Raw genomic sequence first — 144,179 nt, 5'->3', positions numbered from 1 at the left:
AGGAGCCCTGGCTATCACATTTATGCCTCTATAAATTCAGCCCTATAGGTAAACCAAATTTTTTCCTTTTATGGTGACTAGGATTAGAGGAGCCCAGAAGCATGAGTCCAAAGCCTGTCTTTCAGGGCTATCCCTCCCCAGAAAAGACAACAGGGGTTCTGGCTCCATTGCAGATACCGAAACCCACGTCAAAATGGTTTTGCTGGCTTCAACTTTTTCTTCATTCTTTGACGCAGTTCAATTCAGAAAGAAGGTTTCTTTCTTCCCTGTAAGTCTGCAGCCTAAGCAAAACTGAACCTTTTCTCCTACCTCCTCCTGCCTCAACCTAGTAACTCATGTTTCTGTTTTCTAGCAATACTAATGATTTATTGTTTAGTGACGTATATTTGCTCCCTATTTTGCCGTTTTCAATGTTCTAGGAATCGTCCTTGTTACGTGTATTTCTATATCAAGTCACAGAATTTCTATAGCAAGATCTGTTCTTTGAATGTATGTACTCCTTTTTCAGTGAAGAATATTACTGTACAAGTGCTATTTAATGATTTCCTTAGTGGGCTGCAGTCGGTATAATATGCTATGTTTACAGATGAAATATGCTAAGTGAGGCACTATACAAAACAAGTTAAAGGTCACAGGCCTCTTTAAAAAAACAATCATAAATAAAAGTACAATAGTCTTTCAGGATTGGTAATAGTAAAGTATGAAGTTGGTATTTTGCACTAACATGGTCTACTTGGTCATAAAATATGTTCAACATACTTAGTGAGTTAGCTTTATTTTTTCTTCTTCTAACCAGGGAAATTGGTAGATTAGGTGATTTTGAGAATTTTCCCATGGTCTGATGTCATGGATTGAGCTTTAAAACAGAGCATCTAAATTTATGGACCAAGACTGCCAACAGAAGCTAAAGTCACCCCTTTGAAAGAGGGAAGGAAAAGGTGCGCTAACTCAGATCATAAAAATAACTGAATTTTAAAACAAGGCAAATGCCACACTTCTCCTTTCCCCCCAAAAAAGTTTTTACCTTTTCATCTTTATATATAACTAAAGTATTCTTGCCCACTGCAATTCGACTGTTTTCCAGATTACAGTTCTTACCATCATTTCACAGGCAAGCAACGCATCTATAGATAGATAATATCTGAGGAGGTCCCTGGACAGCAAGAGAATATTTTTCCCACACTTGGCATGAGATAGTATCAGGTTAGTGTCTTATTCTAGTGTTTCTACTAAAATATATAATATCCAATTTAATCAGGTGTCTGATGAACAGGAAAAAATAAATATGTGTAACTTTGTAAATCCATAAAGGTTTTGTTTTGGAGAAGTTTTGTGTTTTATTTTTTTATTTTATAGAAACATTGTTGAATGCACTTCAAATCTATTTCAATTCAGGTGCCGCACCCTGTACTAGATGTTTGGGGATAGAAAGATAAAATCGAACATGAATTGTGCACTCCAGAGCTATCATCCAATGTAAAAGTAAAAACTCAAGTGCCATTGTTTATTCGAAGTGTATGTCATAGTTTGTGGACCCCCATATAATCTGTTGAATGGAAAGTTCATGTACATCAACAGTAATATTGCCATGCCACATAAAACCGTTTGACATTGCCAGGAAACAACCTTAAATCACCAAAAAGCTTTTACATCAAACAATACTTTCAGAAAGAGGGGACGTGGTGAAAAGCTTCCTATCTCTACATCGAGGCTGTGGGTTGTCCCCTAAAAGAGAGAAGTTTACATATTTTTTAATACTCTAAGTTTGTAGATAATGAAACTGATTTAAATTAAACTTAACTAGAATAGAATTTGTGTGTCATGAGTTATATTATCTATTGTCTCATAAGCAACACACTCAGTATCATGGCTGACAAAACCAGCCACCATTCAATGAACCAAGTTAAGAATAACTCAGGTGTCTGATGCCAAAAAATAAATCTGATAGAGCTGAGAATCCAGAAAAAACTATGTATTGAGTAAAGGATAAAAGTAACAATTCGAATCAGTAGGGGAAGAATGGATTATTAACAAATAGTATTGGGACAACATAACCATTCGGGGGAAAAAACTAGATCTGTAGTTAGCAAAAATTAATTCCAGCTAGTCAAGCAGTAAGTCTTGCTTTTTGGTTACATATCCCTTATAGAAATCTCCCTGTGAAAATGCAGATAAACAAAACGTTTTACAAGATTATGAAGAGATGCCCAACCTCAGCGTAATAAAGGGAATGCACATTAAAAAATAAGAAACTATTGCAAATCCAATTGGCAAATACTTAAGATATATGTAAATCACAAGCATGCAAGGGTGCGGAAAAAGAGGAACCCTACATTGCTAATAAATGTATAAATTGGCACAGCTACCTTTAAAGGCAGTCGAATGATACCCATTAAAGTTTAAAATTCGCATGCCCTGTCACCCAGCATTTCCAATTTTTAATGAAACACACTTTCATACTTGTGTTCTCAGGATGGCTTGTACAATTGTATCTTTGTCATAGAATAAAATTGGAAAAAACAAAATACCCATCAAGAGGATGGAACACTATACAACACTGGGCATCAATGAAAAGAAAAAGATTCATACAGATACTGACATGTATCTCTAAGATACAATTTTTTTTGAAAGTTTGGAGGAAAATGAAGGCTAATACATGCAATACATGTGATACCATTGTTTTTAAGACACATATATACACACACACACAATACTGTATAGTGTACTTAAGTACCAATTTGTATAATATAAAAATGTACAGAGAAGGTCTGGAAGGATACTAACCAAACTGTTAACAGTAGTTTGGTGGAGTGCGTTAGCTTTAACTGTAATATTTGATGTTTTGAGTATGCATTCATGTATTGTTTGTGTAATGACAAATTAATAAATTAGAAATAAAATAAAATAGAAGGTGTTTTCTTCTTGTCTTCTGCTAATGTCCACCGTGGTGCTCTGGATCTCGTTTTCTGCCTCCTCCCCTCCCCTTACCCTCTCTCTCGTTTCTTCTCCTTCCCTCCCTCCTGGGACTTCATAACATCAGTGTTTATACAGGCTTAATACATAAATACATGATAAATAAGTGACCCTCCCTGCCTAACTGGGAATGTGCTTCCTTCACTTGCTTTTTCTGCTACCTATTCCGCCTTTCCATTTCTTCCTCTTCCATTCACTGCTTCTTGCACAAGGTCTGACCTGGTAGGAGCTCCCATTGTGCCCCCAAGCCATTTTTCACAAAATGATCTTTCACCAAAGATCACTGTGTTGCTAATTCTATCCAGGAAGTTTCAGTCCTTACCTTATTGAACTATTTTACCTGATTTTGGTTTATTATCATTTGTTTAGTCTAGCAGATAGGTTTCTACCTGTTCGTTTCCCATCTTTTCATTTCCTTAGGGGTTTCTCTTGTTTTATATATATATATTTATAAATGTATATATAAATATACATGTGTATATGTATGATATGTATGTATGTGTGTGAATATATATATATGAGAGCTCAATTTCCAATTTGTGTTTAATAGATTAATCCATTTTCATGTATCATTACAGGCAGATTTGGCCGTATTTCCGCCATCTTATTTTGTGTTTTCTCCTTAGAATGCTATCTAGGTCTTACCCCCTACCCTTCTCCCTTTTCCTGGCTTTTAGTCAATGAATTGTTTTCTTATTCATATTTTACCCCTCTGATCTTTGGGAAGTTGTACATTCCATGTCCATTCTTCCAGTGGTCTATCTTCTAAATTTTTTATCATTTTGCTACGGAAATTTTTAGTCATATACAAAAGTAAACAGTATAATGAACTGCTATTTACCTGTCACCCAGCTTAAACAATTATCCACTCATGAGCAATCTTGTACTATTTACACTTGAACCAATTATCCGCACTATCCTCGATTATTTTGAAACAAATTCAAGATCTTTTTTTTTAAAGATTTTATTTATTTATTTATTTGACAGACAGAGATCACAAGGATGCAGAGAGGCAGGCAGAGAGAGAGAAGGAAGCAGGCTCCCCGCTGAGCAGAGAGCCCCATGCGGGGCTCGATCCCAGGACCCTGGGATCATGACCTGAGCCGAAGGCAGAGGCCCCAACCCACTGAGCCACCCAGGCGCCCCCAAATTCAAGATCTTATAACACTTCCTCCATTCCTATTATATCTCAGCACATAATTCTAAAAGATAAGAATTCTTTTAAAAATATACTTTTATCATCCCACTTCGAAATTAATAATTCCTTTAAAAATCTAGTTTGTCTACATTTTCCTGCTTGTCTTAAATTTTTTGTAGTGCAGTTATTGAAATTCAGATCAAAATGAGGTCTGTACAGTGCAACTGGTTGGCATGCCTCTGAAGTCTCCTTTAATCTATAGATTGCCTACTCTCCTCTGTTTCCCTTGAAATTCCTTAAAAATTTGTGTTGTTTGTCCTGTAGTATCCCTTATAGAAATCCCTTATAGAATTTTCCAAATTCTTTGGAAATTCTTTTCCAAAGTCTGATTTTCCCTGATTGTATTCTGGTAGAATCATCTGTTCCCTAGAATTAGGTTAATTAGATCTAGAAGCTTAATCAGATTCAGGTTCATATTTTGTCCAGATTAATTACTAAATGATGGTGTATACTTCCATCATATAATATCAGCTTGTCCCTACTTTGTGATTTGGGAAGCAATTAATAATCCCTGTCTAGACCAGTAGCCTGTTAATTTTATCATTCCTTCTCACTCAAAGTGAAATTACTTCTCTGAAGAGAAACTCGCTCTAATCAGCTATCCAGTTACCCTGAGGTACGGTTCATCTAAGGAAGACAGGGACTTAATTCTTTCTTTTTACTTCTCAGTTTTACTCCTTTGCAAACCTACAAAGGAACAAAAATAAATAAGGAGCGATTAAGGAAGACTCACCCTGATATTTATTCTGAGAAGAGGGAAGAGAGAACAAAGGGAGTTGATTTAGGATGCTGTATTTCAGGTGTTGGAAGGGAGAAGCCAGGACAATAACTCCCAAAATGTTGGGAGATGAGAGAAGGCAACCTAAGCACTGGTCTGTTTGCAGCTGAGTCTTGTGTGTAACTTTGAGTCAAGGGTACCTTCAAGAGAGTATGCTCAGGAAGTTGCAGAGTGGCGACTGGCTTGGAGGCACAATCAGCAAACAGGAAGACCTCAGGGTGCCCTGAGAATCCAGAGAATGAAGAGGTTCATAAATGAGCAGCGGGCTCTTGTGTGCTTGCTTCCTACTACATGGATACTGGAGATACTACCCTTCCAAGTAAGGAGGTTTCCTAGAAACACAGCGCGGATGGGGGATACCCAGCGTATCCAGGATTACTTCTAAGCCATGCAGTGGAGATCAGCAACACTGGTACCCTCTGTCCTATTGCCTTTGTTTAACCTTATCTCGACTCTCCATGAGAATCAGCTTATCATTTTTATGGTATTGCCCTGGACACAAGAGGAGGTTTCAGTGTTGGGACATCAGCTTAAGAACCCAGGCGGCTGAAACAAGACCCTCGGTCTGTACAGCCCTCCTAGAAACCACTCCTCTCATCCACCTTTCTCAGGCCCTACTTCTCTCCATTGCTTCTCCCCTTTCCCGCTGCATCCTTTCATGCCCCCAGTCAACTATCCTTGTGAACCACTCACTAAGATTGAAAAGACACTCCTTTTCAGGAATACCAGCCTCTTTTTAAAGGGGACTCTTGGGGAACCTGGGTGGCTCAGTCAGTTAAGCATCTTACTCCTGGATTCAGCTCAGGTTCTGATCTCATGGCTCCAGAGATCCAGCCCAGAGTCTGGCTCCTGGCTCAGTGGGAGTCTGGTTGGCTAGTCCCCCAGTCTGCCCCTTCGCTCACTCCCACTCTCTCGCACTCTCTCTCTCTCTCAAATAAATAAATAAATCTTTTAAAAAAGGAAATAAAAATAAGTGGGACTCTTGAAGGCTACCTTGTCCTGTGCTCCAGAAAGAATGAACAAGTAATGACTTGGCACTGGCTGCTGAAACACAGCCAGCCCCTTGCTTCCAGGACCTCGAGTTCCAAACCCGTGAATCTCGGCTTTTTCATTGACTTCAGCTTCCCGAACCCATCCCCTTTCCGGATTAGGTAATTGCTATGATGACAGCTGACTCATCCGGGCATGCAGCTTTCCTGGAAATTTCCTCTGCTCAGATAATCACACTTGTGGAGAAAGAAACTGGCTATTATACAAGATTCTACTCCTGAATATTAAAAAATGTTGGCACAACATAGAGTGTCGGAGGAGAAGAAAGGGCATCAGGTTTCTGGGACCAATATGTGGGACTTGAACTAAGAAACATGGCACAGAAAGTTGCCAACGCCTAAGGGCCAGAAGCTGAGTGGTATAAAACTAAATGAGAATCCCCCTTTCACCCTTTGATAGCTGGGAACCTTCAAACCAGGTGTCCCTCAAAGAAAGTTTGGTGAGAGCAGAGACCTCCTTTTCTATTCACAGCTGTATTCCTGGTACTTAGTACTGTTACTAAATGGGTGGAAGTCTGGGTGGGTGAATGAATGAGGGTTCATGTTTATGTTACATATTCTTTACTCTTGAGTTTTCTAAACTGAAAATGCAGCCTGAGATAACCAGAGCATAGGTTTGTTGTGAGGATTAAACGAGATAAAATATGTACATCACTTAACTGGGACCTGGCCCACTGTATGGGTGCAATAAATGTTTGTTTTTGCTTTCCTTTTTATCTCTTTCTGGCCATTTGATTGAGGTCATGTTCTCCTTCCACAACACTTTTGACCAAAAGGTCTAGGAAAAAAACTGGGTGATTTTTAAGTCCTGGAAGTAGCACCTATGACAATTCAGGTCACCTCCGGAATCTTTTTTTCCCTCTGATCTCATCCTCATAATGATCCTATCATAAGGTTTGGAAAAGCAAGTACTTTGCTCATTCCACAGATAGGGAAACAGGTTTAGAGAATCCTGAATGCTTGTAACCTGCTGAAGGTCTCAGATCTGGCTAGTGGTAGAACTAGATTCCAGACTGTGGGGTGCCAAGTCCCATGTTTTTCTCCCCATTGTACTCAAATGGGTTAGAGATCACTAGAAAAAAGTAATTCCTTTTTCTGGAACAAATTATATTGAAGCAGTACACAAATCATTTCTATTCATTGATTCATCTATTTCATTGAGGCAGCTCTGTGAAGATGGCCATACGGAATGAGCAAAACGAGAATATGTGACAATATAGCCTCCTTGGAATGAAGAAAGGTAAGTCACCATCCACAGAATACCAACCACACTGCAATCAGCCACTGATGTCTCTGATTTCTGGAGCCGCAGTGCAGGAGAGAGGTGCTATTTGTTTGTTAGAAATGTGTATCCCTGGAACACCTGGGTGGCTCAGTTGACTAAATGACTAAACTTGATCTTAGCTCAGGTCTTGATTTCAGGATTGTGAATTCAAGTTCCCCACTGGGCTCCATGGTGGGCATGGATCCTACTTTAAAATAATAATAATAACAATAATAATTTATAATAAAAATAATAATTTAAAAATTTAGAAAAAGAAAAATGTATTCCCCTAAGTGTCACATGATCATTGGAGAAGTCTAATAAAGAAGTTTATTTTTTTTAAAGGCAAAACCTCCCCTACCTACTCATTCTCAGCCCTGCTGAGAATTAGCAGAGATTAACTCTACAGTTGAGCTGCATATAATTCAGATACATTATGTGTGTGTGTTTTCTACATAAATGGGATCATACTAAACATATCCTTCTTTAACTTGCTTTCTACAAATCTACAATAATCAATAGACTTCCTTTTATAGTACACAGGGATCATCTTTATTCATTTAAATGGTTACATCGTATTGTATAATAAACCATACCATAACACTTTCCTATTAATGGACAATTGACACTGGATTTTTTTCCTATAAACAAAATTATTTATCCATACATCTTTATCCAATTGCATGAGAATTTCTTCAGAATAAGAATGACATTAACCAACATTTCTTCAGTCCTTTGCCTTCACACCATGTGATTAGGAAAAGAGGATGGCTGTGTTGTGGCTATTAAGTCATTTCACTGTTAAAAGGTGGAGAAATAAGCCTCGCAAAAGGTAAAACCAGAATGTTGTCTTTGGGGATTTTTTTGCTTTTGTTTTACAACTGTATAAGTTATGCTACTCTACATTTCTTGGCTTCTGAGGAATTCTTCCCTGTTGACACTATGTCACCTTCTAAAAAGTCTTTCAAAATACTTGCCTGGAGCTTATGGTCTGTACATATGCATGCTACATAAAATCATGCAGAATTAAAATGAGATCAATTTTAACTTGTGAAAAGCAAAGAATTGTACAAGTAATAATCTTCAAACCTAGCAGAGATATGCTAAATAATCATGTTCATTTATTTGTGGTGGGAGTCAGACTTCAGAAAATATTATTTTATTTTATCATTTTTATTTTTAAAATTGAGATGTGACCTATAACATATATTAGTTTCAGGTACATGATATAATGATCCAATTGTGTACATTATAAAATTCATAAATGCACAATAAAAATGATACTTGTGTATGTTGAAAAATAATCACCACAATAAGTTAACATCTGTCACATAGATTCATAATTCTTTTCTTGTGATGAGAACTTTAAAGATCTACTCTCTAAGTAACTTTCAAATATGCAATACAGTATTATTACTATAGTTACTTGATATGTAATTAGAACAGAAATTTAGTTCCTCAGCTCCAAAACTCAAATTCTATTTATCTTCCAAATATATTGATATTCTAATGATAAGATATCAAAAGACTCTTATTTCTTTTGTTTGAACCCCATGCACTCCTCTGTCCCACTTACCTACCAAACTACCTGCCTCTGAGGGAAAAGCTGAGTGTAATAAAAAAGGAAAAAATGGTTAAAATCTAGGTGTTTCAAGAAGACTGCTTAAAGCAGGGAAACAATATTTTGAATAACCTCTTTTTGTAATATATTTTAACCAACTTTACTGAGGTATAATCTGTACAATAAAATGCATCATTTTAAATAAATGGTGTGATGAGTTTTGACAAAGCTGCAAGTCACATAACCACAGCCACAGTCAAGACGAACAGTTCTATCGCCTCAGAAATTCCCTCCTGCCCTTTTGCAGTTGAGTCCCTACTGTCCCTTGCCCTACGCTGGGTTTTTTAACACTTTAGATTTCCCCCTTTTTAGAACTTCATTTACATAGAATCATGCAGAATTAATTTTTTGGACTTGGCTTCTTTTGCCTAGTACAATGTTTTTAGAGATTCATACATGCTGCTCTGTCAATAATTCATTTCTTTGTACTTCTGAGTGGTATTCCATTGTGAGATGCTCCACAATTTATCCATTCAGTGTGGAATATTTGGGCTACTTCCTATTTAGGGGATTTTAAATAAAGGTACATGAACATTCATGAAAAATTCCTTGAATGGACATATTGCTTTCATTTCTCTTGGATAAATGCCTAGGAATAGTTCCTATGTTAAAGGTATATTTAACTTGATTTTTAAAACTGTGGAAATATTTTCCAAAGTGTTTATATGTGATGAGCATATTAACTGCAGGGTTGGTTTTTTTGTTTTTTGTTTTTTTGTTTTTTTAATTATTTATCAAAACAAAATGCCCTTTTTTATTTCTCTCTTCATCATGTTAATGTTCTTTTCTTTTTTTAAAGATCTTATTTATTTATTTGACATACAGAGATTACAAGTAGGCAGAGAGACAAGCAGAGAGAGAGGGGGAAGCAGGTTCCTTGCCGAGCAGAGAGCCCGATGCGGGGCTTGATCCCAGGACCTTGGGATCATGACCTGAGCCGAAGGCAGAAGTTTTAACCCACTGAGCCACCCAGGCTCCCCTCATGTTAATGTTCTCTTTCAAATCATTGTGCATACTAATAATAGCTATTTTAAAACCTTGCCTGCTAATTCCATTGTCTGTCATTTCTGGGTCTGTTTCTATTTACTTATTTTTCTCCTGATTAAGGGTAACATTTTCCCACTTTTTCACATGTCTAGTAACATTTGACTGGATTCCAGACATTGTAAATTTTACATTCTTGACTTCTAGATTTTGTTGACTTCCTTAAAAGAGTGTCCGACATTGTTCTGACAGTCAGTTAAGCAAATTGAGGATAAACTTGATCTTTTTTAGCCTGATTTTTGAGCTTTTTAAAGGGCAGGCCTAGCATAGCCTTTACTCTGAAGCTAGTTTACAACCACTTCTAAGGTATAACTCCTCTGTGGTCTCTAGAGAAGACCTGGATGTTCAATGAGGGTTTTATACTCTGGCTGACTGGAATTCAGAATGAGTTCTGAGATATTTATCTCTCAGCTCCCTGGTGATTATTTGCCCTGTCTCATATAATTTTGCTTTACATGTATGCAATTTGATATTGAGCAATATATTCAGTAGGACCTCTATGCAATTATCTGGAGCTGTATCTCCATTTATCTCCTTTCTCTTCAGCACTCCGCTCTACAAATTCCAACCACCTCAGCTTTTCTTTTCCAAATTCCAATCACAGTCTTCTCAGTTCACTGAGACTGCTGTGTCCTATTTGAGTTTTTGCTCCTGGTGCAATGGTCTGAAAATTACCTCTATGCAAAAAGTTAGAGTGACCATAAGGCTCACTTCATTTATTTTCCTTCTGTCAGGGATCACAGTTCTGCAATGTCTTTTGTCCCAGTATGTGAAAACAATTGTTTCATCTACTATGTCTAGTGTCCTACTTGTTTATGACAAAAGGTTAAATCTGATCTCATTTTCTCTATCATTGCCAGAGGTAGAAATCCAATATTTTTTAATATTGAAAATTTACAACCTTATCTAAAACTAAAGCCACTTCTAGTCCTGTGACTCAAATTTACTAACTATCAAGATGAATAAGTTCTGAGAACCTAATACACAACATGGTGACTATGGTTAATAATACAGTATTATACACTTGGAAGTTGCTGAAAGCAGATTTTAACTGTTCTCACCACAAAAGAGAGGGAGGAAGGAGGAAAGAAAGAAAAAGAGAGAGAGAAAGAAAGAAAGAAAGAAAGAAAGAAAGAAAAAGGAAGGAAGGAAAGAAAAGTTAACCATGTAAGGTCATGGATATGTTAATTATCTTGATCTTGGTAACCATTCCACAATGTATAAGGTATATCAAATCATCATGTTATACACTTTAAATATTTGTCAATCATTCCTCAATGAAGTTGAGTAAATAAACAAATGAAAAAATTTGTCAATTATCAATATTCTGCCTTCCATTCTACAGTGGGCTGACTGGTGGCCCTCCAAAGATATGCCTACAACCTAATCCCTAACCTGTGGTTAACATTGCCTCATATGGTGAAGAGTGTGTTATAAAACAAAGCGTGTGATTAAGTTAAGGGTTTGAGAGGAGGCACCTATGCTGACTTCCCAGGTGGACTCTAAATGCAATCATGTGTGTCCTCATAAGAAAGAGACGAGGAAATCTTAACACAGAAGAGGAGGAGGCAGTATGACCACGAAAGCAGAGCTTGGAGTGACATAGCCACAGTCCAAGCAATACCTGGAGTCGGTGGAAGCTGGAAGATACAAGGAATGAATCTTTGCCTAGAGAATTTGGAGGAAATCCAGCCCCACCAATACCTTGTTTGGACTCTTGGCCTCCAAAATGGAAAGAGAATAAATTTCTGTTGTTTGAGGGCTCCCAGTTTGTGGCGGTTTGTTATGGCAGCCCCAGGAAACGAATGCACATTCCTTCTACTTTTGTTACCTTGCCGAAGTATTTTAAAGCAGATCTTAGCTCCAATGTTATTATTTAATCTTTTCTTCTCTCCTCTCTCCCCTGCCTCCTGTAAATTGGAGTTACCTCTGGCGGCTAGCTTAGATGCAAGCTGTACGTTATTGGCAAGAAGCTTCCTAGATGGTGTTCTGCGCCTCCTGCTGTATCACATTAGCAGACACGCAGTATCTGATTGTTACTTAATGCATTTTTAATGAGACGAGACCCAACTTTCAAATAATTTATACAATCCCTGCTTAAAGACAATTCCCAAACTAATTTCAAACCCATGTTTAAAATGTGTCTTCTAAATCCAGGCATAAAATTGGTGTTTCAAATAATATGCGGTCTGAACATATTTTGCTACTCCTGTTCACACTTAATAAAATCATCCCCAGTCTTCCTTGCTTCTAATTCTAGATTAAATGCTTCTAAGCATATGTCTCCAGCTATCATTTAATAACTACCCAAGCTTCAAGACACCCCAGAATGATCCAGCAAAACAGGAATTATATAGGGACACCTGAGTGGTTCAGTCGGTTAAGCTGCTGCCTTCGGCTCAGGTCATGATCCCAGCCTGGGATCGAGCCCCACACTGGGATCCTTGCTTGTCGGGGAGCCTGCTTCTCTCTCTGCCTCTGCCTGCCTCTCTGCCTGCTTGTGCGTGCTCTCTCTCTCTCTCTGACAAATAAAAAAATAAAATCTTAAAAAATAAAAAAACAGGAATAATATAGATAGCTATCAAATAACTTCATTTTTCCAAGAGGCCTACTGCAATTTTCAAGTATGGAGCTTCATTTTTCCTCCTCAGTTTTATCACAATGAAACAATAGAACCTATGGTTATTTTTTCTGGTCACTGTCTTTCTCCTTGGCACTTTAGTTTTGCTGCAAAACCCCCTGACCTCTCCCTGGAAACTGATTATCCAAGAGTTCCTTTCTCTAACCTTCCCTCCAGAGTGCTTCACTGCCAACCACGAACCTCACAGAGCTTCTTCTCTGGTCTGGTACCTGAGGTCCAGGTGTAATTATTTCAAAATAGAAGTTCTTTTGTGTTATGGGGAAAGTGTATTGGATGAAAACTCATGGGGATGAAAGGTCCAGCATAGGGAATATAGCCAATGGTTTGTGTTGTGTGGGGACAGATGGGAGCTACACATGTGGTGAGCATAGCATAATGTATAGATTTGTCGAATCACTGTGTTGTACACTTGAAACTAATATAACATGCATGTCAACTATACTCAAATTCTAGAAAGGGGGAAAAAAGGAAATGTACTATAAAAAGAGTTAAAGGGCCTAGGTCCAAGCCCAGGCCCTTGGCTCTCTATAGCTTAAACCCTTTTCAGGGGAAGTTACCACTTCCCCTGTAGTGGTAGGCTAGCATTTCCCACCCTGTTGGATGACTTTAGGTACTGTGTAGACATTTACCCATAAAAAAAAAAAATACTGACTCACATAGAAAGTTATTCAGATTTCTTTAACTTCTAACCCGCATGATTAAGTCACCTCAATTTTGTGTTACTAGGTCTTCAATGTCTCTTTTAACATTGGCTGCTCTTTTATTCTTTTTGTCTTTTTAATTGTGGTAAAATACACAATATAAAAATTACCATGTTAACCTTTTCTTTTTCTTTTTCTTTTTTTTTTTTTTAAGTAAGCTCCACAGCCAGCATGGAGCCCAACACAGGGCTTGAACTCATGACCCGGAGATCAAGAACTGAACTGAGATCAAGAGTCTGAGTCTTTGGAAGAAATCCAAAGGCCACCCAGGCACCCCCCACCATGTTAACCATTTTTAAGTGTACTGTTCTGTAGCATAAATTCCATTCACATCTCTTGCTACCTTTAATATCACCCATCCACAAAACTCCTTTCATCTTGAAAAACTGAAACTCTGTACCCACTGAAGAGTAACTCCCCATTTTTCCCCTCTCCTACCCCAGCAACCACCACTCTACTTTCTATCTCCATGAGTTTGACTACCCTAACTACCTCATGTAAGTGGAATTATACAGTATTTGTCCTTCTGTGACTGGCTTACTTCATTTTGCATAATACCCTCCAAGTTCATTCATGTGGTAGCCTGTGTCAGAACTTCTTAAGTATGAATAATACTCCATTGTATATGTATACCATATTTTGTTTATCCATTCATCCATCAGTAGATACAATGGATACATCCATCATCTGGATACTCTGGTTACTTCCACCTTTTATCTATTGCAAATAATGCTGCTATGAACATGGTGGTAACACTGGCAATTCTTCCCTTTTAATAAAGAGATAGTGAGGCCCTGGCCAGTCTTTAGTAGATTCCTAAGCATCTGGCTGGAATTTAATAACATTTAAGAGCAGTCTTGTTTTTATTGTATTTGTTTTTATGGTTTTATTTTTATGGCAACTATATTAGTTTATATGGGCTGCCATAACAAGGAACCACAAACTGAATGATCAAAGAAAAATTACTGGTTTACAGTTTTGGAAGCTAGAAATCCAAAATCAAGGTGTTGGCAGGGCCCTGCTGCATCTGAGACTCTGGGTAGAATTCTTCCTTGCCTCTTATAGCTTCCTGTGGTGACCAGCAAGTCTTGACATCCCTGGTTTACCATCAGCGCAGTCTCTGTTTCCCACATGTATGGCTATCTTCATATTATTTTCCTTTTGTGTATTCTGTGTCTGTGTCCAAATTTTCCCTTTCTATAATGATGCAATCAGACCATATTAGGACGTACCCTAATAACTCCATTTTAACTTGACTATGCCTATAATGACCCTATTTCTAAATACTGTCATATTTTGAGGAAACTGGGGCTAGCAATGTATCTTTTGAGGAAATCATAATTTAACCCATAACAGCAAGGAAAATTGGTTTTCCATTTATATGATGATATAGAGCAGGAGAATCTAAATCTCATAGCAACTACATATCCATTATTAACTAAAGATGAACAAGCTCTCCTTTAAGAGGCAGAAACTGCACATGATTCCTTTTCTCTTTAATTTCTATTTTCCATTTCACTCCCCCCACAAAATTATAACCTAATGCAGTGGTTTTTAACCACTGGTGATTTTGTGCCACAAGGAACTTTTGGCAATATCTAGACACATTTTTGGTTGTCATAACTTGGGGAGTTGGGGGATATGCTACTGCTGTTTAGTTGGTACAGGTCAGGAATGCTGCTAATTATTCTTAAGAACACAGGAAAGCAAACCCCAAAACAACCAACAGAGAATTAACTGTCCTATAATGTATCATTGTTAAGAGACCCTGACTCCGTAACGTACATTCTTAAGCCTGAAAGTCTTTATACCTACTTACTGCAATGAAAAAGTGCTTATAAGAATCAAAATAGGGGTTCCTGGGTGGCTCAGTGGGCTAAAGCCTCTGCCTTCAGCTCAGGTCATGATCCCAGGGTCCTGGGATCGAGCCCCGCATTGGGCTCTCTGCTCAGCAGGGAGCCTGCTTCCCCCTCCCTCTCTGCCTGCCTCTCTGCCTACTTGTGATCTCTGTCTGTCAAATAAATAAATAAAATCTTAAAAAAAAAGTTAAGGAACTAAAAATAAATTAATGAATTAATTTTTAAAAAAAAAAGAATCAAAATACATTTTTGCTATAGACTGTGGACACCCCCACACCACCACCAAATTCATATGTTGTAATCCCAACTACAGGATGATAGTGTTCAGTGTTTGGGAAGGGATTATGTCATAAGACTGGAACCCTCATGAATGGGATTCGTAGTCTTATAAGAAAGATTTCAGAGAGATCTCTCGTTCCTTCCACCATGTAAGGACACAGTAAGAAGATGGCCATCTATGAACAGGAAGTGGGTCTTGACCAGGCTCTGAACCTGCCTGCACCTTGATCTTGGGCTTCCTAGCCTCTAGAACTCTGTGAAATTAATTCTGTTGTTTGTAAGCCATATGGTCTAAGTTATTTTTGTAATAGCAGCCTGAACAGACTAAAACAATTTTTGTTACCCATGACCATAAAGTTCTAGGCGTTAAAACTTTTTTCAATGAAGTTATTAGTATATCATTGTATCAATATACAATTAATCAAAATACCCCAGAAGATATTAAAAATTAGGATAAATTTTACACTTAAAAAGCTCTAGTAGAAATACATATCTTAATAGGAGAACTATTGCTGATAATTTTAAGTTAATTAATGTATCTATGGATTAATGTTATTTACTTGTTGAATGAGACAGATTTAGAATTAATTTCATTTTTATTTTTCATTTTTATAGATGTCAGCTCTGAAAAACCTTGTTGGCATAAGTAGATGGGAATGGGAGTTTAGTTATGACAACACCAATCGTTGAATTCATTTGAGCTCTATCTCAAAATCCACATAGTGATTACTCCTCAGATATTATTTTTAGTGATCAACATGTTGAAAATTCAATTAGGTCTTTCTTCAATTTTGTTGAAATAAAAATTGAGAAATACCCACCTTGCAAAAGGACTTGTTACTCAAACAATCCCTAAGCTGTTTAGACCCCAGAGAATTTTATCCACCAGAGCAAGGCCTCACAGTAAGAATAGGACAGAGAGAGAAGAGAAGAGAAGAACGTGTCCCCAGGTAGACTTGTATTAGTAAAGAATACCTAAGGAAGGGACACCTGGTGGCTCAGTCATTTAAGCATCGGACTCTTGGTTTCAGGTCGGGTCATGATCTCCTGGGTGATGATCTCAGGGTCATAAGATCAAGCCCTACATCTGGCTCCTACATCTGGCTCCACACTCAGCAGGAAGTCTGCTGAAGATTATCTTCCTCTGCCCCGCCCCTCTGAAATAAATAAATAAATCTTAAAAAACAACAACAACAATAAACTTCCAACTATGGATGTTGAGGATCTGAAAAGTAATCGCCTTAAAACTATCTTTTCTTGGTTCCTCTTGGAAACTCTTCATTCACCACTTTGAAGATTACTAATATAAAATGTCCTTTTTTTTTTAAAGATATGCTTATGTAAAACACACCAAAAAAAAAAAAAATGAGTCAATTTAAAAGTATATCTTAACCAAGAAATAAAGCTGTAGGACATGCAATGAAAATGTTAATGGTGGGTAAATGACTCAAGCAGAGGGAATCCAGCCATGGTGGAGAAAGCAGCAGGCTTTGACATCACACAAATACACATGTGAATTTTAGGGACCTTGCACAAGTCATGTTAGCCTCTGAGCCTCAGAGTTTTACATTGGAAACTTCTTTCATCCTACAGTGGTCAGTGCCTGCCTGTGAAGCTGCTACATCCATCTAGCCATCTCCTCACACATTCTCTCCAGGACGACAACTGCTCTGCTTAATCCCCAGTGTCTTTTCTCATAGTTGCCATGTTCATTTGAGGTTATTATTTGAGGTTTATTATTAAGAACTTATAACATACAGAGTTGTTCCTCACAGACTGAAGGCTGAAAGAAGAAAATTTCCAATGGAAAAACAGTCTTGTGGTTCAAAAGCTTTGCACAAATTAAAAGAGCAAAATGTTTAACTGGGTCAGCATAAAAATGAAGCTTGTATGCATCAGCTTCTAGAAAAATCAGCAGAGAGCTATCAAACTATCAAACTTTGATATTAAAGCTATCAATGGAGATAATGGAAGATTTTTAGAGCATCTAAATCAAGAATACACAGAGATTGTAAAATGTTTGTACTGTTTATGCACTTCTTTCCTTGGTTACAATATTTTATGTTTAAAAATGGGATTTTTAAAAATATTGTGTTGGAGACAACATATGTTATATCTTGCCACATATGAGATTTTTACCCCAAAACAGTATTGCAGCTATTAAACTATAAAGTAAGCCCAAAATGCTATCTTTAAGAGTTTGTTTTTATGTCACATTTTATAACAACATATAAAATGAAAACATTTTACTTAATCTCAGTATGCTTTGTTCTTTGTAAAATGCAATGATTTAATTTTTTTCCACTCTTATTATTCTTCCTGTTAAAACTTTTTTAATGCAATAAATTAAATTTATATCATTTCCTGCAGTATTAATGTGTTCAGGAAACATTGTTTAAGCTGCCTCATTTAATCCAAGCACATGTTGTCTGCCTCGAGTTCTTGTGGATAATTCACTCAAAATACATTCTCAGTTTAAAAGTGTTCTGAGGTCAAATAAGTTTGGTGTATGTTAAATTCAACATTTAAAATCTGCTGCTGTTCAAAAGATTTGGCGAGGTATGGAAAGACACAGGAAAATATTCAGGATCAGTTGTCTCCTGAAAAACTATAGAATGACTTAAATATTAATTTTGTTTTTTAAAGACTATATATATGTCTACTAAAAAGTCGGATAATAGCCTTCAAATTGCTAGCAATAGTTACTTGGGGATTGGGGGCTGAGAATGAGAGGATGTCAGAGAATTTTCAGATATTTATACTTATCTAGTATATAGTATTTTTTATAGTATACGCTTATACTATAGTATATATAGTATATACTTAAACTGTACAGACATTATTTTTCTAACTTATAAAGACTTTACTTTTCATTACAATCAACAGTGAATGTAGTTTAAGCAGTAGCAAAACTAAGTTGATTGTGATAGTTACTTTTCAAAGTGAGGTCTCTACCCCACCGGTGCATTTGAAATTTTGCCTGATTCAGCCATGTAGGAATTTGAGACCATCTCCTGCGACATCTACCCCAAACTCTGGAGCTCAGGAGCTGCTTGCCTCCCCAAGGACTCCATACCATGGGAAGGCAAGGCTCACTGCTTGAGCATGTCGTGAGTGCCCACTGTGTGCTAGATCCAAAATGCTGCACAGAACCCCAAGGCAAGCTTTTCAGAGGAGTATCTCCTTTTCTGCTCACTCCAGATGAAAGAAAAGTCATCTCTCTCAGTTTAGAAATGTTTAGATAATTCTTAGCTTTTAGGCTTCTGGTTTGAATGGCTTATTTCCCTGCTTTCAACTTAACTTCTCTAAAACACTGCTTCTGCTCTGGAAAAGAGGTTCTGCAGACTCTCTCTTCTCCACATTCTCCGTCAGGTGTCTCCCAAACGCGACTGATCACAAGCATCCTCAGAGACACTTGTTAAAAATAAGATTCCAAAGCCCCATCCTAGACCTGCTTGGGACGTGAAAAACATTGCCTTAGTTAAATGAATATCTGAGTCTGAAACTTTTGTAACCACTTGGGTCCTAGAGATGCTCGGGGCCAGTGGCTCTGAACCTTAGGACCTCAGAATCACCTAGAGCACTCATTAAACCACAGTTGCTGGGTTCCAGTCCCACTTTCTGATACCATCTGAGGTAGGACTGAAGAATTTGCCTTTCTAATAAGTTCCCATCTGCTGTTGCTGCTGGCCCCAGGGATGATGCTTTGAGAACCACTCAAGTCCAGTTCCTTCCTACTTTTTTAACCGCAAGCCACAACAGGAGAAACATTTTACGTTGGATCCCATGCTCACATGTGTTCATCTAAAAAGTTTCACGGAACAATACTCAATTCTTGCTCTTCTTGCTAGGAGCCATGCACTCTAGTATTTTATATTTTATTTCACTCTTTTAAAATCCCCTAGTTGTACATCTCAGCAATAGGTTGCAACCACCAGTTTGGAAAAACAAAACAAAACAAACAAACAAAAAAAAACAACAACTAAATCTAACCCAATCTTTGAAATGTCTAGATCAGTAATCACACTTTTTTTATTGGATGCATTAAAAGTAAACATTTTTGAGCAGGCACTTCCCAAATTTGTACATTTATAGATTATACACTTGTGCTCTCATGATCTATATATAAAATATTAGTAGAGCTGAATATATTTCTTTACATTTTAGGTGAAAAAAATGTAAATAAAGATTCTAATACTTCTTCGAGCTCCTGAGTATATCATCTTTGCACACTGTTCCACCTTGGAGAGTCAGAGGCCCAGAAACTTCCAAGGCCACACAGCTGGCTTCCAGTGAGGCAATTTTGTTTTTGTTTAGGGACACTGGGTGGCTCAGCCAGTTAACCATCTGCCTTCAGCTCAGGTCATGATCCCAGAGTCCTCGGATCCAGTCCCCATTTAGGCTCCCTGAGCAGGGAGCCTGCTTCTCCCTCTGCCTGACGTTCCCCTGCTTGTTAAAATCCTACTTTTTAAAAAAAATTTTTTTTTTGTTTAAAGTGCTTAAAAAGTAAGTAGAGGCTGGTTTATTAACAAGACAGTGTTGGCTTTTTTTTTTTTTTTTTTTTTTGCTCTATTTTTTTAAATCTCCAAGGGGTATATGAAGAAATGGGAATACCATGGGATTTCTTTTTAAAGGGCCACCAACCTCCATATGATGTGACTTCACAGAAGCATCAAATATGATACACGGTGGTGATTCACAGTACCTATGAGATGGGCTTTTCTAAAACAATGAGACTGGGTGCGATATCCCCACTACTTTCTAGAGTTACAATGACAACTGTGCCAGACAGTTTGCTACATTTCATCTGAACAATGAGACCCTCACAAAGAAGTTCTGCGCATAGCTGGGACCTGAGTCCTAATTTTATTGTGTCCAGTTCCTGGTAAATAAGGAGAAGTAAGCTACAGACACGGGGCCATTTCCCCCTCTTTGTGGTGAGCTGTAGTGACTTAAACTTTTGGATCCCTCAAGAGGCAGGAAGCAGGATCTGCCCTTACCCTATGTTCCCAGAAGAAAATTTTTACCTTTGTTCCTGTCATAGAACATCTTCTCAAGGCTCTAATTAGGCAGCATGCACGTGACCCGCTATGGCTCTCACACACATGCGCAGACCATCGATTTGATTGGCAGTAAGGTTCAGAATAATTATGTGGCCACTAGAATGAACTATAACTTTCAAATATGGTAGAATGAGAAACCTCTAACTTTAAAAATATACATATACAGACCTAAAACTCCCTGGCTGCTTGTGAATAACAAATATCTCGCCCCTAAAGACACTTCTCAAGTTACAGAGGGAAGTTAAAAAGCTTAAGCGATTCCTTTACATGAGGTGGGAAGATCTTACAAGTTCAGTGGGGGAAAAAAAATCTTCACTTTAATATTGAACTTTGAAGTTTGCAAATAAAAGCAGACCCGATTCCCAGTTCAGAAAAGGGATGCTTGAAGGTTCCTCAGCTTTTGAAAGAGCTCTGTGGGGTTGCTGACCCGGATACCCTCCCCGCACAGGGACAAGGAGAAGGATCAAAAAAGTGCTGCCCCGGGGCAGTGGGTTAAGCCGCTGCCTTCAGCTCAGGTCATGATCTCAGGGTCCCGGGATCGAGTCCCGCATCGGGCTCTCTGCTCAGCAGGGAGCCTGCTTCCCTCTCTCTCTCTCTGCCTGCCTCTCCATCTACTTGTGATTTCTCTCTGTCAAATAAATAAATAAAATCTTAAAAAAAAAAAAAAAAAAGTGCTGCCCCAAGACAGAGGCTGGGACACAGTCGGACTCAGCTCCCATTCCGTGTTTCAACTCAGCCTTAATCATCTCCATGTTTCACTGTGTGTAGCCTGTGTCTTCTTCTCTTTCCTCCTCTTTCCCATTCTTTTTGCTGGTTTTTTTTTTTTTTTTTTTTCTACTTCATCTCACCCATTCTCCACCTGGCCATAGCGTAGAACAGAAATGTAAATATGTTTGCTTTTGTTAAACGGATTTAAAATATAGGTTTCCCGATGTTAATTTTAAAAGTCATTGATCGAACACCTGATGGTTCTCCTCGAAAAATGTTTGTTTTGAATTTGCATGTGGTCTTGGATCTGTGAGGTTTTATTCCCTAAGAGATCCATCAGTGGTTCACTCATAGGAGGAAAAAAATTCTTTGTGCCCCCTAATTTAGATTACGGAATCCCTCTCATTCGGGATAAACCAGAAGATGCTGGGAACATTTTAATTAGTTTTGTTTGGTCTCCACCTGGTGGTTGGAAATCAGAACACAAGCCGTGAATGGAACTGGAAAAAAGTCGTTTCAATTCCTCTCAAGTATATGAGATCAAATTCTCTAATAAGAAATGTTTCAAAGTGGAAAAAAATAAAAGGTAATTATTATGAAAATGAAGAAAAACTGTTCTATGCATTTCTTTCTTTATTTTGCTTCTTTATAGGAACCAAGAATGGAGAAGGCTTAATTTTCCAACTTCTGGGATGACTTTCTATCAGAGCCTGATATTCTCCCAAACTACCTATATTCATCTAAAAATGTCCCTGGATGCATTGATAGTTTTTAATGGAGATTCAAAATTTGTGACTGAAAAACACACAGTATTGAAAGTCCTATAGACCATGAAGAAGACATTGTTTAGAGTATGAGAACTGAACCAAGAAGGCAACAGTCACCCTGTTCGACTGCAACTGGGAACGTGATGTGTCGGTAACACAAATTTTGAGATGGTCTACTTATGTCTATTAATGACAAGTATGGATTTGGGGGTTAAGTAGATTTTAGGAAGGAGGCTGTCAAGTTTTCAATTGTGACTTCCCAAAATTGACCTGTTGAAGCCCAAACTCCCAACATGATTGTATTTAGATAGGCCCTTAAGGAGGCAATTCAGATTAAATGAGATCATAAGGGTGGGGTCTTACCCCAAAAGGACAGGTATCCTTATAAAAAGAGAAGGAGACACCCTCTCTCTGTCTTTCAGGTTCGTGGAGAAAATCTCATGTAAAGGCATAATGAGAAATCAGTCATTGGCAAGCAAAGAAGAGAGGCTTTGCCAGAAATTGAATTTTCCAGCACTTTGATTTTGGACTTAAATCCTACAGAACTCTGAGAAAATAAATTCCTATTTAAGACCCCCATCTGTAGTATCTTGTTCTAGACCTAGCAGACCATACATAGGCAAATTTGAAAATACAGAATCCGCCAGAACTGACTTTTTCTGAGGTTTGACTGTGTCTCTGAGAATTGACTGTATGTTTTTTTAATGTCAGCCTCCCTGCTTAATTGTAAACTACATGAGGGCAGGAACTGTGGATCTGCCTGTTCACTACAATTTTTTTTTTTTAAGATTCTATTTATATATTTGACAGAGAGAGACAGTGAGAGAGGGAATACAAGCAGGGAGAGTGGGAGAGGGAGAAGCAGGCTTCCCACTGGGCAGGGAGCCTGATGCGGGGCTAGATCCCCTGAGCCTAAGGCAGATGCTTAATGGCTGAGCCACCCAGGTGCCCCTGTTCAATGCAATTTCTCAAAGCAGTGCCTTACCTATAATAAATACTTAATAAATAGGGGCACCTGGGTGGCTCAGTGGGTTAAAGCCTCTGCCTTCAGCACAGGTCATGATCCCAGGGTCCTGGGATGGAGTCCTGCATCAGGCGCTCTTCTCAGCAGGGAGCCTGCTTACCCCTCTCTCTGCCTACTGTGATCTCTGTCTCTGTCAAATAAAATAAAATCATTTAAAAAATAAATAAATGAATACTTAATAAATATATCATGAACAAATAGATAAATGCAAGGTATGATATATAGTTTCATTTCCAGTATCTTTCCTTGCCCTCTCATTGTTCCTGTTCTTTTAATATACTATCATTATACTTTTCTTATGTTCTTCTTTTTTCACATATTATTATTGCAGAGAAATCAGAATGAGTCATACAAGTGATGGCCTCCTGTGTTCACTGTATTCCTGGCAGTGGCTGTGATCTAGCTGTCATCGCCTGTGTGTTAATGAACTTGGTTGCGGTTGTCCCGTATTATCTTCTGTTAAGCTGTACACATTGTCCTATTGAATGCGTTAAGCTTTGTTGCTTTTTTAAAAGTCTTGAAAATGTTTACACTACAATTCTGTATGGAAAAAGTCATTGGATACAAAGGAAGGCCTGGCGGTGAAGGTGTGGGACCCAAGTTTGACGTCTGTAAAGCCAATATTTATTGTTGGAGGAGTTACTGCAGGCTCTCTCTTGTCTTGCGAAGCAACAAGCAAGTGCTGTCCGAGGCCTAAGAAAGGGAGATGTCCATGAGCAGATCAAGAGGAGTTACATTCTGTTAAGGAGGTCCATGTAAAGACTCCTTGTCACCTCGCTACCCAAAAATTGGTGGACAACCAGCAGCATCATTTATTTATTTGACAGAGATCACAGGTAGACAGAGACAGAATCTGCATTTTAACATGACTCCCAGGCGATTCATGTGCCCAGTCAAGTCTGAGAAGCATCGACATATTACATGCCAAGATTCGCACCTGAATGAATTTGGAGGTCTTGCCAAGTCCCTCGGACTAGATGAAAGAACTGTCAAAGTAATGAGAGGTTTGTGTGCCCAATTACTGCATAAGGACTCCAGCTGTGCCTCAGCTTAATTGGCAGCATTCTTTTTCTCTGCTAGTGATTCACAAAATAATGGTCCTTCCTACAATCAGTAGCATCTTGGATTTAAGGGAATACAGTAGTATTGGTTTAAGACCTTACTTTTGCTCTAAATTATCATGGTCACAGGTGTGGAGACCTAAGAGGCGCTAATTTGTCACAGTTTACAGTCACTCAAGCAGCAAACTCTCAAATCAATAATGTTTTTCTGTTTCAGCTCCTGGAAAAGCCCAGATTAAAGGATCAGCGGAGCAGAGAGAGAGAAAAAAAGAGACAAACAGCCCTTCTCTGGGAAGAAGCAAAGTAATAAGGCACATCTTCACAAATGATCATACTCCATGCTTGAAATGCTTCCATGCCTAAAGATTGATGGGGTATTTGAAAGAAAGGGAGAAGAACCATGCACAAACACTCTTCATTTTGGGAGGTGAATCTTTTTAAAATTTTCAATTAGAAAATTTTATGATATTCCTCTTTCATTCTTCATTCTGGTTCACCGTTGGGGTGGTGGTAAGTAAAATGAACAGAGTTGGGGGAAATGCGATAACCGGCTTAATATATTAACAAGGATTGTTTTTCTTAATCATTTCTGAATGTTTACAGGTTCATACACAAGTAAATACAAAATGTATGTGCAAATATATTCATTTCAAGATACTCTACTTGATATCTTGGAGGTTAATTTAAACCCACGGGCTCTGAAACTGACTAGGAAGTTTCACAGCCCAGCACCAGCTCTTACTGTGTGACTTTGGGAAAGCTAGTTAACCTCTCTTTGATTCAGTCCTGAATCAGTCAATTTGAAAACAGAAAAAACTAAAAGCTGTTGTAAAGACAAATGAGCAAAGCATGTAGAATAGTGTCTTGCATATAATAAGTGGCCAATAAACTAGGAGATGTGGTTCTTTCTGATGTGAATATTTTTAGCCTTGAGCATTTATTCCCGGGGTATGGTCCCTAGACTAGCAGCATTAGCGTCACCCAGGGAATTTGTTAGATATGCAACTTCTCTGATTCCAGCCCAGACCCACTCGATCAAAAGCTCTGGGAGTGGGGCCTGGCATTCCTTCGCTTCAACATGCCCTTCAGTTTGAGGCAGACTAACATTTGAGACGAGCCGCCATAGGGGACCAGCCCTTGAGGAGTGGTGATCTGATGGTTAGATTCCTCCCTCCTGAGCTTCCTGCTCTTCGGCTATTTGGGGTGATGGAGAGCTGGTGGAGACACCCAGCCCATGTACAGCCTTGTGCAGACCTACTCTGAAAGCTCGATGCAAACACTGCACTTAAATTAGAAGAAGCAAGGGACTGAAAAGCAGAGTATAGTCAAGATCAGGCTGCATGAAGAAGAGGAGCTTTCCAGCAGGAAGCCAAAGTCCCCAAAGGACTTAAAGCACAGCTAGGCAAGTATTAGGGTCCGTGATCAAAGGAGAGAGACTGATACAAAGCGAAGGTCAAGCAAAGCTTTATTTCACACCAGCACGGAGAATCAAACCAACCAGTCGGGGCCACATCTCTTACAGAGAGCATGACCCCTCCCTGCCTCACAGACTAACTTTTATAGAGCAAAGGCCATGTGGTTGGGCCTGGCCACATGCAGGTGGCCAATGAGACTGTAACACACAGAGAAAGCTGCACAGTCATGCTAGGTCACACACGGGTGGCCAACTGAATTACGATTCACCCCCTAGTAGCTATTTGAACTAGCCTATCACCTTCGTCAGAATTGGCCCCCAAAAGGCGCATTCTTTAGGGAGATAGTGATCAGATGTCTCCACCTGGCTGGACTCATCCTTGCATTCGGGCTCTGTTATCTGGGACTGGTCAACCATATTTTACCGGTTTTCCGGACTTGCTTCTAAGTAAGTTCCTCGGTGAGGGGCGGGGGAAGGGTCAGTTTAAGTTTTACTGCATAAACAACAAAATCACTGTTTAACCAAGATGGAATCACTCTGGCTAAATAGGCCCTTACAGCGAGAAGAAGGAATGGTAAGATTGTTGTAATAATGTATAATTACATGGCCGCTACCGCAGTGAATGATCAGGTATGAAGAAAATGAGCCAAGAGAAAAGACAAAATGGCCAGAGATGTCAAAGCAGCTAAATTGTGTAACACAACACTTCCCTAGCTCACGGTGAGACACTGAGCCCTACTGTGAATTCTGTGTAGTTATGCTTTGGGGACAGGTACCTTTAACATCTAGGTTACTGATGATAAAGATACTGACAAGGTCTGTGGCTTACTACTAAGGCTGCTGCACTGGTTACTTTCTGGAGCTGGGGGTGAATTCCTTCCTGGAGATTTGCACTTTGTTTCCCTGGTTATTCGACCGCAGTTGCTTGGGCATCGGCTGCCATTCTGTCGATGCCTGTGATTTTTAGTTGCTCCCCTTGGTGATGATGAAGGAAGGTCACTGGAAGGACTTTAAGGTAGCAAAGTATTGTTTACTGAACTTTAGATATAGCGGAGGAGTTGTTAGAGACTCAAAGGCATGTGTCCCAAAGCTAGTTTTTCGTTTTGGGGGGCCTTAGAGAAAATTTTGCTTTGTTTGTAGCATGTGGATTTCATGAAAGGGCATCAGGAAGGTCCTCTCCATCCCATTCTCTCCTCCCTCCCACCCCCCGGTGCTGCTAGGACAGGAATAATCCGATCTCTTCATCTCCTGTTAGGTCTAGAAATTTCACCATCCTCTGCAAGGCATTGAACTGATTAAAATGTAAATCCTCACAGGATTTTTAAGATGCTTGCCTGGCCAAATTGATCCGACAACACTTTGCAAGCATGTGGTATTACATAAAATCTCAACTAGAAAGAAATAGTACCTCTAATAAGTGTCCCTATCTGATGCTGCTGTGTAACGCTCTATTCTGTTCTCCGACAAACGGTCCCAAATTAGCCAAGGGACTCATGTTTCGTTAGACAGTAAGCGCAGAAAAACTGGGGACTGTACAAGGTTGGTAACACAAATGACCAGAGGGTCACAAAGTCTAACCCTAGGTACTGGTGTGGAAAGACTTTCTTCTAAGACTGTTTATCTGCTTAGAATAAATACAGAAATAACAGCAGTGGCCTGCCGTCCCTTCCTGCTCACTTTTCCTTCAAAGATATCTTGTCCCCAAACACAAAAATATTCCTTATAGCACAAATAAATCCCAACAGTCAATAGGTGGAAATTACTCAAGGGCCCGGCAGTGGATAAAAGGGTGAACAGAATGTGGTTGAGAGCCACCATGGAGTATTATTCAGCCTTTGAAAGGAAGGAGATGGGGACACGCGCTACAGCAGGGAAGATCCTGGAGGACATGCACTAAGCAAAATAAGCCAGTCACAAAAAGATGAGCACCATATGATTCCACTTATATGAGGACTCTAACATGGTCAAGTCCATAGAAACAAAGTAGAATAGTGGTTGCCAAGGTCTGAGAAGGGGGGAGAATGGGGAGTAATTGCTTAATATAGAGTTTCAGTTTTATAAGACGAAAACATTCCAGAGATCTGTTTCACAGCAATGGGAATGTCCTCAACACTACTAAAGCAAAATGGCTCAGATGGTGAATTTATGAATTTATGTGTTCTTTATGTGTTCTTTACTACGATAAAAAGAAAACCAGGCTTCCCTTGGAAAAATGGCTAAAATGGCAAACTCTGTGTATTTTATCACAATGAAAAATAAAAACAAAAGGCAAAATATAATAGAAATAATCCAAAAGTTGTTAGAATAGAAATAATCCAAAGTGTTACATGAGAACTCTGTGCTTTTTCTTGATACCTGGATCCCAAGAGAGTCCTATTTGACAGTCGCTTCTATTTATTTTTTAAGGTTTTATTTATTTATTTGACAGAGAGAGACAGTGATAGAGGGAACACAGCAGGGGGAGTGGGAGAGGGAGAAGCAGGCACCCCACTGAGCAGGGAGCCTTATGTGGGGCTCGATCCCAGGATCCTGGGACCATAACCTGAGCCAAAGGCAGACACTTAACGACTAAGCCACTTAGGCTGCCCTTGACAGTGGCTTTTAATGAAATAATGAGAAAAAAACTGAAGCCAAGAAAGAATGGCTAACCTAAGTCCTCCCAAAATATAACCTAGGTGGTCTGCCTCAGCATGTGCTTTCATAAATGCTGAACTAAACAACGCTCCTGCAACGGAAAAAGACAAGTTTAAAAAGAAAAAACTCCTTTTTAATCTGGGGGACCCACTGTTGCCTGGAAGAGAAGGGACAACTGTGCCTCTGACCTTGAGTACAGCTACCATAGGGACGCATGTGCATGAATGCCCTGGGAGGGATGGTGAACAGCTGCTGCCTGTTTGATCTGAGACGAACTGGAAAGGGTGAGCTTGAATTTCATGGAGAGCTTTGGGGTGAATGTTTGCAAGAGACTTCTGTCTCCAGAATTAACCAGTGAAGGGTTCCAGAGAGAGGTGGTGGAATTCTCTGGAACAAGTTCTTCTGCAGTGTTCGTGCAATCCTGTACCAGGTCAAAAAAGAAAAAGTACTCATTAAGTCTCAAATTTTAACTCCAGAACTCTTTTGCTAACTAAGATGATTCACATCCTCAGGGACTTCAGCTGAGGTCAGCAAGAGTCACTACAGTTACCAATCCACTGGAGATCAGGGAAGAAGAGTTGAAATCAGGGTCATGGAACACAACTGTGGTGTGTGTACCTGTGTGACACACAGGAGTGGAGTCGGGCCCGAGACGAGGCTGGAGTAAAAGTGAGTTCATGTCCCAATTTTTGACTTAGTTTTTAGGTATATCCATGGTTCCAAATTTCCTACAATGAACACGTATTACCACTCTGCTGGGGGAGGGGGAAAAAGACCCCCTTCCCGATCTGCAGCAATTAAGCCAGCACAGATTAACCTGGCCCCTGTCAAAGGTGATGAAAAATCATAGACTGTTGTGGATTCCTTCCACTGTCAGAATTTTGATACCATGTGAAAGAAACGTAAAGCTAAATCTCTACTTCACACTACACATGAAAATAAATTTCAGTTACATTATAGAACAAAACACATATAAAGAATACTGAGAAAAATATAGTAATATTTGTATAACTGTGGATGGGAAGAGTCTTTTTTAACACGGCATCAATGCCAAAAATCATAAGGAAATGACTGGCACATCTATTCTCATAAAAATGAAAAGCCACCAAGATAGACAGTGATTCTGAAAAAATAGTATTTAAAAATATGAAGACGTTACAGATAATGGGACAATGTCTTTATGAATAAAGAGGGCTGAAAACTAATTTAAAAACCAGATTTTTGTTTGAAAAAAAATTAAAAAGTAGAAGGACCTGAACAGAAAAAATTACACAATACAAATGACAAAACTATGAAAATTTGTCTGAACATCAGTACTAGTAAAAGCCAGAAAATTAAAATAACATTTTCACACCTTGCGTTGGTAGATGTTAAATCCTTTTCTTCCATCCTATGAATTGAATTCCCACCAAAGCCAAAATGGGAGCAGTGAATCAGGGCAATTCCTACGTTTGTCACAAGTCTGGTTACCACTGCCCACCGCCATTGCCCACACAGGGAGACCACCTTGATGGCCAAGGTGAGGAAGTGGTTCTCTCAGCCAGTGGTTTAATGCAGCACCATCCCAGAGAGCAGCTGGAATCCTCATATAATGTTGGTGGAAGTGTTTACTAATAACAGCACTTTCAAAAACTGTTTGACAGTGTCTATGAAAGCTAAACTTAAGCATACCCAATGATTCAGCATTTCCACTTCTTGGTATGTACACAACAGAAGTGCGTGCTTCATGTGTACCCAACACAAGTAATGTACAAGAATGTGCATAATTTCAACAGCCCTTCATAGATAGAAACACTCACACAAGGAAAGGAAGGGAACTTCCTTGACCTGATTAAGGACATCTACAAAAAATTCACAGCTGTGTCCTTAATGGTGAAAAACTGAATGCTTTTCTCCTAAGACCAGGAAGGAAACAAAGATATCTATTCTCAAGACTTCCACTCAACACTTTATTGACTGGACCATTCTAGGCAGAGCAGATAAGCAAGAGAATGAAATAAAAGGCATAAAGGTTGGAAAGAAGTAGAATTATCTCTCTTTGTGAATGACATGATCTTGTATGTGGAAAATCCTAGGAACTCTATTATTCTATTATTATTATTATTATTCTATTATTTTTGAAAGTGCTATTATTAATAACTATAAGAAGTAATAAATGATTTCAAAGGGTACAGGATACAAAAATCAATATATAAAAGTTAATTATATTTCTATACAGTTGCAGTGAGCCAACAGAAAATGAAATGAACAATTTTATTTATAATAGCACCAAAGAGAATAAAATGTTTATGAATAAATTTAACAAAAATGCAAGACTTATGCTCTGAAAGCTGCAAAACACTACAGAAAGAAATGAAAGAAAACCTAACTAAACCTACCTAATGACATCATGTTTTCATGGATCAGAAGACTTAATATTGTTAAGGATGTTTGGAGGATGGCAGCATCCTCCAGATTGATCTACAGATTCAACCCCAAAATTTCAAAATACTAAGTGACTTCTTTGTACATATTAAAAAATTCATATGGATTGCAAGGGACCAACGACAGCCAAAACAGTCTTAAAAAAGAACAAAGTTGAACAACTCAAACTTCTAGATTTCAAACCTTACAATAAAGTGACAGTAATCAAGACAGCGTGGTCCTGATGTAAATGAGGCATGTTAGATCAAAGGAATTGAATTGGAATCTAGAAATAGACCAACACGATTACAGTCAATCTGTGTTGGACGAGAGTGCCAAAAAGACTGAGTAGGAAAAGAATAATTTTCAGTAAATGATGCCTCAGCATGTTGGTATCCACACACAAAAGAGTGAAGTCTGACCCCTACCTCACAACATCGATGTTATATAAATGTAACAAAAATGTAAGAGCTGAAGCTGTAAAACTCTTCAAATGAAAGACAGGCATAAACCTTTGTGGCTGGTTTCTTAGTCATGACCCCAAAAGCATAAGTAGCAAAGGGGAAAAATAAACCAAGGGGACACCATTAAAATGAAAAACTTTGGTGCTTCAAAGGGCATTATCAAGAAAGCGAAAAGAAAAACCACAGGGCGAGACAAAACTTCATCAGATCATGTATCTGATAAGAGACTTCTATGAAGAACGTACAAGAAACTATTACAGCTCTACGATCAAAAGGCAAACCACGAATTTTTTTCAAGAGGCAAAGGCTCTGCGTGGACATTTGTCCAGGGAAGATACAGTGAGGACAAAGCAGCACACGAAGGGATGCTCTGTATCATCAGCGGTCGGGGAGACATCGGCTGCACCAGGTTACCTCTCTGTGGAGGCCTTCGTACTGACCCACATTTCAAACACGAAGTTCCAGCTCGCAGACCCCAGACACAGACTCTCCGACTGTCACTCAAGGTGGGCCTGAGGGGTTCTCGACCTCCACCCCTCTCAGGGTGTTGGGCAATCTCCTCCAAGGGGCCCCTTGCAGCCCCAGGGAACCCAGAGACCTGTGCCTCTGGCCTCTCTCACCCTCCTTAACCCCCAGCTTCATTGCTTCTCTAGGCTTTTGCAAAAGAACAGAGGAACATCGGACTTGTGGTTGCTTCTGCATAGCCTGCAAGCATCCCTGAAGCCTCGGAGCCCTAAAGAGCGAAACTGAGAGCAAACACAACTTGAAAATTCCATAGGTTATCTTGCCATAGGTATTTCCCATCCTCCCTTAAATAACCCACTATATCTTATTCACTAGACTTCAAGGTTATATATATATAACCTTGCATATATATATATGTGTGTGTGTGTGTGTGTGTGTGTGTGTGTATACATGTGTATATATATAGGCAAAATGTGAAAGATTGCACTCTAAGTCATAATTACAATAACAGTAAGCAAATGCATTTTTTTTTTCCTTGTGTTTTACTTTTGCTTTTTAAAATTATCCAGTTGGGTCCCTGGGTGGCTCAGTTGGTTGAGCGACTGCCTTCGGCTCTGGTCATGATTCTGGAGTCCCCGGATCAAGTCCTACATCAGGCTCCTTGCTCAGTTTAAAAAGTTTTTTAAAAATCCAATTATTATTATGGTCACATAGATCAAAACAAAAATAATTTTTTAAAATACACAAGTAGAGACACCTGGGCGGCTCAGTCATTGGGCATCTGCCTTCGGCTCTGGTCGTGGTCCCAGGTCCTGGGATCTAGCCCCGTGTAAGTCTCCCTGCTCAGCGAGAGGCCTGGTTCTCTCTCTCCCACTCACCCTGCTTGTGTTCCCTCTCTCGCTGTGTCTCTTTCTGTCAAATGAATAAATAAATCTTTAAAAAAATAAAATAAAATACACAAGTAACCCTATTCTGGTTTTTTTAAAAAAAAGGGGGGAGCGCCTGGGTGGCTCAGCAGGTGGAGTGTCTGCCTTCACCTCAGGTCATGATCCCAGGGTCCTGGGATCAAACTCCACATCAGGCTCCCTGTTCCTTAGGGAGCTTGCTTCTCCCCTCTGCCCCTCCGCCACTCCTCCCGCTCTCTCTCTCCCTCAAATGAATACATTTTTAAAAAATCTTTTAAAAAAAAAGTTAATAATATCCATATTTCTTTCCCATCTTAGTATGGATATATCAGTGTACATGTTATTTTACATCCTGCTCTTTGCACTTATTCATGATTTCCATGTTACCCTATAAATGGTATTACATTGATTTATAGGGTCTGCATGAAACGGATTAAAATCTGCACAGCTCTCTCAACCTCCTAATTCTATTCCTCAGAATTCTACTTCACACAAGTGTTTAAAGCAAACTGAACAGTCTTTCCTTCCTTGTAAATTTTCCATCGCTCCCCACATTTAAGAAAACAGGATGCTTCCGCCTCCCCCCACCCCCCTTAATCTCTTCTTGAATCGCCAACTGCCTCTGTCGAGGGCCTCTCTGGCAGGACACTGCAGTTGCCTCACAAAGGCATAAAATCAGTGAAAAGCAGTGCCAGCTGCTTGCCCGCTGCTACAGGAAGAGGTCATCTTTCCCGACTTTTATCCCACTGAACAAGGACTTTTCATCCCTCAAACTTCTTTACAGTTCCCAGGGGCTGGGCAGGAAGGGCTCCCCCCCAAAGTGCTCTCAGCCCTCGGGTAATCATACATGAGCCAAATCTGCTTAATCTTCCTTCTTAGAAACAGAAACCAGAAGGTCCACCCCTGAAATCTAAAGGAAAATCCTGACTGTGATTTCATCTCCCAAACTCCTATTGTGGGTTTCGAAATATGCTCCATAGGAATGGTTCAGAGTAGTAGGTAGCAGGAGAATGGATTGTAATCCTAAAGTATTTGTACTCTGTGCATATTGTATAAATCAACAACTGCCCTCCCACTCTCTATCACCCACTCTTCCATAAATAAAGAACCTGATACATTAAGGTCCCAAGGGTGACTACAATCAAATGCTTATTTATGGCCCCTTCTATTTTTCTGAAACTCCAGGAGAACAGGAGGAAAGATTAAAGTTAATTCCTTTTCTTTCTTTATCCCTGACTCCCACTCCCAAGTCAGGCTCCATCAACTGAGCAAAAGATTGAAGAGAAAATACTCCATTTTTTATTATGAAGATAAGGAAATCATTATGAAGGTAAGGTGTTCTCTGCAAAATTACTTAAAAATCCAAGGCTGTGTTCACAAAATCTATTCATGACACTTGTTAAAGAATAGTAAAGCAGACTTCTGGACCATTTCTGTAGGTGTAGGGAGCACTGGGATGAGGTTTTGCAGTGGGGGAGAGAGATCAGGCTCAACTCCAAATACAATAAGGAAAAGTGGGAATGTATAGCCAAGGATGGGGCAGGGGTCAGTGAATGGAAAATTACTCAGAGGAAACATCAGGGGATAGGGAGGACTCCGGCTAAGCTGACTTGACAGGATTCTTGCCGAAGGCAGGCAGAGAAATCAGACATCACCTAGGTGATGGTGGAGGCTGAGGCACCCAACCCCATTCCAAGGATAGGGGATTTTGGTCAAACTAACCTGGCAGGATTCTTGCTAAAATCGAACAAGGGAAAGGCAAACACAGCAGCCCAAAAGTCAGGTCCTACTTTAAAAGAGATGCCGTAGTCTGAGCTGCTACAACAAAACTATTTTACAGGATGTTTGTTCTGTGGGTGCCCCAGGTTCTTGGTCACACATGCTCGAAGAGTGAAGGTAGACCAGGCAGAGTGGTGGGCAGCAAAGCAAGGTTTGTTGAGGGATACCGTAGTGACAGCACAAAGCTCCCAAAGAAGGAGGGAACTTGGGAGGGCAACAGGAGTTTCTAAATCTAGGAGCTTTTATGGGCTTGTTGACAGGCTATTTTAATCTGATTAAACACCCCCCCCCCCCATGCCGCCTGTCATCCAGTTAGATATTTGTCATCTATCTATCCCATGGGAAAGGGTGGAGGACTCCTTCCAGGGTGGTGTAAAATCCTTTTAAGGGTGGTTTCCTCTTGGGGATGGGGTGGGGGACCTCTTCCCTGCCTACCTGCCTTCTATTACCCTTCATCAATAACACAAAGTAGGTGGCTTAAACACCATTTATTTCCCATGGTTCTGGAGTCTGGAAAGTCCAAGATAAAGGTGCCCTCATATTTGGTGTCTGAGGGGAGCTCACTTTCTGGTTCATAGATGGCTGTCTTCTCCATGTGTCCCCACGTGGGGGAAGAGGCGAGGGGACTCCCTGGGGCCTGTTTTATAAGGGCACTAATCCCATTCACAAGAGCTCTACCCTCCAGTCCTAATCACCTGCCAAAGGCCCCACTTCCTAATATCATGGGGGTAGGGGGGAATGTCCGGAATTTCAACATATGAATTGCAGAGGACACAACATTCAGTCCACAACCGCTGAGATTTGAAAGGAGACTGATTAAGGTTTGGTCATAGAAAGACCGGCAGTTGTAAGAATATTTGGGAAAGAGCAAAAAAGATTATTGGGATTCTTTGAGGCAAAACAAAGCCTTTTTAGAGCCCACTTTGGCAGTTACTCAGATTCCAGCCTTGCTCTGCCCGCAGCTATGTTACAATTCTGTAAACTTGGGGATGGATGAGTGATTGCAAGGCAAAGTATGTGTTTTCTATACACATGCAAATATACTCAGGGGTGAGGGGTGTTTGGGATTGACTTCCCTCCCTTCCACGAAAAAGCCAGCTTTCCTGTTCATTTGTAAATTCATTTCCACACATCTTCATTCCATACAGATTTGTGCTCCTTTGATTTCTCCTTCAAACTAGTTAACATCCTACCAACTCCTTCATTAACAATGAATTGAATAAATCTTTAATACAGCCTTATTAAAAAATCATCCTGTAACAAGGTCGGGCCTCCCAGTTCCAATAAGAGGACTAGAAAACTCAATCCTTCCATTCAAAGAATTGCCAAATAAAACATAAAAATAATCCCCTCAAGAGAATAAATTCACAGGCTATAAGGCACCCAGTTCCACATGGGTTAAGGAGGTGGAGGTAAGTAAATTGAGACTTTTAAAGGTCTACACCCTCAGTGAAAGAGTGGATCAGAATGAAATGTGTCCACCAAGTCAGGAAGATGTCAAGGAAGTTTGTCTCTATTCTGGACTCAAAAAACACAGTCCCAGCTAAAGATGAGTTTACTGTAAAAAAAATTGTTAAAAAGCCATGAGAAATCATTCCACCACGAGTGACAGTCAGTGAACGCAAGTACCAGAAGTTGAGATAACCAAAAAGACAAACTGAAGCAGAAGAAAATAATCATCTCTGAAATTATTAAAACTATTTTTAAATAGTCAAAACTAAATAAAACAAGACCCTATTTTTTAAAAACAGGCAGACTGAGAAGAAAATTTGAGAAAGAATTAAATAGAAATTTTAGAAGTGGAAAAAATTATTGAAATTAAGAAGAAATTCATACAACTGATGAATGAAAAAACCCACTAAATAAAACTAAAGAGATAATGATCAGGTCAAAAGATAGATTTGAAAAAAATGAGCCAAAATACCACAGAGAGATAAAGAGAGATAATGATAAATACAGAGAGATAAAGAGAAGAGATTATGACCAAAAAATGAAGAGACATAGAAGACAGTGTGAGAAGGCTAAACATAGTTGGAATAGAAATTCTAGGAGAAAAGAATGAAAAGAGAGGAAGTTGACGAGAGAGATGGCAGAAAAATGTCTAGTCTTGGTAAAAGACATAAATCCCCAAACTCAAGGATCACTATGATCTAGAAATCAGGAAAAATAAAAATAGATCCACTGTCACAAACACCTTAGTGAAACGGAAAAACACCAAACACACAAAGTCTCTTGAGACTTGAGATCCCAGAGAGAAAATACCTGTAACTCACAAAGAAAGAGCAATAAACTGATGGCTGACTTTATGACAGCAATACTAGAATGGTTGGGAGATGAGAGAATATTATCCTCTCATTGCAGAAGGAGAGTAAGTGTCACTGTGGACATCAGTACCCAACTCATTCAAGAGAGAAGAAAAAAATTAAAACATTTTCATATAAACAAAAAGAGAATTTATCCCTCACTGTTAGTTACTGAAAGAATTACTGAAGGATGTACTTCAGGAAGAAGGAAAAGGAACTTGAAAGGAATGAGATGCAAGAAAGAATGGTGAGGGGCACCTGGGTGGCTCAGTGGGTTAAGCCTCTGCCTTCAGCTCAGGTCATGATCTCAGGGTCCTGGGATCGAGTCCTGCATCGGGCTCTCTGCTTAGAGGGAGCCTGCTTCCCCCTCTCTCTGCTTGCCTCTTTGCCTACTTGTGTTCTCTCTCTCTCTCTGTCAAGTAAATAAAGAAAAGGAAAAAAAAAAGGATGGTGAGCAAAGAAATTGATAAACATAGAGCAATGTAAAACATGCTCATAAAACATGCTGATAAACAAGGAGCATGTAAAAACATGCTCATAAAAAACAATAATGGCTAATTTGGGCAAAAAAAAAAAAAAATACCCCACTATAAAACAGTAGTTGTATAACTATTGTTCCATAAAATATGGAAGAGGGAGATGATTGAAATCAAAGCATTTGAGCTCTTCCTTCCAGAAGGAAGATTAATTACAGATGAATTTTAGACTTCCATCAAATATACCAGGTTTGGTTTTTAAAGGGTTCGCTGAGACAATAGAAAAGGAATGTTTAATTCTGAGAAAGGTGGAGTGGCATAAAAGGGAAATAATAAGGAACCCCTAACCGGATGCTCTCCCACACATTAACGCTCTCCCAAACGAGGCCCCCAGCCTCCCATGGATATCTGTTCCTCACGCAGGAGGGACAGAGACAGAGACCCACACCTCCATTGCAGCTGTGCCCAAGAATAGAGGTGGAAAGAGGTGCAGAGATAAGAATGAGAATGAGCCTGAAATAAGAGAACTAATGTTCAAGGACAATGGGCCAGTATGCCTTATGACCTAAAGGTTGACCTATGACCTAAAGGTTGGGAAATGGGCAATTGGAAGCAATATGTTTGGACAGTCAGAAGAAATCAAGAAAGAAAGGTTAGGATAAGAACTTTGGACATTTTATCTGTGAGTTTACAAGACTCCTTGACAGCAAAGTTACATATTTCACGTTGTCCTGCTGATAAAGCTGGAGAGATGAACTTCCAGGACAAGCTACGGTCAAAGGCAGGTTATGTGTATTCCCAGAGATGGTATCAAAATCTGTTTAATGATGGGGATGATGGTGAAGACGCTGAGCATATCCAAACTGAACTCAACATTTTACATTACATTAGAATTTGGACCATAGCCACGATCCTTGAAGAAGTCTTAAACATTGCTAGCGTGAGTGGTTTGTTCAACAGATGGATGTATTAAAGTATTCTGTTTCTTTAAAAATTGATGATACTAAATTACCTTCAGTCAGATGTGAAACCCACTTTGTTCTTTTATTGTAATGGCATTTATTTGGGACAAAACCCCACAACATCTGTTGCTTAGAAAAAAAAAAGAAAAAGCATATTGCTAGTTTCCCTGCTGTGGTCACTTCACCTCGAGTATGTGGATGTTTTGAAGAAATTCTAAGCCACGTAATTATCATGGATTATGTGTAAACCTCTAGTTTTGACTACTCTGTGCACTGCTTGGAGTCCTTCTGAATCCTCTATTTACTTTGATGTCTTCTTGCGACTTTGTTAAGATTTAAAGGAGGCAGAAATCTGCATTTGATATCTCTTTTTTCTACTAATTTTGATAACACACACATTCTTTGCAAGTCTTATGTTGCCATCATAAAGAAATCGACAAAAGCTCTTTCCAAAACCAGTTTTGAGAAATTGGGTTTAATTTGTTAGTTTTGTAGTTACAGAAATTGAACACTAGGGAGCACCCAATCATCAAAAACATGTATTAGGGTGTGTGTGTGTGTGTGTGTGTGTGTGTGTGTGTGTGTGTGTGTTTTACTTGCCATGAATGAAAAATCTTAAAAAGAAGCTACCTTTCTAACCTTTTATTAAATATGAAGTTTTAAAACTCCTCCTTTGGAAATAATTCCAAAATTATAAAATTTTGCAAAAATAAAAATAGTAGGGGTGCCTTGGTGGCTCAGTGGGTTAAAGCCTCTGCCTTGGGCTCAGGTCATGAACTCAGTGTCCTGGGATGGAGCCCCTGCATCCAGCTCTCTGCTCAGAAGGGAGCCTGCTTCCCCCGCCTCTCTCTCTCTCTCTCTCTCTCTCTGCCTGCCTCTCCGCCTACTTGTGATCTGTCAAATAAATAAATAAAATCTTTTTTAAAAATTTAAAAAAAAAAAAATTTTTTTAAAATAGTATCCAAAACATAATTAGATCCTTCACCCTGATTTACCTATTGTTAACATTTTATACCACTCACTTTTGTTTCTTTTTAAAGAGATTTTTAAAAAAATTTTAATTCCATTATAGTTAACATACTGTGTTATATTAATTTCAGGTGTACTATATGAGTCAACAATCCTATTCATTGCCTAGTACTCTTCCTGATAAGTATACTCTATTTAATCTCCACCCCTATTTCATCCACCCCCCTGCCACTTCCCCTCTGGTAGCCTCTGTACTTGAGTCAGGTTTCTTGGTTTGTCTCTCTTTTTTTTTCCCTTTCGCTTGTTTGTTTTGTTTCTTAAATTCTACATATGAGTTATATCAAGTGGTATTTGTCTTTCTCTGACTGACTTGTTTTGCTTAGCATTTTTATACTTTCTAGATCTATCCATGTTGTTGTAAGTGGGAATATTCCATTGTATTCTGTATACCACATCTTCTTTATCCATTCATCTATCAATGGACACTTGAGCTGCTTCCATAATTTGGCTATTGTATATAAGGCTGCTAACAACATCGGGATGCAGGTATTCCTTTGAATTAGTATTTTTGTATTCTTTAGAGAAATACTTAGTAGTGCAAGTGTTGGACCATAAGGTAGTTCTATTTTTAACTTTTTGAGGAACTTCTGTACTGTTTCCCAGTGCTGTGGCTGCACCAGCTTGCATTCCCATGAACAGTGCAAGAGGGTTCTTTTCTCTCCACAACCTCACCAACATTTATTGTTTCTTGTATACCATTCACTTTTATCATTCCCTCTCTCCCTTTCTTTCTAATAAATCTATGTATGTATATATAGTTATTTTCCTGAACCATTTTCAGATGTTACATACAACATGAATCTTACCCATAAGTGTTTTCGTGTGTATTTCCTAATAATGGCATTATTCAAAAGAGTCTCTTTTGATGGAATTTACAGAATATTTGTAGAGTATAAGAGATTAAAATAAAAATGTATTTTTTCCAAAAAGCCTCATACAGTGTAAGATACAGTTTTGTGTGCTTTATGTACACTTAAATTATGACTTAGAGAGGAAGATAATTTCAAACTAACTTCTACAAAATAAGTTTTTCTCAAATTTTTCCTAAGCTGGAAGAGGACGAAGAAACTACAACTTAATGAAAGGATGGTCTCCAATTTCTTTTCTAAGACTTTATTTATTTGTCAGAGAGAGAGGGAGAGAGAGAGAACAAGCAGGGGGGCAGCAGGCAGAGGGAGAAGCAGGCTCCCTGCTGAGCAAGGAGCTCGATGAAATGTAGGGACCCAATCCCAGGACCCTGACCTGAAGGCAGGCACTTAACTGACTGAGCCACCCAGGTATCCCTCCAATTTCTGAAATAAAAGAGCCACAGGTAAAAATTATAATGAAGAAAATGTCGTGCCGCTAAGGTATATTTCACCCTTAAAATGCCCCAGAAAGCTAAAGTCCCAATCAATCCAAAAGAAGGTAGAAATGGAAGTTAAAACTAAGCAAAATAAAATGATGAGGAGGAGGATGATAAGACAAGTTAAAACATAATCAAATCCAAGTATATGCTATTTAAACAAGACACAAAAAATAATGACACAGAAAGATTAAACATAAAGGGATAGAAAAATATACTGTACAAACAATATCCAAAAGAAAGGTGAATATATATATTTACACACAAAATAAAATAGATTAAGTCAAAAAGCATTATTAGGATGGATACTACATAATGACAAAAAAAAAAAAAAACCTATCCAAAAAGATATCCCTGAACTAAAATACACCTAACAGGGGCACCTGGGTGGCTCAGTCGGTTAAGCATCTGCCTTCGGCTCAGGTCATGATCCCACGGTCCCAGGACTGGGCCCTGCATTGGCCTCCATGATGCTCAGTGGGGAGCCTGCTTCTCTCTCTTAATCTGCCTGCCACTTCCCCGGCTTGTGCTCTTTGTCTCTCTGTCAAATAAATGGATGAAATCTTTAAAAAATAAAATAAAAAACATCTGACATATGCTCAAAATATTTAGAGTAAATATGTATGGAAATATTAGAAATTAAACCCATAAACTTTTACCAAGAAGTTAAAAAATTAATAAAAATATATATTTAAACAACATAATTAACATTTTGACCAAAGGAACAACCATGGGACTGGCACCAAAAACTAGAGAAACATGTTGACGTCCTATATAGCACATTATAACAGGTAACCACATAGGGATACTGGCTAAAAATGTAAACTAGAATGGAAGGGAATTTGTTAATGTCTAACTGTATATATTCTTTCACCCAAAGTTCTCACTTCTAAGAATTTATCTCAAAAACATATTTGCACATCTGAAGGCTGGGAAGATGGCCAAGTAGGAGGACCCTAAGCTCACCTCATCCCACATATACAACTAGATAACACTTACATCCGCGTAAATAACCCAGAAAATGAGCTGAAGACTGACAGAACAGACTCTGCAACTAAAGGCAGAGAAAAGGCCACATCGAAGAAAGTAAGAAGGGTGAAGATGTGGTTTGGGAGCAAAAGGGACCAGGCCATTCATGGCTGAGAGAGAGCCAGGTCTCAGAGAAGAATGAAAAACAGACTATCACAACAGGGAGCCTGCACAGGGAAGACAAATCCCTATACCATCAGGCTTGGAAAGCAAGAAGGGCTGAAATTCACGAGTTCTTGCAACCAGCAGAACCTAATGCCTGGAATTTTAAAAATTAGTGGATGACAGGAGAGCCTGAGAGCATGAGGAAGCCAAAAATTAGAGAAAACTAAGTCCCCCCACCTTAAAGAGATCGCTCCATGGCCAGCAGAAAAACAGCATAGAAGCAGCAATTTGAAAAACACATGTGGCAAATGAGACAGAGAATGATTTACTCATGTCAGAGCATGGCCCTGAGAAGCAGTCGTCACAGGAAGACTCCTCTGGGAACAAAGAAACTGGCAGGTGCCGTTTCCCTCCCTTCCCCTCAACATGAGGACAAGGCCACCTGTGGGAACCAGTGCAGTGTGGACACCTGCTGCCTAACTTGCTTACACCAAGCCCTGCCCCCTGCACTTTGGCAGAGCCACTTTTACCAGTCATGCCTTAGTCCCAGCACTACAGCAACCCCCACCCCCACTCTCAGAAGACAGGCACAAACCTCACCAGCACTGTGTCTTCAGACCTGCCTTTTGCAGGACCTCTGTTCTGGCAGCAATGGTGGCAGGTCTCATTTCACAGGCAGACTAGTGCATACCTTCTTAAAATGTGCCCCACCCAGCAGGGACCAAACACGGCCCACAACAGGCAAAGGCAGCTTCTGCAGATGACTGGACTAAAGGAAAAAGTGTCCAGGCCTGAAGAGCAGAGCTCACACAACAAACATGAGAGATGCTCCCTGAAGTGCCAGGTCCCAGGGAACAGATGACACTGCACTACAGGACACCAAAGGACTTTTTCTTCATAAGACCATTACCTTAAAGAACAAGAGACATAGCTAACTTTACTAACACAGAGAGTAGAGAAAATGAGGAGACAGGAATATGACCCAAATAAAAGAACAGGACCAAGCCACAGCAAGACACATAAGTGAAACAGGTATAAGTAATATGCCCCATAGAGAATTTTTTTTTAATTTTATTTATTTATTTGACAGACAGAGATCACAAGTAGGCAGAGAGGCAGGCAGTGAGAGAGGAAGGGAAGCAGGCTCCCTGCTGAGCAGAGACCCCAATGTGGGGCTCGATCCCAGGACCCTGGGATCATGACCTGAGCTGAAGGCAGAGGCTTTAACCCACTGAGCCACCCCCCATAGAGAATTTAAAGTAATGATCATAAAGGTACTCACAGGACTTGAGAAAAGAGTGGAGGACATCAGTGAGACCCTTGAAAAGAACCTTAAAAAGACCCTAAAAAAGAACCAGGGTCCCTGAGTGGTTCAGTGGGTTGGGCCTCTGCCTTCAGCTCAGGTTGTGATCTAACGGTCCTGGGATTAAGCCCCGTGTCGAGGTCTCTGCTCAGGGGGCAGCCTGCTTCCCCCTGTCTCTGCCTGCCTCTCTGCCTGCTTATGATCTCTCTCTTTCTGTGTCAAAAAAAAAAAAAAAAAAAAAAAAAAAGATAAAAAAGAACCAGTCAATGATGAAGAACACAATAAGTGAAATTTAAAAATACACCTGAGGGAATAAATAGCAGGCTAAAGGAAGCAGAGGAATGAATTAATGACCACCTGGAAGACAGAGTGATGGAAAGTAGCCAAGCTGAGCAAATGAAAGAAAAAATAAATCATGCAAATTGAAAATAGTCTTAGGAAACTCAGTGACTCCATCAAATATAATAACACTCCCATTATGGGGGTCTCAAAAGAAGAGAAAGAGAGAAAAGAGGAAAGAAAATTTATTTGAAAAAATAATAGCTAAAAACTTCCCTAACCTGGGGAAGGAAACAGATATCCAGATCCAGGAGACAACAAAGAATCCCCCTGGAAAAATCAACCCAAGAAGATCCACATCAACACATAGTAATTAAAATGGCAAAAAGTAGCAATAAATTAAAAAATTTTAAAGCAACTAGAGAAAATAAGGTAGTTACATAGAAGGGGGAAACGCCATAACATTATCAGAGAATTATTCAGCAGAAACTTTACAAACTAGAAAAAAGTGCCTTGATCTATTCAAAGCACTGAAAGGGGAAAAAAAATCTATAGCCATCTGGCAAAGCTATCATTCTGAATATAAGGAGAGGTATGGAGTTTCTCAGACAAACAAAAACTAAAAGAGTTAATGACCACTAAACCAGCCCTATGAGAAATATTAAAGGGGACTCTTTGAGTAGAAAAGAGAGACTATAAGTGAAAGCGTGAAAAGAAAAACCAAAACAGCATTAAAAATAAGTATTTCATCAAAGTCAAGGAATTCATAAAATAAAAGAATGTAAAATATGACATCAGATACCTAAAACATGGGAGGGGAGAGGAGTAAAGAATGGATTCAAAGTTAAGTAACCATCTACTTACTATAGACTATTATATGCAGATGTTATATACAAACCTAATGGTAATCTCTGTTCAAAAAAACCAGGAACAGATATGCATAAAGAGAAGGGAATCCAAATATATCACTAAAGAAAGCCAGCAAACAAGAAACGAAAGCAAAAGAAGTATCAGAGAAAAACTACAAAACAACCACAAAACAAATTACAAAATGGCAATAAATACACATCTATTAACAATTACTTTGAATGAAATGGAACAAAAGACATAGGATGAGAGAGTGGATTAATAAAATAAGTGGATTAATAAAATAAGTGGATTAATAAAATAAGACTCATCTATCTGCTGCCTCAAGAGACTCGCTTCAGACATCACGACACGTGCAGATTGAATGTGAGAGAATAGAAAAACATCCAGCATGCAAATGAATGTCAAAAGAAAGCCAGAGTAGCAATACTTATATGGTACAAAATAAACTTTAAAACAAAAACTGTAACAGAGACTAGGAAGGACACTATATAATATTATAGAGGACAATCCAAAAGAAGACATATGAATTATAATTACTTACACACCCAACATAGGAGCACCTAAATACATAAAGCAGCTAATAACAAATATAAAGGAACTAATTGATAGTGGCACAATAATAATTGGGGACTTTGACATGCTACGTACATCAGTGGACAGATCATCCAAATAGAAAATCAGCAGGAGTGGCTTTGAATGACACACTGGGTCAGATGGATTTAACAGATATATTCAGAACATTCCACCATAAAATAGCCGAGCATGTATTCTTTTCAACTGCACATGAGACAGTCTCCAGAACAGATTACATATTAGGCCACAAAACAAACCTCAACAAATTAAAAAAGATCAAAGTCATACTGTGCACCTTCTGACCACAACAGTATGGAACTAGAAATCAAGCACAAGAAAAAATCTAGAAAGAGGAAAAATACATGGAGGTTAAGTAACATGCTACTAAACTATGAGTATATCAGCCAAGAAATCAAAGAAATAAAAAAAAATACATGGAAACAAATAAAAATGAAAACACGTAATTTCAAAATCTTTGGGATGCAGCAAAAGTGGTTCTAGGAGGGAAGTTTATAACAACACAAGCCTGCCTCAAGAAGCAAGAAAAATCTCAAACAATCTAATTTTACACCTCAAGGAACTAGAGAAAGAGGAGCAACAAAACCCTAAACCAGCAGAAGGAAGGAAATAATAAAGATTAGAACAAAAATAAATGATAGAGAAACTAAGAAAACAAACAGATCAATGAAACAAAAAAAATTAACAAAATCGATAAACCTCTAGTCAGACTCATAAAAAAGGAGGGAGAGAGATAGAGAGACCCAAATAAGCAAAATCACAAATGAAATAAAAAAAAATTACAGACATACAAACAATTGTAACAGAATATTATGAAAAATTATATGTCAACAAATTGGACAACCTAGTGGAAAATGGATAAATACCTGGACATATAACCTACCAAAAGTGAAGGAAGAAGAAATAGAAAATTTGAACAAACTGGTTACCAGCAATGAAATTGAATCAGTAATATAAAGAAACGCCTAACAAATAGAAGTCCAGGACCAGACAGCTTCACAGGCAAATTCCACAAAATTTAAAAAGAGTTAATACCTATTCTTCTCAAACTATTCCAAAAAATAGAGAAGGAAGGAAAGCTTCCAAATTCATTCTATGAGGCCAGTGTTCCCTGATACAAAAACCAGATAAAGAGACCACACACACACACACACACACACGCACGCATGCACACACAAACACAAAAGGAGTACCACAGATCAATATCTCTGATGAACATAGAAGCAAAAATCCTCAACAAAACAGTAACAAATTGAATCCAATAATACATTTTTTTAAAAATCATTCAGCACAATCAAGTGGGATTTTTTCCCCAGGATGCAATTGTGGTTCAATGTTCAGAAATCAATGTAATACATCACATCAATAAGAGAAAGAACAAAAATCAAATGATCTTTTCAATAGATGCAGAAAAAGCTCTTGACCAAGTACAACATCCATTCATGACAAAAGCTCTCAACAAAGCAGGTGTAGAGGGAATATGCCTCAATATAACAAAAAACGCCACAGCAATCATCATACTCAATGGGGAAAAACAGAGCTTTTCCCCTAAAGTCAGGAGCAAGACAAGGATGTCCACTTTCACTGCTTTTTTTCAACATAGCACTGGAAGTCCTAGCCTCAGCAGTCAGACAACAAAAAGAAATAAAGGCATCCAAATTGGAAAGGAAGTCTTAAAATTTAAACTATTTGCCAATGACATGATACTATATAGAGAAAACCCTAAAGTCTCCACAAAAAAAACTACTAAAACCAATAAAAGAATTCAGTAAAGTCATAGGATACAAAATCAATGTACAAAAATCTGTTGCATTCCTATATGCTAATAATGAAGCATCAGAGAGTGAAACTAAGAAAGCAATCTCATTTACTATTGCACCCAAAACAATTAACTATCCGGGAACAAACTTAACCAACATGAAAGACCTGTACTTTGGAAACTATAAAACACAGATGAAAGAAATTGAAGATGACACAAAGAAATGGAAATACATTCCATGCTCATGGATTGGAAGAATAAACATTGTCATAGTGTCTATGCTACCCGAAGCAACCTACAGATTTAAGGCAATCCCTACCAAAATACCAACAGCATTTTTCACACAACTAGAACAAACAATCCTGAAGTTTGTATGGAACCACAAATGACCCTGAATAGCCAAAGCATTCTTAAAAAAGAGAAACAAAACAACAGAACTGGTAGTACCACAATTCTAGACTTTGAGTATATTACAAAGCTGTAGTAATCAAAACAGTATGGTGCTGGCACAAAAATAGACAGATATATGGGGCTCCTGGGAGGCTTAGTTGGTTAAGCGTCTGCCTTCAGCTCAGGTGATGATCCCAGAGTACTGGGATGGAGCCCCATGTCAGGCTCCTGCCCGGTGGGGAGCCTGCTTCTTCCTCTCCCTTTGCCTGCTTCTCCCCTACTTGTACACTCTCTCTCTTTCTGTCAAATAAATAAATACAATCTTAAAAAAGAAGAAGAAGAAGAAGAAGAAGAAGAAGAAGAAGAAGAAGAAGAAGAAGAAGACAACATAGATCAGTGGAACAGAAAGAAAATCCAGAAATAGGGATGCCTGGGTGGATCAGTCAGTTAAGCATCTGCTTTTGGTTCCAGTCATGATGCCAGGGTCCTGGGATCAAGTCCCACATTGGGCTCCTTGCTCAGTGGTGAGCCTGCTTCCTCCTCTGCCTGACTCTTCCCCTACTTGTTCTCTCTCTCTCTGACAAATAAATGAATAAAACCTTTAAAAAAAAAAGAAAACTCAGAGATTAACCCACAATTATATGGTCAACTGATCTTCAACAAAGGAAGAAAGAATATGTAAGGTGAAAAAGTCGCTTCAACAAATGGTGTTGGGAAACTAGACAGCCACATGCAGAAGAATGAAACTGGACCACTTTCTTACACCACACACAAAAATAAGCTCGAAATAGATTAAAGATGTAAATATCAGGACTGAAACCAAAAAAACTCCAACAGAGAGCACCGGCACTGATTTCTCTGATGGTGGCCAGAGCAACATTTTTCTAGATATGTCTCCTGAGTCAAGGGACAGAACAGCAAAAATAAACATCAAAATAAAAAGCTTCTGAACAATGAAGGAAACAGTCAACAAAACTTAAAGGCAACCTACTGAATGGGAAAAGATACTTGCAAATAATATACCTAATAAAGGGTTAGTACCCAAAATATATAAAGAACTTATAAAAAATTCAACACCCCAAATATGAATGATCCAATTTAAAAATGGGCAGAAGCCATGAATAGACATTTCTCCAAAGAAGACATGGCCAACCAACACATGAGAAGATGCTTGACATCACTCATCATCAGGGAAATGCAAATCAAAAGTACAATCACCTTACACCTGTCAGAATGGCTGAAATCAAAGACGCAAGAAACAACAAGTTTTGGCGAGGATATGGAGGAAAAGGAATCCTGTTACAGTGCTGGTGGAAATGCAAATGGATACAGCAACTGTAGAAAACACTATGGAGGTTGCTCAAAAAGTTAAAAACTAGAACTACCCTATGATCCAGCATTTGCACTACTTTCCCCAGAGAATACAAAAATACTAATTCAAAGGAATAAATGCACCTTGTTGTTTTTAGTAGCATTATCTACAGTAACCAAATTATGGAAGCAGACCACGTATCCACTGACAGATAAATGGATAAAGAAGTTGTGGCATATAGATACAATGGACTATTACTCAGCCATAAAAAAGAATGAAATCTTCCCATTTGCAATGACATGTATAGAGCTAGTGAGCATGAGCAGGGGGGAGGGCAGAGGAAGAGAGAGAAGCAGACTCCCCACTGAGCAGACAGTCCTATGCTGAGCAGGGAGCCCAATGTGGGACTTGATCCCAGGACCTAGGATCATGACCTGAGCTAAAAGCAGATGTTTAACCCACTGAGCCACCCAGGTGCCCTCTATTAAGTATTCTTTATTTTTTTTTAAGATTTTATTTATTTATTTGACCCAGAGAGAGATATCACAAGTAGGCAGAGAGGCAGGCAAAGAGAGAGGGGGAAGCAGGCTCTCTGCTGAGCAGAGAGTCTGATGCAGGGCTCGATCCCAGGACCCTGAGATCATGACCTGAGCCGAAGGTAGAAGCTTAACCCACTGAACCACCCAGGCGCCACTATTAAGTATTCTTAATAAACCAAACTAAGCAAAGGATCTCCAAAAATATTTCACTAAAGAAGATATGTAATGGGCACCTGGGAGGCTCAGTGGCTAAAGCCTCTGCCTTCGGCTCAGGTCATGATCCCAGGGTCCTGGGATCAAGCCTCACATGGGACTCTGCTCAGCAGGGAGCCTGCCTCCTCTTCCTCTCTCTCTCTCTGCCTGCCTCTCTGCCTACTTGTGATCTGTCAAATAAATTTAAAAAAAAATCTTAAAAAAAAAAAAGAAGATACGTACATAACCAATAAGCATATGAAAGCCATTAGCCATCCTGGAAATGAAAATCAAAGCCACAAATGAGATAACTCTTTATACCCATTAGGACGGCTAGAATAAAAAAGTTAATAACAGAGGATGTTGACATTCTTTAACAAAGGTTGACAAGGATGTAGAGAACTTAGAATCTTTATACACTGCTGGTATGTGAAGTGGTGCATCTACTTTGGAAAACACTCTAGTGGTGCTCAGAAAAGTTAAAACATAGAGTTACCATTTGACAAGCAATTCTACTGTTAGGTATATATCCAAGAGAAATGTAAACATATGTCCATGCAAACGTTTGTACACAAATGTCTATAGCAACATTATTCGTTAGAGTCAAAGGTGCAAAAAAACTAAAATCTCCATTAAATAGTGAGTGGATCCACAAAATTTGGCATATCCTTATACTGGAATATTGTTCAGCCTTAAAAAGGAATGAAGTGCTGATACATGCTACAACATGGGTGAGGCTAGTTACAAAATACCACATAGTCAACGATTCCATTTATATGAGAAGTCCATAAGAGGCAAATACAGAGACAAAAGAAATCAGTGGTTGCATTAGGCTATGGCGTGGGGGATGGCGGGGAATGTTGAGTGGTCAGAGCCCAGAAATACTAGATTTCCTTTTGAGGTTATGAAAATCTGACCGTGGTGATCATTGCACAACTCTGAACACGCTGAAAACGATTTAAGGGCACACTTTAAATGGGTGAATTGAATGATTTGCGAACTACATCTCCAAAAAGCTGCTTTTTAAAAAAACAAATCCTGAAAAGCAAAGTCAAATGGGACAAGTGAGCCTAATTGGATATCAAGGTAGTGGCACAATCCCACAGAGAAGTTTCAGACGATTTAGAAGCTAGTCATCGGCTGCCGTGAGCCGAGGCAGCCCGGGGAGGGCCCTTCTGCCTCGGCTCCGGCTCCGCGCCCAGGCTTCGCGGCCCCAGCAGTCAGCTCCCAGCGAGCGTGGCCCAGAGCGCAGGGAGGCGACCTCCAGCCGGGTCTGCGCTCTCTGCCCTCCAAGAAAATCTTGCCGTGAGTGGGTAAGACCCCCAGTAAACATCCAAGCCTTCGGCCCGTTCACTCTTACTTCCCCGAAGACGAATCACTGTTGGAACAAAAGCCAAGACGACGAGGGCAAGAAACACAAGAATGGCTCCAACAACTTTGGGCAAACCAGAACTCGACATTTCATAAGGAAAAAGACGAATTTATTCACTCAAGACTAACGGCAAAAGGACCGGAACTGAGAGTTGGATCTGGTCATAAAGCAACACGACATGCAGAAGAAATGGCTGACCTTTACAAGGGATTTCTAAGTAAAAATCTTCTGAAGCACGTGTATTATAACCAAGACTGATACAAGCGTAACTTTGCCATCACCTTCTTCATGGGGAAAGGGGCCCCGGGGAGAGCTTGGGACAAGCTTAGACCACAACCAAAGAGGACCAGCTCCTGGGAGCCCACCCTGCGGACAGTTTTCCCGGAGAAGCGGCTACTTTGGGGATCCGTTTTACAAGGGCTCTAAAAACCTGCAAGTGAACTGAGTCCCGTGCCTGCTTCATGGGGGCCCCTTGGCTTATGTCAGCACAAGGTAGACTGGCAGAACGGGCGTCCCGGTGGGCCCCAGACCTTGTGACTGTCCTGACTGTGGATTCCAAGCTGGCCTCCGGTCGTGGACATGATGTTAAATAAAACCCAAGCACTGTGAAACATACATACATACATAATACAGACATACCTACAAATAAAGGCTAATAATTTGGCTCTATATCCCTCATGAAATACTGCCTAAGGACAAAAAGGACTTCAAAGATAAATAAATATATTTTTATAAACTGCTTTCAATAGCCATATTGTTAATAAAATTGCTATATTTTGAAATTATAGTGTATTTAGTAGGATAAAGTGATTAAGCAATCACATTATTGTTGTTAGGAACCAAGATTTTCAATTTAAGGAAAAAAAAAGAATGCAAATATAAAATTCAAGAAACTAGTGAAAACCTGTCATCTTAAGTTTGAATTGGAAATACCAATATAAATCAAGATGTACTTTCCCTTAAAAATACCTATTTTTTAAATTTTGTTCACTAATAGTCTTAGTAACAATGAGAACACAGTTGCAAAAAACTCCCGTAGGGTTTAGAATGTAATCTCTAATACCATATCCTGGTATCCTGGTAAAAAGAACCATAGATGACAGTTCCAAGTCTAGGGAAGGAAGTATCTCAGGTGAATTTGGGACACCCTGTTATGCCAGTCTCTTTTCTATGTATATTATCTACATTTGCTCATTTAATTCCTTTGTAAATGAAGAAATAGAATTGAAAAGATTTCCCAAGGTCACTAAGGAACAAAGAAAAAAATAATAATAAATGCAAATGAGTCTAGAGCCACACTTGAAAAGTTGCTCAAGGGCACCTGGGTGGCTCAGTGGGTTTAAGCCTTTGCTTTCAGCTCAGGTCAAGATCTCAGGGTCCTAGGATCAAGCCTCTGGCTGGGCTCTCTGCTCAGCAGGGAGTCTGCTTCTTCCTCTTTCTCTCCCTGCCTCTCTGCCTACTTGTGATCTCTCTCTGTCAAATAAATAAAGAAAATCTTTAAAAATTAAAAAAAAAAAAAAGAAAAGTTGCTCAACCTTGCTAGTAACCAGAGAAATGCATATTAAAACAACTCTGAATCAACTTACCCTCTTCTTATAAAGGCAAAAGTTAATGTCTGATGAAATAAAGTTTTAGTGAGCTCTCAAGGACATAAAAACTCTTACATATTGCTGATGGAAACTTAATTTTTCACAATCTTTTTTGGATAGTTAATTTACCATACCTAACACATTTGAAGATGCATATATCTCATGCTCAGAAATTTCTCTTCTAGGGGTGCTTGGGTGGCTTGGTTAGTTATGCATCTGACTCTTGATTTTGGCTCAGATCATGATCTCAGGGTCATGGGATCAAGTTCTGCATTTGGCTCCCCCCTACACTGAGTGGGGAGTCTGCTTGGGATTCTTTTCTCCTTCTGCCGCTACCCCTTCTCTCTCTCTCTAAAATAAACAAATAAAATCTTTTTTTTTTTTAAGTTCCACTTTTAGACTAGGAAAATTCTCTATATATTTATACAAGGAGCCAATGTTTAGGGGCTCCTGGGTGGCTCAGTTGTTAAGCGTCTGCCTTCTGCTCAGGTCATGATCCCAGGGTCCTGGGATAGAGCACTCATATCAGGCTCCCTGCTCAGCAGGAAGCCTGCTTCTCCTTCTCCCTCTGCTGCTCCCCCTGCTTGTGCGCTTTCTCTCTCAAATAAATAAATAAAATCTTTAAAAAATTTTAAAGGGGCGCCTGGGTGGCTCAGTGGTTTAAAGCCTCTGCCTTCGGCTCAGGTCGTGATCCCAGGGTCTTGGGATCGAGCCCCGCAATCAGGCTCTCTGCTCAGCAGGAAGCCTGCTTCCTCCTCTCTCTGTCTGCCTCTCTGCCTCCTTGTGATCTCTGTCAAATAAATAAATAAAATATTTTTAAAAAAATTTAAAAAGAGGAAATAAAGTATAATTATCCACATTCATTGCAGCCCAGAGTGTAACAGTGAACACATAAAAACATCTCTCAGGAGTCTGGACACGTAAGTGTGGCTTATTCATAATAGGTAAACTCTATGTGGCAATTAAAATGAATGAATCAGATCCACTGGAGAAACCTCAAAATTATGCTGAGTAAAAAGTAAAATTGCATATAAAATGTACAGTTTGACACTACCTATGTAAATCTTAAAAGTTCACAAGAATATGTATTGTTTATGAATTTATATATGTGTAGTAAGGGTACAAAAATGCATAAGCATGGCCTACAGTGACTTCATAAGGCAAAGGGTGTATTTGTTGTATCTTTAACATTTTATTTATACTTAAAAAAGAGATTTAAAGCAAATATGGCAAAATTTTAACAACTGTGGCATATTGATGATGACATGTAGACATCTCATGTTATTTTGTGTATATTGGAAATTTTTTACAATTATAATATTTAAAACTCCAAAGCATAACATTCTATATTAGGTGCAGTTTACTCATTAAAAAAAAAAAAAAGGAATGAGGGCTAAATTGCAGTGTGGTAGCTTGGACTAGATTCTAAAATAGAGAAAGGACATTAGTAGAAAAACTGGTAAAATCCAAACAGAGTCCTAATCTAGTTAATAGTATCGCTCCAGTGTTAATGTCTTAATTTCGACAAGTGTACCATGGTTACATAAGATATTTACATTAGGGGAAGCTGAGTGAAGTGTACAAAGGAACTTTCTGTACTATCTTTGCAACTTCTCTGTAAATCTAAGTTTTTGTTGTTGTTTAAATTCAATTAGCCAGCATATAATACATCATTAGTAGTGATCCAAGGGGGCACGTGCACCCGAATGTTTATAGCAGTAATGTCTACAATAGTCAAACTATGGAAAGAACCTAGATGTCCACCAACAGATGAATGGATAAAGAAGATATGGTATATATTATATATATACAATGGAATGCTACGCAGCCATCAAAAAACCCGAAATCTTGCTATTTGCAGCTATGTGGTTGGAACTAGAGGGTATTATGCTGAGCGAAATAAGTCAATCAGAGAAAGACAATTATCATATGATCTCTCGGATATGAAGAATTTTAGAGGCAGGGCAGGGGGTCATGGGGGGTAGGGAGGGAAAAATGAAACAAGATGGGACCGGGGAAGGAGACAAACCATAGGAGCCTCTTTTTTTTTTTTAATTAAGATTTTTATTTATTCACTTGACAGAGAAAAAGAAATCACAAGTAGGCAGAGAGGCAGGCAGAGGGAGAGGGGGATATAGGTGGTGGTGGAGGTGGGGAGGGGGGGCGGAGGGGAGAGGATGGTTGGATTATGGACACTGGGGAGAGTATGTGCTATGGTGAGTGCTGTGGGATGTGTCAGACTGATGAATCACAGACCTGTACCCCTCAGGCAAATAATACATTATATGTTAATAAAAAAATACGTCATTGGTTTCAGACATAGTGTTCAATAATTCATCAGTTGTGTATAACACCCAGTGTTCGTCACATTATGTGTCCTCCTTAATGCCCATCACCAATGTTTATTTTTAAAATGAGCGAAGGTGGGATGCCTGGTGGCTCAGTCTCATTTGAGACCCATGTATCCCCCGGTTTCTCTTCAGCTTTCCAAATGTAATATGTCTTCTTATTCCAATCCCGATTAGCTGGATAGGATTCACAGTCCCGTAAGTTTTGAAAAGCCATTCAGAAGGCAGAAGATTGGGAAAGGGAGATTTAGTTCAAGATATATGAATAGCAAGTGACCGTAAGAAGTAGGTGACTTCTACCAAGTCCAATACAGAGGCTAATGATACTTTCTGTTTTCAACAAGGAAGGCCCCTCAGCCTATGGGAGATATCTTGTTTTTGCAGTTTGTAAAATTAGTGGATCTTATTATGTAGATCATTTTAGCTTTTCAAAGTGCTTTTACCATCAAGTTTTCACAACAGTTGTATCAAATAGGAGGGTAAGTGCTTTCTTTTCTGTAGCCAAAGAGAACAACACCCAAGGAAGTTAGGTATCCATTTCAGAACCAGAACTCTGAGACCTCTTCAGCACTTCTCAAAGTTTAATTTGTATATGAGTTACCTAAGGGTCCTGTGAAAATGAAAATTCTGATACAGTGGGCTTTGGGTGAGGCCCAAGATTCTATATTCCTAACAGACTTCCAGGTTACCGTGGGTCTGTTGGCCCCACTCTGAATAATAGATAAGACTATTGACATAGGCTGGTTATTAAACTCCATTGGTCCACTTTCCCTGCGGGTACTTGTCAGTACAGATGGGCTTTAACATAATGTTTAGAAAAGAAAGGGATCTTGGGGCGCCTGGGTGGCTCAGTGGGTTAACGCCTCTGCCTTCAGCTCAGGTCATGATCGCAGGGTTCTGGGGTCGAGTCCCGCATGGGGCTCTCTGCTCAGCAGGGAGCCTGCTTCCTCCTCTCTCTCTCTCTGCCTGCTTCTCTGCCTACTTGTGATCTCTCTCTGTCAAATAAATAAAATCTAAAAAAAAAAAAAAAAAAAGAAAAGAAAAGAAAAGAAAGGGATCGGCTTTGGAAAGCATTCTTTTTTTTTAAAGATTTTATTTTGTTTGTTTGACAGAGAGAAAGTGCACAAGCAGGGCGAGTGGCAGGCAGAGAGAGAGGGAGAAGCAGTCTCCCCACTTTGCAAGGAGCCCCATGCAGGACTCGATCCCGAGACACTGGGATCATGACCTGACCAAAGGCAGACACTTAACTGACTGAGCCACCCAAGCATCTCTAAAGGTTTTATTTTTAAGTAATGTCTACACCCAAGTGTGGCTCGAACCCACAACCCTGTGAATAAGTGGCATGCTCTACTGACTGAGCCAGCCAGGTGGCCCTTGAAAAGCATTCTGATGCTGTTCTCAATCAAGCAGAAATGAATGTTAGACCTTCCTTCTTCATGTAATCCATCTGTGGTTAACAGGAAGTTGTGCACCTGTAACCAAGGGTGGAACTAGGTGGAAATATGCTTGGATATTGCCAGTGTTTATCTTTATGATTTGGGCTTTGTTAGCTCTATCTCAATCCCAGACGCATTTGAACCTTGGCATCTACAGTTGTTCATTAATTGGTGGCTCAAGTGTCAGACAGAACACAAACTCATGAATCTTGGTGGTTCATCCTAGTCCCACGGTGCTCCCGGGTGTAGGAATTAAGTGATTTTCCACATGGCTGCATGGATGACGTTTTCCCAGGTGGGCCCTGAGAGTTTCCTTTGTCCAATGTCGGAGATCTAATTTGGTAACCACATGACATGATAAAAGCTCACCAGTGTGGTGTGGTGTGGCCTTGCTGTAGGGAATTTCTTTGTGAAGAGAATAAGCTGTCCCTTTCAGGGACTGGATCTGGTTTGGGAAGAACAGAGCCATCTGGGTTTGTGGGCTGGTTTGGAGAAAGGTGCCCACTGTGACATCCTTGTCCCTTTCTGTGCTATAGGATGGGGCCTGGGACAGAGGGCGGCTAACAGCCCACAGGCACCTGCTCTGAACAGTGTTGTCAGACTCTTTCCTTATAACTGGGCAGACTGGTGTGGTGAGGTGTCAGCTTTCTTTATAAAGCACATTTTATAGTTTTCTCAATGACACTTATAATGAACGGTTCTCAAATATGCCTGAAGGACAAATACAACTGTTGATATATTTCCAAACATCAAGCCTATCCTAAGAGAGTTCATTTGAAGGGTAAACTTGGATTATGGTGCTGAGCCCAGCCATCAAGCAGAGGATGCCAAGATTGGAAGTAGTTTGGATGGCTTTTGTATCGGGGTGGATTATTTTACATGTTCTTAAAGATTATTCTAATATGATAGGGCATTTGGTGCTCTCTTTATCACTCATCTAAAATGTTGAGCTCCCCTCATGTGTGTAAAGTTCCATGCTAGCCTAAGGGCCCCTGGGTGGCTCAGTTGGTTACGCGCTGCCTTCAGCTCAGGTCATGATCTCAACGTCCTGGAATTGGGCCCCTTTATTAGGCTCCCTGCTCAGTGGGGAGACTGCTTCTCCCTCTCCTGCTCCTCCTTGCTTGTGCTAATACATAAATAAAATCTTAAAAAAAAAAAGTTTCATACTAGCCTCAAGGGTGGTGGAAGTAGATGAAAAAATTACAAAAAATGTGGCATTCGTTCTTCAGGATTTCATGTTCTAGCTGGGAAACTGAGAACGCTAATAAACATGGCAACATAATAAATGCTAACTAGTCCAGAGTCATCAATCCCAAAGAGAGCGTTTCTAATTCCCATGACATAGGAAAACTTCACAGAGGTGATACTTAAGCTAGATATTGAAGGGAAAGTAGTATTGTAATGTAGGGAAAATAAGCAACAACACTTAGAGCACAGGTATTTGAAAAGTGAACTTTTGGGGCTAACTTGACTAAGGAGAGAAGCAGTGGAGACAAAGCTGAAAAGGTAGGTTGGGCCATGCTGTGAAGTTTCCTGAAAAAATCAGAGCTAAAGAGACATTTCATTCCAATGGCAGCAGGAAGCCACTGAAATTTAGTAGGTATTCAGATTTTACCTTCACAGAACTCTTAAGGGTTTCATGAGATTTTAACATGTTATCTTAAAAAAAAAAAAAAAAAAAAAAAGACATTCTAGAAGAATCAGAATTCTTTAGCACTCAACGGATTAAAAGAGCCAATTAGGTCACCACAAGACTATTTATCTAATCCTTGTTCTGTCAATGGTTCATTGGTAATGGGAAAGATCACTTCTCTAGGCCATAATTTCCCCAAGTGTAAAATAAAAGGGCTATTCAAGATAATTTCCAAAGTTCCTTCTCGGTCTAAAATCAGTTATTTTCATTTCCCTGGTTCAGACTTCCTCATAACAATGAAAAAAGAAGAAAAACCTGTTACTAGTGCTTTTAATGACATTGAAATCATAGTTTTATTTAAATTTGCAAATTTGTTCTATCTGCACCCCAAAGTAGAAGTTCACACTGTGAAAAAAAGTCACACATGATTTATTCATTAAAATTTTGTAATAAGAAGAATCTATGTAGGATATATGACTCCATTTTCCTTCTTTCTTTTTTTTGGGGGGTGGGCTACCAGACTGATTTTTCAACATCACAGATGAAAACTTTTAAAACAAAATACAGTAAGGTTATATAACAAAATACCCTTTAAAAATGTACTCTTGGATATGTTACAGTGAATAACATTACTGATTTGACCTATTTTTTGTGCTGTACAGGAAATATCAAATTTGTCACTTAAATTCATTTTCAAAAGACATTGCATCTATAAAAGGACAAGTTGTTTTTTTTTTTTAAGTTTGCAACATGCAAAAATTTTTTTAAATTACTGGTTTTCCTAAAAGCAGAAGTAAAGAGCTCATGAAAACAGAAGTGTTGTGTGTGGACGTTCTGCAGTCATTCCTATGGTTTCTCCGGGATACAGCTGAGTCCGGAAATCTTGATTCTAGTTTCTGCTCTACCTCAACGAGCTCTGAGAGAGTGGACACCATTTATCTGATTTTACTTTTCTTTTGAAACACTAACCACAAATATAGTCTTCATTTTACGGTCTTTTCCCCCCTACTACAGGACTGAAAGATACTTGTGTGCTGGGACTCTGTATTCACAGCTCTAACTCTGTATCTGGCACATAGCTCAATTATTTACAGAATAAATGAAATTTTTTTCCCCTGTAAACTGGGGCAGTTGGACTAAACTACCCATGTCCTTTCTATCTTTAGGATTCTGTACTACAGATGATTTTACTTTGAATTAACTGAGTCCAGACGGCTGAACATTCCCCTTCAGCTTGGCTTCGAGCCTTTACTGCTCATTATTGGTCTTTTCAAATTAGGAAATTTCTGTTCTAATCCAACCTGAAGCTAACACAGAACAAGTAGCTAGAGTGGAATGAAGTTTTGACAGGAAATGATTCTCTAAGGGAAGGGACAGAGAATTTGCTGTTGAACCCAACTCCTGCTTCTTCAAGTTCTGGTTTGCACCTCAAAAAAAACTAAAAAGGTATGTAAAGACAAATCAAATGTCAAAACAATTTCTAAGTGGAAAATCTGAGGCTCTAAAGTTTTAGATACTCTAAGAGCAATAAAATTTTGTTGATGATGAACCTCCCAAGAACACAATCCAGATCTCCATGATATTCCTCTGTGCCAGCAAAACCCCAGTAATCTCAGTGAGAAGAGCAATGGCCCAGCTGTTGAATTCAGATACACACTTTTTTGATGTTAAGTCAAAGCCCATTACAATACATCCTGTTACAATGAAAAGCTTTCCTTATTTTGGAAGCCCACTCAATTATTTTGAGTAACATTATATACAACCCAATGGATACAATGAAATCACTGACAACTCCTAGAAATGTTAAAGGTAAATGACAAAGAGTAATTGGATAATGTAGACAATCCCCCAATATTATCACACTGTGTTCAACACTGCGTGACATAAAATTCAACTGGGAAAGGGAGACCGAAGGAACTATGATTTTTCCTCGAATGAGACTTAGCTAATGAGATGAGGATAAACCCTAGGAAAGGAAGTATTTAATTCACTGTGCTTTTAATGTATTTCTTGCTACTTATTCCCAGTTATAAACTTTTAATCTGTGTCTCTGGGTACTTACTTAACTCAAATACAACATAATAGTAGGCATTCTTTAAAATCATTTTCTACTAACCATAACCATAAAAAGTACACTCCAATAAGAAATCTGTAAAATCATTTCCTTTTAGAAGGCATCAAATATTCAGGGAACTTTATTTTTAAAGGACAAATCAAATAAGACATAGCTTTCATTGACCCAAACATGCATAATCCATCCTTAATATAAAATGTACTCAATTAGGAAATTACACATGAAATACAAAGGGAATGCAACTTTACATATGTAAAATGATTGCTAGCTATAGCAAATTTAACAGTCAAATTAATAAAGACACGTACAATTAAAAAAAAAAAAAAAACCACCCTAACATCTTAAAGCCAATTATCTATAGTAAACTAGGGGATATGGAATGGTTTCACTCAAAGCAAAGAATAAGGCACCTGCTATAAATTTAGAACAAAAACTTTAATTTTTAAAGTTATAATAAAATAGAATTAGTCAACCAAGACACTTGCTTCAAAGAGGGAAACAAGTCTAGGGTTGATTTCCTGGGTGAGAAAGGCAGGTTAATAATGCAGAAAAAACCCCTGCCGATCCAAGGTCAGCTGACTCCTTCCCTGTTCTTGAGTAAAGTTCCTAAACATTCTTACCTGCTCCTCTCCCTCATTCTCCCCCTGTATTTAGGGGTATCAGAAGCTCTCTCTGAGGTTCATACTGTGCATGACTAGGTAGATTTCCCTTCTGTTCCTCTTAAGAGTTTATTTTAAAAGAGATATCCTGAGACAATTAACAAAGCAGATGAGCAGCTTTCTTTCCAATTCACTGATACATGCCTTTTTTTTTTTTTAAATCAAGTTATGACTACATATTTAAATTAGCCTAAACTTTAAATTTTCTGGTACCAGAAAACCCAAAACCTGCCTTCTCACCCTTACCATTAGTAAAAAGAAACTTTGATCATAACCTATAGAATTACAAAACAAAGGGAAGACTAAACACTGATCCTTATCAGTAAATCCATTTAATTCCAGATGGCACTTTAGTCTGATGTATCTAGTACCCTAACAAAATTTTAATCATAGATCTAGAAAATTATTTCCAAACTAAGTTTTTAGTTGATGTGCCTTTTTTGGTATTAAAAGTGCTATTCATGTGCTAAGATGTTTTATGGCACATTGGACTCATCAGTATGTCCTGATGAGACACCCAGTTTTAGTAGTATTTTTCCCTAAAATGTTGTCTAGCATAGTAGACCCTTTTGATATATTAAAATAATTTTGGTGAATTTAATGGTGACATACTTTCCCAACTTTACTCCACCACTGTAGCTTTTGGTGAAAATAAATTGACTAATTAAGTTACAAAATGCTCAATCAAGTTGTTTTCTTATGGCATTTCAGGTTAGTATAATTACTCATGCAAAATCCAAGGTAGTGTAACAGAAATAATATTGTTAAAATAGATGTTGTAGCTATAAGCATCTCCTTTTATATTAAGCATTTAGAAGCTTTTAAAAAATTTAGGTGCTAAAGGTTATGGGAAACTAGGCTAACTGTGTAGTTGTTCCATTATAAGCACTTTATTAGAGGACTGTTACATGACCCTATACGGGAGTGTGCTTTCAATTCAAGATACAGTAATAAAGTGCCTAGCTATATAAAAATTGTAACTCCAAATTTTAAATTAAGCTAATTGCATTTACACATTAGGGTTAACAAAATCTAGACCCTATCTACATAAATTTAATCTAATTATCTATATTGGATACTGTTTTAATAACCACATTAAAAAAATTTACTCTTTACTGACTGAATAAGTAGGGTCCACTACTGTAGCTTAACAATCAAATTTTATTGCTTTATTCATGTGGTGCTTTTGCAAGGCACTGTGGTATGGACTAGAAAACTTGGAATGACCTGTGAAGAAACCTTGGAATGACAAATGAAGGATGATATGAAAAGTCATTCTGAGGCAGGATGCTTTACTGAATTGTTTTTAACCAGGGTATCAAACATCAGGAATGAGTTCAAGTTAAAATTCACAGGAGAATGGAAACATCTTAAGGTCAGTCACTTCACATGCCCATCCTGATACTTTGAATAATCTGGAAAATTGCTGTAAAGAGAAAGAGCAAATGTTTTAGTAAGCATGCTTTGAATAAAATAGGTCTGGCACGATAAATACTTATTAAGGTAGTTCACAAGAACCCAAGAGCACCTTTTCAATTACTTGTAAATGCTATGCAACTTCACTGAAATAAAAGAAATAAAGACAAGCCTATTCTAAACAACTGAATGTCAAATTATATTTTTAAATTTCAGCCTCTCTGAATTTTATGTCTTAATGTCCAAGAGATTTTGCAATACGCAATCATTTCAGAAAGAACTTCAAGCACCAAAGCAAACAGGTTTTCTAGCATAGAATTATTCTGATTTATCCCCAAAATATTAAGTGTCCTTCTAAGGCCTGGCCTGTAATATAAGCATGTTTCCTCATTCTCACAAAGCTGAAATTTGATAATCCTTAGGTTATGTAAATTGCTTGGCTCTTAGCCATTTATCAAGAAAGCTTCTAACTAGTAAGTTTAGGAAGGAGGCAAAGCGAAATGTTTAAGAGAAACCTCAGTAACTTTAGAATATCAGAATGTAAAAAACAAAAATGTGTACTTCAATATCAACAACTTAATATGCAACAATTTGCATATTAATAAATGAAGATAAATGAAGAGAGGAAAAGATATTCTGTAATTTGTAGAGACAAGAATCTATTACTTTAACAGCAGGTTAACCTGATAATTTATTTTTCCTACCATATGTCAAACGTTTCTTTAATCTAAAAACATTTATTTCATATATTAAGTTGCCAGTCAGATCCGTTTTCTTTATACAGAATCAATTCTTTTCAAGAGCTTTCTTTATTTTATAAAAGATACCCAATTCTGACATTAAGACATTAGACTCTGGGACACATTAAACTAAGTTCAACGTCCATAACATACATCATGTTCCTAAGCTTTTTTGCAAATGTATCGATAATGAGGCTGCGAACATTCTGAATTCTCATTCCGTGAGTCTTTTTTGTTTTGGTCTAAATTTCTTCCAACTTGATCATTACTAACTAAGGACCTGACCTCTTTTTCTGATCTCCTGTGAGCACAAATCAACCTGTGAGAAGTTTCTGGAGCACCACCCTCTGTGCATATGTGGGGCAAGTAATTCGGTTCAGATGAAGGGAGACTTTTGTGGGGCTCCCGGCAGGTAAACTGAGAACTACGTTGGTAGGAGTCACTACTTATGGGTCACCACGTCATCCCAAACCGTACATCCAAAGCCCTACCCAATGGTAGCCCCCAAACACTTACCAGAACCACAAACAACAAAAATGAAGAGAGCCAATAACCAGGGTCCTACAGACGCCTTCTCTTCGGGAGCATTTCTCTGTAAAAATGAAGATTCCCTTTTCAAATGCAAAACCCCGCTCCGACCCCGGGCTCCTGCAGCCTACACCTCGGTCCAGGTGGCCGGGTCTTCTCAATTCACAGGTTTCCCCTGCGTTCCCGAACCACCAAGCTCCGGCACCCACTTTCCCGAACCTCCCCCACCGCGCTCCAGCCTGCCCCCGCCAGCTCGCGGCCCCGGTCCCCTAGCCTCGGGTCTCGGGGAGAACTCGACGCGGCCCTACGACCCGGGCCTGAGCCTGGGCTGGCGGACCGAGGGGCGCCTGCCCGTTCCTTACCGAGGTCTTGGCTACGTTGCCGCGCTGGGTGATGTTCTTGCTGTGCTTCTCGTTGGCCATACGGATTCGCTGCTTGGCGACCATCTTCGCGGCCCCACCACCTGCCCCCGGCACCCCCTGGACGCGCACGCTCGCCTCCCCTTGGGCCGCCGCGACGCTCTGCTCCCGGTGCCTGCGCCGCCGGAGCTAGGAGGCTCTCAAGCGGGGCACTAGCTCCGGCCGCTGGGCCTGGGCTAAGAGAGCACGAGTGCCGAGCGCTAGCGGGGCGCGGGCCGCCGACTGACTGACGACGCCGGACTGGCCGGCCGAAGGCGGGCGCGCGAGACGACAGCGGGCCGCCGGAATATTCTTGCGCCGCCGCTCTGGCCGCCGCCGGGAGCGTGGAGTGAAAGAGGAAGGAAATGCAACGCAACAACCGGGCAGTGCCGTCCGTAACCTCGAACTACTTCGGGTTCGGCTGCCAACGTCAGCACAGAAGGGGCTCCGCCCCGCGGAAGCGCGGGCTCCGCCTGCTGAAACAGAAAAGGGAATACGAAGCCTAGCCTCCCGACGCTCTTAAAAGTGTTGCCCCGGAGCTGCGCGTGCGCTTTCGGGCTCCTTTCCGCTACTCTCTCCAACCGGAAGTGAATTGGCCCCGAGGCTTGTGATACCGGAAACAACTCTGCGCGGTTTCCACGCTTGAAGAGACGTGTTGGGGCCGGGTTTGGCCCTCGTGAACTCTGACCCAAGCGGGTGGATTTCTCTTTCCGGGACAAGATGGCGCCGTCCACGCCGCTTCTGACAGGTGAGTCCTGAACAAGTGAGGGACTGTTTTTCAGAGCACTTTATTTTTGTGTCTTTGCTCTTGGGGATAACCCGAGAAGCATTGGTGTCTGATGCACTTTTCCTTGTGGGTTGTGGAAGATCTCGAAGGCCTTTTGGGTTTCTTGGTGTAGCGTGGCAATCGGAAGTGAGGCCCCCGCCTCTGGGCCCCAGCATTCCCCACCCGTTTGGCCCATCCATCATTCCTCCCTGTCGCTTCAAGTTTCACTGGAATTGGGGAAGGAAGATAAGATCAGAAAGTGTTGGTTGAATTTGTTACCCCGGGTCTGCCGCACTGATTTTATACGAACCCTCATCTGGTGACAGACCTTGTTGACAGTGAGAAATCATCCCTTTAATAAGGAACAAACAAAAACATATGATTAAGGCCCTAGAATGAGCACACATATTAAATACATCTGAACTTAAGTAATACTAAATTCTGTGCTCCTTGCTTTAATTAGATTAGAATAGAGAATAGAATAGAGAGAGTAGAGCTGTATTAGTGTAGATTTAAAGTGATGAAAGTGTGCTCTGGGATTGTAGCAGTGAGTATTATAGAAATGATCTGGTAACGTTTGATGTTGAAATGGTTATGAGCATTTTCGAATTTGAACATGAGAGGATTCCTGAAATTTTGAAGTGGAGTTAGAGTTTATAATTTTGGAAAAGATAATTAACTTAGTCTTGGACTGTGTCCGAGAAGACTGGACTACAGTAACGATTGGGATTCTCATATGACTATCAAATAAAGAGAAGGGTGTTGGGAAAGAAAAGAATAGAGGCTTTCTAAAAGTCGTGGACAGGTTATGTAGAAGGGAGAAAGTCATTTTAACAGAAAGGTTGTCTACTTTTTTTTTTTTTTTTAAGATTTTATTTATTTATTTATTTGACAGAGCGATCATAAGTAGGCAGAGAGGCGGGCAAGAGAGAAGGGGAAAGCAGGCTTTCTGCTGAGCAGAGAGCCTGATGCAGGGCTCAATCCCAGGACCCTGAGATCATGACCTGAGCTGAAGGCAGAAGCTTAACCCACTGAGCCACCCAGGCGCCCCAAGGTTGTCTACTTTTGAGGAAGGGGATTATGTCCCCTTGTGCCTTGAAAGGAACCTTTAAAAACTTGACCTTTTTCCCATTCTTCATTTTAAGATCTTTATTATTAAGCACCACGTCCACTCATATCAGTCTGGTTACCGCAGTTCCTTCATCAGATATTTATCAAATGCTGACTATAATTTATTAGATGATTATGCCAGGCAGATACTGTTTTAAAAGGCATAATTACATAATTAAATGAATTTTTTCTCTGGCTTCATAAAGATAATTTGTATGTTCAGATTTTTGGAATACTAAATGCTTATTTGAACTCTAATAGAAAAATAGTACATTAAAATTATCTATAAATTTTTCTCCTTTAAAAATCCTTACAGGGTCTTCTTGATGCTTACAAGGTAAATTCCAGTTTAGCATAGAATGTGGAACCCTTCATAATCCTTGAAAAGCTCTTTACATCTGGCTTGTGCTCCATCAGTATTGAACTGCTTATAAAACCCTTGAGAAATAACTTCTTCAGTCTAGGATTATCCTGTTCCTCTTGATTTGACTTACTTTTCATCTTTAAAACACATTTCAAACATCATTGCCTTTTGAAGTTTTTTTCCACTCTTCCCAGATGATCAGTCAGTCCTAGGCTATTTTTGTACTTCATATATACTTGAATTTTTTTTTTTTCCACATAGGTTAATTATCTGGTTGTTTAGATGCTTTTCTGCCCTGCTAGACTGTGAACTCCTTGGTAGTGGGGGCAGAGTTTTACTCCTCCCTGACTTCTCGTGCCAGGTACAGTGCATGGTAAACAATAGACACTCTAAATGTTTGATGGAGGAATAAGTTAATGAAGGATCATCACTTCATTTACAGTCAAATTAACTAAGAATGACAATTTTCTTATAATGCTTAAAATCAAGGACTTTGTAAGAGTTTAAAGGTCAACTAGTCTTTCTGTTTCTCATATTCTCATATTCATGGAGGCCCAGAGAGATTGTTATTCCAAGTTGGCAGAATCAGGATTATATTTAGTCATTCAATTCCATGGTCCATTTTTCTTCTACTTAAACACACATATTAATTTTGTAAACATTGTTAGCATAGATATTTCAGCCAATAATAGATTCTTTTACTTCTAACATCTTTTTTTAAATTTAGACTCATGGAATTTTAGAGTTTAAAATAATTTGGACATTGTTAAGTAAATTTTGGTAGATATAACTTTTAATTGGAAATGATAAAAAGCCAAAGCACACCTGTGTGGCTCAATCCATTGGGCGTCCGACTGGATTAATCCATGAGATTAAGCCTCTCTTGAGTTGGGCTCTGCGCTCTGTGGGTGATCTGCTTACAATTTTTTCCATTTCTTTCTCCCTTTGCCCCTCCTCCTGCTTGCATGTGTGCACTCTAAATAAATAAATAAATGTTTAAAACAAAATTCATTCTCAGGCTAATGCTCTCCATGTTTACATTCAACCAGCTCAGCAGCCCCAAAGGAAAGCATGTTTTTTGCCAATCTCAATGCTGTCTGTTAGGCTTGACTTGGCCTGGATCTTGCTTATCTTTGAATCATTCAGTTGTTAATCGAATCACCAGGACCAAATTATATTCTCATGCTTGGACAGTTTTCCCTGGAAAATTAGAGTCTTCTAGAAGGTGGATTCTGGATGCCAGGCATGTAAAACAGTGGTCCTTATGTGAAACCCATATTTCTAATCAGCTTACCTGGTTGAGGCCACGGAGTTAATTTATTCAAAATGGAGTCATTGGGGCGCCTGCGAGGCTCAGTGGGTTAAAGCCTCTGCCTTCGGCTCGGGCCATGATCCCGGGGTCCTGGGACCAAGCCCCATATCGGGCTCTCTGCTCAGCAGGGAGTCTGCTTCCCTTCCTCTCTCTCTGCCTACCTCTCTGCCTACTTATGATTTCTCTCTGTCAAATAAATAAATAAAATTAAATTTAAAAAACAAAAACAGAAGGGACGCCTGGGTGGCTCAATGGATTAAGCCGCTGCCTTCGGCTCAGGTCATGATCTCAGGGTCCTGGGATCGAGTCCCGCATCAGGCTCTCTGCTCAGCAGGGAGTCTGCTTCCTCCTCTCTCTCTCTCTGCCTGCCTCTCTGCCTACTTGTGATCTCTCTCTGTCAAATAAATAAATAAAATCTTAAAAACAAAAAAAACCAGAAAAAACCAAAATGAAGTCATTGTCCTACATTGATAGGTACTGCAGTAGATACAAGGATTGGAAAAAGTATCCCATTATAATGATCACCATATCCCTGGCATAGAACCCTTGTTTGTTGAAACCTAGTAGTTTTCTCATATTAATTGAGGCCTAGAGCAATAAGTGGTACATGAGTATCCAGAAAGGCTACTAATTTTTAAAAAGATTATTTAAATACAATATTTAATATTCTTGATTTTAAACAGTTTTTCTGTGTGAAACTCTGGCATTTATTTTTTGCTTTACTGAAAAGAGCTGTTCACGTTCTAGGTTTTTCTTTCTAATAGAGCATGTTTCCAGATCCCCTTTGATTGCAGGGGGAGATCATTAAAAACAGATCATAGCAACTCTCAGTACACTATATTAAACTATCTCTACGGTCTATTCAATGTTTTGCATTTAGTCATTTCTAATTAAAATGAATTCCTCGGGGTGCCTGGGTGGCTCAGTGGGTTAAGCCTCTTTCTTCGGCTCAGGGCATGATCTCAGGGTCCTGGGATCGAGTCCAGCGTCAGGCTCTCTGCTCAGTGGGGAGCCTGCTTCTCCTCGCTCTCTGCCTACTTGTGATCTCTCTCTGTCAAATAAATAAATAAAAATCTTTAAAAAATAAAAAATAAGAATAAATAAAATGAATTCCTCATTAAAAGTAATGTAGAAAAATTGTTTTCATTACTGAAAAGAACTTTATATTCATATTTATATTTTTGCTTTTGTTAACTTGTAATACAATTTATGTTCTGTTATGAATATGATTTTGTGTCTTCTAATACACTGTGCATATCCTTTTATTCTTGTATAAGTTACTAAAACTGATTAAATCCAGTAAAGTGGTTCTAAAATGTCTTACAGCACTTTGTTATTTTATTTAAGCATTTTAGTTATGCTTCTGTGTAGGGAGGTGTTAAATAAAATATTTGCTTTAATAGTGATTGTAGGGGTGTCTGGGTGGTTCAGTGTGTTAAAGCCTCTGCCTTTGGCTCAGGTCATGATCTCGGGGTCCTGGGATCGAGCCCCGCATCGGGCTCTCTGCTTGGCAGGGAGCCTGCTTCCCTCCTCTCTCTCTGCCTGACTCTCTGCCTACTTGTGATCTCTGACTGTCAAATAAATAAAATCTTTTAAAAAAAAAAAAAAGAAAAAAAATAGTGATTGTATGTATGAACAAGACTGTAGTGACCCAATATGATTTTTATGATGAATTCAATTGATAATTAATCCCCCTAAAATAGACATATCTGTTATAAGATATAACCACTAGTATCACCAGTTTTTTAAAGTAGCTCTGGTTTGTACTTTTGTCTCATGGACTTTATCTTAGTACAAAAATCTTGATCTATTCAATTTTTAATTTTATTTATTATTTTCTTTTTTTTTTTTTTTAAGAGTTTATTTATTTATTTGACAGATCACAAGTAGGCAGAGAGAGGTGGGGGAAGCAGGCTCCCCACTGAGCAGAGAGCCCGACACTGGACTCCATCCTAGGACCCTGAGATCATGACCAAAGGCAGAGGCTTTAACCCACTGAGCCACCCAGGTGCCCCCAATTTTTATTTTATTGAAACACTTTTATTTGGTATTCCCAAGCAAATCCATTCTTGAGAAATGTTGAATAACTTTTTTCCAAGGGTATCTGGATGGCTCATTCGGTTAAGCATCTGCCTTCCGCTCAGGTCATGATTTCAAGGTCCTGTGATGAAGCCTCACCTTGGGCTCCCTGCTCATCGGGCGGTCTCCTTTTCCCTTTCACTCTCCCTCTGTGTGTCTCTCGAACAAACAAAATCTTAAAAAAAAAAAAAAAAAAAGGAAGAAAAACTTTTTTCCAGACTTTTGATTGGCTTAATTTCTTGCCATATTTTGAAAAAGCATTATAAAAAATGGTGGTCTTTTACAAAGCCTTATATTTTGGTATAATTTAAGACTTATAAAAAGTCACAAAAACAATAAAGGGAGTTCTTAGTGTACCTTTCACCTAGCTTTCTCCAGTGATAATATATAACCATAGTACATTATTAAAACTAGGAAATTGGTGCTTGTACAGGAGTATTTACTAAACTATAATCCTTATTTGGATTTCACCAGTTTGTGTGTATATATGGTACTAAGAAATTTTATCACATATGTAGATTCATGTAACCACTACTGTCATAATATAGAACTGCTCCATCATTGCAAAGAAGATGCTACCCTGGGGATCCTGGATGTCTCATCCATTTGAGCATCCAACTCTTGATTTTGGCTTAGATGATGATCTCAGGGTGGTGAGGTCAAATCCCATGTCAGGCTCTGCCCTGGGTGTGGAGCCTACATAAGATTGTCTTTCTGTGCAACCCCTACTCCTTACCCCTCACTGTATGTGCGCTCTCTCTAAAAAAAGAAGAAAAAGATGCTACCCTTTTATAGTCATACTCTTCTTTCCACTCTGACCATGGGCAGCCACTGATCTATCCTCAGTGATTTTGTCATTCCAAGAATGTTATATAAATGGAATCAGAACATACAACTTTTTGGATTTTTGTTTTAAAACTATTTATTTAGAATGTGAACATGTGCATGTTGAAAAGAAGTTGATCAATTTCACTCAAGATTTTGCTTCTCCAGAAGCATACTAAAACCAGGAACTGAAAACCACATGAGACTGAATGCTTCTTGAGTGACACTCAAGAGTGACACTTTCTTACACGGACTTTTCTGTCCAGTGTTGCCTTTTAAGATTTTGAGTTAACAATCTGTATGAAAGAGGGTGGGTTAAGTAGTTTTTGTTTCTCACTGCTACTCTGTCTCAGTCCATTCAGGCTCCAGTAACAAAAATACCATAGAGTGGGTGGCTTAAACAACATTTATTTCCCATACTTCTATTAGTCTGGGAAAGTCTACTTCAAGGTACTGGAAGATTTGATTGTTTGGTGAGAATCTGTTTACTGATTCAAAGAGAGCCATTGTCTGCTGTGTCCTCATAGGGCTAGGAGGGGCGGTGGAGCTTCCGGGAATCTCTTTTATGTGGGTGCTAATCCTATTCCTGGGGGCTCTGCTGTGGGACTCTAATCACCTCCCAGAGGCCTATCTCCAGATACTACCACCTCAGAGATTAAGTTTCAACATTTGAATGATTGGGTGGTAAACGGTCTGTAGTAGATCCTTTGGAGTTTTCCACCTGTCTTAGTTTGGTATGAAGATATGAAATATACAAAATATGTGTTAATCATTTATATCAGCAGAAAGGCTTCTGGTCAGCTCTAGGCTATTAGTAGTTAAATATTTGGGGGAGTCAGGTTATTGACGCATTTTGAGTTACACCAGATCCAGCATTCCTAACCCCTCTGTTGTTCAGGGGTCAACTGCATAATGTACAAAAACTTTGAATTTCACCCCAACTATAACATTGTGGTTGCTGATAACAGAAAAATGAACAAATATGGAGGACCAAGTCACTAGTTCCAAGTTCATGAGAACACAAGAGGCTGAGATGAGATCGATAAAGCTTGTTTTTTCTGTTTTACCAGCCACTTCAGGCATTATGTTCTCAGGGTCAGCAGAACATAAAACAGAACATGGTTTGATTGCATCATCTTGTGGCACATTTTCTCATTACACTGCAACTTCAATGGGACTTCACTGACCATATGCTGTTTTATTTTCCTAGGCCTATATGTAAATTCTGTAAGAAAGCCCTTAGTGTGTTAAACCACAATAGCAGCTTGTGGGAGGGACCTCATTGGGCCCACAGTTGTATGTAGCCTAGTATTAAAGTGTAATCTGGAAACTAAACTCTCTAGTTTGGTAAATTAACTTTTTATTAAACCCTGAGATAAGTGTTAAAGCTGTTATTATAGTATTAAGAAAAGAATGGCCTGGGGCGCCTGGGTGGCTCAGTTGGTTAAAGAAAAGAATGGCCTCTTCTAAATGCTGATGAGTTGTACCTGGTTACAACAAATTATTCCGTGATGAGAAATAGCACTGTTTTGCCTGTTTAGTAAAAGAATTTTGATGCTACCCTTGATCTTAGCCAAAAAACTGAGAAGCAGTTGAGAATTTTGATGCTAGAGAATTATAGTTCATAGTTTTAAAATCTCAGTGTTTCATTCAAGGCATAGCAATAGACTGAGCTCCTTTGAAATTATTGCCTTGAATGCAGTTATGGATTCATTTTTTTAAATCCCTCATGCCTAGCACACAGAGCTGTGAAGGGACCAGATCATATAGAGCCTTGTCTTGTAAGCTGTGTAGTGTTACAAGTTTAGATCTTGATACACGCAGAACACTTCGCTAGGCTTCACTCTATTCAAGGCCAAATGACCTGTAACAGTTTGACCTTTCAGTCTAGTGCTTGCATGTGAGGAAACATGGTATGGACTTGTGTACTTGTAGATATCTAACAAGCAACTCATCGTTTAGTTGTGTGTTTATTTATCTTGGTCCCTCCACTAGAGTGGAAGCTCCATGAGGGCATAGTTTTTTTTTGTCTTATTCATCAGTGGTTCTTTTCCTTAATAACTTCCTGACTTTGAATTACTTACTTTGGGACTATAAGTTATATTACTTTCAATATCTGAAAATTGAACTAGTTAATTCTCAGGTAGAAAATCAGTGTAATGATGGGGCTCCTGGGTGGCTCAGTTGGTTACGTCTCTATCTTTGGATCAGGTCATGGTCCCAGGGTCCTGGGATCAAGCCCTGAATCATCAGGCTTCCTGCTCCATGGGGAGCTTGGTTCTCCCTCTCTTCTCCCCAGTGCTCTCTCTCGCCCTCTCTGTCTCTGTCAAATAAATAAATCTTTAAAGAAAAAAAAAAAAAGAAAATCAGTATTATGAGAACTGTACCTTGAGAAGGAAAATGGAGCCAAGAGTGGCCCTGTTTACCAACTGTGCTGCTTTCTCACTAAAAGGAAGAGTGGAAGATTTGTGAACAGCTGGCAGAAAAAGAAGCAGATAGAATTACAACCATGAACCTTAGTATAAGTGTTTCTTCTATTCAGTGCTTAACTGTTGCTGCTAGCAAGAATTTTAGCTGACAAAATAGTTAACTCATCACCAGGTTCTGCCAGTCTTATCTCTTAAGTATTGAACACACACTCACCATTTCCACTGTACCCCACCAGTCCAATATCCATACTCTCCTATGGGACCACTGCAGAACTGTCTTGAATAGTCTTATCCAGTCTTTCTTCCAGTTTTATTCTCTATGCTGGACCAGATTGACCTTTTCAAAATGCAAAACTGGTTCTTGAAATTCACCTAGGGGCGCCTGGGTGGCTCATTGGGTTAAGCCTCTGCCTTTGGCTTGGGTTATGATCTCAGGGTCTGGGGCTCGAGCCCCGCATTGGGCTCTCTGCACAGCGGGGAGCCTGCTTCCCCCTCTCTCTCTCTGCCTGCCTCTCTGCCTACTTGTGATCTCTTTCTCTCTCTCTCTCTGTTGAATAAATAAATAAAATCTTTTAAAAAAATGTTTACCTAAAACCCTTTAGAAGTTTCCCACCTTAGGCCACAGACCAACGTTGCCTAACTTAGGCCACAAGAGATCGTGCTTGGTCTGAGCCCTGTTTTCTTCTCCAGCTCAGTTACTTCCATAAAGGCCTTTAGTTGCTTCTGATGCTCTATCATCTCTTTTTTTTTTTTTTTTTTAAGATTTTATTTATTTATTTGACAGAGAGATACCACAAGCAGATGGAGAGGCAGGCAGAGAGAGAGAGAGAGAGAGAGGGAAGCAGGCTCCCTGCTGAGCAGAGAGCCGATATGGGACTCCATCCCAGGACCCTGAGATCATGAGCTGAGCCAAAGGCAGCGGCTTAACCCACTGAGCCACCCAGGCGCCCTCTATCATCTCTTTTGCCATGGATTTTTTGCACTTGTTGCTGTTCTCTTTGCTTGTTAACTACTATCCATCCTCCAGAACTCAGCACACAAATCCTGTACTCCATGACACTTTCCCCAACCTTTCATTTTTAGATCAAAACTCCCTGTTATTCACTGGATTAGCTCCATAAATCTTTACTTTATAGCACTAAGCATACTTACAGAATTCCATGTATTTGACTGATTATGTGATTAATGAGGTTAGGGACAAGGCTGATTTTTCCTCCCTGTTGTATCATCAGTACTCTACATAAGGTTTGGGAGGTAGTTTTTATTTTTGCTCAGGAAGCATTTTTCAAATGAACAAATCAATTTCTTTGATTCATCTTTAGAAGCTTCTAAGTCAGCCATTTAAAAATACATAATTAATCTGCGACACCTGGGTGTTTCAGTCGTTAAGCGTCTGCCTTCAGCTCAAGCCATGATTCCAGGGTTCTGGGTCCCTGCATTGGGCCCCCTGCTCAGGGAAGAGCCTGCTTCTCCCTCTCCCTCTGCCTGCTGCTCCCTCTGCTTATGCTCACTGTCTCTCTCTGTCAAATAAGTAAATAATCTTTAAAAAAAAAATATATATATATATAATTCTGTCGATGTTTTTGCTTAATCTTGAATTCTGTTCTGACTTTAGTTTTTAGGATTTTACCATTATTGGAAACAAAGTAAATGTGTTTCATCCCACTTGTTCTCTTAGTTTGAGAAATTGTAAATATATTAATAATACCTTACTTTTTAAAGAACTTTGAATATATTCTGTATCTTTATGGTTTTGTTTTTGTTTTGTTTTTAAATAACGCACACAGCTACCCTGCTTTCTCTTCTATATCCTCTTCTTCCAGGTTGCAGACTGCCAACTTTTTATTATATCCTTACATCGCAGAAAGAGAGCTAGCTAGCTCTCTGGAGCTCTTCTTAGAAGGGCACTAATCTGATTTATGAGGTCTCTACCCTCATGAATTGGATTACTTCCAAAAGGCCCCAGTTCCAAATGCTATCACATTGGGATAAGTGTTTCAACATGAGAATTTGTGGGGGGACATAAACATTCATTCCATTGCAGTACCTATTGATTTCCCAGCAGTTGCAGGATTTCATGCAATAGGGTTAAGAAAAATGTACCTATTTATTTATTTATTGAAAAAGGTACCATTGGGTGCCTGGGGGGCTCATTGGGTTAAGCCGCTGCCTTCGGCTCAGGTCATGATCTCGGGGTCCTTGGAAGGCAGCTATGCTCACCACTATACCACCAACGCTCTCGGGGTCCTTGGGATCGAGTCCCGCATCGGGCTCTCTGCTCAACAGGGAGCCTGCTTCCCTCTTTTTCTCTCTGCCTGCCTCTCTGTCTACTTGTGATCTCTGTCTGTCAAATAAACAAATAAAATCTTTAAAGAAAAGAAAAAGGTACCCTTTTAATGCTAACATTCTATAGTTCTAGGAAATGTTTAATAATTTCATTGATACTTTGATAGCTTTTTTTTTTTTTTTAAGATTTTATTTAAGAGAGTGAGAGAGCACATGAGCAGGGTTTAGGGGAAAGGGAGGGAGAAGTAGGCTCTCCACTGAGCAGCGAGCCTAACTCAGACTCTATCCCAGGACCCCAGTACCTGAACTGAAGGCAGATGCTTCAGTTGACTGAGCCACCCAGGTGCCCCTGAAAGCTTTTTGTTTTTTAAAATATTTGTGATTACTGAGTATTTATTAACAAACTGATGATGGTTTTTTCCATTTTGTTTCTTTAGTCCGAGGATCAGAAGGACTGTACATGTTAAATGGACCACCACATTTTACAGAAAGCACTGTGTTTCCAAGGTATGGTTTATATTGTTGACTAAGGTTGTAGGGAACTATATGATACATGCTAAATTATTTTTTTGCTGTTTCATTCTGAACAAGAAAGAAAGAACAGATAGGCTGGTTTCTTGGGGTATGTTATGTAATATCAACAGAAGATGGAAAGAATGCATAATCTTTATCGAGAAAAATTATCAATCTTTAGATGTGAAAATAATAATTCAGCATGTTTAAAAGAAAAAGTGTAGACATTAGTATATTTGAGTTCAAGCCTTTAGTTTCGAAGAATCTTATCTTGGGGGATGAAGAAAAACTTGCAAATGTGATGACCAAACCACTGGCTATAGTCTTCATGAAGTCAGAGAATGGAAAAGGTATAGGAAAGGAAGGAAATAGAAAATACATATATATATAACTAGGTAGATACAGATATATTTTTTCCTAGAAAAAAACAATGAATGGGTAAACAGAAAATTATAATGAAAATACTAAGTTTAAGTTGGTGGCATAACCATATGATGACATGCAAAATTCTGAAATGCATTCAGTTGTTTTCTTGGTAACAGAAAATTGATACGCCATTCTAAATCCATTGTATGATATAAATAAATAAATATATAACATATTAAAAATCATTAGAAACCAAGTTTTTTTTTTCAGCATGAGAATGAGAGGATAGACTTGCATATATCATTATGGACTCGTGATTTTTTTTCTTTCCATTGCTCAAAGTGTCCCATCTTAAGGTTAGTGTGACCCCCCCGCCAAAGTTGATTCCTGTGACCTTAGTCGAGATTGTAGATGAGTGGCTCTCAAATTTGGCTGCACACTAGAATGGCATGGGGAGCTTTTAAAAACCTGTATATCCAAGGACTGGGTAATAAATGAAATAAGTTGCAGCACAGGTGGAAGATGGAGGGACTTCTTGTTCATAGTTGTTTATGTGAGAAGAGGGACAAAAAATAATGTTTTAGTAACCACAAACCGAGATAAGCTACCATTATTATGTGATTACAGATACCATCTTCAGATGAATGAGTAATGTAAAGATAGTATCCAGTTTAAGGGGGATGTCCTGGTCAGTTCTCAATGCTTGTTATTTAATAATTCAAATGCTTGTTAGCTGATGAAATTCTGGTTTTATGTGACTACACATATGGACATTCTGCATGTGCCCACATACACATTTCTGTTTGTATGTTCCTTATTGCTGGGAGATGTACTCCTAGTAGCCATCTCCAGTTGAGAGATACAGTATGTAGAGTTTTGATCATTGGATAGAATATTGCCAAGAAGTCTGGTTTCCTAGGTCTGTTCTTATAGAGAATCTTGCATCCACAGTTTAACGTGAAGATCCTCTTATTGTTGTTACACTTCTTGTCTCTGTACATCAGAAATTGATGGAAGATCTTTGTCCTTCAAATCCAGGGGCACTTATTGGTTTCTTGAGGGTATTCTATCCATAGTTAGGTTGTTGTGCAGGCGATCTGGGCATTCTTTACAAAGTCTCCATTTTGAAATCCTTCAGCCCTCACAAGCTGACAGCTGGTGACTTCTATGTTCACTTACATTTTTGAGTTTTCACACAAATTAGTTATTCACCCAAAAGGGCTTTCTTTTCTTCTTAAGATTGATCTGTTGATGTAACATCAGTTTCCACCTTACTTTACAGTGGTTGTTGGCACTGCATTTTAAGAGATAAGGCATTTGGTAGACTAAGGCATTTTGGAATTACTTCTTAAATTTGTGTAAGTTCATTATCATTAAATTAGTAAGATTGTAAATTTTTAATCATTTTTTTGAAAAATAATAATGCTTATTAAACTTTTTTTCTTGTCATTTTCAGGGAATCTGGGAAAAATTGCAAAGTCTATACTTTTAGTAAGGATGGCACCTTGTTTGCCTGGGGCAACGGAGAAAAGTTAGTGTTCCTTTATATATTTTTATCAGTATAAAACATAAGTGGCAAAAAAAAAAAAAAACCATAAGTGGCATTATTTGAATAACAGTGTTTTGATGTCATTAGTAAATTCCTTCTTTTAATGTCATGATGTAGTTAGATATTATCTCCAGTGTAGCTCCCCTAGAACTCTAAAGTTATTAACTTCTATTTATATGCTATCACTTGACTTACCATAGTTTCTTAGGATTAAAAAGTAATATATTAAAAGAGGCAATTAATTTAATGCTGGAGAAGCTGAGTTGTTTTAAATAGTGCTCTATGTTATTGGTAAGGGTTTCTTCAGTTCTGCACTAACACTTAGAGAATAACTTGTTTGTTTACCTTAGACTTAGATACTTATATCTTTGCTTTTAAATTAGTAACAACAGTTATTTCTTTGAGTTTTATTATATATAAAAGTATGTCATTTAAGAATTTTATAAATTATTCAAAAGTACATTAGTGTAGTTTCTGTTTCATAAAATAATCAGATTACAAAATCGGTTTTGCAAAAAAAAGTATTCTGATTAAATACTCATAATTTCACGAAGAAAATCACACACAATTTTTCCATAGTCACTATAGCATTTCAGTTCAAAGAACCAGGAAAATGCCTAAGTATTTGTTGCTTGATTTAAAAGTTATTCTTGTTGTTGTTTTTAACCAGATGTAATACCTTAGGTTTTTTACAAGGTAGAAAATGTATTCATTAAAATGAAAAGTACATTTTAAATGTTGTTTGTTACACAGTGATGATGGATTCTAAAGTCAGATTGGATTAAACACCTGATTTTAAAAAATTAATGCTAAAAAGATTGTGTTGAATTAGATGATTCACTTTGGATGACTATGAGTAGCTGGCAGAATTAGTTTTTGTAATTAAAAATGTTAATCACCTTATTTTTTTAAGTTATTGAAGCCAACCAGTAAACTACTACTCATAAATTAGTAAGAATATAATAATATTGGGGGTGCCTGGGTGGGTCAGTCAGTTGAGTGTTTTCCTCTTGATTTTGGCTCAGGTCATGATCTCAGAGTTCTGGAATTGAGCCCCATGTTGGGGTCCGCATGTTAAACAGAGTCTGCTTGGTCCTCTCCCTCTGCTCCTCCCCCCACACCCCAACTCATTCTTTGTCTCTCTTAAATGAATGAATACAATCGTAAAAAAAAAAAAAAAAGAATATGATCATATTGGGTCTTATCCACAATGTTAATAGATTCTTAATCTCAGTCTCAAAGAATGTACTCTCAAATTTTCTTATTTTTGGTGTGACCTTTTGTCAGTATTTGAGTTTTATTTTATTTTGTTTCATTCTTAAGATTTTCTTATTTATTTGTCAGAGAGAGAGAGAGAGCACAAGCAGGGAGAGCAGCACGTGGAGGGAGAATCAGACTCCCGGCTGAGCAGGGAGCCAGATGCTGAACTCGATTCCAGGACCCTGGGATCATGACCTGAGCTGAAGGCAGATGTTTAACCGACTGAGCCACCAGGCATCCCTTATTTTTTAAGATGTATATTTTAAGGGTAATTTTGAAAAACAATTAAAATCTATATTTTAGTTTATACTGTAATAAGCTAATAGAAATTTACTAATGAGACATAATATACTTCCTTTCATTGTCTGTTATCTTTTTGAGGTATCCCTTACTCTACTAGCTTAGGGTTGTTTGAGTAAGTCTGTTTTCACCTTCACAGTTCTTTATTTTATGTATTTCATATCCCCAATTGGCTTTCTATTGTATTCAGCTCTCAGACCTTTTAATAATGTGCCCATTTGTTGTGTCCATCTTTTTAATAGATACTTTCTATCCCTGGTTCTAGCATTTATTTCCTTCAATTTCTGCAACCACAACAACATATAATGTTTCTGGGCACAAGAGAAACAGATGTAGTGTATTGATTGTGCTCTTTGCTGAGGTTATAGTTAATTAATCAGAAACTATAACTGATTTTTCCTTAAATATGTGGGGTTTTTAGTGTAAATAAATACTCTGTTAAACTAAGAATAACTATTAAAGGCTATCAACAACAACAAAAAAACAAAAGTTTCATGTAATTCTAAAATATATAATTTATAGTAACTTGTAAAAAATCCTGTGTATTTGTGTGTGTGTGTGTTTAAACAATATGCAGTAATTATTCATTCTTAACAACTTCGCTTATCCTAAACCAGTGGCTCAAACTCGAGTAGAACAAAGTAACTTTAAGCAATTTTCTAAAGTAAGATGGAGTATCTTTTTTTTTTTTTACCTATAAGAATACATAAGATAAGTCGAGCCAAACTGGTTTTAAAACTCGACTTTGGCATTTATCAATAGTATGATCTTGGACAAATCATCAAATCATTTATTTTTCTAAGCCTCGCTTTTACCATTTGTAAAATAGAGACAATGATACCTATTTTTTAAGTCTCTTGTGAGGATTAAATGAGAAAATGTATATAAAGTGGTTAGACCAGAACATGGTTCATAGAAAGCATCCAAAAAGTGGAACGGCTTTTATTATATAATTATTATAATTTTTATCATTATCATATCACCATAATTCTTAGTCTTATTTTTTGGAGATTACTTCTGAGATTTTAATAGACATCAAAAGTCTCCTTGATGATTTCACAGCCGCTACAACTTCCATTTAGTCAAATTAAAAAATATACTCTCAGTTTAGCACTTCTGTTTTCCCTTGGTTTGATACACGTCAGCTTATCTGTATCTCTGTGTCCACTTAAAGGCCTATTTTCTTTTCAGCTAAAAATGGAATCATCTGTTATATCCTTCTGCTAAGTCTGTGTTTCCCAATACCAACCTTATATAGGGGCATTTTGGTAAAATATACACTTGGTTTTTGTTGTTGTTTTTAAGGTGTTCTTTAGATATTTTCTAGAATTAACTGAAAATTGATTTTTATGAAAATGACCACTTTATAGCAATTTGTATTTGAAAAGAGGCATGAATGTTTTGGATCTTGCTGGCTATTTTAAAACAGTATTTCATTGCTGAAGTACTTTCTTTTGAAACCAGAATAAATGTTATCAATGTCACTAACAAGGGACTCCTGCACTCCTTTGACCTCCCAAAGGCAGTTTGCCTTGAGTTCTCACCAAAAAACACTGTCCTGGCAACGTGGCAACCTTACACTAGTAAGTATTTTCCAATTGTAAAAATATTGACAGGGGGGCGCCTGGGTGGCTCAGTGGGTTAAGCCGCTGCCTTCGGCTCAGGTCATGATCTCAGGGTCCTGGGATCGAGTCCCGCATCGGGGTCTCTGCTCAGCAGGGAGCCTGCTTCCCTCTCTCTCTCTGCCTGCTTCTCCGACTACTTGTGATTTCTCTCTGTCAAATAAATAAATAAAAATCTTTAAAAAAAAAAAAAATATTGACAGGACCAGTTCAGTTCAGTGGGGGGAATAAAAGAGAGAAAGTTTAAAACCTTATATGAAAGTAATTAATCGTCAGATAGTAAATAGTGTTTGTGAGTGTCTTCACTGAACAATGAATCTTGTATGGCCGCAATATGATGTACTTTAAGTAATTTGAAGGTATAGTAAGTAAGTGAAAAGATCCGTCATAAGATAGAGAAAAAGAAAAAGCTCAAGTGAATACCACTGGTTGGAGAAGGTCTCAAAAATTAAGGATAATAATGGCCCTTAAATGAAAAATATTTTAAATAATCATTGCCAGGTGGTGCCTGGGTGGCTCAGTGGGTTAAAACCTCTGCCTTCAGCTCAGGTCATGATCCCAGGGTCCTGGGATCGAGCCCCTCATTGGGCTCTCTGCTCAGCAGGGAGCCTGCTTCCCTTCCTCTCTCTCTGTCTGCCTCTCTACCTACTTGTGATCTCTGTCAAATAAATAAATAAATAAAATCTTTAAAAAAAAAAATCATTGCCAGTCAAGGGTGCCTGGATGGCTCAGTGGTATTAATCCTTCCTCTGCCTTCGTCTTGGGTCATGGTCTCAGGGTCCTGGGATGGAGCCCTACATCGGGCTCTCTGCTCAGCGGGGAGCCCCCCCCACCCCGCGTACCTGTGATCTCTCAAATAAATAAATAAAATCTTTAAAAGACAAATAAGTAAATAATTATTGTCACTCAAAGAGGAAGTAAATAGACACAATAGGTAAGAAATGCATATGGTGTGCCATTTTTTAACACATTTAAAGATAATATGTTATATGAACATTTTATATGAATGTGCTTCATAGGTGAATAATAATTTAGAACTGGTGTAGGGGCTTTTTAAACATGTTTTAATAACGTGGGCATATGTTAAGTTAAATATATTAACCCCTTGTTGGGTTATAAACCCTCTAGGTTTGTTCTTCCAAGAGGCATAGACTTGAATGAGTGTTCATTTTCAAGTAAATAAAAAGGAAATTGAGGATCATGAGTAGTTAATATAATTTTGTGTGTTTATGTGTGTGACTTACAGACATAAGATTTCATAATAACAGGGGTGTCTGGGTGGCTCAGTGGGTTAAGCCGCTGCCTTCGGCTCAGGTCATGATCTCAGGGTCCTGGGATCAAGTCCCGCATCGGGCTCTCTGCTTGGCAGGTAGCCTGCTTTCTCCTCTCTCTCTCTCTGCCTGCCTCTCTCCCTACTTGTGATCTCTCTCTGTCAAATAAATAAATAAAATCTTAAAAAAAAAAAAAGATTTCATAATAACAGAATTTAATCCATTTAACTGCAAACCATGTCAAACTTAATACAAGTTTCTTAAGTATTCTTAAAATCTATAGTAATTAACTCATTTCACAAATGCTAAACTTTTGCTCAAACAGCTGTCAAATTGTGGCTTTAGGAAGGGATGATTAAATCCATAATTAAAGTTAAAAGAAAAAGTTGATTCAAAGCAACTCTTTCACTTGATCTTTATAATCTTGTTCAAAGTTGTTCTTTGAAAGAATTCTTTTTACTACCGTTAGGAGACAATTACTGCAAAAAAATGTTTTTATTTTAGCTTCTAAAGATGGCACAGCTGGGATACCCAACCTACAACTTTATGATGTGAAAACTGGTACATGTTTGAAGTCTTTCATCCAGAAAAAAATGCAAAATTGGTAAATAAATGCTTTAAAATACTAATTATTTACAAAATATTTTAAATGTATTATATAATATTTTTTCTCAGGTACTAAAATAGAAAATAACTTATCCGACCAAAATCTAGATCTTGAGGGATTTTGTGTGTGGGAAAGTAACAGAGGAAAACTTGATCTTTCTTTTGTTTAGTATTTGAATGAAAGAGAATGGTGTCTTTCTAGTGCAAATGCTAATAACTAAAGCTATTGGGATCTGACTTGACATATTTATCAGTAATTTTCCTTAAATAGTAAGCAATATCAAACTTCAGCATGTTAACACTAAGGTTATACCTCTCTAAATTTTGTTCATACTCTTTCTTTTCAACATAGGTGTCCATCTTGGTCAGAAGATGAAACTGTCTGCGCCCGAAATGTTAACAACGAAGTTCACTTCTTTGAGAACAACAATTTTAGTATGGATATATGAACTAAGTTTATTATTTACTCTAAGTGTATATAGTTTTATTGCCTTATATAGCATCATAGGGTTCCCCTAAATACTGTTAATATTTTAATAATCATTGTTAAATTAATTCATTTGGATAACTTTTGTAAGTCTAAGTGCCAACTAAAATTCTACAACAAAGATTTTTTTATAATAAGCTTTTATTATCTAATAATTACTATTAAATTAAAACACTTGCATACTCTTTCTGTGTTTAGTTGCTATCAAAGTTCTGTGATATGGATTTTTTAAATGTTTTGTTATGTAGAATTTGAAACATAAAAGTCGACACCTAGTCCCAATAACTTTCAGTGCATTGCCAGTCCTGCCTCATCCATATATCTCTCTACCTAACATCTATCTCTCTTACTCTGCTAAAGTAAATCCTAGACATAGCATCATTTTACCTATAAGCATCTCAGTATATATCTTTGAGGATTAGGGCTCTTTAATTTTTTAAGACTTAGGCACAATACCATTATCACAGATTATAAAATATCTGGTCAGTATCCAAATTCTAATAATTGCAAATGTTACAATTTTTTTTTAAACTTGGACTCCAAATAAGGCTCCTCACATTGTAAATTGGTATATATATCTTTAAGTTTCTTTTAAGCTATTAATTCCCACTCCCATCTCCTCTGTCCCCCATTGAGATTTATTAGTAAAGAAACAAGGTTACTTGTCATATATTGTTCTCATAGTTGAATTTTGCTACTGTATCCTATCCTGTAGTTTACCATGTTCATCTGTCCCCTAAATAGCTACTTGGATCTAGAGCTGGTCAGCTTCAGATTCTTCTTTTTTGGGGTAACGAGGGTAAATCTACCTCATAAGCGGTGCTCAATTCTTTTATCAAGAAGCACATAACATCCTATGGTCTTTAATTTTGTAGGATTAGTTGACATTAATGTTCAGTGCTTGGATCCATTATTTTTTTTTTTTTTTTAAGATTTTATTTATTTATTTGACAGAGAGAAATCACAAGTAGTCGGAGAGGCAGGCAGAGAGAGAGAGAGGGAAGCAGGCTCCCTGCTGAGCAGAGAGCCCGATGCGGGACTCGATCCCAGGACCCTGAGATCATGACCTGAGCCGAAGGCAGCGGCTTAACCCACTGAGCCACCCAAGCGTCCCTGGATCCATTATTTTATGAGTGGTTGCAAATTGATGTTCAAAGTCTCCCCAGCTCCCCTGTCACTTATAAGCTACATTACTTTTATAAAGAGAAATTCCTCCATCTACTACTTGGTTACCTAGTGGGACCAATTTTAAAAGAAAGAACACTGTTTTCTTAAAATCATCAGTGGGAGTTAGATGTGCAGTCCCATTACTCACCAAGGTCACCCAGCTAGTAAGTGACTGGGTAGGAATTCAAATCTAGGTCTGTGTTGTTCCCACTCCACATTTTTCCACCGTACGCCTTACCTACATGAGACTGTAATGAATAGTATCAATGTGTAGTTAAGTTAATCTTTTATAATGCATTCAGAATTGATCATGTTCCTATTAGCTTCTCTCGTCCATCTAGCACTGTTTGCTTTTTTTCAGACACAATTGCAAATAAATTGCATTTGCAAAAAATTAATGATTTTGTGTTATCGCCTGGACCCCAACCATATAAGGTAATTTCTTTGTTTTTGTTCATGTGGAATGTGATTAAACTTTTTCCTGGTTCTTAGTGACTGTAAAAACATGTCCATCTTAGTTTACATGCCTGAAAAAACTAAGTAATGATTTATATGTGTGTATTTCAGGTGGCTGTCTATGTTCCGGGAAGTAAGGGTGCACCTTCATTTGTTAGATTGTATCAGTACCCTAATTTTGATGGACCTCATGCAGCTTTAGCTAATAAAAGTTTCTTTAAAGCTGATAAGGTTACAATGCTATGGAATAAAAAAGGTATGATAATTATATTTCATTTATGAAATATTGACATATTCCTGTATATTTAGAAAAAAAGAATAGCGATGCTTATTTAATGAAAATGTGCTCTGTTACATTTTTTGGAATTTTTTTCTTATCAATATTAGGTTAATTTGTGTTTTAAATCTAACTAAAGTTTTTACTATTATAGCTACTGCTGTGTTAGTAATAGCTAGTACAGATGTTGACAAAACAGGAGCGTCCTACTATGGGGAACAAACACTGCACTACATTGCAGCAAATGGAGAAAGTGCTGTTGTGCAATTGCGTGAGTATTCATTTGTCTTCTTATGATAAAACAATAGAGCACTATGCCATAAAAAGGATCTAATGCAAATTCTTGATCACATGACAAAACTCAAATATTTTAATAACCTTTAAAGTAAAATTTCTCTTAATTAACAAACCTAAAATCATCCCCAAAAATAGATTATTTTGACAAAATCCAGTTTATTTGGTTCTGGGGAACTTGTCGAGTGAGGTAATTTCATTGTAGTACTCTCTAGGGACTTGCTTATTATGACAGTAAGTTGGTCTAGTGAGTTTAGCACTGTCTTCAGAACTAAGGAATGTTACCATTTCATCTTTTGTTTTGATGAGCTAAATTACTGAGATTATTACAGTTCTAAAATTCTGGCAACTCCTTGACTTTTCTTTGCTTTTTTTTTTTTTTTTTTAAGATTTTATTTATTTATTTGACAGAGAGAGATCACAAGTAGGCAGGGAGTTAGGCAGAGAGAGAAGGGGAAGCAGGCTTCCCGCTGAGCAGAGAGCCCGGTGCGGGGCTCAATCCCAGGACACTGAGATCATGACCTGAGCCAAAGGCAGCGGCTCAATCCACTGAGCCACCCAGGCGCCCCTGACTTTTCATTTTGAACATGTAAAAGTAAGGTACTTCCTTATAAAAAACTTCCTTATAAAAGAAAAACTTTGTATTCCCTCTGAAGTCATCAAGGATTCTACTATAATTTAATATTGTGGAAGACCTAGTCAGTGTAACTGATCAAAAGAATAAATATACAGTTCTGAAAGGAGAAAACAGAATCATATCTGTGCATGTACATGAAGTCACAGTATAAATAGCCACTTGAAAAACATAATGAAAGGAAAGATCCCATAGAAACTAACAAAAGGCAAGAAATACATAGGACTAATGGGAAGAAAACTTCAAAACTTCTAAGAGGCAAAATGTGACCTTTATTAAGAAGAGTTTCATAGGGGCACCTGGGCGGCTCGTAGCATCAAGCTCCCTACTCAGCCAGGAGCCTGCCCTCTCCTGCTCCCCCTGCTTGTGCTTGCTCTCCCTGTCAAATAAATAAATAAAATCTTTTAAAAAAATACAAGTGTTTATGAAGATGTCATTTCTCTCCAAATTAACCTAAAAATTAAAAAGCCAGGGTTTGTTGTCTTTTTTTTTTTTTTTAAACTAGATAAACTGGTCCTAAAGTTGATTTTTTTTCTCTTTTTTTCTAATCTTTTTTCTTTAATTTATTTGAGAGAGAGAATGAATGAGCATGAGCAGGTGGAGAGGCAGAGGGAGAAGGACAAGCAAACACCCAGCTAAGCAGGGAACCTAAGACAGGGCTCATTCACAGGACCTTGAGATCATGATCTGAACTCAAGTCTGATGTTTAATTGATCTGCCACTCAGGCACCCTAACCTTCTCTTCTAATCTTGAAAGTGAAAAGATTTTCAAACATGGCAGAAGAATAAAGGAAAGCAAATATATAAAATACAGATTTCTACATAGGAGGAAGAAAAGCCCATAAATTAAGCAAAACAAAAAAAAAAATTGGGGAAAAATTTTTAGACAGACAAGAGATAAATGTGAGAAAGGTGAATTTTGTTACTCTATGAAGTAAATCAGTAAAAGAACAATAACTGGAGAGAAAAATAAGCATGGGACAGTAAAAAACAGTCCACAGAAAAACGAAATTATGTATAAATATATTAAAAGGTACTTAGTTTATAATAAAAGAAATAGAAAGGTTTTTCTCTTAGTAGCTTGGCAAAGATAAAAGTATGAAACTACACAGCGTGAGGGAGACTGAGGGGAAAATATGTACACTCAAGAACTGCTCAAAAAAAAAAAAAAGAACTGCTCATGGGGCACCTGGGTGGCTCAGTCAGAAAAGCATGTGATTCTTGATCTTGGGTTGAGAGTTCAAACCCCACACTGGGATTAAAGATTGCAAAAAAAAAAGTTAATAATCTTTAAAAAAAAATGCTTTCGATAGTGTAAAGTGGTACAGCTTCTCTGAGGGGCATTTTGGCTTTATCAAGTAAATGTACATAACCTTTGAGCAGCCAGGTTCACTCCTGCAGATGTATTTGTATACACTCATAGTTGAGAGTATACAGGAATATATTACCACTGGAAGAGTGAGGCAGATCTTAATGTGCTCATGTGGAAAAATCTCCAAGATAGAGTACTAAATGAAACAGCAAAGAACTTCAGTGTGAGTGTATATGTGTATTCAAGAGAGATGCTTAATTTCAACAAAAATATTTTGAAAGAATATACAAAGAATATAACAGAAGGTTGCCTTTGTGTGGAGGGACTTATTTTGTGGCATATCATTTTATATAATTTGTATTTTTATTACTATGTCCCTATATTACCTCTTCTAATGAAAACTAGCTTATTAGTAGGACTAATAATATATGTTTCTATGAGCCTACATTGCCAAAATATTTAAAAGAAATTAAGATAAAGCATTAATTGCCATAGTATATCATATAATACTTTAATTGTAACATATCTTGAAATTTTTGGATTTTTTTTTACTGTTTGACATGTTTATAAGTATTATACAGTTATAACTTGGCTAATAAATATTGTATTCATGTAATGATTTATTGCTAATTTGGGTCTTTTATTTTTTTTCTAGCAAAAAATGGCCCCATTTATGATGTTGTTTGGAATTCTAGTTCTACTGAGTTTTGTGCTGTTTATGGTTTTATGCCTGCCAAAGCAACAATTTTCAACTTGAAATGTGATCCTGTGTTTGACTTTGGAACTGGTCCCCGTAATGCTGCCTACTATAGCCCACATGGACATATACTAGTACTGGCTGGATTTGGAAATCTGAGGGGACAAATGGAAGTATGGGATGTTAAAAACTACAAACTTATTTCTAAACCAGTAGCCTCTGATTCTACCTATTTTGCTTGGTGCCCTGATGGTGAGCATATCTTAACAGCCACGTGTGCTCCCAGGTTACGTGTTAATAATGGGTACAAGATTTGGCATTATACTGGCTCTGTCTTGCACAAGTATGATGTCCCGTCAAATGGAGAATTATGGCAGGTTTCTTGGCAGCCATTTTTAGATGGAATATTTCCAGTAAAAGCAATAACTTACCAAGCAGTTCCAAGTGATGTACCCAGTGAAGAACCTAAAGCTGCAACAGCTTACAGACCCCCAGCTTTAAGAAATAAGCCAATCACCAATTCCAAACTGGTAAGCAGTTTTACTACTTTGGTGGGAAAAGATTTTTCAGTGCGTGGAGTTCTGGAGACCTTTTTCTCATGCATTTTCTTGCGTTACTTAGTACCTGATTAGAATATAAACCCTAGAGTAGAAATCATGGAGGACCTACTGCTGAAGATCATGAACAGCTAGCATTGTCAAGTTGACAAAGTAGCAATTGAAAGCAGTTCACGTTTTACGTATGTGGGAAAGAGAACGGAGTATAACATACTGGCTTTATTGAGATCATGGGCTCAAATTCAGATGCTTGTCAGGCGAGGCTGGTAATGTAAGGCTTTGGTGACTGGGGAAGAATGCAGGGGAGAGACCATGCCCTCTTTAAAGGCCACCGCAACTACACAGCAGCAGCTGATTGTTTCCATAGGAGATTTGGGCACAGTTTGCCAAAATGTCTGATTTTTCAAGACAGAACAAGTCTGGATGTTTACATAAAATTTCTCAATTTTTAAAACACTGTTGGTCAGACAAAACGTATTTGTTTTCCTTAGGCTGTTGGTTCCCATCTATATCATAAATTTAGGACCAGAGCATTGGTCAGATTCTGATATGCTTTAAAATGTTAGCATCTCAGAGCTCAGAGAAGCATTTACTAATGACCTGAGTCTCTGGGATGAGGTTAAGGAATGAAGCTGTTCTGCAAGAATGAACAATAATATTATTAGTATTATAGTGGTGACCATACAATCAGTGTAAGTTGGAACCAAGTAAACAGGGCTATATAATAGTCACTTAACTATTAGGCAGTCAGGGAAGTAGATACTTTTTCAGAGGATAAATATTCCTATGCCTCCCTCATGCCACTCCTAACCCTCTCAAAAAACAAAAGAATAGCCATCCTCCACAAAACCTAGCAGTAGTCTGTAACTTCTTGACTTCATTGAAGTGTCCTGTTTAAACATCCTTTTGTATTATTTACTAAAAACATAAAAATACATGAACAAATTAAGCCCCACTTATGATACTTGGCATTTAGAATAAAAAAAGAGAGCTACAGTAGTCTTTGGATTTGTCTTATTCTCTATATTAAAATGTTCCTTGCCTAAGATAAAAACAGAAACAGCCTCAACATATCCTGGCTTCTAAATATCTGTAAGGTTGCACAAGAGTAATAAATTTTAAGTCAATATGTATTTTTATTCTCTGATTCATAAAACTAATTTGTTTTGATAGGGAGAGGAAGAGAAAGATAAACTTTGAAAATAGTGATAAAACTTGGTAAGAACTTCTAAAAAACCAGCATTGTTGTAACATTTAAGATTTCCACTAAATTTTTGTTTTTGTATGTGACATGGTGATTATGTGATCCTATCAAATCATTTTAGTTGAAGGAATTATATGTCCAGTGAGAAAGTTTTGTTTGTATCAAATTCTAGAAATGAGCTAAGTGGCAAAAAAAATAGTCAAGAAATTAATAGAAACAAAGACATTCTTGTAAATAACTTCACAAGGGAGGAGGGTTAGATAGCAAAAGGGACAAAAAAGAGATGGGATTTTCTCTCAAGAAAAAACTTCCTAGCTTTTTTTATAAATAAAAATTCACAAATGAATTCTACTTAAGTATTTCTTGGCTTTCCAAAAAACCTTCACTTTTATAGTGTACTCATTAAAACAGTCTGGTAATAATTGACATAAATGAAAAAACAAATTTTATTAACAGAGATGAAATTGTGGTGGGCACAGTACTATGGCCAGAAAAGCTCATGATCCGTAGTAGCCATGTGGATTTTTTGTGTGTCTGAAATGAAAGTCTGTCAGTGATTACATAGTGTTCATGGTATAGAAGAGCCTTATTACTCATCCTTCCTTACATCATTTTTAATTGCTTTGTCATTTTTTTTTTTACGTTCTCATGACTAGAAGCTTCTCACCCAAAGCAAGGTACTGTAGGAAAGCCCACTATGGAAAGAATTTTGATGTATAAAACACATGTTCAGCAAATACTGCTATGTCTTAACTAATATTGTATGCAGTGTGGATAACAAAGAATTGAAAGAGAATTGCCATCAAATTGTCTGTTCTACAAATACTCAGTTACTTCAGGTAGAGCATGTACACACCGAGAACTTTGATGACCTGAAATAGTTGATGCAGCTAAGATAAAGTCACAGTATGGTTTCTTATTTCTTCCTCCTGTACCTTCAGTGTTTGAGCCCTGCCCATCTCCTTAGAGCACTTACAAGTACCACAGGGGTCTGATATCTAGTACTTAGGAAACTTCATAGAGAACTGGTTCTTTAGATGTGCCGAGTATGATAGAGTGTAAGAGACAGTTAACACTGAGATAACAGCAGTTTGGAGGGAAATCAATAAGTAAACATGAGCCTGATAAGAAGCTGTGCTGCAACCACGCATGCTTCATGTGGCCTCCAGCAACTGTGGAGATGACTTAAACCTGTGTATATATATTTTTTATTGAAATATAACTGACATGTAGAATGATAAGATATTTAAGTATACATCATGGTGATTTGATACATGTATATATTGTGAGATATAGTTAATCTAGTTAATTAATGAATCTACCACCTCATTATAGTTTATTTATTGTGGTGAGAACATTTGAGTTCTTAGCAAATTTCAGCAATTTCAGTTATATGATACAGTGTTGTTAACCATAGTCACCATGTTCTATGCTAGCTTCTCCTTGATCCTATCCTTAAGTGATCCTTTCTGTTGTGGAATATAGTTGATGAATGGTTATATAAATATCTCCTGATGGAAATGATTTTCTCTTTTTATTATTATAGTCTGACCAGTTATTTAGTTTTTTGTGAGCTTCTTCATTATGTTAATCCTGGATTTCCAAATATACAGTTACCACTTGCTGTTTGTTTGGATGTTTTTTCCTTCTGATCTGTTTTAGTTTTTAATTTGCTTTTATTTTTAATCTTCTAATCTCTGATTTTGCATGTAAAGACCTCGCAAGTAATTCTTTGTGTAAAGAAAGCAAATGAGGGGCGCCTGGGTGGCTCAGTGGGTTAAGCCGCTGCCTTCGGCTCGGGTCATGATCTCAGGGTCCTGGGATCGAGTCCCGCATCGGGCTCTCTGCTCAGCAGGGAGCCTGCTTCCCTCTCTCTCTCTCTCTGCCTGCCTCTCCATCTACTTGTGATTTCTCTCTGTCAAATAAATAAATAAAATCTTTAAAAAAAAAAAAAAAAAGAAAGCAAATGAGGTAACTGGGTTTCAGTTGGCAGTAGTCAGGTCCAAAAAGAGCCTGGAAGAAGCTGTTGTTAGTATCTGATTTCCTATGAAGCATGTGTCAGTAGTAATACTAAGAAAAGTTCCATTGTTTTAACGAAACTATACTGTGTTTTGCCAGCACTGTATAACTGAAAGACATCATATATCCACTAATAATAAGATCCTCATTAAATCCATCCTGATAGTTAGAATGTGCCTACTACTGAGTTTTAAAATATCCTTTGCCAGTGATCTTAAATTTAATAAAATACATTTATCCCACAGTAACAAAATTGTATAATTTCTGATACATGTTTTTAAAAACATGGATTCCATTTCACAGTTGTTTCTTTTACATTTTCCACAGCATGAGGAGGAACCACCTCAGAATATGAAACCACAAGCAGGAAGTGATAAGCCATTATCAAAAACAGCCCTTAAAAATCAAAGGAAGCATGAGGCTAAGAAAGCTGCGAAACAGGTATTTGGGGCACTAATCTTTTTGAAACAAAATAAAACCAGTTAAATTAGCTTAATTTAAGCCTCAAAGTTTAAAGATTGTAGTCCTAAAGACTTGACTATTGTGGGTTTTTTTGGTGTGTGTGCGTGTTTTTTTCTTTTAAGATTTATTTATTTGAAAGCAAGTGTATGTACATGCACATGAGCAGGGGCAAGGGCCAAGGAGAAGGGAGAGAGAGAATCCTCAAGCAGACTCCCCTGCTGAGCATGGAGCTGGACAACACGGAGCTTGATCCCAGGACCCTGAGATCATGATCAGAGCCCAGTTCAGAAGCTGGCCACTTAGCCATCTGAACCACCCAGGCACCCTAAGATTTGACTACTGTGTTGTAAAATGTAATTGAAGTTAGACTTAAATAGTGAGAATGTCTTTCTTTTGTATTTGCCCATGATTTTCTGGGTAGTTCTGTTTATATAATGAGGCAGTGAGGGAACTGGATCTTAAAACCCGAAACCTTAATGGGATTATGTGGTATGTTACTTGTTATAGACCCTTCTGTTGGAGTGTGAAGTGGTATGGTTTGCTCTCTGAAAGCATGTTTGTTAAGAGAGATCAGAAATTATATGACCATAAAGCCATTTTGTTACTCAGTATTATATTACTGTAGGAAATTGTTCAACTGGGAGTCTAAACAACAGAAGTACCCAAAACAATGGAATTGTTCTAAAATAATTTTTATGTGGTTTTATTTTATTTTATTTTTTAAGATTTTTATTTATTTGACAGAGACACAGTGAGAAAGGGAACACAAGCGGAGGAGGGGGAGTGGGAGAAGCAGGCTCCCTACCAGCAGGGAGCCCGTTGCGGGGCTCGATCCCAAAACCCTGGGATCATGACCTGAGCTGAAGGCAGATGCTTAATGACTGAGCCACCCAGGCACCCCTTTTCTAAGTGACTTTATAGTTAAATTACACCAGTGTAATAATTGATAAATGACGATTGTATATGGCTTACGGTGATATTGCAGTCAGCCAAGCTAGGAGTATCTGGTTAGTGAAGTCATCATGATCATATTTTAAGATTCAGATAATGCAGTCTTGCTGGTAATGCTGGAATTTTGACATATCTAGGTTGCTTATGTTTTGGTAGGGAGTTCCTATTTTAAGTCATAGAATTGTATTATGCAACCAGTCTGCTAAAATCTGAGCTTAAAAAAAAAATCAGTGTGCTCTTTTGTACTTGATATATTTCATCTCCAGAGATAATCTTTAAATAGGTCAGGTTTAGGTCATTCTAAGTATAATGATCTATTCCATGTATTTGACTTGTATAAAAGCAGGAATTGTCCTTTCATCAGTGTGAGTAGAAATCCCTTACTGGCCCTGAATATTACAAGTTAGTAGTATCCTTTTAAGTGCTGGTAGATTAGAGTTCTTTTTTTTTTTTCCTAGCTAATATTTTCAGGCATAACTGACAAAAATTTTTAAGTGTACAATGTGATAAGCTGTTATAGGCAAACATTGTGAAAAGATGCCCACAATTGAGTTTATTAACACATCCATCACTTTACATATTTGCTTTTTGAGAGGTGAGGACACTGAAATTCTACTCTTTAGCAAACTTCAGTTATCCAATACAGTATTATCAGCTGTGGTCACGTTATATATTAGATCCTCAGACTTTATTCATCTTGTAATTGGAAGTTTGTATCCTTTTACCAGTCTGTCCCCATTCCCCCCACTCCATAGCCTCTGGCAACCACCATTCTACTCTTTGTTTCTAAGAGTTTTACTTTATTTTTAATAGATTCCACATATGGGACGCCTGGGTGGCTCAGTTGGTTGAGCAGCTGCCTTCGGCTCAGGTCATGATCCCAGCGTCCTGGGATCGAGTCCCACATCGGGCTCCTTGCTCCATGGGGAGTCTGCTTCTCCCTCTGACTCTGCCTTCCACTCTGTCTGCCTGTGCTCGCTCTCCCTCTGAAAAATAAATAAATAAAATCTTTAAAAAAAAAAAAAATAGATTCCACATATAAGTGATACCATGCAGTATTTTCTTTCACAGTCTGGTTTATTTCACTTAGCATAATCCCACCATGTTCATTCATATTATTGCAAATGGGAGGATTTCCTTTTTTTTCCTTCAAATATTTATTTGTTTATTTGAGAGAGATTGGGAGTATGCACTTAAGAGAACACAAGCAGGGGGAGCGGCAGAGGGAGAGAGAGAAGCAGACTCCCCACTGAGCAAGGAGCCCGAAGTGAGGCTCAATCCCAGGACCTCAGGATTGTAACCTGAACTGAAGGCAGACGCTTAACCAACTGAGCTACCCAGGTGCCCCTGAATAATAGTCCATTTTATATGTATATTCCACATTTTCTTTATCATTCATCCATTGATGGACACTTTAGGTTATTTCCACCTTGGCTATTGTGAATAATGCTGCAATGAACACAATATAGGTATCTCTTTGAGATAATGATTTTGTTTCCTTTGGTATATCTCCAGAAATGGGATTACAGAGTCATATAGTAGCTCTGTTTTTAGTTTTCTGAGGAACCTCCAATCTGCCCATAGTGGCAGTATAGGATTCCTTCTCGTTGAGATGGAAGGGCTTTCTGAAGCCCACTCAACTTAAGAATCTTATTTTTGTAAATGGTGTTTCTTCCTCTTTATTATAAGATTATTTATTTATGGGGGCACCTGGTTGGCTCAGTGGGTTAAGCCTCTGCCTTCACCTCAGGTCATGATCCCAGGGTCCTGGGATCAAGCCTCACATCAGGCTCTTTGCTCAGCAGGGAGCCTGCGTCCTCCTCTCTCTGCCTACTTGTGATCTCTGCCTGTCAAATAAATAAATAAATAAGAAAAAAGAAAAAAAAGATTATTTTAAAAGATTTTCTTTAAATTTTTATTTAAGTTCCCATTAGTTAACACACAGTATAATGTTTCAGGTGTACAATGCAGTGATTCAGCACTTCCATATATTACCCAGTGCTCATCACAACAAATGCCCTCCTTAACCCGCATCACCTATTTAACCCATCTACCCCACCTCCCCTCTGGTAACCAGCAGTTTGTTCTCTATAGTTCAGAGTCTGTTTCTTGGTTTGCCACTTTCTCTGTCTCTTTTCCCTTTGCTTGTTTGTTTGGTTTCTTAAATTCCACATCTGAGTGAAATTATATGGTGTTTGACTCTGACTTACCTCACTTAGTGTGATACTCTCTAGCTCCATCTGTGTCATTGCAAATGGCAAGATTCATTCTTTTTTATGGCTCATAAGTCCATTGTATATATATACCACATCATCTTTATCCATTCATCAGTTGACGGACACTTGGGTGGGCTATTTGCATAATTGGCTCTTGTAGGTAATGCTGCTATAAGCATTGGGGTGTATGTATCCCGTTGAATTAGTATTTTTGTATTCTTTGGGTAAATACCTAGTAGTGTGTTTGCTGTATCTTAGGGTAGCTCTATTTTTAACTTTTGGAGGAAACTCCATACTGTTTTCCAGAGTGGCTGCACTAGTTTGCATTCCCACCATCAGCGCGAGTATTCCCCCTTCTCCACATCCTCGCCAACACCTATTCTTTCTTGTGTTGTTGATTTTAGCCATTCTGACAGGTGTGGGGCGATATCTCATTGTGGTTTCGATTTGTGTTTCCCTGATGATGAGTGATGTTGAGCATCTTTTCATGTTTCTGTTGGCCATCTGTATGTCATCTTTGGGAAAATGTCTATTGAAATGGATGGTTGGAGTTAGTTAATGTCGTGTGATAGAACAAAGGTAAATGGTCCGTGACAATAGCTACTTTCTCAGCCCTGACTCTTGAGTTAAGTAATCAAAGATAAAGGAGTTAGAGACATATAATCTAACCAAGTGCTTTTATAAACTAGTGATGACTTTATAAGCTTATGAACTCTACCAAAAGGAATTGAACCTAAGAATTTAATCTTACCATATATATATTGTTTTTAGAGAATGACCAGAATTTAAGTATAATAATGCAGACATTTTAACTTATTCTTGGTTTTCAAAAATATGGTAGAAAGTTAAATTTCATATTTCGCTTAGTAGTTTTTCACATGTATTGACATTAGTCTTCTTTCCTAGAAGAAAATTTTTCTCAGCTCTTTGAAAACTAAATTTTAAAAATACTTACTTGATATCAGAAATGATTTTTTTTTCAAGATTTTATTTATTTATTCATGAGGTACAGAGAGAGAAACAGAGGGAGAAGCAGGCTCTCACTGAGCAGAGAGTCTGATGCAGGACTCAATCCCAGGACCCCGGAATCATGACCTGAGCCGAAGGCAGGTGCTTAACCATCTGAGCCATCCAGGTGCCCCAGAAGTGAATTTTGATAGGCGCAGTACCTCTCTTCCCCTTTTACTCACTCTTCTTTAGTTTTCTATTATGAAAGTACCAAACTACATATTATTAGAATAAATAGGCTTCTTAGGAGAAGAATCTAAACAGTTTCTTTCTATTTATTAAAGTGCTTGCTCAGTAATGCATTTTCACATGGAAGGTTAGAAGTTAATATTTGTTGAACTGGAATATACAAAAAGTACAACTAACATGCTTTAAAAAGAAAAAGTGACTCCAGTTCTATGCTCTCCAAAAACTCTCAGGCAAATATTTCTAGATACGAGTGATACCATGTTTCATGTCCCCCTAGGATGCTTTGGTATTCAGAGCATTTTACCCAGAAATCTGAGTAAGAGTTGTGGCCTTGGGGCTTTATGTATTCTACTGGGAACTCTATAAGGAAGAAATAGAAGTTCTGTCTTGGGGCTAATAAAGCCTTAAGTAACCTTTTACCCCCCCCCTTGTAAAAATGTATGTCTTGTCATAATTACAAAAGCAGAGTAGTTCTTTGACTACTTCATTTATTTAGCATGTGCCATAAAGCAGGTCTTGTGCTGGGGGCACAAACAGAACAGTGAACAAAGAAACCTCTGGTACAATCTAATGGGAGATAGTGTAATATACTGTTACAGTAGGAATACATAGCACGTGTTGTGCAACTAATCCAGTCTTCTGAGTTGGGAGAGAATTTTTCAAAAGGCCTAAACAATAAGTAGGGTCAGCCAGGCAACCTGAAGTTGTTCTAGCACACACGAAGGCCAGAAAACAAGTATATGGCACCTGAGGGGAAAGAGAAGTGGTTCAGAATCAGAGGTCTGATTACATGGAGAGCAATATCCCTTTGAGTTTTCCTTAGGAATTTGTCACAAATTTAAATTTGTTCAGATCAGCTGAACTGATCTGATTATAAATAAATCTCTGCAGGGCTTATCTAGTAACATTATCCATTACATGTACTTGATCATACATACTTACTAGAGTTTTTGGAGGACATCATCAAAGTAAAACTTCAAACACTTTAAATTAGAAGGGCCCTCTCATATTTCTAAACCATTCATATAGTGGCATATCCTAAAATACCCAAAAGTTTGGAATGCTTGTAGGCTGATACAGAAACCTCCTGTGTTTTTCTGCTAAAATCATTTCATTTCTTTTCATATATAGGATTATTTTCTATTTTATTTTTTTATTTTTTATTTTTATTATTTTATTATTTATTAATTTATCATTTATTAGTATTTTATTATTCTACTTCAACTCCAAATTTTAGACCTAACAAAGTGTTCCCTATGACGATTGCATGGTAAAATCCTTTTGGGTGTCTCCTTATCTGTGTTTTTCTTTCTTTTTTTTTTTTTCTTTAAAGCTGTATTGTATATTTCTGTTATGGGACAATGTGGCTACTTCATGAGACTTTCAATTCAGATCATTTATATAAAATGTAGTATAAAAGATAAAATCACATTTTAGTTTCTGCATTTTATATACCAAGACTGTGTTGGTTGAAGTACTTTAATGTTTCATTTTAGAAAATTGAATTTTTGAAAATGTTTCCTGCAGGAAGCAAGAAATGAGAAGAGTCCAGATTTGGTACCTACTCCTGCCCCACAGAGCACACCACGAAATACTGTCTCACAGTCAACCTCTGGAGACCCTGAAATAGACAAAAAAATCAAGAACCTAAAGAAGGTGAGACACTTAAGTAAAAATCAGATGTATTTATTGAAAGAAATCCATGAGAAATATATAAAGAGAGGCATCTAAGAAGTTTGTAGCAGTTCTGATTATTGCTTTCTCTCTATGAAATTCTATAATTTGGGAACTGATTTTAGTTCTAGTCACAAATGTCTGATAGCTATTATTAGTTTTTATTATTGATTCTTGGAGTAATAAGAAATGTACATTTGTACAGAAATACACTGAACACTTATACTTAGTATTTCATCAGACATTTGTGAGATAGATAGGAACAGATGTTTATCCCAGTTTTAAAGATGAAGAAACAGAGACAAAAAGAAGTTTATTAATTTGTCTTATTGCAGCCAGTTTGTGATGATGGCCCTGGGGTAAAAACCAGGTTTCTAGAGCCTTCCCAGGCTGCATTACAAAATACCTCTTTTTTTTTTTTTTTTTTTAAGATTTTATTTATTTATTTGACAGGCAGAGATCACAAGTAGGCAGAGAGGCAGGCAGAGAGAGAGAGGAGGAAGCAGGCTCCCTGCCGAGCAGAGAGCCAGATGCGGGACTCGATCCCGGGACGCGAGATCATGACCTGAGCCAAAGGCAGCGGCTCAACCCACTGAGCCACCCAGGTGCCCCTACAAAATACCTCTTAAAGCCAAACACATTGTCTGGGTATAGTGAAGTGCTGGAAGAAGTAGTAAAGTTGGTGATATATTTACATACTTATAGATGTACATATATAATATAATAATTACTTGAGAACTTGAAAATTTTTTTGCCAAATCCCATGTTCTTAACATATTCAATTTTACATATAAGTTAAAAAACAAAAAATTTTGCCTTAGCATTTTAACAGACTATCCTTGATCCAAAAGTAAGGTAATTGTTTTTTCTTACTCATTTTTCCAATCCATGTGATTGCGTTATTACTAAGAAAATTTGCATTCTGAAATTACTTGTTCTTCCTTCCTCTTGACTTGTAATATATTTGATATTCACAGAAACTGAAAGCAATCGAACAACTGAAAGAACAAGCAGCAGCTGGGAAACAGCTAGAAAAAAATCAGGTCATTTTTACATGTTTCATTTATGCTTGTAATTACTACCACTCTTCTTTTTATTATAAACAATTATTTAATCAAGTGGGAGAGCTTATAATTGAAAAACTTAATTTGAAAACATATGCCATATATTTGGTAAAATGTTTTCACATTTAAAAGAGGATAGGGGAAGATAGGATGTAGATCATGGTGAAGGAGAGAATCACTATTCCCAAGAGGTATACTAAGGCCATTGCTATTAAAAAATTATTAAAATAGATAAACATAGGATTCTCTTCCTTTCTGTATCTCGGGTTATACTGCCCTGTTTGCTCTTTTCTCTCCTTCTGAGGGAAGCCCAAGTGTAGAATGGAAAATTTCTTGGACCCTCAATGTTGCAATAAGACAGCATCTGTCCTTTGCCCCCTTGATTCATACCAGGAAAAAATTAGAGCTTGTTTCCCGGTATTTTTAAATCTCTATTTTCCAGTAGATCTGTTAAAGTATCAGAAATACTCTTTTTATAAACTTTTCTCCTTTGCTGTTTTGGCTGTATATCCAGTAATTATTTTATTTCATTTCCTATTTAATAACTTTGTTGTTTTGAACTTTTCTAGTTGGAGAAAATTCAGAAAGAGAAAGCCCTTATCCAGGAGCTGGAAGATTTGGAATTGGGCGTTTAAAGATTCACAGAAAGCAAGTTCTTACCAGAAATCAGCAAACACATTTTCTGTTAAACCCATTGGTGGACATGAAATATTCATGTGCCCACATTTAATGTTCATCTATAATTTTAACCATTTATCCAAGATTCTGCATATGTTTGAAATTATTTAATAATGTCTGTTAAATTGATTTTTACAACCTGCATCCTTTATCATGTCAACACATGATACAGAAAAGAAACACATGAATTTTTTAATAAGTTTGAAAGATTGAAAGACAGTGTCATTGGTTTTTTATTAGGGGACAGTATTTACCATCCATGTGAATAAAAACATTTAAATTTAATCATCGTTGGCTTTGTTATAACTTCCTAAGTTAACAAGTCCTTTATTAATTAATAACACGAGTTTGGAAATTTTTCCTTTGAATGTATAATAAAATGGCTTTTTTAATCCTAAAGAATTATTATATTGTCCAAATTTTAAATTAAAGCCTTAAAAATCTGATAGTGCTAAACATTAAATTGATTATATTATTTGTAGTATTTGAAATAGTTTTTGTGCTTAGTTCTAAAGTAAATACAGACTTTAAAAATAGAAAATAGTAAAACATTTTATTTTGATATTTCAGATAATAGATCTAGTGATTCAAGGATGAAGTAAATATTTTTGAAACATGAACTATGATTATTTTGCTGTAGTCGAGTCTTATTTTGATTGTTTATTCATATGGTGAGAAAAAGATGTAATGATAATTCGACACTTACCTATGAAAATGAATTTATATATAGTTTTAATGTCTATTACAATTAATTTTTTTTATCAGGTTTACATTTGAAGTCACTTTTTTAAAAGTTTGATTAATTTAACTAATCTGTACACCCAGCTTGGGGCTTGAAATTGGACCTTGAGATCAAGAGACCCACTCTCCTGACTGAGTCAACCAGGCACCCTAACATTTGAAACTGCTTTTATTTCATTTGCCTTAATACAGGTTTTCATTTTCCAGAGGTAATCTTTAAACTGATAGGTAAAAAAATACAGAAACAGCTTGAGAGACAAGAATAAACGACTGAGTTTACTGATATCCCAGAGTTTCTACTAAGATTTATCAGTGATTCATTACAATTCATTGCAAGGATGAATTCATTATTCATCCTTTCCCCACAGGGCAAGGATGTAAATGTAATTCATTACAATTTTGAGTGGTATTTTGACAGGGAGGGATAGTCCAAGATGGCGGAGGAATCGGAGACTTAGTTTTCGTTTGGTCCCAGGAATTCAGCTACATAGCTATCAAATCGTTCTGAATACCTGTGAACACAACCAAAGAGCTAAGAATAGCTGCAACTGTGCAAATGGAAAAGACTACACTCTGCAAGAAAGAAGGTGCAGACAAGTGAATCTGAAGCAATAAATGGGAAGATAAACCGTGGGGAGAAGGAGCTTCTGTCAGCAGCCTGGGCAAGTGATAATAGCAGCGGAGCACAAAATCAGAACTTTTAAAAGTCTGCTCCAGGGTATCTGTCACAGTGGTTTAAGCATCTGTCTTCAGCTCAGGTCATGATCCTGGGGTCCTGGGATCAAACCCCACGTTGGGGTCTTTGTTTAGCAGGGAGTCTGGTTCTCCCTCTGCCCATTGTGTCCCCCTACCCTAGCCTCTGCTCATGCTCTCTCTTTCTCTGTCAAATAAATAAATAAAACAAAATAAAGTCTGCTCCAGTGAGGAACGTCTGTCTGAAAGGTGCTCAGGTGGTAGAGTGGGGCAGAATCCTAGGTGGGACAGCATGGTCTCAGGATCCTTGGGGTCACAGGAAGGGGGAGGTGCCCACATGGCAGAATTCCCAGGCATTGGAGCAGGGAAGCTGGCTGCAATCAGCAAGCCCAGGAGTAGGTTCTCAGCTCAGGGTTGCTGTAAACCAGGAACTGTGGCACAGTTGGGTGACCACTCTCCAAGCAGGGGCCCAGCAAGTGGCAGAACTGTGGCAAAACTATCTCCTTACCTCCCCTGGGAGGAGCTGCATGGGTGGGCACTGTAGGAGTCTACAGGGTTTGAAGACTAGAAACCGGATCATGTGCCTGAGATAGAAACGCTTGGTCACAGGCTGGGTGAGCACACTGGATGGAGACCAGGGAGATAGGAGTGATTGCAGTTTTCATTTTTACACTTATATTCTATGCTTTCATTGTATTTTATTTTATTTTATTTTACTACATATATAAGTTTTTCTTACTTTACAATTTTGGGATCTAGCTTTCTAACAAACAGACCAAAATACACACAAGATCCAGTCTGGTCTGTTCATCTGATTATATTCCTTTTTTTTTTTTTCCCCCTTTCAGGTCCCTTCTGATTTGTTTAGTGTATATTTCTCTGGGGTCATTGTTGCCATTTTAGTATTTTTGTTCTCTTGTTCATCTCTTCTCTGGACAGAATGACAAGATGGGAAAACTCACTTCAAAAAAGAGAAGAAGCAGTACTGACTGCCAGGGACCTAATCATTATGGATATAAGTAAGATGTCAGAACTAGAGTTCAGAATAATGATTTTAAAAATATTAGCTGGGCTTGAAGAAAACATAGAAGACACAAGAATCCCTTTCTGGAGAAATGAACTAAAATCTAATCAAGTCGAAACAAGGGCTATTGATGAGATCCAATAAAAAATGGAGGCTCTAGATGTTAGGATAAATGAGACAGAAGAGAGGACTAGTAGATATAGATTAGTATATAGAAGACAAAAGTGATGGAGAATAAAGCCGAGAGAGATCAACAACTATTATACACAAGAGGAGAATTCGAGGGATAAGTGATCCATAAAGCAAAACAATATTAGAATAATTGGGATCCCAGAAGAAGAGGAGAGGTGGGCAGAAGGTATACTGGAGCAAATTATAGCAGGGAACTTACCTAATCTGGGGAAGGAAACAGGTATCCAAGTTCAGAGAACCCCTCTCAAAATCAAAAATTGATCACACCCTGACATATAGTAGTGAAACTTCGAAATCAAAGAAAGAAAATCCAGTGAAACTGAAACTCAATTACAAGAAGAAATTTGGAAAGAACTCAAATATATGGAGGCTAAAGAGCATCCTACTAAATGAATACGTCAACCAGAAAACTAAAAAAGAATTTTTAAAATTTATGGTAACAAATGAAAATGAAAACACAACTGTTCAAATCTTTGAGATGCAGCAAAAGTGGTCCTAAGAGGGAAGTATATAGCAATACAAGCCTTTTTCAAGAAATAAGAAAGGTCTTAAATACACAACCTAACCCTACACCTAAAGGAGCTGCAGAAAAAAAAAAAAAAAAACCAGCAAATAAAGCCAAAACCCAGCAGGAGAAGGGAATTAATAAAGATTAGAACAGAAATCAATAAAATAGAAACCAAAAGAACTAGAACAGATCAACAGAACTGGGACCTGGTTCTTTGAAAGAATAAGACTGATAAGCCCCTTGCCAGACTTATCCAAAAAAAAAAAAAGGACAAAGGACCCAAATAAATAAAATCATGAATGACAGAGGAGAGATCACAACCAACACAGAAAAAATATAAGAACATATGAGCACCTATATGCCAACAAATTAGGCAATCTGGAAGAAATGGATGCAGTTCTAGAGACAGATAAACTATCAAAACTGAATCAGGAAGGAATACAAAACCGGAACAGAACTAATAGCAAGCAAGGAAATTGAATCAGTAATCAAAAATCCCCTAAAAAATAAGAGTCCAGGGCTGGATGGCTTCCCAGGGTGAATTCTACCAAGTATTTTAAAAAGAATATCTATTCTTGTGAAACTGTTTCAAAAAAATAGAAGTGGAAGGAAAACTTATGAACTCTATGTGGCCAGCGTTATCTCGATCCTCAAACCAGACAAAGACCCAACAGAAAGAATTACAGACCAATATCCCTGATGAACATGGATACCAAGATACTGGCCAATAGGATCCAACAGTACATTAAAAGGATTATTCACCATGACCAAGTGGGATTTATTCCTGGGCTGCAAGGGTGGTTCAACATCTGCACATCAATCAGTGTGATACAATACATTAACAAAAGAAAGGACAGGGGCACCTGGGTGGCTCAGTGGGTTAAAGCCTCTGCCTTCTGCCAGGGTCCTGGGATCAAGCCCAGCATCAGGCTCCCTGCTCAGTGGGGAGCCTGCTTCCCCCACACTCTCTCTGCCTGCCTCTCTGCCTACTTGTGATCTTCATCTGTCAAATAAATAAAATCTTATTTTTTTTAAGATTTTATTTGTTTCTTTGACAGAGACAGATCAGAAGTAGGCAGAGAGGCAGGCAGAGAGAGGAGGACGCAGGCTCCCTGCTGAACAGAGAGCCCGATGTGGGACTCAATCCCAGGACCCTGAGATCATGACCTGAGCTGAAGGCAGAGGCTTTAACCCACTGAGCCAACCAGGCGCCCCTAAATAAAATCTCAATAAAATTTTTTTTTAATTTAAAAAAAAAAAAAGAGGACAAGAACTGGATGAGCCTCTCAATAGATGCAGGAAAAGCATTTGACAAAGCACGGCACCCTCTCTTGATTAAAACTCTTCCAGTGTAGAGATAGAACATACCTCAATATCCTAAAAGCCATAAACAAAAAACCCACAGTGAATATCATTCTCAGTGGGGGAAAATTTCCCCTAAGGTCAGAAGCATAGCAGGGATGTTCACCATCACAACTTGTTCAACATAGTACTGGAAGTCCTAGTCTCAGCAATCAGACAACCAAAAGAAAGAAAGTCATCCAAATTGGCAAAGAAGTCAAATTCTCACTCTGCAGATGATGTGATGCTCTATGTGAAAAATCAAGAAGACTCCACTCCCCAAATTGTTAGAACTCATACAGGAATTCAAAGTGGCAGGTTATAAAAAATCAATGCACAGAATTTAGTTGCATTTCTATACACTAACAATGAGACAGAAGAAAGAGAAAATAAGGAACCGATCCTATTTACAGTAGCACCCAAAACCATAAGATAGCTAGGAATAAACCTAACCAAAGAGGCAAAGGATCTGAACTTAGAAAACTATAGAACACTCATGAAAGAAATTGAGGAAGACACAAAGAAATGGAAAAATGTTCCATGCTCATTAATTGGAAGAGCAAATATTGTTAAAATGTCTATGCTACCTAGAGCAATCTATATATTCAGTGCAGTCGCTATCAAAATACTTCTTTCACAGAGCTGGAACAAATAATCCTACAATTTGTATGGAACCAGAAAAGACCGCAAATAGCCAAAGGAATGCTGAAAAAGAAAACCAAAACTGGTGGCATCATGATCCCAGACTTCAAGCCTGTTACAAAGCTGTAATCATCAAGACAGTATGGTATGGTATGGTATGGTATTTTTATGCTATTTTTATACCAATAAAACTAGACACATAGATCAGCGGGACAGAATAGAGAGCCCAGAAATGGACCCTCAACCCTAATCTTTGACAAAGTAGGAAAGAATGTCCAGTGGTAAAAAGTCTCTTCCAACAGATTCTGTCAGGAAAATTGGACAGCCACATGCAGAAGAATGAAATTTCCTTACACCACATACAAAAATAGACTCAAAATGGGTGAAAGACTTCAGTGTGAGATAGGAATCCACTGAATCCTAGAGAACACAGGCAGCCTCCTCCGTGACCTCGACTGCAGCAACTTCTTGCTAGACACGACTCCAAAAGCAAGGGAAACAAAGGCAAAAATGAGCTATTCATCAAGATAAAAAGCTTTTGCACAGCTAAGAAAACAGTTGACTAAACCAAAATACAACCAACAGAATGGGAAAAGATATATGCAAATGTCTAAGGAGATAAAGGGTTAGTATCCAAAATCTATAAAGAAACCCAATACCTGAAGAACAAATAATACAATCAAGAAATGGGCAGAAGATATGCAAATGGTCGGCAGACACACTAAAATGTGCTCCACATCACTCAGCATCAGGGAAGTACAATCAAAACCACAATGAGGTACCACATCACACTGGTCAGAATGGCTAAAATTAACAAGTCAGGAAACAATATGTTGGCAAGGATGCAAAGAGAGGGGAACCCTCTTACACTGTTGGTAGGAATGGAAGCTGGTACAGTATAGAGGTTCCTCAAAAAGTTGAAAATAGAGCTGCCCTACCACCCAGCAATTGCACTATTAGGGATTTATCCCAGATATACAAATGTAGTGATCTGAAAGGGCACCTGCACCCCAATGTTTGTAGCAGCAATGTCCACAATAGCCAAACTATGGAAGGAGCCCAGATGTCCACTTGACAGATGAATGGATAAAGAAGATGTGGTATATATATATAGACACACACAATGGAATACTACCAAGACATAAAAAATGAAATCTTGCCACTTGTAACCTACATGGATGAAACTAAAGGGTATTATGCTAAGCAGAATAAGTCAATCAGAGAAAGACAATTATTGTATGACCTCACTGATATGTGGAATTTAAGAAACAAAACAGAGGCTCATAGGGGAAGAGAGAAAAAAAGAAAATAAGGCAAAATCAGGGAGGGATGCAACCATAAGAGACTCTTAATCATAGTAAACATACTGATGGTTGCTGGAGGGGAGAAGGGTGCACGGATGGGGTAACTGGATGATGGACATTAAAGAGGACATGTGATCTAAGAAGCACTGGGTATTATATAGGAAACTAATAATACATTATATGTCCATTGAATTTAAATTAAAAAAGAATGAAAAAAACAAAATAGAAAAAAGTTGTGGTATTTTAAATGTTTAAAAATTTTTTAAAAATTAATTACATATTTATAGCAAGAATTTACAGTAAACATTATCTTTAAAATGTTTATCTCAAAGATAGTACCGTTGATTTTTGTTTTAGTCAAATGCGTTTAAATTTTTCCAGGCTAACTCCTCCTACCAAAATTCTTCAGCTTATATTTTTAGAATTGTCTGTATTTCTGTAATCATTTAATCTATTCAACTCTTTCAAAAAAAATGTTTCCTTTCTGAGCATATGTCAAGATAAAAATCACTGATTTCTTTGACTACATATTTTTTTATTTTAAACATATTATCCTCTCGGAGTAAGAGTATGGTGATCGAAAAAAGAGGATAAAGTGATGAAAGTCTGCTTAAGAATGAAATTTTAAATACATTGCTATATTCATTATAAAAGAAAATCTATAAATCCCAGATTCTCATAAAAATCTCCCTTGCTTACTTATCTCAAAAACGTTTTTGGTATTTACCAGAATCACCTCTAAGGACATTATAGTCTTGAGGAGAGGCACTTAAGTAGACACAAAGGCTCTCCTTATCTTTTATGAGTTAAGCAAGTTTCCCAGTGAGGGAAGAGAAAAAAAAACAAAACCCAACTCTACTGTTTAAAAAAAAAAGGAGGGACGCCTGGGTGGCTCAGTTGGTTAAGCAGCTGCCTTCGCCTCAGGTCATGATCCCAGCGTCCTGGGATCGAGTCCCACATCGGGCTCCTTGCTCCGCAGGGAGCCTGCTTCTCCCTCTGACTCTGCCTTCCACTCTGTCTGCCTGTGCTTGCTCTCACTCTCTCTCTCTCTCTTACAAATAAATAAATAAAATCTTTAAAAAATAAATAAATAAATAAAAATAATAAAAAAAAAGGAATTCTTCTCTTAGGAAAGAAAAAAGAGATGATCATTTGTGTCAAAAATGATATTTGTGGGGCACCTGAGTGGCTCAGTGGGGTAAAGCCTCTGCCTTCGTCCCAGGTTCAGGGTCCGAGATCAAGCCCTGTACCACCACTTTCCTGGCATTTCTCTGAGATCCTGAGACAGGACAGAGCCAAATACAGGTCCTATTTTTGCTGTCTTAAATCAGGAGTCATAAAAGTGCACTTCTAAAAGTTTTTATAACATATAGAATCATATTTTAAGTGAATTTGAAAATTCAAAGCCTTTGGTTTTACCTAAACAATTCCTGATATGGCCACTAGAGGGCTCCAAAATCAGAGCGTTGTATAAGGAAATTAAAGAATTAGAAATCTTACAACATATACTGAAAAATATACTCACTCACTTAAAAGTTACCAGTCTAATAGGCTGGTTTGCTGTTTTTTCTTTTTTTCATTGCCGAGTTCCTTGAATTAACCTTCTTTACCCTTGCCATCAGACTTATTTCTACCTTTCTCCTGATTCTGTCAGTTATCTATTGGCTGCAAATGAATCATGTCCCAGGAGGTTACTTATAGGTCAAATATTTACAAAATGGAATGTGTTTTCCTAGAGAGGTAATAATGGAACTAGTTACTGGTGCTGAGGTGAGCCCATGAAGTATTAAATGGGAAAACTATGTATACATTTTTTTTATTTGAGAGAGAGAAAGAGAGAGAGAGCGGGCGCAAGCTGGGGGGAGGGGCAGAGGGAGAGGGAGAAGCAGACTCTCCTGCTGAGCAAAGAGTCTGATGTGGGACTTGATCCCAGGACCCTGAGATCATGACTTGAGCTGCAGGCAAATGCTTAACTGAGCCACCCAGGCACCCTACTTTTTTTTTTTAAGGCAACTTAAAAATTAATTTTAAAAAACTAGCACCAGAATAAGAAATATATACAAAGAGAATGAGAATTCCTTTAGAAATTTTGTATGCTACTTTAAAAAAAAAAAAAAAAGATTTAAATGAAGAAAAATATTTTTTAGGCTATTACTAAGGACGATTTTGGTCATTTTTGTGTGCTTTAGATACTCGTTCTTTACCGAATACATGCAAACATATCTTCTCTTTTCTTTGATACAAATTTTCACTATACTTTAATTACAACTGAGGTAATTTGGTGTTTACAAATGAAGGAAAGAAAGGAGATTCCTTTTCCTAAGATCACTAAGCAAAAAAATGGAAGCAGTAAGAAAAGAAAAAGGAATTACAGAGAAAAAGATATACAGGAGATACACAGAGGAAGACGGAAAGCAAGGGAGAAGTGAAGGAAAGACATTGGAATTGGGTCAGAGTCGTCACACCCAGGCAACTTCTCAGTTGCTTATTTGAGCCGGGGAGGAATGGAGGGTTGGTGAGCACACCTGGAAGAGAAAATAGGTACTATGTAACCCCGAGATAGTTGCAGATCAAGCCTGATGTGACTTGGGAATACCTTCAGAAATCTCTTAGGAATTTAGTTCTTTTTCGAAGAAAATGGAGGTGTATTTTTAGAGTCCTAAAAGACTAGCAAAGCACAGTTGCTTACATTTCCACTAAGGCAAAATTACTCCTAGGCACAGTTTTGTTTTCCATGTTCATTTGAAGCTAAACAAGTCAAGTCCTAGAATTGTGATATCACCAGAGAGAATCTTTTATTGTGCCCAGCCTGTTTTTTGTTTCTGTTTTTGCCTCCTTCCCCACATCCTTTGACATCTGGTACCCACTTAAGGAACCTGAAGTCCCTGGCTTGTGCTTCCTCCCCCAAGCCCCTGATTGAAATCATATGTTTGGACCATAAAACCTAGGCAGACATCGCATTTGAACACTGACAGTGAAAGACTTTCTCAAGGAATTTAAATAGTTTGGTAATGATGAAAGTAGAGATGCGATACACCTTGGGCATAGAAGGAATGGCCCCAGTGCAGAATAAAAATGTGGAGTTCCTTGTTCAAAAAGAAGAATTTCAAGATGGTGATGGCGGTTAATAAGCTGAGTACAGACCCCCTCCCCCCCTTTTTAAAAGTGAATTCTATCCCCAAGATGGGACAAACTCATGACCCCAAGATCAAGAGTCACATGCTCTACTGACTGAGCCAGCCAGTCAGCTGGCCCTTCTAAGCACTGAGTCCTCTGAAATGGACTCACAGCCATGAAGCTAGCCTTGTGTAGAAGCTACTGGAATTTCATCTGATGTAAAGTCTACTTAGTTTATAGACATCCTCCCGCTCCCTGGAGGAGGAAGTGATAGTGCCTGACCATAACAAGACTGTTATGGTATTGGGTTGGCAGCTGCTGAGGAAAGGAGGATTTTTTTTTTTTTTAACTTTTTTTAGAGTAGTTTTAGGTTCACAGCAAAACTGAACTGTAGGTACAGAGATTTCTCATATATCTCCTGCCCCCACACATGCATAGCCTCCTCCATTGTCAACATCCCCACCAGAGTTGTACATTTGTTACAATTGATGAGTACAATGACACATCACCCCCAACCCAAAGTCCATAGGTCGCATGAGGCTTCATGATATACAACACTCTTGACATATGTTCTATGGGTTTGGACAAATGTTTAATGACAGGTATCCATCATAGTATCCTACAGAACAAATTCACTGTCCTAAAAGTCCTCTGCTCTGCCTATTCATCTCCCCACTCCCACCACTGACAACTGCTGGTCTTACTGTCTTACTTTTGCCTTTTCCATAATGTCATTTAGTTGGAATCATACAGTACGCAGTCTCTTCAGATCGGCTTCATTCCCTCAGTAATATGCATTTAACATTCTCTCATGTCTTTTATGGCTTGATAGTGCTGAATAATATTCCACTGTCTGGATGTACCACAGTTTATTTATCCGTTCACCTACTGAAGGACATCTTGGCTGTCTCCAAGTTTTGGCAATTGTGAATAAAGTTGCTATAAACATTAGTGTGGTTTTTGTATGGACATGAGTTTGATCCTAGGCCTTTTATCCTAGGCCTCTTGATGCCTAGGTAATAACTGATTACTATGAAATATGATGACTAAGTAGGGAGTTCAGTTCTCAGTGTTAAAGGGCCACAGTGCAAGGAAGGCTCAGTGAATTTGCCTTGAAGCATTAGTAGAAAGGTTTAGAATTTTTTTTTTTTTGGAGGGGTTTACACATTTCATGTAGACTTATTCTAGAAAATATTATTAAGAAATACCTTTTTAAAAAAAAAAACCTGCATTTTCTAACTATTGATGAAAGATAACTATTGGTATTTGTAAATTGAACTTTTATCTAGCAACCTTTCTGGACACCGAGTTTGTAGGTTCTTTTTGGTTTTCTATGTATAAAACTACATTGTTTATAAACAGTGAAAGTTTTGTTTCTTTCTTCGCAGTCCTTACATGTTCTACTTTTTCTTATTATTAAATTTTAAAGGTACAATGCACAGTTGTACAATTAAGAACAATGCTGAACAGGAGCTGTGAATGTGGGTATATTTGACCTGTTTCTGACTGAACTGGGAATTTCTTGGGATTTTAATGTTTCAAGTTAAGGATGATATCTGCATTTTTTGTTAGACAACTTTTATCAGGTTAAGAAAATTTCCTTCTAGGGCGCCTGGGTGGCTCAGTGGGTTAAGCCGCTGCCTTCGGCTCAGGTCATGATCTCAGGGTCCTGGGATCGAGTCCCACATCGGGCTCTCTGCTCAGCAGGGAGCCTGTTTCCCTCTCTCTCTCTCTCTGCCTGCCTCTCCATCTACTTGTGATTTCTCTCTGTCAAATAAATAAATAAAATCTTTAAAAAAAAAAAAAAAAAAAAAAAAGAAAATTTCCTTCTAGGGCGCCTGGGTGGCTCAGTGGGTTACGCCGCTGCCTTCGGCTCAGATCATGATCTCAGGGTCCTGGGATCGAGTCCCGCATCAGGCTCCCTGCTGAGCAGAGAGCCTGCTTCCTCCTCTCTCTCTCTCTCTGCCTACTTGTGATCTCTCTCTGTCAAATAAATAAATAAAATCTTTAAAAAAAAAAAAAGAAAAGAAAATTTCCTTCTAAGTCATTGAGAATTTTATAATAAAGGAGTTTATCAAATTCCATGGAAATGATCACATGATATATCTCCTCTAATCCATTATTGCAAAGGATTCCCACAGACTTCTTCTTCTTTTTTTTAAAGATCTTATTTATTTATTTGACAGACAGAGAGATTACAAGCAGGCAGAGAGGCAGGCAGAGGGGCAGGGAGTAGGCTTCCTGCTGAGCAGAGAGCCCCATGTGGGGCTTGATCCCAGGACCCTGGGATCATGACCCCAGCCGAAGGCAGAGGCTTTAACCCACTGAACCACCCAGATGCCCCTTGTGATGTATTTCTTAACACATTAATTTAAATCTATTTCCTTTCTCCTACTGCAAGGTCCCATTGCCACTGACACCAATATAACCACTCACTTGCTTTATCCCACATTACATGCAGCAGTCTTAGAATAATAATACAAACAAAATAGTATCACCATCAGTGGGATTACTGAAAAAAAGTTTTGATTTTGGTTTTGCAATTCCTTTTGTCCTAAGATATATATAATGTTTATATTAGTCACTTAAAGTCTAAGTGAACTGAAATTAACAGCTGTGGAATGTTTTCAGACTCTCACTGCATCCATCCTTAAATAAGAAAAAAATTTTGACCACATGTTACAATTGAGCTATTAGATATAAGCAACTTTGGGCACACACTTACTGAGACTTTCCTATTCCACTGTTTATCAAACTCCTATCTGATGTATTTCATAATTGAAATAACTAGCATAAACGATCCAGAATGACCTATATTAATACTGATACTTTAAAAATTATGATCAAATTTTCCATTGCTACCAATAAGACTCTTCCCCAAATCATCAAACTGAAGCCCATATACTGTAAGGGTCTTTCTAATACCATCTTTCTGAGATTCCCCTTGGTTCCCAAAGGTGTGTGTTTGCCTTTACTGCAATAAATGATAAAAACTCCCAATTCCTGGTATATTCTTCGTTTTAATTGCTCTATCATAAATTAAAAGACCTATCAACCAATGGCACCGGATTTTATTTTGGTCCTGATTTTAGAAAAATATTTATCAAAACAAAACATTTCAAACTGGATATGTGGTATCAGAGAATGACTGTTTTTTTTTTTTTTTTAAAGTTGGGATGATGGTCTCGTTAGATTTTTCTTTTCTTTCCCAAAGACTAGTTATTTTCTAGAGATACATATTTAAATACCTACAAGTGACATAATAGGATGTCTGATATTTGCATTCCTGGAGGAAGAACAGGTTAGAGCTATGCATAGACAATGAAGACTGTCAAATGCCAGTCACTGTTGAAGGTTGTTAATGAGTAATTCTTCTTTTTTTTTTTTTAAAGATTTTATTTATTTATTTGACAGAGATCACAAGTAGGCAGAGAGGCAGGCAGAGAGAGAGAAGGAAGCAGGCTCCCCACCGAGCAGAAAGCCTGATGCGGGGCTGGATCCGGACCATGACCTGAGCTGAAGGCAGAGGCTTTAACCAACTGAGCCACCCAGGCGCCCCATGAGTAATTATTCTATTCCTCTACATGATCAAAATTTTCCAAAAGTCTCTTTAAAATAATTCATTGTTTTAAGAGAGAGCAATACTGTAAGATCAAAGAAAAAGCCACCGTACGGCACTCAGAGAGCGATGCTTCAACCGTTGGGAAGGCTTGGGCTCTTTCTTTTTATCTCCCACACCTGCATCAAGGCGGCTAAATGGGCTCTCCTCAGTGTCTCAGGCAGATCAATGTCTGAATTAAGTGACACTGTATTTAGAACCCGCATGTCCAATGACTAAGGCTTCTCCGACACCCCACCAGCTACCTCATTCCCTCCCCACGCAACTCACTCCATCCCAGTCTCCGCACACATCCAAGATGGTGGGTCAGGGCAGCGAAACAGGTCAGCTCTACCTCCCAGAGCGTGCGTTGGCGCCGGCCTGCGCAGGCGCATTTCCGCTTCCCTCCCGACCTTGCCGGATCGCGCCTGCGCGGTGGGGAGCTGCTCGCAGCTCCCGCTCGGCCTTGGGCTGGCTGGCTGCAGTCTCGGTTTGAGCGCGGCCGAAGCGGCTGGCTCGCTTAAGATGAAGTTTCTGCTAGTTCTCCTGGTGGCGGCGGCGGCGGTGATCCGGAGCGATGCCTCGGCCAACCTGGGCGGCGTGCCTAGCAAAAGATTAAAGATGCAGTACGCCACGGGGCCGCTGCTGAAGTTCCAGATTTGGTGAGTATGTGTGCCGGGCCGCGCAGCGCCATCGCGCCTCTGCGAGGCCCCTGTCGCTACGCGAGGCCCCGGCTTCGCGGCCTAGCGGGCTGAACCTCCCTCGGCCCGGAAGAACGGCGCCGGGAGCCTTTCGTAGCTTGCCTCCCCCGGGGTCCTTGCCGGGACTGCCAGGCCCCCCTTCTCTCCTCCAGGCATAACCGTTCTCTTGGCTCAGTTCTTTTTTGCCTCCTAGAATGGTGGGAGTGGGGGAGGAGGGCACGGGAAGGTTAAGTACTGAAAGGCGAAGACGTGGGGCCGCTTGTCAGGACGGAGGGCCGATCGGCGGCGTCACGCCATGGCCACTCGGCTGCCTGCGGAGGTGGGCATGAGTTGGCGCAGCGTCGGCGGACGAGCGCGTGCGTTTGCCGCCCAGGGCCCCTTTCCTCTCCCCTTTCCCAGGGTTATGCCCGGCGCCCTCGCTGCCCTCCCTGGGCGAAGGTTAATTCGGGTCGTTGGAGGAGACCCGCGAGTGACAGACGCCTGTTCTCCAGGACCTCCCGGGGTGACTGTTGAGTGAGGAGTGGGGATTCTGACAGCTGGAGGGCGCCGAGAGGTCCAGGGAGACTGATTTCTCACTTTGCAGTTTCCAAAATGTCTTTAAAAAGGAGCACGTTGCTCTTCCGACAGTGTGGTTCACTCCCAGACAACTCTTACCTGTTCCCCCCAACTCCCCTGACACTCGCCTCCCAGGAGTTGCCGATACCCGCATGTCTTTATACCCTTCAAATCTCTTGTGCATTCAGAGAAACAGAAAAAAAGAAAAGAAAAAAAAAACCCCAAAACCCTAAACCAGGAAAAAAAAAAAAATCCCAGCAGCTTTCGACTTTGTGCTGTAAGTTATTTTGTCGTTAACCTGGTTAAGTGTTAGAACCCGAGCAGTGATGCATGTAATACGGTAGGTAGGGTTGGGGGAAGATTTGAAAGGCAAACTAGAATTGTAAAATTGTAGAAATTAGAATCCTGTATAGCAAAAGATGACGTGTTTTCAAGATCATAGCCTTTTTAAAACTTTTATTAATTTAAGTGTACTAAAGGTTAGATTTCCTGTGTACCCAATTATTTTTTTGCTTATCCTTTAAAGAGTAAGCAAATATTTAAATTTAAAAAATCAATTTAAGTTACCCTTACAGTCAGAAAGTGAGATGGTGAGATGAGACTTTATTTTTGGAGTGAAAACTATAAAACCTTTGCACTTTCCTCCTGATTTAAAACAAAACAAAACAAAACCAGAACAACTCCCTGTATTGTTTACTGTGTGGCCAGCATATATCATTTTCATATAATACTGTAAATGGGAGTTATGACTTGACCATTGCAACTATTCCCATAATTTTTTTTTTTTAATTAGAAAGTGGCTGTCATTTTTTTCAACCTATAATTATTGTTAAGGATTGTGATACTTTGGATTAAGTAATTTAAAAAGACTGCATTTCCAGGGTATGTAATTTTTCTGTTTCCTACTTTTGCACCTCCTGTTTTGTGCTTTTCCAAAGTACTCTTCTTTTAAGTTGCTTCTATTGGAATACTCCTCAGATAATTTAACAAGTGTACCTTCCACTGAGGATGTTCATAACAACTATAGGGAAGGGCATTTAGTTCTTCAGTTAAACTTTTTATAAAGTCTTAAGTACTTCACTTGAGTTTCTGATACATAGTTTCTCTGTCATTTTTTCTTTCCTTCTTTTTTTTTTTCCTTTAAGTACAAACTGGTCCCAAAAGTCTAATAAGAGTTTTCTTTTGCAGTAACCCAGAGCATATTACATACAAAAGTTCTTCAGTTTTGTTTTGTTTTGATTAATTATCACTGTGAACAAAGGAGAGAGAGCTATTTTTACCTTTTCAATCGCTTTTGTCCTTTATTTTATGAGTGCTCTTTCTTTAACTGTAGCTCAGTATATCATCTATTAATTGTGTCATTTTTATAATTGCTAATAGAATAAGACAGCGGCACAACACACAAATGGAATTAAAGGGAGAGAGTGTGCAAAACAGCTTCCAACAAACGTTCCTATTCTATATTCATGTATTTTTTTCAATAAATATTCATTCAGTACCTGCTTGTGCCAGGGATTAAAGATAACCCTGGTGAATAATATAGATATGGTCCTCCATGAAGCTTCCAGAAGTGCACAGTATTGCATTACACATCTAAGTCTTTGGTTTATGTCAATCGATGGAGCAATATAATTAGATGAGTTTAATAACATTGATTTCATATTTGGGAGAAAAACTTACCCTGCTTACTTGGATGTTTAAACATTGAACATTAACAAAAAGAAAGTTCTCTATTCAGAGCTTAAAATGAAGGCCCCCTGTAACATTTTTCCTTTCTTGTGATTTTTATGTATAAATGCATTTTATGTGTAAATGTATACTGACAGATAATTGGTTGACAGATGTTTGTATGCATGTTTTATTTTCCCCATATATGAGATTTAACATGTAGTCATACCTACAGCATTCAATCAGTTGTAGTTTATTTATTTTTTATTTTTTAAAGATTTAACTTATTTGACAGAGATCACAAGTAGGCAGCAGGTGGAGAAAGAAGGGGAAGCAGGCTCCCTGCTGAGCAGAGAGCCTGATGGGGGGCTTGATCCCAGGACCCTGAGATCATGGCAAAAAAAAAAAAAACTAAAAATAAAAAATAAAAATAGGGGTTCCTTGGTGGCTCAGTGGGTTAAAGCCTCTGCCTTCGGCTTAGGTCATGATCCCAGGATCCTGGGATCAAGTCCCGTATTAGGCTCTCTGCTCAGGTAGGGAGCCTGCTTCCTCTCTCTCTCCCTCTCTCTCTCTGCCTGCCTCTCTGCCTACTCGTGATATCTCTCTCTCTCTGTGTCAAATAAATAAATAAATAAATCTTACAAAAAAATAAAGAGCTTACTGGGTACAGCTCTTTGCAGTTAATCCTTATTTGGATTTTTAGTGATTGATTCACTAAGAATAATAAATTAAAGATTGCAAAATAAGCAAATACAGAATTTTCCAATTTTTGTTAATTTAAGAATCCACTGCTATAATTTTAGGGCAACCAACTTCTAAAAGTATTTTTAAAAGGTTAATGAAACAACTATTCCAAGAACAGAGTTTTATTTAAATTATGCACACTCACACTTTGCTTTCATGATATGGAGGCAAGAAAATAAAGACCTAAGGCAGATTTGGATGTTGATATTTGCTGAGATTAGTAAAAGGATGAGTTGAAGAAATCTGAGAAATTGGAGCCCTAAAGATCGTGTTAGTTACCATAGACTTATATTAGCATATTCAAATATTTGACTTACTCCATGCAGGTACTTTGGTTCTTGGAATTCAGTTTTATCGTAGACATCATAGATAAGAGTAGAAAGAACTCATTAATCCATGGACAACATATAAAATTAGAGTTGTGTTCAGTGCTGTAAAGGAAAGGTTATATATTGTATGAGACGGACCTAGGCAGGAGATTAGGGAGAGTTTCCATGAGGAAATCAACTTTGAGCTGAGATTTAAAGGATAAAATTTATTGCTAGAGAGCTTTCAAGCTGTAGGAATAACATGGTCAGTGGCCTTGTAGTAAAGAGAACGTAATTGCTTAGGAGGCAAGGCTACTGACCTCAAAGTCCAAAGAGAAGGTGGCACAGATCCTGGAAGGTCTGGTAGACCATAAGGAAAAATCAGTTAGCCTCACTGTGGAAAAGACATTAGAGAGGACAAAGAATATAGATAATGGAGAAACCATTTAGGGGGATCATTGGGAGGTGCCCAGGTGAGAGATGATGGAACTTGGAATACAGTGGTGGTAGTAGAACTAGAATGTAAAGGGACAGGTTTAACAGATCTTTAGGAGATAAATTTTGGGGTTTTGGTGATGTGTTACATATCTGGGGGAAGGGAGAGGAGATATGAAGTGAGAGGTGTCAGAGACAGCTCTTGAGTTCTGGAGTTGTGCTGTGCCATTCACTAGAATGATAAACAAAGGAGACAAATTTTATGACTTTTTTTTTTCTTTTTGGTGGGAAGGAATGGGAGGAATCCTGAGTTTTTAAAACGATAACAGGGGAATATCCTACAAAGAAATTTTTGTCTCCCCAAAATAGCCATAGTAACTAAAACTAAAAACTTATTTTTAATTTGTATTTATTTATTTATTTTAAAGATTTCGTGTATCTATTTGTCAGGGAAAGGAAGAGAGAGGGGCACAGGCAGGGGGAGTGATAGGCAGAGGGAGAAGCAGGCTCTGGATGAGGATTCTATCCTAGGACCCCGGGATCATGACCTGAGCCAAAGGCAGACTTTAACCCGCTAAGCCACCCAGGGGTCCCTAAAACTTAAATACCAGTAACTAAATAATTTTTAAATACCAGTTACTGCATTTCACCAAACCTAAGATATGATGGATTTTAAGGTACACCATTATTTTATATGTCCCTCAGAGGGAGAAAAATACTGCCGTTTAAATTGTGACACAGATGATTTTAAGATAAATACTGATTTTTCACGATAGGAGAAATGTACTTCTTAGAATCATTGAAATAAAGGAGTAGTAAGTTGATTCAGATAGAAGAGTACTAATGGAGTGTTGCTGGAGAACAAATAAAATGCTGGCTGCTACACCTACTGCTATGTTAGATTTTTTAAGTTTTCTGTAATTACTTAGAACTTAGTCACCATTTTGTTTTGTTTTTTACTATTTAAACAAAAAAAACTGCAGTATCTAACTGAATAATGTACATTTAATAGTGGTTTGTACTTAATAATGTACAAAGTACTTTAGTCCAAAGCTTTTAGAGGTAGGTAAAATATGAATGGTTTTAAAGGTTTTATCTCCTCTTACAGAAAAATTGAAACATTCTTTCCTTACCATTTGCCATTAAGGTAAATGGTGGAAATCAAATTGAATGTATCATTTGGAAATACCAAGATAACCTCATAAATTTTGAATAGTATAGTTACTGGAAAACTGTATTCAGAGTTCCAGGTTCTTATTTGATCTGACTCTTACCTTCTGAATGACTTCCCGGAAATTATTGAATCTCTTTAGTTGCTCTCAACTTGTTTGTCTGTAACATGACAATGTGGGTTGCATTCCAATTACTAATATTCTGTTACTGTTTTATACTGTTAGGAAGCTTCAAGGCAAAAAATGAAAGTATGCATATGTGTTTCATTTCTGTCACCTTTTCTGCTCTCCGTAAAGGGAAATCAAGTCATGTTTTCACATATCTTACCTTGATTGGGATGCAGCCCAAGATTGGTGAGGAAGAAATCTTGCCATGGGTTTTATCAAGAACTTGGTTCTTGAAAAACTTGAGGTTTTATCAAGAACTACTGATGAAATCAAATCCTCATTTTTTTTTATGACCTTTTTTACATGCTACTTGTTTTCCCCTTTTGTCCAGGGAAGATGAATATTTATTTTTTACTATTTAGGAAGATAAATATTTGTTTTTTACTAATTGTTTGAAAGCCCATTGTCTGATGGGGGAAACAGAGACATGTTAAACAATATTACAGTAAAGTGTCCTGTTCAGAGTGTTCTAAAAAAGAGGTCATAATGGAGGGTTTTAAAACCCTAGGGGAAAGAAAGGTTATTCAGGGAGAGTTGAAAGGCTTTGACAGGAGGAAATGAAGTCTTGAAGGGTATGGGGAAAGCACCAGGAGATGTAGAGAAAGAGCTTTATAAAAGTTAAGGGAAGATCATATGTAAATGAAGCTGACTCAGCACAGAGAAGGGGGAGGGGACATGAAATAAATCTGGAGGCATATAATCTATTAAAAACTAGTGCAGCATAAATGCAATCATTTATCAAGTTTTGTTGTAATGTGTTATTTTTATTGTCTTTAATGTTGTGATGAGAACTTTGGTAAATTTTACTCTGAGACTTCCATCTTTTAAAAAAATGAAATTAGTTTTCTGGCTATAAAAATAATACAGGTTTCTTGTAAAAATAATAAAAAAGTGTAGGTGACATTTTTATTTTACCCTTCTAGGTTCTTTTGACTGGTCTATTAAAATGCCATAAGACAGATGAATAGCAGGAAAACATTTAATTACATACTTAGGAAAGCCCTATAAAAAACATGAAAGGTAAGAACAAGTTGGGCAATTGAGATTTATATAGTATCCTAAGTGAAGGAATAGGATGGGGGCCTGGGGCTCCAAAGGGGAGGAGGGTAATTCACAGGACAATAAGAAGAGCAGATTTTTTTTTTTTATAAAAGATTTTATTTATTTATTTATTTGTTTATTTGACAAAGATCACAAGTAGGCAGAGAGGCAGGCAGAGAGAGAGAGAGAGAGAGGGAAGCAGGTTCCCCACTGAGTAGAGAACCCCTCCCAGGACCTTGGGTTCATGACCCAAGCTGAAGGCAGAGGCTTAACCCACTTAGCCACCCAGGCGCCCCAGAAGAGCAGATGTTTGATTAAATAGATGTTTGTCCTGCCACACAAGTCTTGCAGATAAAAAGTTACCCCTGTTAAAGCTTTCTGTTTGGGCCTATCCAGATTCTTTAACATAGTTTAAGGAAGCAGTGAGTTTTTTTTTCCTTTGGAGTCCATTTGGTCTAAATTGCCTTCAGCTCAAAATAAGCCACATGCCAAAGTGCATATTTTGGGGTCGCATATTTTGCTCTCCCCTTAGTATACACAAGAAAGTGAAAAAATCCTTGTAGCTCTCTATTAACATTTAGAAGAACAGCCTTCAGGACAACTCTACAGACATACTGTATTATGTAATTTTACAGAAGTGATTGTGTTCATAGTTGTATGCTTTTTTTTTTTTAATTTCCTTCCCCTCTATCACTTACTGTTCAGTAATTACAGATATGCATTAGCAAGCATAGTATTACATAAGATGAGTGTTCCTTAATTTATCTAACTAGTGCTTTTTGGTTAACTTTTAGGTTGATCCTGATTTTATACAGAATTACTTAGTGAATATCCTCATATATTGTATACTTGTCCAATAATTTCTGTAAATTAAATCCACAGAATTACAGTATTATGATTAGGTCAAAAGGTATTACATTTAAAATTTTGATATTGTTATATTAGTTAAACTCCTACTGGAAGATCTTAGAGTAGTAGGTTGAGTTTTTAAAATTTCTAGTTTATCGCACTATAATAAGAATACAACATTGAATATGTAATGAGAATATGACATTGGCTATTTTACTTACTGGACTTTCTTTGTGGTATAAAATGGTCACTTGTTGCAAATGGTCTTTGTGCTGTCGGGTTTTTATTGATAACAAAACCTGATGGATGCATGAAATCTGCTAATGATAGTATTCAGATCTTATGCAATTTTATTATTCATCTTCTATCAGTTTTCTAACCCATCAATTTTTTTAGGGCCTCAAAATATAAACATATAAATATAAATTTAAAAATATATATATATATATGATTCATTGCCTCAAAATATTTTTTGATTCTGCTTTTTGGTTTTGAAATTTCTGGTAGTGTTTCCTTACCTCTTACTACTGCTTCTTATAGAATATTTTTGAATATAGACTCTTATTTTGACTTCTATTTGCTGTTCCTCCATTTTTGTTTTATGATGTAGTTTCCATAGTCCCTCAGGTTTTGTCTTCTTTTTTCTGTTTCTCCTCCCTGTTTCTCAAAACAAGAGAAATAGCTTCAGATATTACCAGTATTATCAATACTGTTTAACTCACTTAGCCACCCAGGCACCCCAGAAGACCAGATGTTTGATTAAATAGATGTTTGTCCTGCCACACAAGTGGCAGCTTGAGATATTATCAGATATTCAGATAAACAGCTTCAGATATTATCAATATCCTCATGATGAACTGTATCCTCTTCAGTAGACTATTACCAGTTTACTATCTTCTTCATTAGAATTTTGCCAGCACTAAAAAGGCATGGACTTTTTTTTTTTTTTTTTTTTTTTTTGCTTTCTCTTGTTCTAGGTTCTTTCACTTTTGACTGTCTTCAGTCAGTATTTATTGGAAGAGTACAGCCTGTTGCCGTCCACTGTGGCTTGCCCTGAAATAACCTAAATGTCCCCTCTCTCCCCTCCTGCCTCCCTCCCCTCCTCCATCCATATTCCTTTCTGGACTAGTGATAGCTCTCACTTAATACTGTTCATTTCTGGTAGGTTTTTACCTGGTTGGCTTCTGTTCCAGTTTGGAAACTGTTAGGCATAGAATGTAATACATGTAAAACTTCAGTTTTGAACATAACTCTTACCAGTAACACTCTTGGCTCGGTCTTCATGCCTCTACTGCTGGGGCTAAGCTTCCAGAATTCATTGTGCTACTGCCAGTCATCTTTCTGCTGCTCTGATATCTGACACACCCTTACTTATTAGTATAGCTGCATTATCCTGTTGGTGGCTTTCTTTCCAAGATTCCTGGTTTTTTTTTTACTGAGTTTATTCTAATGTCATGTGAAATCAGTCTGCAACCAACCAGTTAATAAATATACAGGTTAAATAGGAAAGCGGTATAAAGCAGCCCAGAGATTTCTTCAGTTTGACCATTGACTCAACATAGAACACAATATATTTTTTTATCAGACTCTTTAACAGCTTATAGAAATACACTGAGGGTGAGTTCTGTGGCATGTGAATCCTACCTTCAATTAAAAAATGTATTGAAAAGAATAAAAGCTAGGCATCATATATGGAGCATTTTAAGATGAAACAAAGAATTCTACAAAATGTGGTTGTCACTATTTATTGAATGCTTTAATCCAGTCATCTTTATTGAGTGACTGAATACCTTATAAATCTATTAATAAGTGTTTTCCAGAGTAAACAGATAAAATTCCTTCCCTAGGAAGGAGCTAAGCAATTTATAAATTCTTGGTGGAATAGTCTTTAGCAAAAGAATTCCTGAAATGTTATATGTCAGAGATACAGAACTAGAAGCTACTGACCTCCAGAATAGACAGAAGAATGGAGAGAATAAAAACAGATCACTCATAAAATTTCAGGTTTGGGGGCACCTGGGTGGCTCAGTGGGTTAAAGCCTCTGCCTTCGGCTCAGGTCATGATCCCAGGGTCCTGGGATCGAGCCCCACTCAGGCTCTCTGCTCAGTGAGGCGCATGCTTCCCTTCCTCTCTCTCTCTGCCTGCCTCTCTGCCTGCTTGTGATCTCTATCTGTCAAATAAATAAAATCTTTAAAAAAAATTTTTTTTTAGGTTTGTCACATCTTTGGAATACATTTAGTAAAGAAGCCAGGAATCTTCGAAGCTCCTTTAGGCATGAAATATGCCTGTATGTGTTTTCACTGTGGTGGCCACTGTAATGTTTCAAGATTGCTAAAAGGTTGCTAAAAGAAAATCACTTGATTTCATATAACTACTGTTCCTTAATCTGACAAGCTGATACCTTTTTGGTGCTGTTTTTGCAGCTTCTTAAAAAACTGAGCAAATTCTGGGCCACATTTTAATCTTCAAAGTGTGTAGGCACTCCTGTTTGCAACTTTTAAAAACATTAATCAGTGTAGTCTATTTTTCACTCCCTAAATCCCTTGTGTGATTTGTAGAACCTTTGGAGATTTCATTCCTTAAAGCACTTAGAGCAGGTGATGCACCAGACAAATGTTTATTATTACAGTATTTCATCTACTAAACAGAACAAGGAAAAGTAAAGGTTAAATCTAAAAGCACAACTTTCAGTGATCCGTGAGCTGTTGAACTGAGCGATGCTGTAGACGTTTAGAAAGCACAGTATTTACAAAATATCTTCCTGATTTTCTAGGTACAGTGTGGGAGAAATATTAGTTGAAATTCTTAGAATGCAAGTAGTAGAAACCTTTTTTACTGGTTTGAATAATACGTTTGGAAATGCATTTTAAAATTACTGAGAGAATAATCTTAGGCAGGGATTCATCAAGGCCTTCAGACGAGCTAAAATAGAAAACTAGAAAGTGGAGAAGATGTCATTCACTCTTCCCGGGTTCACATCTGTACTTTTTTCTCAGTAAGTCGTACTTTGTCCTTTGTTTTCTCTGAAGATTCACTTATCTTCTCAGTCCTTTGAAAGATTAAACGTGTTAAATGTTCACCTTTGTGGAGATAGTCACTTTAAAATCCCATTCCTTCACTTTTAGGGAAGGATCTCAAGCCTTCCTTTGACAGGTTTGCATTTTTCTGGACTGTCAGTGATGGCAAGGGGTTGGTTTCATTATGTAAACAGGATCCAGTTCTGTGTGTGGGTAAGAGGACAGTTAGAAAGGAGGTTATTGTAAATAAAAAGGGAAGGTGAATTCAAGAGATGCAAAAAATAGAAATCTTAAATATTTATTTCACAAATATCTGAGCTTTTGCCCTTTTTTCTTTTTTGAAATTATTATAAACATATAATGTATTATTTGTTTCAGGGGTACAGGTCTATCATTCATCAGACTTACACAACTCATAGCGCTTACCACAACACATACCCTCCCCAGTGTCCATCACCCAGCACTCCATCCTCCCACCCCACCTCCCCTCCAGCAACCCTCAGTTTGTTTCCTAAGATTTAAGAGTCTCACGGTTTGTCTCCCTCTCTGGTTTCATCTTGTTTCATTTTTTTCCTCCCTTCCCCTATGATCCTCTACCTTATTTCTTAAATTCTGCATATCAGCGAGGTGCTGTGATAACTGTTTTTCTCTGATTGACTTATTTCACTTAGCATGAGGAACTCTGGTTCCATCCACGTAGTTGCAAATGGCAAAATTTCTTTTCTTAATTTTCTTTTCTTTTTTTTTTTTTTGATAGCTGTAATTTCCAGTGTGTTTGTGCACACATACACGACATCTTTTTTATCCATTCATCTGTTGGTGGACATCTGGGCTCTTTCCATATTTGGGCTGTTGTGAACATCGCTGCTTAAATATTGGTGTGCAGGTATCCCTTTGGATCACTACATTTGTGTCTTTGGGGTAAATAATCAGTAGTGTAATTGCTGGGTATAGGGCAATTTTCAGCTCTATTTTCAACTTTTTGAGGAATCTCCATACTGTTTTCTAGAATGGCTGCATCAGCTTGCATTCCCAACAGTGTGGGAGGGCTCCCTTCTCTCTCTCTGCATCCTTGCCAACATCTGTTATTTCCTGACTTGTTAATTTTAGCCATTCTGACCAGTGTAGGGTGGTATCTCATTGTGGTTTTGATTTGTATTTCCCTGATGCCAAGTGATGTTGAGCACTTTTTCATGTGCTTTGTTGGCCATTTGGATGTCTTCTTTGCAGAAATGTCTGTTCATGTCTTCTGCCCATTTCTTGATTGGGTTATTCTTTGGGTGTTGGGTTTAATAAGTTCTTTATAGATTTTGGATACTAGCCCTTTATCTGATATGTCGTTTGTGAATATCTTCTTCCATTCTGTTGGTTTTGTTGATTATTAACTTTGCTGTGCAAAAGCTTTTGATCTTGATGAAGTCCCAACAGTTCATTTTTGCCTTTGTTTCCCTTGCCTTTGAGATGTGTCCAGCAAGAAGTTGCTGCAACTGAGGTCAAAGAGGTTGCTGCCTGTGTTCCTCTCAAGGATTTTGATGGGTTCCTATCTCACATTTAGGTCTGTCATCCATTTTGAGTCTATTTTTGTGTATGGTGTAAGGAAATGGTCCAGTTTCATTCTTCTGCATGTGGTTGTCCAATTTTTCTGACAGCATTTGTTGAAGAGACTTGTCTTTTTTTTTTTTTTTTTTTCCCCATTGGATGTTCTTTACTGCTTGGTCAAAGATTAGTTGACCATAGAGTTGAGAGTCCATTTCTGGGTTCTCTATTCTGTTCCATTGATCTATGTGTCTGTTTTTGTGCCAGTACCATACTGTCTTAATGATTACAGCTTTGTATTAGAGCTTGAAGTCTGGAATTGTGATGCCACCAGCTTTGGTTTTCATTTTCAACATTCCTTTGGGAATTTGGGATCTTTTCTTGTTCCATACAAATTCTAGGATAATTTGTTCCAGTTCTGTGAAAAAAGTTGATAGTATTTTGATAGGGATTACACTGAATGTGTAGATTGCTCTAGGTAGCTAATTCCATACACATTTTAACAATATTTCTTCGGCACATCCATGAGCATGGAACGTTTTTCCATTTCTTTGTGTGTTCCTCAATTTCTTTCATGCCCTGTTTTCCTTTAATAAGAAGATGTGAGAGATTGGGGTTTGTGATAGGTTCAAGTTTGATACAAGTATTTGACTACAGTTAGGGGCAAACATAATGTAGAAAGGGGAAAAGAGGGGTGGTTGGCTTAGTGAATCAGGACGCTGAATACATGATGTACTCAAAAAAGCACAGAATCTATTTGAAATAGTATAGACAGGGCATTTTCTTTATTTCTTAAATTTCCTTACACATAGATCATCTAATTTGTATACAGGTCTTTTCTTTTAGAGAAGTACTGTGAAAAATATTTTAAAGTGAGCAATTGCAAAAGTAGACTCCATATAGTAAGACATTTCTGTATTACTAGGCATTTGCAAAGTGATTAGGACTTAATGTTAAGATTTCAGAGTTTAAATCTTCTTCTTAAGGACCTTTGTTCCCATGGCAGGAGGAAGAGGCAGGTGCTGCAGCATATTTTTAGCATGTTTCCATATTTATGTGTTGGGGGTATAGTCGAATCCAGAGTTTTCCTCACAGACCCAAAAAGAATGAAGTAAGTTGAACAGAGCTGGGTGTGTAAAAAAGTGAAAATGACTGGGTCCTCACCATGTGTGCCTTGAATTTTACATTTTGTCCACCTCAGTAAACACCAGGGTATGTTTTGTTTTGGAAAACATCTGTCAGTAGTAGAGATTGGTATTTTAAAACAGGAAAATTGGTTTTGGGAAACAGTTATATAGGGAAAAGTTCCTTAGGTTTTCTTCACAATTCTGAAGGCAATGATAGGGAGGAAAATTTCTTATATGTAAGTAAACTTGTCTAAAAATATGTTGTATCAGTTTTGTAAACTGTTTCATCTTTCAGAAGTAAATAGGTAAAGTTTTGTGGGGTTTTTTTGTTTGTTTTTTGTTGAAGTATGATTTGCATGTTAGTTTCGATCTCCTGTTGGATTTGTAGGTGTTCAGAATGGTTTGATAACTATCTAACTGAACTCCTGCAACCTGATGTCATCTCAGTCTGCTACTCCTCCGCCATCTTGACTCAAATCCTAGCATGTTAGTTTCAGGTGTACACATAAACAGTCAATATTTTATGTAGTGTAAAATGATTGCCACCGTAAGTCCAGATAATAGAAATCACCATATAGTCACAGTTTTTTTTCTTGTGATGAGAACTTTTAAGATCCATTCTCCTACCTACTTTTAAATATGCCATATACTATTATTAACTATAGTCACTATGCTGTACATTCCATCCTCATGACTTACATGTTTTATAACTGGAAATTTGAAAAAAAAATACAGTTTTAAAGTCCTTTTTGGATTTCAAGATTATGGGCTAATTCCATTTGGAGTTCGATCCAAAGGTCTGAGACCATACCGAAGACTTGGGACTGGGAGGATGGAGGATAGAGCTAGGATTCTGCGCACAGCAGCCAGAAAAGTAGGTGAGTAGGAGGAATCCGACCAGAAGTGTTGCCTGCACATAGGTACACCTCTCTAGCTGGGCTTCTTTGGGCTTCCCTTGGCAACAGATTGGCACTTGGAGAGCAAATATGAGGGACTTCTGGAGCCCCACAGGTTTTAGTTCTTCCAGAGGGAGAATCTCTAGATGTTCATCATGGAAAAACCTCAGAGATCTCTGCCATCAAGAGGTCAACTATTTGGGTACTTGCTGGTGGCATTTTGACCAAAGGGAACTTGGTTCCTGGACAGAGGGGAGAAGAACTCTTACATCATCAACTCTCTTATTTGGGTCTAGTGGAAAGGGCTAGGATCTCAAATCACAAAGTCCATGTCTCTCAGCCCTGACTGAAGACAGCATCTGTGTCACCCATCACTACATACCCAGTGTCTAACATAGTGCTTGACATGTAGTAGGCACTCAGTAAGTATTTGAGTGAGTGAATTAATAAATAGTACATATGGATGTATAACCATGGAAAGTCACTTCATCTCTTTGGGCTTCATATTTTCCCCTTCATCTATTAAAAAAAAGTTTCAACTCAATTTTGTCTCCAGCTCTCACAATGTTTCATTAAAAGTTAGAGATTATCCCTAGGGCACATAGTACATTATATGTGAGTAAAAATAATTAAAAATTGAAAAAAAAATAAAAGAGAATGTCATTTTAGATAATTAATTCCATGTAAATACTGATACAGACTTGAGGATATTGAAATCAGTTGCCATTTCTTGGTTTCATGGTAGTTAGGCATATAGGTATTTTTTGTAATATCCTCAAAACAAAAGCAACGTTAAAATTTTTCTTTTTTAAAGATTTTATTTATTTATTTGACAGACAGAGATCACAAGTAGGCAGAGAGGCAGGCAGAGAGAGAGAGAGGAGGAAGCAGGCTCCCTGTGGAGCAGAGACCCGATGTGGGGCTCTGTCCCAGAACCCTGGGATCATGACCTGAGCCGAAGGCAGAGGTTTTAACTCACTGAGCCACCCAGGTGCCCCCAAAATTTTCTTATAGAGAAAGCAGCTGTGACAAAAGAGTACGATTTGGTCACTCTAACAACAGTCATAATAAAATACTAAATAAGGTGAATGTTTACTAAACATAAAGTATGTAGAGCGTAAGTTATTTTAAGTATTTAGCTGTAGAGATTTGTTGCCCTTTGCAAAAATTTCATACTTTTTAGGGACTTAATCTCTTGTGAAATTTTTATTCTAAATGTGGAGGAAGTATTAATGTAAAGGAAACTGGTGACTTACTTACTCTCTCTTTTTTTCCCCCTGAAAAGTGAGTTTTTTCTTTTTTTAAATTTTCTTTTATTTATTTATTTATTTTAGATTTTATTTATTTATTTGACAGATAGAGATCACAAGTAGGCAGAGAGGCAGGCAAAGAGAGAGAGAGAGGAGGAAGCAGGCTCCCTGCAGAGCAGAGATCCTGATGTTGGGCTCGATCCCAGGATCATGACTTGAGCAGAAGGCAGAGGCTTTAACCCATTGAGCCACCCAGGAGCCTCAAGTGAGTTTTTTCTTAAACTGAGATCTACGGGGACACCTGGGTGGCTCAGTTGTTTAAGCAACTGCCTTCGGCTCAGGTCATGATTCTGGAGTCCCCAGATCGGATTGAGTCCCACATCCAGTTCCCTGCTTGGCAGGGAGTCTGCTTGTCCCACTGACCTTTCTCCACTCGTGCTCTCTCTTTCTCTCTCTCTCATTTTTCTCTCGCTCTCAAATAAATAAATAAAATCTTAAAAAAAAATTGAGATCTACTAATATTTGGACTGTTATACCCTTCCAGATATAAACCTGATCCTGGTAGTTGGTATGTTTCTCCTTGATGACAGTGATTGACAAAGTTGGCATCTTAGGTTTTACATTACTGTTACTTAATTACTGATTCTGCTTCCTCTGTACTTTCCTTTCTTTATGTGTTCCTTGACTTAGACTATAATGCAGGTAAGTGCTTAATGCTCTTACCTGAATTTGTAAGCTCTTCTCCTGATTTGGTGGTACCATCTCTTTTTTTTTCTCTCAGCATTATTGAACTATGATTGACAAAAGAAATTATGTGTAGATAAGGTGATGATTTCATATACATGTATATTGTGAAATGATTACCACAGTAAGATTAGTTAAGACGTTCATATGTGCCCACTCACAAAGTCATATAATTAGCTTTTTTAATTGGGTGAGAACATTTAATATTTATTCTCTAAGCAACTTCCAAGTATACAAAACAGTTTGTTAGCTACAGTCACCTTGCTGTAAAGTAGATCCCTAGAATTTGTTTTATAACTGAAGGTTTGTATCCTTCCACCAGTATCTCCCCATTTTGCCTCTTCCACAGCACCTGACAACCACCAGTCTACTTTCCATGTCTCTGAGCTTGGCTTTCTTATGATTCTATGTAAAATGAGATACAATTTGTGTTTCTCTGTCTTATTTCACTTAGCATAATGCCTTCAAGTTTTATCCATATTGTTGCAAATGGTAGGATTTTTTTTTTTCTGAATAATATCCTTATGTGTATTTTATACCACATTTTCTTTTCCCATTCATCTGTCAATGGACATTTGTTTAAGTTGTTTCCATGTCTTGGCTATTTTAAGTAATGCTAAAATGAACATGGCGGTACAGATACCTCTTGAAGAGAGTGATTTCATTTTCTTCCGGGTATATCTAGAAGTGGAATTTCTAGATCATATGGTAGTTCTATGTTTAATTTTTTGAGGAACTTCTAAAATGTTTTCCTAGTGGTTGCTCCATTTACATCCCCACCAACAGTGCACAAGGATTACCATCCTTGCCAACACATACTATTTCTTTTGTCTTTTTGATGACAGGCATCCTAACAGGTATGGGGGTGTACTTTTTGTGATTTTGGTTTGCATTTCCCTGTTGATTAGTGATATGGAGCACCTTCTCATGTATCTGTTGGCTGTTTTTATGTCATCTTTGGAAAAGTATCTGTTCTGGTCCTTTTGCCCATGTTTAGTCAGATTATGGACTTTTGGCTATTTGAGTTCTATGAATTCCTTATGTTTTGGATATTAACCCTTTTATCAGATATCTGATGTGCAAATATTTTCTTCCATTCTGTAGGTTTCCTGTTCATTTTGTTGATGGCTTCCTTTGCTGTGCAGAAGCTTTTTAGTTTGATGTAGTCCCACTTGTTTATTTTGTTTTTGATACCTTTTATGGTCTAATCCACAAAATCATTGCCAAGACTAATGTCAAGGAGCTTATTACCCAGTGTTTTCTTCTAGAAGGCCTATGGTTTCAGGTGTTAGGTTCAAGTCTTTAATCCATTTTGAGTTCATTTTTATGTATGGTGGGAGATAGTTGGTCCATTTTCATTCGTCTTTAATCCATTTTGAGTTCATTTTTATGTATGGTGGGAGATAGTTGGTCCATTTTCATTCTTTTCAGGTTGTTGACAGTTTTCCCAACACCATTTGTTAAAGAGACTGGCCTTTCTTCAGTTTTGGTTCCTTTGTTTTAAATTAACTGGCTATATTTCTGTGGGTTTATTTCTGCCCTCTTGATTCTGCCCCACACTGATCTATGTGTCTGTTTTTGGGCTACTATACAATTTTGATCACTATAGCTTTGTAATGTAGTTTGACATAGGCAGCATGGTGCCTCCAGCTTTGTTCTTCCTTCTCAAGATTGTTTGGACTATTCCGGGTTTTTTATGGTTCCATACAAATTGTAGGATTGTTTGTTCTACTTCTGTGAGTAGAAGTTTTGATTGAGATTGCACTGAATCTGTAAATTTTGTTTGGCAGTGTGGACATTTTAACAATATCAGTTCTGATCTGTGAACACAAGATACCTTTCATTTATTTGTGTCTTCAATTTTTTTTAAAGTTTTCAGTGTATCCTCCCCCTACAGGTGCACTCTGGTGGCCTTTTCCCCTTTTGCTGGGGAAACATATATCCACAGCATAGTTTTTTAGAAATTTTAATGGAGATATTTGATGCTGTTGACTTAATTTCTTCGGTACTGTTATGGATTGCTGTCATACTGCTGAAAATTATCTTTCCAATGTTTGTTTTCCTTTGCAAAGTAGAAGCAAATTTTAAGTCAGAACTTAAAAAGAGTTTTTTAAGTTCCTTTTATTGTGATTGAGCAGGCATGTTTGCCCACTTAGGGGCAGAGTAGGAACAAGAACCAGTTTCATGTCTCATGCCTTCATCTTTTTTTTTTTTTTTTTTTTTTTTAAGATTTTATTTGTTGATTTGACAGACAGAGATCACAAGTAGACAGAGAGGCAGGCAGAGAGAAGAGAGAGGGAAGCAGGCTCCCTGCTGAGCAGAGAGCCTGATGCAGGACTCAATCCCAGGACCCTGAGATCATGACCTGAGCCGAAGGCAGTGGCTTAACCCACTGAGCCACCCAGGCACCCGCCTTCATCTTTTTTAAGCTTCCTGGGCCCCAGTTTTGAAAGTCCCTATTTCAGATGTGTAAGAGTTGTTTTCGTTTCAGTATTTATACTCATTGATACCCCCGCAAAAAGCAGGTTGATTTGAAAGCTCAAAATATGCTGCCATATATGAATAGGTATTTGCTGCTGCCCAACAATGACCCGAATCTATTAAGTTTAATGTTCTAATAGATGGATATACATGGTAGGGAGGTAAATATGTGAAATTTATGAATAAACCTCCGTGTTGCCATCATCCAGCATCAGTTGTTATTACTTTGTCACTGTTCTTGGGAAACAGTTTTTTATACATGGCAATATTCAGGCTTTGTCTAAATGCAAAGTAAGTGTAGGCATATTCTAAACTGATTAACAGAAGCACTTTTATTTTTCTGCAGTGTTTCCTGAGGTTATAGGCGGGTGTTTGAGGAGTACATGCGGGTTATAAGCCAGCGGTACCCAGACATCCGCATTGAAGGAGAAAATTACCTCCCTCAACCCATATATAGGTAAGTAAATTTCAGTAACTTAAAAGGAATTTTTAAAGTGAATTTTTTTCACTTTTGAGTAAACCTTTGTGAATTGGTTCAGTTAACTTCTCGGTTATTATAATTTCTTAGTTGGTTTCAATAAACAGAACACTGTTTTATAAGTATCAAGTTTATTTGATCCAAATATGGAAGAATTTTTTTGTTAAGAAGGAAGAAAGAAGGATTATTTCAGAGATGGTAACCTTCTAAGGATATGTTTTCTTACATAATTTTTTTTGCAGAAATAGACCAAGAACTCCTGAATTTTTGTATAGAGTCAGTGGTATAAAATTCTGTACTGTTAAATATTTTTAAAGCCTAATGCTATATAATTTTGCTAGTTATAATAACATTTTGTTTTAAGTCTCCGCATTAAACTTTAGTTACTATCTTTTTCACTACTTATAATTTAGTAACCTTTAGATTTGGTGTCTAGAAAATGTCTATGCACATATACTTGAGTTTTGAGTTCCATTTATTTGTGTCTTCAGTTTTTTTCAACAGTGTCTTAAAGTTTTGTTGTGTCTTAAACAGTGTCTTAAAGTTGAATTAGGTGAAAAATTATGGCTTCTGATGAATTTCTTTTTTCTTTCAATAGACACATAGCATCTTTCCTGTCAGTCTTCAAACTAGTATTAATAGGCTTAATAATTGTTGGCAAGGATCCTTTTGCTTTCTTTGGCATGCAAGCTCCTAGCATCTGGCAGTGGGGCCAAGAAAATAAGGTATGTAACCTAATAGTTTTGATAGTTGCAAGTTTTTTAGGTTGTCAGTGAAAATATTTCAATGACTTGTTTGTTTGGTTTTCTAAGTACTTGTTGCTGATTCACCTGTTCACTTGTATTATTTCAGCTTCAATCACTTTTTAATCTTGGGGCATGGTGCTTAGCCTTTCTTGACCTTAGTTTTTTGTTTGTGATTTTTTTTCTTGGCCTTAGATTTTATAATTATATATTAGGAATGATTAGGTCTTATTTTTTTCTTTTAAATATTTGAAGGATAAGGAGGTATAACTTTAGTAGAAACTGGACACAAAATAATTTAATACCTGATATTAATTATATAGATTAGGTCAAATCATATCCAACAGAATATAATACACATATAATGTAGGCCTTTTAATTAATGGCTTTATTCATTAAAAATGACATTTTCATGGATTTGTTTTTATTAAAATTTTCTGTTTTTATTATTCATCCTTTGACTCTTCTGTTAATCTCTCTCTATATATGTATATATATATATAAATCGTGCTTTTTCTTTTTTCTTTTGTAGGGTCTTGCTGTGGCATGCATTCTTTTTAGATTTCTTTAATTTGTTTTACTTAAAATCATCTTTTTTAGAGGGTCTTTCTGCTTTGAGGAATGGTACTAATTGTATTTCTCCCTTGGATAGGTTGCTTAGGTTTCCTTCTAAGGAGTATTCTGTTTTGGAGTCCTCTGTCTGGTCCTGTTCTTTAGTTCTAGGCTCAAACCACCTTTAGTGGACTCCTGCATATCTCTGCTTCTTTTTCTTAGGGAACCACTTAATTCCAGTAACAGGCAGGACTTCTTAACATAAACATAAAACTCTCAGGTGTTACCTCTTACTGAACTGGGTCTCTAGCCATTATTAGTAAGATTGATATGCACAAGATTAAGAATTGGAAGTTAAGTACTCATGATGTTTTGTGTTATATTTATTCATTCTGTTGATTCCAGCTTTAATACATTTTACTTGTGAAGACATGTAACATTATCAATCTACTGTGGAAAAGGAATGTACTTGAAAGCTAGAGCTTTGATGACACTTCTTATATATTGTTTCTATGAAAATATACTTAATGTTCCCAAATGCAAGGGTAATGTCTATGAAATCAAGCCCATCTAGCTTAAGTGAGACTGGGGGGAAAGCTTTTTCTCACTTGCTCTGGGCATTTTTATTTACTTTTTTTGAAATAACTTGCTGTGAATTGACATCCTCATTACTTCCTGTTTTTTAGTCCGGTGATTTTGTTAAAACCTTTCTGTCCACCAAGGAACTTCTGGTCTCTTTGAAAGAGTATAGATTTGCCTTCAAAAGGGGAGCAAGTATAATTTAATATGCTAGTGCTTTCTAATCTACTTTTTTCTTATTTGACTTAATTTGTTTGGAACTTGGACAGGTTGTATTCAATACATGGAGTTGCTGATTATTGCATCACTTAGTCTCTTGTGAATTCATGCCTTATATTAGAAAAATAGTGAAATGAACTCTTCTTATGCTGGTATTCTTTCGTTTAGCTTATTAAGGCTATTATGAAATTTCTAGAAATTCTGTCTCTGCATTATGAATATATATTCTTCAGTGTGTATAAAGTTATGAATTAATGTTGCATTTTCCTTGTTCTGTTTTGTTCTTTGAACATACAGAATGGCAATAAGAGCCTGTATAGAAACTTTTTTTTAAAAGATTTTATTGGGCGCCTGGGTGGCTCAGGTCATGATCTCAGAGTCCTGGGATCGAGTCCCGCATCGGGCTCTCTGCTCAGCGGAGAGCCTGCTTCCCTCTCTCTCTCTCTGCCTGCCTCTCCATCTACTTGTGATTTCTCTCTGTCAAATAAATAAATAAAATCTTTAAAAAAAAAAATAAAAAATTAAGAAGATTTTATTTATGTATTTATTTGTTTGTTTGTTTATTCATTAGAGAGAGAGTGAAAGTACGGTGAGGAGTGGGGGAGGTGGGGGGAGAAGAGGGAGGAGAATCTCAGACAGGTTCTGTGCTGAGCACAGAGCCAGACATGAGGCTTGATACCGTGACCCTTAGATCATGACCTGAGGTGAAACTAAGAGTCAGATGCCTAACTGGCTGAGCCACCCAGGCGCCCTGTCCCCTGTATAGAAACTTTTAAAAGTAGATTTTAAAATAGCTATTACCGGAGGCATCTGGGTGGCTTAGTCAGTTAAGTGTTTCCCTTTGACTCAGGTCATGATCCCAGAGTCCTGGGATCGAGTTCTGCATCAGGCTCCCTGCTTAGTGGGAAGCCTGCTTCTTCCTCTCCCTCTTGCCTGCTGCTCTGACTACTTCTGATCTCACTCTTTCTCTCTCAAAAATAAATGAGTAAAATATTTTAAAAAATAAAAATAAAAACAGCTATTACCAAATAAGCTTTTTTATTTATTAATTTGACAGAGAGAAATCACAAGTAGTCGGAGAGGCAGCCAGAGAGAGAGAGAGAGATAGGGAAGCAGGCTCCCTGCTGAGCAGAGAGCCCGATGCGGGACTCGATCCCAGGACCCTGAGATCATGACCTGAGCCGAAGGCAGCGGCCCAAACCACTGAGCCACCCAGGCGCCCCAGCTATTACCAAATAAAAATGAGATTCTATATTTTAAAAATTACTGTGTCTTCAGTTGTCATGTTTTGCCTTTAAAATAACTTTGTGTGCTGTACTTAATTATATTTTCTTTTAGGTCTATGCATGTATGATGGTTTTCTTCTTGAGCAACATGATTGAGAACCAGTGTATGTCAACAGGTGCATTTGAGATAACTTTGAATGGTGGGTTCTGAATAGTTTGCATTCTGTAACATATTTAAATGATTTATAATGACCATTTGGCTTTTCTGTTTTTCATAATATGCAAAACTATCACCTTATATGGTCCTCACCTCCTGTAGCTTGAGAATTATATCCATATGATGACCTCTAGAGAGCTCTAGATCTCTCCTAGGTGCTATATCCAAGAATCTTATGCTACTCCCAGACTGTTGATTACCTCTGCTTCCTGTACTCCAGTTTGCTTTTGCCCTGGCATTGCTCATTTATTTATAATGGCACCATTATCATTCTACCCAGTTGCCCATGTCAGAAAGCTAGGATAACCTCAGTTTCTCCCTTACTCTCCATATCTAGTGGTTCACCAAGTCTGATTCTTAATTCTACCTTCTTCATTTCTCAGAGTTCTACTCCTGTTTGTATTTATCACGATTACCCTAGTTCAAGTCACAATTATTTTGTTACCCTCTAATACATTCTCTAAACCAGAGGTTGTCCAATATGCTTACTGTCTGGCACTTTATAGTTTGTTGACCCTGATCTACTCCCTGCTCACCTCTCCAGCTTCCATTCTACCCCTCTTCTGTATTTCAGCTCTCACTTTTAATGACAGTATTTCTTAATTTTAGTTATATCTCTCACTTTCAATAATAATAGGGCTCTTTTCTAGCCTCTTATATCCCTCAGCATCTTCTAGTTTTACTTCTTAGTGCACAGTTGTGATTTCTAGCTATATGTGTAGTGCTTTTTGTGCCTCCCCTATTAGAAACACCATAGCAGCAAGAAGGGTAACTCTTTGGTTCACTACTGTATCCCCAACTGTAATGACAATAATTTGTGGAATGAATGTTTATTATAGAATCATCTTTAATTTTAAGGGGTGGTACTATTTATTTTTATTTCTATTATAGATGTGCCTGTGTGGTCTAAGCTGGAATCTGGTCACCTCCCATCCATGCAACAGCTTGTTCAAATTCTTGACAATGAAATGAAGCTTAATGTGCATATGGATTCAATCCCACATCATAGATCATAGCCCCACCTATCAGCACTGAAAACTCTTTTGTAAGTAGTTTAAAAATACAGTAACCAGTTATAGGTATCATTCTCATCACAAATCAGTAAGATACTAGATATTCCATATATTACCATTTGAGTTCCCAATTTAAGATGTAATATATGGGTGTTTTCTTTATTAAAATTTATGAAGTGATAAGAGCATTTGGACCTGCCAAAACAAGGTAAGGTTATGCTACTAATTTTATCTTCAAGGCTTAATAACCTGGGCCCATCACATCATTTTTTTGACTGGAACTCTTAATAGTCAGAGTCGGTATATTATTCTAGAATATTTATATACATATCTTCTCTTTACTTGCAAATAACTAGTTTCTAAGAGTATGCAGAATCTTTTAACATGCTCGAGATAGAAAATTATAAGCAAGTGTGTGTGAACACAGAGAGGTGGATGTTAGTTAACTTTTGCATACCGGAGATGTTCTCAGTTATTATCAATGAGTTGATTTTATAAGAGTGAATTTTGAAATAATATAATCTTCTTTTCTCTTTCAGACATTAAGGAATTTTTTGCAAGAGCAGCGTGACTGACATTATGAAGGCCTGTACTGAAGACAGCAAGCTGTTAGTACAGACCAGATGCTTTTTGGCAGGCTCGTTGTACCTCTTGAAAAACCTCAATGCAAGACAGTTTTTCAGTGCTGGCACATTTTGGAATTCTGCACATTCGTGGAGTGCAATAATACTGTATAGCTTTTTTTTCTTCCCCAAATCTACTCAGTTAACAGTTTTTAAAAAATGTAGACATTACCACTTGTACCGTTTTTTTCCTTAGTCATATTTGGAAAAGTAGAAAATGGAGTTACAATTTGACTTTCTTTTCAAAGATGTCTGTTAAATCTGTTGTGATTTTATATGAATTTTCCTTTTTTATAGTTTAAAATTGATCTTTTTGGGAATACAGCTGAAGTTCCCAAATACTTTATAAGAGTATATCAGGCATCTTTAATTTGGTCATTTCCAATTTATAGTTTTCAAAATACTGCAGATTGTGAACAGTGCATTATATGAGATTATGGGGGGAAATCCTATATCCAGAGTACTCTACCAGTTTGTGTGTATGTGCGTGTGTGCGTGTGTGATTACCAGAGAATTACTAAAAGACCAACTGCTTTTTAAATACTGTTAATGTAGTTCAAATGTCTTGCCTTGACCAATCTAATGAGTTGATTAACTGGGCCTTTATACTTAACTCAATAAAAAACTAAGCAGATGTAAGTTAAAAAGTTTGAATTTATTGCCCAGCGTACCTATTAACATTATATTTAAAAGTTTCTTCCTCAATTTTTGTTTTTGACTTACAGATAATTTCATAAGGAACATACTTCACTTTTATACACAAATAGTAAGTCACTTACCATTTTTAGGGTAGTTGAAACTCAGTTCCCTTGAAAGATCAGTTAAATCTCTTTACAACATTAATTTTAGGTTAGTAGAGAGTACTTGTTTAGTAATTTAACTTGTTTAACATCATATATCAGAATTTTATTATATTTAAGGAACAAAGTTAGAAAGTTTTTTATTCAGTGAATTTAATATCTTTTCAGAGTTCTAAAAAGATAGTTTTTTTTTTAAGCAGGAAACTTAAACTGCTGTACTATAAAGGCAATTAGCAAAAATAGGATCATAATATAGAAAAATAGTCATATATCAGCAATCTTAACATATTTTAGCTTCCATATGGGAATAGAAAAGGTAGATCTAGATTTGTTGCTAGAAATAAAGGGATTTGAGGAAAAATTATGAAACAATTCAACATTTGGTCTACCAAACACTTAGCATAATGGTATACTTCATTTGTCACTGAATATTTGTTGAATTAATGTCTGGTATTCATGATTTTACAGCCTCAAGGTGGAACATACTATAATCTCTAGTTAACAAGAAGGTAGTCTGATAATTCACTGCAGAAAATTGATTTTACGACTTCTCTTTTTAATTAGGACTGCAGAACTATTAACCTAAGTTGATATAGTGGCAAGAGTCAGTAGAGGTTAAGCTGGAAGTTACTTAGAGGTTATTATTCAGGTTTATTATTTTATAAGCCTGGTCAGGCTTAAAGCCTCATTACTTTCATTTGTAGAAGCCCAAAGCAAATTATCTGTCTTCTGCACATTGAACACAGTGCTCAGCATGCGTAGGGCCCTTCTTCAGCAGATGGCCATTCCACTAGTGACAAATTGACATTTTGGCGTTTAGACCTTCCATGCTTGAGCCTCGGATGTTCCCATATATCTGACAGGTCAGCCCCAAAAAACTTAAGATTAAATTCTAACATGTTTCATGTTTGTCTTGGCTGAATAACTTGTCTTTTGGAGAATAGCTTTAAGTGGCTTAGACACTGATAAAACTCAGTGTGTTATGTTTTTGACATTCATCTCAATATTGTTTTATCCTTGACCCTATTTAAATCTAGGATTCAGTAGAGTCTAGTGAAAAAGTTAGTGGGAAGCATGAATATAAACAAGGAAAAGGGGAAAGTTAAAAAGACACTATTTAGTATTAGTTTTATTATATTTCTAACATTCAGAATTTATTAGTTGCTTACAAATTGGTGTGGCTATGTAGTTTATAAATATTTATGTACTATATTAAGTAGAAGACCATTGAACATTACAGTAGGTTGGCTACTATTATTGGAGTTCTTACCACAGTCGCTGTTGTGGAAGAAATTACTTGTTAGATTAATAAAAAAAAATGTTGGCACAACATGGCTTTATACCTCAGTGTCAAGTTGTGCAAGACAGATAAACGTTTTCAGAATATAAATACATTTTTTATGGCATTAACATTAATGACAGCAGTTGGTCAGCCTTTACCGTTGTCAAAAATATAACAGGATTCCAATAATAATTCTATCTTGTTTTGAATGTTATTAGTTTGGGACCTCGATTGGTTGGCATTTTATCATTGTCATAATTTTAATTCAGTATTTAAAACCAGCCTGCAGAATTTTAAAGCATGGTTTGATGATATTCAACACTGAGGCTTTAAAAAATATCTCTTGAGAGAAACGTGAGAGATTATAAAGTTTAGGGGCTTACTACCATAGCATTGTGACAATAAATCTTACTAAGCTGGTGTAAAAGGAACCCCTCTTTTGTGGAATTAAATCTATGCTAGAGCATTTCACATGATAACTGTATTTAGAGAATTTTGTTTTGTAAAAATTGTTGGTATCAAATAGTATGTTCACTTTCTAATGACTTCTTAACCCAAGTAGTGCTAACCCTTCACCCCTCCCTCTCAGTCTGGCACTCAAGTGTTATTGCTCTTGGACCTTAGAGTACTTCTCAAGGATTATGGTCGGTCCACTTGTGTTTGGGTGTTGCCGAACTAACAACAGCTCTCTAGTGTAATTCTGTGCGGGGTTGGAGCAGAGAGCAGCAGTTCACGTCGTTGTCCATCGTTACCCCCAATCTCCATAATTCCTGAGAAAGTAATACTCACATTCCCAAATCTGGAAGGAAAATAGTATGAGGACTGTCCCTCTTGACTAATGGAGACAACTTAATCTCAGAAGAGAAAACGAAGTTCAGACATTATTTAATAACCCAGGTGAGCCTTTCCCTGAACCGTCCTTGGCTCTTTTTAGCTAGGCTTCAGAAAAGCAAATTCAGCTCCGAATTGTATCTTGAAGAAAAATACAAACTGGTCTCAGAGTGGGAGGAGTGTTAAGTCACCTACCCTATCAAAGCTTATGGAATGTCTTCTGTTGCCTATGTTCAGCTTGAGCAAAATAAAAAGAAACATGATAACTATGTAAACATATAGCAGCATTAGTTTTAAAACTTCTGTGTGCCTAAGAATCATTAGGATAAAATCTGGGATTCCATCCCTGGAGATTTTGATTCGAATCGGTTGGTCTGAGATGGGACCAGGAAATTTGCATTTCAGACAAGCTTCTGGGTAACACTGGCAGCTGTCAGTACCTGTGGTCCTAACTGAGGAGCCCTGTACATAGAGCATAAGGCAAAAGAATTAATGACTCATCTGGGAAGAGAATGTAATTCATGTAGCAGAAGAAAATTTTTTCTATTTGCTTCCTGTTAATAGAATGATTTAATAAGAGGGGTGCATGGGTGTCTCAGTTGGTCAAGCATCTGCCTTTGGCTCAGGTCGTATCTCAGGGTCCTGGGATCAAGCCCCACATGGGCTCTCTGCTCAGCAGGGAGCCTGCTTCTCCCTCTCCCTCTGCCTTTCTGCCTGCTTGTGCCTGCTCTCTCATTCTCAAATAAATAAAATATATTTTTTAAAAAGGATGATTTAATAAGAATTCTGCAAAATGGGAACTCAAAGAGGAGAGACACAATGAGAAGATTATGTTTCTAGAAAACATTGAGGACTTCATTGTCCCAAGTGATCTGTTTTATCAGTGCAGCCTGTTAGTTAAACTCTGTTGAGTTTGCATTTTGAAACCTTTTAGATGGATGTTTTAAAAGGAAATGTTAAATCTTTGGATATAAAATTGATTTTAATTGCTAGATTTTCCTGGACGCTACGTGATACTTAGATTTCAAAGTCACAACCAATCTTGATTTTTTTTTTTTTTTTGAAGATTTTATTTATTTATTTGAGAGAGAGAATGAGCAGGGAAAGGGGCAGAAGGAGAGGGAGAATCAGACTCCCCGCTGAGCGGGGAGCTTTTTCTAGGGCTCGACCCGGGCTCCTGTCCCAAGCTGAGGGCAGATGCCCAACCCACTGACCCACCCAGGTGGCCCACCAATCTTGATTTTTACATAAAACAAATTACTCATTTTTATTTTTTAAATATTTTACTTATTTATTTAACAGAAAGAGAGCACAAGCAAGGGGAGTGGCAGGCAGAGGGAAATGGAGAAGCAGGCTCCCCACTGAGCAGAGAGCCCCTTGTGGGCCTCCTTGTGGGGCTGTATCCCTGGGACCTAGGATTATGACCTGAGCCAAAGGTGGACACTTAACTGACTGAGCCACCCACACGTCCCAAAACAAATCTGTTTAAATGCTTATAGTTCTGAGCAGAGAAATGTATATACTTTTAGTTTCATTGTAGTAACCATAACAGAACCCATAAAATCAGGGGATACCCAATCTGAACTTAATTCAACCCTCCCACCAAAGCAAAGGACTTACTAGTTCATGTAACTGAAAAATCCATTGTAGAGTTGTCCTCGGGATTCAAATGTGATTGAACTCTCCATCTAAGTTGGTCTCACTTCTCCATGAGCCTTCACCCAAGTGGAAGAAGACTGGGGAGGGGGGGCTGGCTGGGATGAATGGGAGAGGAATGAGCATGGATAAAGACTCAGAAAACTACTCTGGTGCAACTTCAGCCACATTCTTATCTTTGAATCCTATTTCTCACTTGATAGCCACTTGAAAAATACCGGGCTCTGTTAACCCTTCCTTTCCTCTAATTACTCCCTCCACCCAACCTCCTGTTATTCAGGATTATAATTCTTTAAGATAAGTTTATGGTTTTGTGGTTATAAACTGCTCAGATTAAGTGTTTAGCTATTTAGGAATTAATCTGGAATGGATAGAGCCAGCATTGGGTTGCTTGGCCTGGTTAATACAGGTATTAGAACCTGGGCAGCCAGTTCTCAAATTCCCTCAGGCGGCCACTGGCTGTGCTCATTGACTTTGTGTACTAGCAACACTTACAAAGAAAAAAACAATTACTACTCCTTTGTTTATTGTTACTGTTGAGTTGCTAGGAGCACATCTGTTTGCAGGTAAGTGTGCTGATGACATTTACTAGAGATGGAATCTAGAGTCACTTTTTTTTTAAGATATTAAAATATATGCTTAAACAATAGGTTACGGGTAAATGTGATTGTCCCAGTAAAATTCTATAATATATAGAAATCTGGTGTTGTAAAATATTTTGAGATGTACTTCAGTACTTGAAGGAAAAGGCAGGAGAGGCTAAGTATCTTGCTGTGATTCTATAGTTTGTGCAGTTAAAAAGAAAAACAACTACATCCTTGGTGCAGCTTGGGGAGGAAGGAATGACAGCGAAGAGGGCTTCGTTAGAAATTACTTTGGGTGGGAAGAGACAGTAACAAAGCAGACTTAAAATTTTAATCTCAGCTTCACTTCACAACTGTTTATTTTACTTTTACTTTAGCTGAGATGGACTGGAATTTTCCAAATCAATCAAACTAAAAAAGGCGAGGGAGTACAGGAAACACCAGGAGAGAAGGCAAGTTGACATGGCAAATTCTTACCTAACACAAGCAAATGCAAGTTACAGATTAACTCAGCCTGTTTCCCCACCTGGAAAGACCCTTTCCTAAAATCGGATTTACGAACTGCGGTTTTCCTGACCATTTATGCTCTTTACTGCTTGTGTGATAATTGCAAAAGCCTATGAAGAGATTTCCATTTACTTGTCCTAGGCAGGGAAGTTACCTCATCCATAAATAAGTTGAGTTTAAAAACACCGTGCCTGCCTCGGAGCTCGAGTTTGGATCATATGTTATCTTTAGGCTCTTGGATTTTTAATTCAGTGAAGATTTATCATGTCACCAAATTAGGGTTTCTCAGTGTTTCTCTTGAAGCACAGGTCTGCCTGGGACCGTGGCTCGATGTGACCCAAGTGCAAAAAAACTTTGTTGATATCTTTTAGTTTAAAATCCCTGCAGGGCGCCTGGGTGGCTCAGTGGGTTAAGCCGCTGCCTCCGGCTCAGGTCATGATCTCAGGGTCCTGGGATCGAGTCCCACATCGGGCTTTCTGCTCAGCAGGGAGCCTGCTTCCTCCTCTCTCTCTCTGCCTGCCTCTCTGCCTACTTGTGATCTCTCTCTGTCAAATAAATAAATAAAAATCTTTAAAATCCATGCAAAAAAACCACCTCATTTCACTCCAAATCGTTCATACTAGTTTTAACATAAAAATTTTGTTTTATTCTTAATAACGTTCTAAAGCTTCAAGCAAAATTCATACTCTTAAAAACTGTGTTTCTCCTCAGGCTATGTGTAACTTCGGTTCCATTGCATCTATTTCTCTTGGGGTTTGGGGGAGTGTGCTTGTGTGTACACATCCTAGGAAACAACGTGATCTATGTTATAGACTCACTTTCTTTAAGTTTATATGAACTTTCTGTATAATCTGCAGTAAAGCACTATGCTCAAGAATTACTATAGTAACTGAAGGAGTATGTTCCAGGAAATTTGTTTCCAGAAGATGCATGTAGAAAGATCATATGAGAAGCACAACTGTGAGTTATAAAATGTTACGTAGAGTCACAATACTGAAAAGCTATTTATTTATTTATTTTTAAGATTTTTTTTTTTTTAAAGATTTTATTTATTTGACAGACAGAGATCACAATTAGGCAGAGAGGCAGGCAGAGAGAGAGGAGGAAGCAGGCTCCCTGCAGAGCAGAGAGCCCGATGCGGGGCTCGATCCCAGGACGCTGGGATCATGACCTGAGCCGAAGGCAGAGGCTTTAACCCACTGAGCCACCCAGGCGCCCCTAAGATTTTTATTTATTTATTGGAGAGAGAGGGAGAGAGAGAACGAGCATGAGAGGGGAGAAGGTCAGAGGGACAAGCAGACTCCCCATGGATCTGGGAGCCCAATGTGGGACTCAATCCCAGGACTCCGGGATCATGACCTGAGCCGAAGGCAGTTGCTTAACCAACTGAGCCACCCAGGCGCCCTGAAAAGCTATTTAAATACTGTACAGTGTAAAGTAATGACAAACAAACACGCTGAGAACTTAAGCCTCTGAAAGTCTTAAGGAGTGCAAAAATGGTGGTCCAATAAATGCTCCTACAAGTGAATGGGTAGATGAAGGAATGGGTTTTGTTACACCATTGGTTCTCAACTGGGAGTTTTACTCTGTAGGAGACATTGGTGATGGGATACTTTTGATTGTCGTGACTGGGAGGCAGGGGTTCATTGTTTCTGTCAGCCGTGTGTAGAGCCAGAGATGCAGCAAAATAACCTATAATGTCGGAGATAGCTTCTCACCGCAGTGAGTAATCTGGTCTAAAATGCCAGTAGGGCTAGTGTTGAGAACTCTGGGTTAAGGTTAGGAGAGTTGGAGGAGAGTGCTGGGAAAGGGGAAAAAAAAAAAACCCTAAGACTAGTCAGGGGGCACATGCTCAGAGAAATGCTTGTGCAGAGTGGCCTCTTGGGGTCCTGGAATGGAGCCTAACAACCACAGCCTCTAGTTACAACTTAGGCAGGCAGATAACAGCTGAATCTGCCCGATGGGGTGAGAGAAGTCAGCCCTTCTTTTCTACTCAAGCCTGAAAGGGATTTGCTATCAGGCCTAGTGTGCCTTCAAAGCATCTCCTTTGCCTCTTTGAGAAGTTTTTCTGTGTTAATATTTTAAATTACCTTAACAGAGCAAGTCTTTCATTCCAATAATGAAATAAAGGCTAAATTGAAGGTGACTAACATTTTAGTGGGAAAGACTCAGATGTGACATGCCAACAAAGAGAATTTGCTCTGATTAAATCTTTTTTCTTTTTGAATAGGGGAAGATGCG

General features: G+C 38.1%; 3 protein-coding genes and 1 pseudogene across 8 annotated transcripts; 3 read left to right on the top strand and 1 right to left on the bottom strand.

Annotated features, from left to right (window-relative positions):
* Positions 1 to 31,310: 31,310 nt before the first annotated feature.
* LOC131825601 (cytochrome c oxidase assembly factor 8-like) lies at positions 31,311 to 50,376 on the top strand (annotated as a pseudogene).
* Positions 50,377 to 59,133: 8,757 nt separating this feature from the next.
* On the bottom strand, positions 59,134 to 63,278 carry SERP1 (stress associated endoplasmic reticulum protein 1). The gene is made up of 3 exons (XM_059163774.1): positions 62,736 to 63,278; positions 62,362 to 62,437; positions 59,134 to 61,115 (listed from the first exon to the last, which is right to left on the bottom strand). The coding sequence occupies exons 1-3, from the start codon at positions 62,817 to 62,819 to the stop codon at positions 61,075 to 61,077; spliced, it is 201 nt and encodes a 66-aa protein (XP_059019757.1). The 5' UTR covers positions 62,820 to 63,278; the 3' UTR covers positions 59,134 to 61,074.
* Positions 63,279 to 63,375: 97 nt separating this feature from the next.
* Positions 63,376 to 99,060, top strand: EIF2A (eukaryotic translation initiation factor 2A). Of its 6 annotated transcripts, XM_059163768.1 has the most exons (14): positions 63,377 to 63,519; positions 74,380 to 74,449; positions 76,278 to 76,352; positions 79,395 to 79,513; positions 81,328 to 81,427; positions 81,782 to 81,864; positions 83,445 to 83,518; positions 83,651 to 83,795; positions 83,971 to 84,087; positions 86,712 to 87,283; positions 90,861 to 90,974; positions 96,887 to 97,015; positions 98,011 to 98,076; positions 98,667 to 99,060. In XM_059163768.1, the coding sequence occupies exons 1-14, from the start codon at positions 63,492 to 63,494 to the stop codon at positions 98,730 to 98,732; spliced, it is 1,758 nt and encodes a 585-aa protein (XP_059019751.1). In that variant the 5' UTR covers positions 63,377 to 63,491; the 3' UTR covers positions 98,733 to 99,060. The 6 variants fall into 6 exon arrangements, with proteins under 6 accessions (XP_059019753.1, XP_059019751.1, XP_059019752.1 ...); XM_059163770.1 differs by lacking the exon at positions 90,861 to 90,974 and having other exon boundaries at positions 63,376 to 63,519; XM_059163769.1 differs by lacking the exon at positions 76,278 to 76,352.
* Positions 99,061 to 112,354: 13,294 nt separating this feature from the next.
* On the top strand, positions 112,355 to 136,912 carry SELENOT (selenoprotein T). The gene is made up of 6 exons (XM_059163766.1): positions 112,355 to 112,597; positions 130,975 to 131,085; positions 131,705 to 131,831; positions 134,538 to 134,625; positions 135,534 to 135,687; positions 136,195 to 136,912. Exons 1-5 carry the CDS (start codon positions 112,461 to 112,463, stop codon positions 135,656 to 135,658), a joined length of 588 nt encoding a protein of 195 aa, XP_059019749.1. The 5' UTR covers positions 112,355 to 112,460; the 3' UTR covers positions 135,659 to 135,687; positions 136,195 to 136,912.
* Positions 136,913 to 144,179: the final 7,267 nt, after the last annotated feature.

This window comes from Mustela lutreola, chromosome 2 (genome assembly GCF_030435805.1).
Source record: "Mustela lutreola isolate mMusLut2 chromosome 2, mMusLut2.pri, whole genome shotgun sequence".
Taxonomy (NCBI): domain Eukaryota; kingdom Metazoa; phylum Chordata; class Mammalia; order Carnivora; family Mustelidae; genus Mustela; species Mustela lutreola.
Note: the sequence above shows the minus strand (reverse complement) of the source record. Positions and strands in the feature narration are given on the sequence as shown.

Excerpts from the sequence above, each read along its gene's own strand:
- SERP1 (XM_059163774.1), bottom strand. The coding sequence starts at position 62,819 with ATGGTCGCCAAGCAGCGAATCCGTATGGCCAACGAGAAGCACAGCAAG. Across the intron at positions 62,438-62,735 it reads GCAACGTAGCCAAGACCTCG|AGAAATGCTCCCGAAGAGAA; the intron begins GTAAGGAACGGG and ends TCATTTTTACAG. Across the intron at positions 61,116-62,361 it reads TTTTGTTGTTTGTGGTTCTG|CAATTTTCCAGATTATTCAA; the intron begins GTAAGTGTTTGG and ends TTCTCTTTACAG.
- EIF2A (XM_059163768.1), top strand. The coding sequence starts at position 63,492 with ATGGCGCCGTCCACGCCGCTTCTGACAG. Across the intron at positions 76,353-79,394 it reads GCCTGGGGCAACGGAGAAAA|AATAAATGTTATCAATGTCA; the intron begins GTTAGTGTTCCT and ends TTTTGAAACCAG. Across the intron at positions 97,016-98,010 it reads AAATCAAGAACCTAAAGAAG|AAACTGAAAGCAATCGAACA; the intron begins GTGAGACACTTA and ends TGATATTCACAG.